General features: G+C 38.9%; 5 protein-coding genes and 2 pseudogenes across 7 annotated transcripts; 1 reads left to right on the top strand and 6 right to left on the bottom strand.

Annotated features, from left to right (window-relative positions):
- Positions 1–31,982: 31,982 nt before the first annotated feature.
- LOC311097033 (C-C chemokine receptor type 8-like) lies at positions 31,983–32,740 on the bottom strand (annotated as a pseudogene). Its single transcript has one exon. The product of its transcript is annotated as a C-C chemokine receptor type 8-like (transcript).
- Positions 32,741–34,767: 2,027 nt separating this feature from the next.
- LOC311097032 (uncharacterized protein) lies at positions 34,768–37,991 on the bottom strand (the record flags this gene model as incomplete). Its single annotated transcript, XM_084136497.1, has 2 exons — positions 34,768–34,967; positions 37,259–37,991. 2 exons carry the CDS (start codon positions 37,989–37,991, stop codon positions 34,768–34,770), a joined length of 933 nt encoding a protein of 310 aa, XP_083992623.1.
- Positions 37,992–67,774: 29,783 nt separating this feature from the next.
- LOC311097031 (uncharacterized protein) lies at positions 67,775–74,206 on the bottom strand (the record flags this gene model as incomplete). Its single annotated transcript, XM_084136496.1, has 4 exons — positions 67,775–67,852; positions 71,059–71,111; positions 71,220–71,382; positions 73,550–74,206. 4 exons carry the CDS (start codon positions 74,204–74,206, stop codon positions 67,775–67,777), a joined length of 951 nt encoding a protein of 316 aa, XP_083992622.1.
- Positions 74,207–75,924: 1,718 nt separating this feature from the next.
- LOC311097030 (putative inhibitor of apoptosis) lies at positions 75,925–111,043 on the top strand (annotated as a pseudogene). The gene is made up of 2 exons: positions 75,925–76,435; positions 109,487–111,043. The product of its transcript is annotated as a putative inhibitor of apoptosis (transcript).
- A 1,124-nt stretch (positions 111,044–112,167) lies between these two features.
- Positions 112,168–113,439, bottom strand: LOC311097029 (uracil nucleotide/cysteinyl leukotriene receptor-like; the record flags this gene model as incomplete). Its single annotated transcript, XM_084136495.1, has 3 exons — positions 112,168–112,239; positions 112,373–112,953; positions 113,394–113,439. 3 exons carry the CDS (start codon positions 113,437–113,439, stop codon positions 112,168–112,170), a joined length of 699 nt encoding a protein of 232 aa, XP_083992621.1.
- Positions 113,440–135,134: 21,695 nt separating this feature from the next.
- Positions 135,135–135,980, bottom strand: LOC311097028 (chemokine XC receptor 1-like; the record flags this gene model as incomplete). Its single annotated transcript, XM_084136494.1, has 2 exons — positions 135,135–135,188; positions 135,312–135,980. The coding sequence occupies 2 exons, from the start codon at positions 135,978–135,980 to the stop codon at positions 135,135–135,137; spliced, it is 723 nt and encodes a 240-aa protein (XP_083992620.1).
- Positions 135,981–137,511: 1,531 nt separating this feature from the next.
- LOC311097026 (chemokine XC receptor 1-like) lies at positions 137,512–141,111 on the bottom strand (the record flags this gene model as incomplete). The annotated part of the gene is made up of 2 exons (XM_084136492.1): positions 137,512–137,580; positions 140,446–141,111. 2 exons carry the CDS (start codon positions 141,109–141,111, stop codon positions 137,512–137,514), a joined length of 735 nt encoding a protein of 244 aa, XP_083992618.1.
- Between the last annotated feature and the right edge of the window lie 3,068 nt (positions 141,112–144,179).

The following is a 144,179-nucleotide window of genomic DNA, read 5'->3' as shown; positions in this document are numbered from 1 at the left end:
TTTGGTCGTTCCCTGCCGGTGCGCCGTTACAGGGCGACGAACCGACTACTCAACAGCAACAAAATCCAGAAACCAGTCTCGAGAGACTGGTACCTCTAGTAGAATCTTTGACAGCGTGGAAGCTACTGTCAAATGTTTCTCGTTGGGTCCTGCAGACCGTGGAAAAAGGGTATTAGATACAATTCTAGTAACGCCCACCGCGGTTTATGGGGGTCCTGCCCACAGTGGTGGGCCCCGAGCAGGTTCTGGTTATGGAACAGGAAGTAAACACTCTGTTAGAGAAAGGGGCCATAGAATATGTACCTCCCTCCAACAGGGAAACCGGGTTTTACAGCCGGTACTTCATAGTTCCAAAGTAGGACGGGGGATTGCGTCCCATTTTAGGTCTTCGAGTTGTCATGCAGCTCAAGTTCAAAATGTTAACATTGAGACAGTCGTGCCACAGATTAGTCCGAGGACTGGTTTGTCACGATAGACCTCAAGGACGCATATTTCCATCCGTCCGTGACATTGGAAGTTCCTGAGGTTTGCTTTCGGGGGCAAAGCATACCAATATCGAGTTCTTCCATTCGGCCTGGCTTTATCACCCCGCACTTTCACCAAATGCGTGGATGCAGCTCTGGCGCCTCTGCGCCTCCGGGGTATTCGCATCACGAACTACATCGACGATTGGTTGATTTTAGCTCAGTCGCATTAGATGGCGGTTCAACATCGAGATGTTGTTCTCGCCCATATGAAAGAGTTGGGGTTACGGCTGAACGCCAAGAAGAGTGTGCTTTCTCCACTCCAGAGGACCACTTTTTTAGGCGTGGTTTGGGATTCAGTGTCGATGCAGGCGCGCCTGTCATCGCCACGCTTCGATCCTGGCAGCTGTGAGAAGTGTAAAGCTAGGCCAGCTACTCACTGTCAAACAGTTCCAGAGACTGTTGGGTCTCATGGCAGCAGCTTCCAACGGGATACCTTTTGGACTGCTGCACATGAGGCCCCTGCAGTGGTGGCTCAGGACCAGAGGGTTTTTCCCCGAGGGGCAGCCCATTTCGCACAATCAAGGTCACGCGGTGATGCCTACGTGCCTTGGTTATGTGGAAGAAACCTTGGTTCCTGTCCCAGGACCCAGTGCGGGGAGCTCCTTGTCGTCGCAAACTGCTAACGACGGATGCTTCCCTCACGGGTTGGGGAGCGATCCTGAGGGTCGCTCATCTCAAGGTCTGTGGGAAGACCATCATCGTTTCTGGCTATCAATCGCCTAGAGATGTTAGCTGTCTTCCGGGCTCTGAGGAGCTTTATCACAGGTCTCAGGGGACACCATGTGTAGTACATACGGACAACACGTCGGTAGTCGCCTATATCAAGGGGGTTTGCGCTGGCACGCCATATCCTCTTGTGGTCCCGGGGGAAGTTGCTGTCACTCAGGCAGCCTACATCCCCGGGGTCCAGAATTTAGGAGCAGACACTCTGTCGAGACAGGGGCCGAGGCCCGGGGAATGGTGGCTCCACCCCCGAGGTGGTGGAGCTGATATGGAATTTTTAAGTGGGTCTGTTTGCGTCTCGAGAGACGTCTCACTGTCCACTTTGGTTCTCCCTCACGCATCCAGCTCCTTTGGACTGGATGCTATGGTGCAGACGTGGCCGAGGCTACGTCTGTACGCTTTTCCCCCAGTTGCTCTGCTCCCGGGAGTTCTGGAGAGAGTTCGCAGGGACCGGGTTTGCCTGCTTCTTATAGCCCCGCGCTGGCCGGGCAGAGTATGGTTTCCCGATTTTGTGTCACTCCTCGACGGGCCTCCTCTGGAGCTACCCGTCAGGAGGGACCTTCTGTCCCAGGCGGAGGGCTCGATATTTCACCCCCGCCCAGAACTGTGGAACCTGTGGGCTTGGCCTCTGAGGGGGCCCAGCTCATAGAGTCAGGTCTCTCAACTGAGGTTGTTGAGACCATTCTACAGTCCAGAGCTCCCTCCACGAGGAAACTTTATGCCCTGAACTGGAGAGTATTCACCTCTTTGTGTAGTGACCGTCGGTTGGATCCAGTCAACTGCCCAATTGGTACAGTTCTGGAGTTCCTGCAGGACCGGTTCACTGCAGGTCTGACCCCGTCCACCTTAAAGGTTTATGTGGCGGCCATAGGTGCTTACCACATTCCTTTGGGTTGAATGTCTGTGGGGAAAGACCCCTTTGGTATCTCGTTTCCCTCGTGGCACTTGGAGGTCCTCCTCCCTTTCGAAATCGGACCAGGAGGCTAATAATTTGCTTTGCCCTGTTCGGGTGTTAGACGCGTATGTCCACAGAGCTGCCCTGTGGCGTAAAAGTGACTTTTGCTCCCCTAACAAGGGAGGTCCAGTGTCTAAGCAAAGGATGAGCAGTGGGTGGTTGAGACTATCTCACTTGCTTATGAGGCGGCTGGACAGCCTTCTCCTTTGGCTGTCCGGTCGCACTCTACGAGGAGTATGGCGGCCTCTAAGGCCCTTATATCAGGAGTTTCGTTACAGGACGGTTGTGATGCGGCAGGCTGGTCCTCACCGCACACTTTCGTCAGGTTCTACTCTCTGGATCTAGACTCTGCTCCAGGGTCTCATGTTTTGTCATCCTAGTGCTGCTCTTTATGATTTCACACAGGACAGACATTTGTAGCTATGGAGGCGTTGGTATAGACGTTCCCATAGCGTCAAACTCGACGCAACGCGAGTTCCCTTGAAAGGGAACGCTCCGGTTACGACTGTAACCTCGGTTCCCTGAAGAGGGAACGAGCGTTGCGTCACCTTGCCATATCTCCTTCATGCCTGTCAGCACGACTTCAGACTTTACTAAGCTGTTGTTTCCTGCTTCAGGCCGGCTTTTATAGCTTCCTGGTACGTGACGTCACCCGCCTCTGACGTCCCGCTACACCATTGGACTGATTTTACATGTGCTTCAAGACGTCATCACGCAAAGCGTTCCCATAGCGTCAAACTCGACGCAACGCTCGTTCCCTCTTCAGGGAACCGAGGTTACAGTCGTAACCGGAGCGTTTTTCAATTTCTCGTATTGTGTAAAAATATAATATTGATTTTGTGTAATAAATAGATGATTGTGTGTACAATATGATATATTGTCACTGAAACATTCAGAAGTGAGCTGTTATTATGTATCCATAATAAAATGAATTACTATAAGCAAGTACATAACAAAGCACACCTTAATATTGTAATCTAAACCATACATAACACTCCCTACATAACACTCGTTCACAGCAGAACATACAGTTCACAATGCCACCTTATATGTCAGCTTACATGAAGTGTTAGAATCTTTCCACTGATCTCAAACAATCTGTTCAGAAAGGTCCATTTAATTTCACACAACCTAAAATGTCTATATTGCAATATTTAGACAGTGATTGTTGTCCAGAGCAAAAACAGTTTGCTTGATTGTGTAGCATGCTACAATGTTGAGTTTGGATTGGTCAATTGTCACAAAATGTCACAGATGAAGGTTTTATTTTTTTATTTTTTTGTTACAAGGAAGCAGAAGAGTTTAGTGACACATGTAAATATGACACTTTCATAGCCATATACAGGGTTTCAAGTAGCATTCACCTGAAGAGTGAATGTTCAGCCTCTCTGGCCTGACATAAAGCTCACTGCTGTTTTACATAGACACTTCACAGCTGTCACAATTTCAATGATTTAATTTTCATCACATTGGACACCGGCTATGCAAAGTGAAAATCATAAGGTTACAAAAGACAGACATTATTGAATAAACATGACCAGAAAAACACTGCACTTCTCTGTGGAACATTTATTTCAAAACTCTGGGTGTTTAATTTACATGAATACAAATAAATAAATTCAATCATTTCATTTGTTGATGTAGTTTAAGTTGTCAACCATGAATTGATTTGCTTCTTATGATTCTTTTCTTTTTTACAGTACACATTTTTAGGCTTTTTAATGTCAGATCCAAATTGGAGTAACATTAAAGATATATCAAAGATGTTTGATTCTTATTTTAAAAATGTCCATGACGTAACGATAACCTGCAGAAGTGGTTAGTGAATAAATCTTTCAAAACTTTATTTTGCTTAAAGATTGTAATGAAAAAAGAATACACAATTTTATGAATACAAGGCATATTTATCTAAAAAATTGCTTTTTATTAAGTTTTGACACATTTGATTTACTGCAACATATTGTAGGGTGAATTCAAGTAAATTGCATGGTCCATTTAAGCTTGATTGAACTGTGCCCAATGTTTATGCGCTGTTAGAGCATATAAAAATTGTCTTGAATGAAAAGAACACTGTTTCTTTAAATGATAAAACAATTTTGGAACATGCAATATGATACTGGTGGCCACACCTCAAAGGAGGACTCCATCATCATGAAGGGTTGTAAGCCCTAAATGGTCTTTTTAGGTAAACTAGGCCATACCTTATTTATGATACAATGATCCTGGATCTTACTTATACATTAGAAAAACCTCTTGTTTATTAACACATAATATCAATTATTATTTAACAAGCCCAATTGGGGATGCTGGAGCTGATCCAGCATCTTGGGCTGCAGATGTGGGAAACACCCAGGACAGATGGCCAATCTATCACAGTCATGTCATTTTTAAAATAATCAGTGAATGTTAATTGTGTTCATATATTTGAGTAGACTATCACATGTTTTACGTATTTATTCTTTGCATTTGAATCCATGTTCACGAGTAAGGACCACGCCACAACTGTCACAATTATGTTCTGTCTTGTCTGCACCTGTTCTTGTTAGTCCCTGATTAGTTAACCTTCATCCACCTGAGTCTAGTTCGTTCCCTCATATACTCTGTGTATATATTCTCCCTGTTCAGTTCAGTCCCTTGTCAGTTATTGTTCGTGTCTATGTTATATATGCTGTTGCGTCCTGGTCACCTGCCTGTGTACATTAAAGCTTTGTTATACTTTGGAATCAAGCTTTGTCTGTCTGCTTCATCAGCCACAGCCTGACAGAATGACCGACCAAACACAGATGAACTTGATGGACTCACCCATGCTGCAGCTTCTCCTCCACCCGGAGAGCAGGCCCTATCTTGTTTACCTGGCCTGGATGCTCCGGAATGGTGGCCTCTCTTCACCAGCCGACGAGCCTGAGGCACCCATCGAGGCGGGAACCAGTTCCAGAACCAGCCCTGGAATCGATGCAGGTGGGTCAGTCCATCTCAGAGCCAGGCGCGAACTGTGACCTGACAGACCGCGGATCCTATTCCCACCCAAGTCCCCACCCTCACATCATCATCTTCTTCGCCGGTCCCGTCCAGAAGTCTTCTGCCCGTATCCCTTCCTGTTGTCCTCATCCCGTCTCCATCGCTGGTCACGGCCAGCCCCCTGGATCCGTCGGCACCACTGGTGACTTGTAGCTCCTCGGCTCTGACCCGCTCTGTGCTGCTCATCCCCCGTGCTTCGGGCTCCCCTGCCACCAGCTTGGCTAGAGGCCGAGTCCCCGGCTACACCTCGGGCCTCCAGGCCCACACCCACCACCTCGTCCAGTCAGCCCGTCGCCCTCACCTCGACTAACCACTCCTTCATCGCCTCCGCGGTCCATCTGCCCGGAAGCTCCCTTGTCGGTTATTGTTCGTGTCATAGTCATGTTGATCTGGGCATCTGGTTTTGGTGGCCGGGAGACTCAGAGTGGGGGCATCATCTCAGTTAAATGTAGGCAGAGTGATTAGGACCCCCAAAGATTGGGAAGAGCTGAGCTAGGCTTGGCTGGAAAGAGGTCGTTGAGATTGTTACAGATGTAAGAGCGATATGCTTGTAAATATTCAGATCGTCTCGTCTGAGCTACCTCGTCTGCCCGCTGAGGTTGCTGCTCCAATGCGGGAGGAATGTATTGAGTGGTATTCTGGAGATATGCCGGTGATAAAAGTGCTTGCTGAGCCATGCAGGATCTGTGGCCAGTTTTCCGGTTTCAGTAAGAAAGAGCAGATATAAATAGGGTATGATACTCCTAATTGGTCTGTTTTACTTCTCTGAAGAGTGAATATGAGAGTGGATAGAAATGTCAAAGATGCATGAATGGATAGACAGATTGAAGGCAGAGGAAGTAGAGGCAAATTCTGAACATCTTAGGAAGCCGAAAGGCATGCAGGGACATATTCTATCCCCCTACACTAACCCTACCCATCACAAAAAATACTTTCTGCATTTTTGCATTTTCAAAAAACATCACTTATAAGTTTTTTTTTTTTTTTTTCATGGGGACCAAAAAATTTCCCCACAAGGATTTCGAATATTGCCATCTTTTTGGGGACATTTTGTCCCCATGATGTATAGTAGGGTTTACCTGAATTTTTACAATGAAAATTATGATTTATAGACATTTTAAGAAAGAAATAATTTACCTGTTGAGAGTATGTTGACATGATGTAGTAACTGTAGTTGTACAGCTGAGCTCCAGAAAATCAGTAATGAGGAGTCTATGACAGTTACAGATTTGAAAATCAAAAAGGCGAGAATAAAGAACCCTAAACTTTAATACAAAGTGCCATTTCAGCATATAAAGGGTTCTTCGGGACGATAGGGTTCTAAATTGAACTGTTACTACGTGTAAAGAACCTTTAAAGAACCATCTTTTTTTAGAGTGTACTTTGTTGTGGCAAAAAATCTCATTAAACAATTATCAAGATTGTAAGAGACACTCTGAATCAAATGATCATTCAAAAAGTATTTTATTCTTGCAAGAATAGGCCCAGTTGCCCACAGAAGTCACGAAGTACAATCTGTGAAGCAAGTGCGACAATCAGAGAAGGACAGAGCCGCCTTTATATCATTTCTCAAGGTTTCTGCTTACAGGCTCTCTTATCTAAAGAAGGGAAGGTTTCTTAGCTAGTGATCTAATTCTGCTGAGTTTATGCTTACAAACACCTCTGGTCCTAAATCGGACCACCTCTGACCCTGGTCAAGCTGTCTCCTCTGATGTCTCAATTACTTCTCAGTGTAAAAACACACACATCAGTCAGATAAAGTTCCCTGCAGATCATAGACAGTTCAGCAAAAATATCATTTCAATGTCTTACTGTAAATCAATGAAAATCAAAATTTTCCATTACAACTTATAGTAATAACAGCAAATTATGCAAAATTACAAGTAACTAACCATAAACCAAACCTAACCATAACTCTATAGTAAGTACACAGTTAATTAGTATTACTCAGTACTTATTTGAGTAAGAACATTGTAACTATGTCACCTTAAAATAAAGTGCAACCACATTTTGTTTAGCCAGCATTAACCAGAAAGCAAAAGAACTAGCTTGTTAAAAAATTCCAGTGTGAAACACATTTAATATTTATTGTGACAAAAAAAGAATAACAACATTTGAATTAAACAAGGCTTTTTATTTGTTTGTTTTTTTATTAATTGTTTTATTAAATACCATATTTTTTTAAATTCTGATTGATTGTGTAAAAATGTAATATTGATTTTGTGTAAAACCTAATAATAAACATATGATTATGTATATGATACACTGTCACTGAAACAATTCAGAAGTGAGCTGATACTACATATTCATAATATTTAAAGGAAAATTAAATACAACAAACATTGAGTAAATAACATAAAGCACACTTTAATAATGTATAAACCTAAATCCCAAATGAGTGGCTACATAACACTCGTTCAAATAAACAAAACATACAGTTAACAATGGCACCATAAAAGTCGGTGTTCTAGAATCATTCCACTGAGATCATTTAATTGAAACAACCTAAAATGTATTTATTTCAATATTTCAGAGCAGTGATTGTTGTCTAGAGCAGCATCATTGATGGCTCAACTTGTGTTCTGTCTCACTGCATTCTGTAGAAGTAATAGTCAGCTGATCATTATAACAAAATAAGACTGAGTGGCAACTCAGATGATATAAGTTTAAGTAACTCAACAAAATGTCAGATGCAGGCATTTTTTTGTTTGTTTGTTTTGGTCAGAGAAGCAAAATAGTTTTCCAGTCCGATGCAAATAATGAACAGGCTGAACTAAATCAGCTAGCATAAAACAAATATAACTAATTGACCAGAGGATTGGAAAATTCGTAACTGTCAAAATAGTAACTAATCCAGTCATAGTAAAAGGAACGTATGTGATAGCCAAGCTGACAGTAGTTACTACAATGAGATGAAATGCTCTTCTCTTCATGTGGTTTTCCTCCTCTCTCTCTCTTCTTTTCTCTCCTGGTCCTGACTGCTTCAGAGCTCTGAGAACAGCCACAAGACAAAACAACTGGATGGAGAAGAGGATGAGGTACTGTGTGGAGTAGGACAAAGTATAAATATAAGTGGGACACAATAAAAAAACAACCATGTAGAAAAAACAAGAGCCAAGAGTGATTATCCAGGCCACAGTGCAGCAGATCACTCTATATCTGAGAGGTTTGTACTTCAGAAAGGTTACAGGATGAACCACTGCCAGGTAACGCTCAACACAGATCAGACAATGAAACAGAGGACGACCAGTGATGCCTTGTCCAACCAAAAACTGTGTTAATGCTATGAGAACTGGAAACGGAAACCAATTTGTCATCAGAATGAGCAAAGAATTCAGAGAGAAAATTATCCCACAAAGAGAGAGACTGAAGTTGAAGAACTCTGATAAAACTCCACTTCCTGTTCCAGTGACGATGAGCCAGATCACATAGGAGTGTGTTGAAACACCAGACATGAAGCTGAAGGTAAGCATACATTTTTCTAATATTCCTATTTCCCAAAATGGAAATAACGTGCGGATGGCAAATGAATGAGGTATGGTAAAGTTCTTCATTAGTTCCATGTTTCTCTTCTCCAACCAAATGCACAAAAGAAATGATGTTGCAACTGTGATCTGTTGAAAGAAAAAAGTGTAAATGTACCACAAACAACAACAACAACAACAAAAGTAAAAATCAATAGCAGTCGACCTGAAGCACAAGATCCAAAGGGAAAGTAAAATTAAACATTAATACAGCTCATTTTAATACGACCCAGTGTGTAATTCAATACAATACACAGAATATATCCAGATAATATATTGCATTCTAATTTTAAGTACCATACATACCATATAATAATAATATTAATGTAAATGTGTCACTTTCAGCCATACAGGGTTTCAAGTAGCATTCACCCGAAGAGTGAATGTTCAGCCTCTCTGGCCTGACATAAAGCTCACTGCTGTTTTATATATAGTCACTTCACTGCCGTCACGATTTCAATAATTTCATTTTTTATCACATAGGACACCGGCTATGCAAAGTGAAAATCATGAGGTTACAAAAGACAGACAGTACTGAGTAAACAACAGAACAGAAAAACATTAAACTTCTTTGTGGAACATTTATTTAAAAACTCTGTGTTTACAATTTAAATTTAACTCTGTGTTTATACAATTTAAGTTAATTTGTTGATGTAGTTGCCAACCATGAATTGAATTGCTTCTTATGATTACTTTCTTTTTTACAGTTTTAATTTTAGGCTATTAGAATACAAAGTTCTACCAGAAAGACTCGGGAGGCAAAATGACTTAAAGCATTAATTTATTAACAGACCAGCAAGCAAGTATAATGTTATGAGGTTATTTGGCTTAGGCCCCCGTCCATAGCTCACAATCAGAGGGTAACGGAATCTGCATTTCCTGCCTGAAGACGAAGGTAGGGGTGCAGCCGACCCCCCCAGGGGAGGCATAAGCAGGGACCATCCTGGTGGTGGTGGGGAGGATGGAGGTGAATGTTGGCGTCAGCATACCGATCTTTTATTCTACAAGTATTAGAACACGATTGGTTAGATATGAAGGTAATAAGTGACGTAACAATTGAGTCTTCCTGGCAGAACTTACGCTAGACCTTTCATTTTTAGGCATATTTGCTATACTGAAGTCTAAATCTAAAAATGGGCTTTTCATTTAGTTTTGACACATTTGATTTACCGCAACACATACTGTAGGGTGAATTCAAGTAAATTGCATGGTCCATTTAAGCTTGATTGAACTGTGCCCAATTGTTATGCTCTATCAAAGCATATGCAAATTGAATAAAAGGAGCACTGTTTCTTTAAAAAAAAAGAAAAACCTATTTTTGCTAATGGAATATGACACTGATGATTGTGGCCACACCTCAAAGAAGGACTCTTACTGTAGTAAGCCCTTTGTTCACTAAATGTAAAAAATCGCATAGTACCTGTTTTGTTTGTTACTGTCATTAACATGGATTAAAATGCAAAAAAAAAAAAATGTGTCAGTATATTCAAATATATGAACAAGACTGACATTCACTAACATGACTGCGATAGATTGGCTATCTTTCTTGGGTGTTTCCTACATCTGCAGCCCGAGATGCTGGATCAGCTCCTGCAGCCCCAATTGGGTTTGTTATATACTCATTTATAATATGTATTAATCACCTAGAGATTTTTCAAATGTATAATTAAGATGCAGGATCATTTCATCATAAATAAGGTATGACCCAGTTTACCTAAAAAGACCATGTATCTGGAGAGCATTTTACCTGAATTCACTCTACAGACAATGGGCCCTATTTTAACGATCTGAAACGCAAGTGTCAAGCGCAAAGCGCAAGTAACTTTGTGGGCGGGTCTCGGCGCTGTTGCTATTTTCCCGGTGGGATAAATGGCTCTTGCGCCCGGCGCAAATCTAAAATGGGTTGGTCTGAAGTAGCTTCATTATTCATAGGTGTGGTTTGGGCGTAACGTGAAATAAACCAATCAGAGCGTCATCTCACATTCCCTTTAAGAGCAGACGCGCTTTTTCCTTGGCGTATTGCTATTATAACGGCGGATTTGCCAGGCGCGCGCCAGGAACGGTTCACAGCCGAGGAGAGCAACGCTCTCGTCACGGCCGTAAAAGAGAGAGAAGTGACATTGGGGATGGAGAAACACACCCAAATTAAACAGGCATATAATAATGTGGGTAAATGTGTAAGCTAGATGTATGCTTTTATAATAAATTGTCTATCTATCTATCTATCTATCTATCTATCTATCTATCTATCTATCTATCTATCTATCTATCTATCTATCTATCTATCTATCTATCGTTTGTAATAATATGATTTGCAAAAATGAAAACTGCTGCTTCTGTGTAGATGAGAGAATCAAAGTGTATGCGCGTTGTGCACGCTATACATTATGGTCAAGCATGCGCCCTTAAAATAGCATAATGAACAACGCGCGACGCGCCACTGACTTTAGACTAGGTTTTTTCTGGCCAGTGGCGCAATTGTTTTATGGAACAGTAAAATAGCACCAGGGATTGTTTGCGCCGGGACACGCCTCCTTTTTTGCGCTGAACCGCCCAGGGAGCGCAAGTTCATTCCCTAGTTTAGCGACGTGCTTTTGTGGAGGGAAAAGCGCGCTTTGCGCGGGTGCAAAATAGGAATGATACATGCGTCGGTGTACAAAGTCAATTGCGCTGGGTGCAAGATAGGGCCCAATATCTTCATTGCACACAACTAATAGTTCATTTAATTTGGTTTTAAAATGTTTAGAAACTTACAGCCTTGATTTAAGGATGAATTCACACTTGTAAAATGGTTCTCTTGCTTTCGGTCTGGTCCAAAAAAGAAAATTATACATTATTACAACCTGCCCAGGGTTAAGTCGCAACAAAAACTAATAAAAAAAAAAACTAAAAACATGTGTCAGACCAAAAAAATAATAATATTCACAATCCAAGAATAACTAATAAACGTTTTATTAAGGTAAAGAAAATATATATAAAGTTGAGAGCTTCAGAAAACCAAAAACCAAACTTCAGGGTGACCCACGGCCCAAAATAACAATCAAAAATAGTCAATATTAAAAAAAAAAAAAAGACAAACTAACTTTCCTCAAAATATATAAAAAAATATATAAAATAAATAAAATAAATTTAATAAAATTTAATAAAATAAAATTTAATAAAATTTAATAACATTTATTACCCTAACTACACTAACAAAACAGAGCGAACAGTCTATCATTAAAAAAAGGGCAGGTCACCCCTACAAAAGACAGAATACAGCAAAAATAAATGTCTGCCGGATTACATCAATTCGGATAAGTCCTAGTTTGCTTAGTGTTCATATTGTCATGTTTTAACATCAAACCTAATAGCTTATGACGTATATTTTGCGACGGAACTTACCGAACACCCAAACCAATGCTTTGTGCTGGACTAAATGTGCTTGTTGTATGATGGTATTGCTGTGAACTTACAAAGAGCTTAAAATGTGTAAATGAGTCAAAACAGGCGGGAATGCTGCAAGAAGACAGCGGTTCTGATGCCTGTACTGAACGGTGATGGTCAACATTGCTCCTATGATGAGAAAAACTATGTTTGAGCATTCTGTCCTTTTTTAGAGTTTCAGATATTTCAGTAACGATATGTATCGAAAAATCTATATTTTTGACATCACTACATTGCACTTAGTTTATTATTCCAGATGCCTTTTAGAAAGACTACAACTGAAAAATGTATATTATATAAAATTCAACCCACCAAAGTGGCTAGTAGGATTGTTGGGCGTTAATGTCAAGCCCTGATTACATCCTATTTTTGGTTTGTTTGGTTGATTTTGGTCTGTGTTGCATTCACATTTCAGTCAAACTGCACCAGAGTTCATTTGGAAGTGGACATAATCACTTTAATGATAACTAGGCTACAGTGAAAAAATTGTGATAAGACTAAAAAAACAAGCTGTTTTTATGCATGTTTGGCCCAGGTTTTTGTTGCATTTACACTGTTCTGACCACTAGGGGTCACCGTGGAGACAGGTGTCGGATTGTTTCAAAGCCTCGAAACAACACGGCACATATGCTTCAACTGATTCAGTGTTCCACGAAGCCTCGATCTTCCCACCACTGCCTATCCATAGAAAAGTCAAATGAACAACAGATATCTTCCTTAACTAACCCAAAAACAGGAAAAAAGCAAGTGTTGGCAAACAAAAGTGACACCCGCCTCCCTACTGCATCTGTAGGCAACACTAATGGGGCTATAACACACCAAGCTTTCTCTGTCACTACAACAGGCTTTCTTAAAGAAGCATTAAGGCTCAGAGCATGCAACATTCAACAAAGTCTGGGAAAGTGGACAGGCCAACCTCTCTCCGGTGAATAGCCAGTTCCCGCTGTTTAAATGGAAGCTCCTCTTCCCAGACTCTGATGAGGAACAGGTGGCATCAATTAAGCTCTTGCGAGAGGACAGGGATGAACAGAGGAAAACAGACAAACTACACTTCCCAGCATGCTGTTGGGCAGCACGGAAACACAATAATCACACACACATATATTCAGAAAATTAACAACGATATATGTCCTGGGACATAACACAGGGTTCACACTTATTCAAATGAACCGCACTAACAGAGCAATCACACCAGAGTGTGTGTATATATGTATACACCTCATATGGTATGGCCTCTGAAGTTAGACAGGGAGTCTCGCACCTGTCGTTGCGTAATGGATGCAGGTGTGTACCTGAAATTTGTGTGAGCGTGGAGGATGTTCTCGTGGTGGTGGGAGAAATAATAGGTTTCGACAATATTCTCTCAGCATCGCGTATGAACAAAGCAGTTATCGTGTTTTTAAAAACAGAGCAGTTAGTTAACCAGGTGACTGAGAATGGATTATGGATTAAGGAAATGTTTGTGCCCGTTACTCCTTTAACGGCTCCGGCAACTAAAGTCACTATTTCCAATGTACCGCCTTTTGTCTCAAATGACGCGATTGTTAAAGAACTAACCCGATACGGTAAAGTCGCAAGTCCTGTCAGAAACATCCCATTGGGATGTAAAAACACTGATCTCAAACACGTTTTGTCGTTTAGGAGACAAGTGTTAATGTTTCTGACTTCAACAGAGCGCACATTAGAGATCTCGTTCCGTGTAAGTCATGGAGATGGATCATATATGCTGTATGCAAGTACAGACAATCTAAAGTGCTTTGAGTGTGGAAATATAGGCCATAAACGCTTCTCCTGTCCTAATAAAAAAGCGGATGTTGAGCAGCAGCTGCCTGTTAATGTTACTGGAAATGGATCAGCTCATCACAATGATACCAGTGATACCGAGTGTAGCAGATTGGGTATTTCCCTCCGTTACTCCCCCTGGTGGAGAATGGGAATAATCTCCCCATAGACTCAGCTGTGTCAGAAACCGGCTGGTTACTCATTATCATGATTGCACTTATAATAAAAGCAAGACACCCATAGCAGAGTTTGTTTAGCTGTTTCTGGTTACTCTCTTGCTGTCCCTTTTTCTGCCTTTTCCTGATGGAGTCGTGTTGTTTGGGTCGCTTATTTGTCCAATCTCAGGTATGTGGATGGGTGTAAAGTGATAGGTGATTTAATTTATTTTTTTGTTTAATGTTGGTGTGTAACCTAAAGCCTGTTCTGCAGTTGCTACAGTGCAGTGAGGACATGTTGCAGCATGCAGTCATTTTATATACATTGTCCTGATGCAGTGAGTATGATCTCTTTGGGGGATTCTTTTGATTTAAAAAGTGCTTAAATCTCACTGTTGTGAATGTGTGTGCAGGTTGGGGGGGGGCGTGCCTAACGGCGTGCTTCCAGCTCAGAGCCGTGTAAGTGCATCTGTAATCAGCAGGATACACGGACCCCAAACTACGCTGCTGTTTTTGTCTCCCTTATAAATTTGTTTTGGTTATTTATTTTTATGGAATCTGTAACTTAAGTGGGTTCTCTCTGGGACATCTGAACGGGGGTAATTTGGCCCACCTCCATTTGGGGTGCAGTGTTAAACACACTTGAGTGTGGATTTGTTTCATTGCCTTTGTAGTGTGGGACACTAACGTGTGGGTGTAGTGAGTGATTACTTACAAGGTGGGTCAGAGATTCTTTCTCCTGTTAGTGTCTTCGATTAACCCCCAGTCTTTGTTTTTTTTTTTTTTTTCTTTCTTTATTTTATTTTAATTTAATTGTAATTTAAATGCCTTCCTTTTTGTACTAACATGTAGGTCATTAAGAGGTAAATGTTTGGAAGGTATTTATTAATGATGCCTTCCTTTTTGTGCTAACATGTAGGTAATTAAGAGGTAAATGTTTGGAAGGTATTTATTAGTGAATGTGTTTTTTCAATGTGAGAAGATTTTGTAATAAATTGTTGTGTTTTTAATTGTCAGAACCGTCTCAGTCCTCTTTGCCAAAGAAACGAACCTGTGTTGTCTGAGTATATCCTTGGGCGAAAGTCCCAAGGTGGCATAGTTGGCTACATTGAAAATCTTATCAGTTTATTTAATGTTAACTTCCTTGCTGTCTAGCTTTGCTCTTTTAGCCCCCACTCTGCCACACGAGGATAAAACGGCAACCGCACAGGATAAACAAGTACCTAAGAAACCAAACAAGAGGCCGTTAGAGGAGGTCTACGGGCACAATGAGGTGAGTGAAAGCGATGCTGGTGTGGATGTGGAGAGTAGTGAGAAGGCTGGATGCAGTTCTGTGCTTGTCATAAATGATGGTGTTGTGGAAGCGAAAGAAAGTGAGACTGTATCTCAGACTGGTATAAAAATAGCTGAGAAATGCTTGGTTGATGATATAGATGGGTTATCTCAGTACACAGATGATAGTATGAAAGATGATGGACATTGGTCTGAAGGATCAGAAATGTCAAAAGTAGATACAGAAGATTTGTACACTGTGGCACAAATTAATGCTTTTCTGGATGAGACAAAAGGTAGAAGCATAGAAGTGAGTGAATTTTTCCTAGATCTGGATAAGTTTATCTCTTCTGTAATGTGGGCAAGGAAAAGTTGCAATAATGATGAGCTATCAAAACAGAAACGTTTCAGGTTAAAAAAACATATAACTGAGATTCGGAAAAAGTTTAAGACAGGGAAAGGGAAACCAAAAAGAGGAAAATACAACTAATCACTATGGCTAATATACATCTCTTTCTGATTGTTATTTTTCTTCTTTTTCCCCTTCTTATGGAAACCATATGTGTGGGATCCTTAAATGTCAATGGGATGAGGGATAAGAGTAAAGCTGATACAGTGAGAGAATTCATTAAGTTAAAGAAATTAGATGTTATTTTCTTACAAGAGACTCATAGTGATGCAAACAATGAGGTTGACTGGCGATTGTGGTGGAGGAATGAATGTGTGCTCTCACATGGTACTAACCTGAGTGCAGGAACTGCTATTCTCTTTTCCCCCTCTATAAAAGCTAAAGTTTTGGAAAAAAGTGAAATTGAACCAGGAAGATGTTTAGCAGTTAAGGTTGATTTAAATGGTCTTGTTTTTATGTTTGTGAGTGTATATGCACCTAATATAGGAGCTGAGAGAATAATTCTTTTTAATAAATTGAAAGTATTTTTAGGAAAGCAGCAAGGTAATGGTTTTACTATCTTAGCTGGGGACTGGAACTGTAATGCTTTGCTTGATAGAAATGGAGAAGAACCCCATTTTCAGTCATCTACAGTACTTGATAATGTTATTAAAACCTCTAATCTTACTGATATATGGAGAGAAAATAATCCCTCTGTTAAACAATATACATGGGTAAAGGTTAGTGATGGGAGGATTTCAGCAGCACGACTAGATAGACTGTACTTATCAAATAGTATGAAAAGTAGAATTATTCATACAGCCATTGTCCCCACATCTTTCACTGATCACAAATTAATCACTATTGATTGTAACTTGAATTCTAAGAAAAACAGAAGTGTTTACTGGCATTTTGATGTCAAATTGTTACAAGACAAGAGTTTTTGTGAATCTTTTAAACATTTTTGGGAGACATGGAAAAAAGAGAAAACAAGATTTGATGATGTTATTCTTTGGTGGGAAGTAGGTAAAGCTCACATAAGGGATTTTTGTCAGCAGTATACATCTCACTCTAATTTTAGTTTGAAACGGTCTCTGGAATGGCTTGAAAGAGAAATCCTTGCCATTGAAAAAAACATGATAGGAGATCTTTCTTCCAATGTACATGAGTGGTCTGAGAAGAAATTAAAATTAAGCTCTATTTTAAATGAAAAGGTTAAAGGAGCTCTTGTGAGAAATAGATTCTTATCTATAAAGGATATGGACAGTCCCACCTCTTTTTTTTTTCAATCTGGAACGCAAGAGTGTACAAGTTAACCAAATGTATAACCTGAAGAATGACAATGGACAATGTACATCTGAACCTGTGGAAATGCGCAGACTAGCAGTGAATTTTTATTCACATTTATACTCACCTGAGGACATAGACATTCCGACACAAAATGGATTCCTACAAGATCTTCCTTGTCTAAATGAAGAAGATAAACAAGCATTGGAGTCTGTATTAACTTTTTCGGAATTAAGTGATGCCGTAACAGGTCTTTCGTCGGGTCGTACCCCAGGCATAGATGGACTTCCTGGTGAATTTTATAAACATTTCTGGACAACATTTGGATCTGATTTATTTGAGGTGCTCAAGGAATGTAATCGTACTGGTTTTCTACCTAAGAGCTGCCAACGGGCTGTTTTAACATTGCTTCCAAAAAAAAGGTGATCTTACCCTGTTAAAGAACTGGAGACCTTTGGCAATTCTCTGCACTGATTATAAAATTTTATCAAAGTGCCTTGCCAACAGATTGAACAAAATATTGTTCAAAATTATACACAAAGATCAATCGTACTGTATAAAAGACGTAAAAGATGTATTGCTGACAACTTGCATTTAGTACGTGATGTCATTGATCATGCAATGTGTAATAATATTGATGTGGGAATACTGTCACTTGATCAGGAGAAAGCTTTTGATCGTGTTGATAATCAGTATCTTTTTAAAGTATTAGAAGCTTTTGGGTTTGGAGAGGAATTTAGAAAAATGATAAAGTTGTTGTACAATAATGCAACATGTATGGTAAAGATAGCAGGAGGCCTGAGTGTCCCTGTCAAGGTACAGAGGGGTATCAGACAAGGATGCCCAATTTCTGGTCAGCTTTATAGCTTAGCTATAGAACCTCTTCTATGGAAATTAAGAGAGAGTTTAATGGGTTTGAAGGTCTAAGATGTTATTTTTAATGATTATGTAAAAGTTCCAGCTTATGCTGATGATATTACTGTTGTTTTAAGGGATGTTAAAGATGTTCAGGTTTTAAAAGAGATTTTGTTAAGTTATGGTAAAGCCTCATCTGCAAAAGTAAACTGGGCAAAAAGTGATGCATTGTGGTGTGGTTTAGACCACAACACTCCAGCTCTCCCAGGTAATTTAAAATGGGGAAAATCTGGGTTAAAATATTTGGGGGTGTTTTTAGGAAGGGAGGATTACAAGAGACAGAACTGGGAGGGCCTGGTGGAGAAGGTGTGTGCTCGGTTGTCTTGCTGGCATTGGCTGCTACCACAGTTATCCTATAGGGGAAGAGCCCTGGTCTGCAACAACCTTGTAGCCTCAACGCTATGGCACAAAATGAACATTCTGGAACCTCCTGAAGATTTGGTTGAAAAAATCCAAAAACGCTTAACAGACTTTTTTTGGTCCGGTAACCACTGGATAAAAGCATCAACTTTGTTTCTGCCCAGACAAGAAGGTGGACAAGGACTAGTGGATATAAAAAGCCGAATTAAGACTTTCAGACTACAGACAGTAAAAAGATTCCTCTACGGAGTGGATGTCAGCTGGTCTGGAGTAGCTTGTGCCCTCCTTAGAAGAGCAGGAGGGATGGGGCTGGATAAACATTTGTTTCTCCTGGACATTCAAAATGTTGATTTGACTGGACTAACTTCCTTTTACCATTCAGTGTTAAAAGCCTGGAGGACTTTTAATATCTCAAGAGACATCTCGGATGAGGGAGGTCTCTGGTCAAAGGAGGAACCCCTAATGCACAATTCTATAGTGGACTCAGCGATTTTAAAATCACCATCAATGAGGAATCTTCTAAAGGCTGCAGGAGTTGTAAAGATTGGACATTTAATAACTTCAGATGGATGGATGTCTCCTGAAATGCTAGCCTCCAAGATTGGAGTAAGATCAATTCGTCGGACACAAAGACTGTTAAATGAAATTCTTGAGAGCCTATCGACAGAATTTAAATGCAGTGTGGAAACAACTAATGAAGATATGGATTTAACTTTTCCTGAACTAAGAATATTTCCGGCTGTGGGTATTTTTGAAGAAAAGGAGGGGTCTTTGTTGACCTTCAAGTCACCTGAACTGGACCGTTTCAGTAAAACTGATAAGAAAGCACTGTACGTCACATGTGTAAAAGTCTCACACTCTCACTCTTTAGGAGGAGTTAAAGAGTCAAAATGGCAAGAACTATTCGGATCAGGCTCTTCCCCGAAGGGTTGCTGGAGGGCCTTGTACAAGCTTCCCATTGAAAAAAGGTCTGGAGACCTTCAGTGGAGAGTTGTGCATGGGTTAATAGCTACGAACAGATACAGAGCACACCTCGATCCCCAGGTTCAGGAGGGATGTCCTTTTTGTGGGATGACTGAAACTGTTTTTCATTTATTTTTTCAATGTGGGAGGCTTGTGCCTTTATTTTCTCAATTAGAAGAATGGTGTACGGTTTTGGGAGAAGTGTTCCCCTTCGAGGGAACTCGCACTGCGTCGTCGTCGTGACGACACTTTGGGGAACGCCCTCAGCGTAACGCATCTGAAGCATGAATGAAATCTGTCCAATCCTGATTGGTGCTGCGTCATGACGTAGTAGATGACGGCATAACCGGAAGATACAAAGGGACGCTGGCACAAACACACATCAGCTTTTTGCTCTTCAGCAAAGCGCTCTGTGTGAAACTGTTTGTCCTATTTGGTGTTGTTTGTCCTATAAGAATTGTCCCAAATAACGTCTGCATTGCAATATAGAATCTAGTGGCTCGGATCTCGCGTTTGCCGAGGCAGCGCGTAGGTTGCGGGTCTACTGTGCAATAAAGATTCTGTGACTCGCGTTGCCGAGGCAGCGCGTAGTTTGAAGGTCTGCATTGCAATACAGAATCTATAGTGGCTCGGATCTCGCGTTTGCCGAGGCAGCGCGTAGATTACGGCTACTCTGCAATAAAGATTCTGTGACTAATCTCGCGTTTGCTGAGGCAGCGCGTAGATTATGTCTGCATTGCAATACAGAATCTATAGCTCGGGTCTCGCGCTTGCCGAGGCAGCGCGTAGATTACGGGGCTACTCTGCAATAAAGATTCTGTGTGGGTGCGAGGCATGCACAGTCAGCTCCTGAGGGTGCTGGCTGTGTGTTCATTGAGAAATATCTTGACGCACACAGCCGTGCGTTCCGGGTGTTTCAACCTCGCGCCCGTTGGCTTTCTTCTGGAGAGATGAAAGCCAAATATATTGTGAACACTCGAATCTCGCGTTTGCCGAGGCAGCGCGTAGATTACGAGTCTGCTATAAAAGGGACACACACGGTCTGTGAAATAATACTGTTTGGGTGCGAGGCATTCACAGTCAGCTCCTGAGGGGGCTGGCAGTTCATTGAGAAATATCTCGGCGCGCGTGCATAGAAAAAAGCCGTGCGCTGTCGAATGTTTCAACCTCGCAATTGTTGACTTTCTTCTCGAGGGATGAAAGCCGATATATTGTGACGACGGCTCGAATCTCGCGTTTGCCGAGGCAGCGCGGAGATTACGAAACCGTTTAAATAAATATTAAACTAAACAAACAGTATTTTCTGGTGATTATGGCTGCATTTAATTCTTAATGGAATTAAATGATGGAATATTATCTGACCTTGAGAAGTTAGATATTTTAATTCAGCCTACCATCCAGACCGTGTTTCACTTATCTAGTGTTTTTGGCTGCATTTAATTTTGAGGAATTAAAATGTTGAGCCTCGCACCGACAGGTGCAGAAAGAGTGTCGCCTCCCGCGCCCCTCCCGAGGGAGCCTGGCAAAGGAGACGGCGCTCTTGCGGCAAGCCTTCTGAGCCTAAGGTCGATCTGAGGACCGTCCTTTAGGCAAAGAAGGCTTCTGCCAGATGGTCCTAGCTGCGGCCGGACCACTCAGAGCTGTCCCCCCCCGGGGTGGAGCGATCGAGGTCGCCTCCCCCCGGAGCTCTCAGGAAATCAGTGCTGTGTTCCCGCCGTCCAGTACGCTTCGGGCCACACTGATTTCCCGCGCACGCACGCTGCTCCAGCCGCCTCTAGAAAGACCTGTAGCTGGGCAGCGAACGCGTCCGCACACCGAAAATCATTCTCGACTGCTCCCTGCCGGTCAGCCGCTTCAGGGGGTCGGGAATGAGGCTCGGTTGACACCCGAGGCCAGCCTTGAGAGGCTGGTTCCCTTAGTAGATTATCTCGGCGCATGGTCATGCTTCCGAATATATCTACGTGGGCCCTGCGTACTGTAGAGCTGGGTTACAGACTGCAGTTCAGCTCCCCTCCCCCGAAGTTCAACGGGGTGGTCTGGACTGTGGTCGGCTCAGAGCAGGTTTGGGTTATGGAACAGGAAGTTCAATCCCTGTTGGTCAAGGAGGCCATAGAACGTGTTCCTCTGCCAGACAGGGAGTCCGGGTTCTACAGCCGGTACTTCATAGTTCCCAAGAAGGATGGGGGGTTGCGTCCAATAATAGATCTCAGGCACTTGAATCGTTCTCTGAGGAGATTCAGGTTCAAGATGCTCATAATTCCAGCCATCGCGAGTCAGATCCAGTTCGAGGACTGGTTCGTCACGATAGATCTGAAGGACGCATACTTCCATATATCCATCCTTCCATGTCACAGGAAGTTCCTGAGGTTCGCTTTCGGGGGCGAAGCGTACCAATATCGGGTTCTTCCCTTTGGTCTAGCTCTTTCCCCTCGCACCCTCACCAAGTGCATGGATGCAGCGCTGGCTCCGCTGAGACTCCAGGGCATTCGTGTACTCAATTACATCGACGACTGGCTAATATTAGCCAAGTCGTACGATATGGCAGTTCGGCATCGAGATGTCGTTCTGGCCCATATCAGGTGCTTGGGGCTGAGACTCAACACAAAGAAAAGCGTGTTGACGCCCTCCCAGAGGACTACGTTCCTGGGAGTGGTATGGGACTCCACGACGATGCGGGCACAAATGTCTCCTGCACGGGTGGAATCCATACGGGCGATGGTCTCCAGAGCAAAGCTAGGCCACAACCTCACTGTGAAGCAGTTTCAGAGACTGCTGGGGCTCATGGCAGCAGCGTCCAACATCATACCTTTTGGCCTACTGCACATGAGACCCCTACAGTGGTGGTTGAGAGCCAAGGGGTTTTCCCCGAGGGGAAATCCGTTCCGTATGATCAGGGTAACGCGCAAATGCCTTCGTTCTCTCGTCATATGGAAGAAACCTTGGTTCCTGTCCCAGGGACCGGTGCTGGGAGCATCATGTTGCCGGAAAACCGTTTCAACAGATACCTCCCTCACATCAACTGCCTGGAAATGCTGGCGGTCTACAAAGCTCTGAGGAGTTTTTTCCCGGACCTCTGCGGCCACCATGTCCTGATACGCTCGGACAACACTTCTGTAGTCGCGTATCTGAATCATCAGGGGGGTCTGAGGTCGCGCCCTCCATGCAGACTGGCACACCAGATCCTTCTGTGGTCCCAGGGGAAACTGTCGTCTCTCAGAGCGATGTATGTCCCCGGAGACCAAAATCAGGGAGCAGACGTCCTGTCGAGACAGGGGCTGAGGCCTGGGGAGTGGCGACTCCAAGCCATGTGCGTGAGATTCGGCCCAGTGGAAGTGGATCTGTTCGCGTCTCAAGAGACGTCCCACTGTCCACTGTGGTTCTCTCTCAGGCATCCAGCTCCGCTGGGGCTGGACACCATGATGCAGACGTGGCCGAGGCTGCGTCTGTACGCATTTCCCCCGATCGCTCTGCTCCCGGGAGTCTTGGAGCGGGTCCGCCGGGAGGGGATCAGTCTACTTTTAGTAGCACCCCGCTGGCCGACCCGAGTATGGTTTTCGGACATTGTAGCACTGCTGGACGGCCTTCCGTGGCAGGTCCCTCTGAGGAGGGATCTGTTGTCGCAGGCAGGGGGCACAATATTTCACCCCCGGCCAGGGCTGTGGAACCTCTGGGTCTGGCCCCTGAGGGGGCCCGGTACCTAGAGGCTGGCCTGTCAGCAGGTGTTGTCGAGACCTTACTCAGCTCCAGGGCTCCTTCTACCAGGAGACTGTACAGCCTGAAGTGGAATGTGTTTTCCACTTGGTGTAGAGAGCGTGAGGTGGACCCAGTTAACTGCCCAGTGGCTTCAGTGCTGGAGTTCCTCCAAGATCGTTTCTCCGCCGGTCTTACCCCGTCCACACTTAAGGTGTATGTGGCTGCCATTGGGGCTTTCCACTCGCCTGTAGGTGATGGGCCTTTGGGGAAGCACCATCTGGTTGTACGTTTCCTCCGTGAGGCTCGGAGGATGAGGCCTGCGGCTCGCTCCAGAGTCCCAACTAATGGGACCTGGCGGTGGTACTTGAAGGGTTGGCTGAGGCCCCCTTCGAGCCACTGGAGTCGGCTGAGGCAAAGAACCTGACCCTTAAGGTTGCCTATCTCCTTGCTATCACTTCTCTGAGGAGAGTGGGGGATCTCCAGGCCTTGGCTATAACGCCAACTTGCCTGGAGTTTGCCCCTGGCGGAGTTAAGGCCATCTTACATCCTAGACCGGGCTATATGCCCAAGGTGCCATCTAATGTGGCACGGTCAGTGGTTCTTCAGGCCTTCCATCCTCCACCTCACGCGACGGCGGAAGAGGGAAGACTTCACCTGCTCTGCCCAGTCAGAGCCCTTAGGGTTTATTTGGAGAAGTCTTCTCATTGGAGGAAGTCAGACCATTTGTTGGTGTGCTTTGGTTCACCCAAGAAAGGGCTGCCTGCATCTAAACAGACAATCAGCAATTGGATTGTCCAGGCTATAGCCACGGCTTATCAGGTGCGCAATTTGCCTTCACCTATGGCCGTGAGGGCTCATTCCACCAGGAGCATGTCCTCCTCGGTGGCCCTCCTTTCTGGCGTCTCGCTTCAGGATATCTGCGAGGCGGCCGGGTGGGCCACCCCGCACACCTTCATACGTTTTTACAGTCTGCAACTTCCTGTGACGCCTGGCGCCAGAGTGCTCGGTCCTAAGTATGCCTGTTCTTACAGCTTCATACTAGGGCGGGTGTGATTACGGTGTGGCATAGTGGGTATTACGTTCCCCAAAGTGTCGTCACGACGACGACGCAGTGCGAGTTCCCTCGAAGGGGAACGTCTCGGGTTACGACTGTAACCCTTGTTCCCCGAGAAGGGAACGAGACACTGCGTCTCGTCGCCACACCTATCACGGTCAGAGCGCTTGCTTCATCGCAAATAGCTGATGTGTGTTTGTGCCAGCGTCCCTTTGTATCTTCCGGTTATGCCGTCATCTACTACGTCATGACGCAGCACCAATCAGGATTGGACAGATTTCATTCATGCTTCAGATGCGTTACGCTGAGGGCGTTCCCCAAAGTGTCGTCACGACGACGACGCAGTGTCTCGTTCCCTTCTCGGGGAACAAGGGTTACAGTCGTAACCCGAGACGTTTTCACCTATGTTATTTATCTATGGACCAAAATATAGCAGAAACAGAAAGCAGATCCATGTGTTGCTTAATTTTTTGTTTGGGCAAGCAAAAATGGGAATTTGGATCTCACGTAAAAGCAAAATAAAGAATGTTGGGTCATCTGATGCAATGTTAATTTTAAAAGGTTTAATTAAAACTAGATTAAAGGTGGAATATGCATACTATAACTTGGTTAAAGACCTGGAGACTTTCAATCACATTTGGGGAGTAAACCAATGCATATGTGAATCTGATTTTGATGGTGCTTTGCAAATTTATATTTAATTGTGCTATTGTTTTGTTTGTTTTTTGTGCTATCTATTATTGTATGTTTGTGTTTTAAATTCCTTTTTAAATCTATGTAAGGTTTAGTTAAACTTTGAATATTTTGTAATAAAGGGGAGTTAAAAGTCTTGTATGTCTTGTTTAAACTTAAATCAAGTGAAAAATCTGTCAGTGCACCAAGACAAACGTTTATATTAAAGTTTGTCACCTGAAGAGTGAATGTCTGGTCTCTCTTGATGTAAATGTGCTGTAAATGATACTCTGTGCTGTTTTTGTGGTTTCACTTCAAAGCGTTCACCAATATGGCACAGCTTCCTACACTGAAAAAAATGATTCATTGACTAGTTGAATTTGCTAAAAAAAATTATGTTAATTGGTTCCACATAATTAATTTTAGCTACATTTAAACAAATGCATTACGTTGAACTAAGTTCAACGTAATGCATTTGTTAAAATGTAGCTAAAATCAATTGTGTGGAACCACTTACGATAAAAACATTTAGTAAATTCAATGAATTTACTGAAATCATTGAATTTACTAAAAAAAATTATCGTAAGTGGTTCCACACAATTGATTTTAGTTACATTTAAACAAATGCATTAAGCTGAACTTAGTTCAACGTAATGCATTTGTTTAAATGTAGCTAAAATCAATTATGTGGATCCAATTAACATAATTTTTTTTAGTAAATTCAACTAGTCAATGAATCATTTTTTTCAGTGTATGCACCATCTCACATAAACAATATATAGGCAAATAAAGATAAAAAGAAATAAAAGTCAAAATGATCTATAGCATTTTACACCATTTGAACAGCGCACAATTGAATTTCCCATTTCTACCAGTTAATGGAATGAGCTCTCTCTCTCTCTCTCTCTCTCTCTCTCTCTCTCTCTCTCTCTCTCTCTCTCTCTCTCTCTCACACAGCAGAACAACTGGATGGAGAGGTAGAGTGTGAATTGCACATAGAAGACCAAGCATGCAGCACAAACAGGATCCAAGAGTGATTATCCAGGCTCCAGTGCAGCAGATCACTCTATATCTGAGAGGTTTGAACTTCAGAACAGAAAGTCCTAACAAAAACTGGGATAATGCAAGTAGACTTTGGAACAGAAACCAGATTGAGAACAAAGTGAGCAAAGAGTTCACAGAGGTAACGATTCCACAATTAGAGAGATTGAGGTTGAAGAACTCTGATGCAACTCCACTTCCTGTTTGTGTCATGATGAAACATAAAACATGAGTGTAGGAACACCAAACAAGAAACTGAAGCCAAAAAGACACGATCCTATGTCAATTTCAAATACAGATGTTGTAAGGTTGGTGGCTTCATGTATGGTGAAGTTCACTGCAGAGTTACTCGTGTCTTCCTCTTCACTCCAAAAATCAATAAATAAATAAATAAATATTGCAATTTGATCTAAAGAGAGAAGTGCACAAACCAGGGTCAATGGTCAGACTACATGTACATCAATTTAATCACAACCTGTTTTGAAGGTTAAATCTGAGGGTAAAATTAATGTACACTGAAGCAGAATTGGAATTGCATTTCAATGTAAAATCTCTCTAGATTATGATATAATTCTGGTAATTTAAACAATATATTGGGTTTCAAGTAATTTACTTCACCTTCAATGACAAAAACAGAGCTCCATAACAAAATGTAATACGATTGATAACAACAATAGTATATTGTATATTGTTTTACATTATGCTCAACACAATAGAATAAATTGATTCAAACTGAAAAGAGGTGTGTTTGTCATCCTGAAGATTGAATGCTCAGTCTCGATGCTCAGAGATTACAGATGTCATTGTACTTGTACGCATGATTTTACATTCTAACCATCACACAGTACATCAGCTATGCAAAAAAAGTGGAAATAATGCATTTTAAAGGCCATGGTACTCAAATTCAGAAGCCAAAAGGAACACATTCACACCACAGATGGAAAAATACATCAATTATCATGCATGGCTTAATGTACAGGCCATTTCCTTGGCCACACACACACACACACACACACACACACACACACACACACACACACACACACACACACACACACATTGGGTTTTCATGTTTCATGGGACAAAAACATGTCTCCACAATGACAAGGATTTCGGATATTGTCATTTTCTTTGTGGGAATATTTTGTCCCCAACAAAATCAGGTTTCAGGTTTACCTGAAGCACACACACACACACACACACACACACACACACAAATGAAACATCATGTAACGTGGGGGACAGTTCGGTAATGGGACAGTTCGGTAAGTCACTTGGATAATCACAATGGTTTAGGGGTCACTTTTTGAAAATTCTAGGTAAATTTAATGGCATGGTATGATAATATAATAATTCAATTTAAAAATGGAAAGAAACCTAGTATAGCCTTGATCTGTGACACATCAACTGATTATTCAAAACGGCCATAAGTGCTGGTTAGTCTTTGAAATGTCTTTTTTTATTTCATAATGTAGTCAGTGTGAGTTGAAGCACACAAATTAATTAACAATTTGCTTAGCCATCAAGCCAGAAAGCAAAATAACTAGATTGTTAAATGCTAACAGTGTGAAACACATTTAACTACATGTTGTGGTTGACAAAATACAGACGTTTTCATACATTTATTCTTTTGCTTTACAGGCAGTCATGCTTGAGGTTTGTGGTAGGATTAATATTTTTATTATTATAACTCTTAGGCTCAACATTTGCATGATTCCATGATTGTTGCCCTGGAATCGAGTCATTTGACTGAAGTAGACAATAATTTCAGCTGCTGCGACTGTAGTGTTTGTGTTATTTTTAATATCCTTTTCATTGGAAACACTTCACTTTTTCAAAGTCTCATTATTTGTTAAAATTAGTTAACTTGATGTAATATGACTAACAATGAACAATGCTTCTGATTAATCTTAGTTAATGTTCATTTAAACAACCTTTTAAAAAAAAAAAAAAAAAAAAGTTGTAGGCTATATGTTAACATTAGTTAATGCACTGTAAACAAAACATTTTTATATCACATGAACAACAACAACAACAACAACAAAAAAATTATGTAAAAATCTTCATTATTACTTCATGTTAGTTAGTGCATTAAAGGGATAGTTCACCCATAAATGAAAATTCTGTCATCATTTACTGACATCATCTAAGTTGTCCCAAACCTGTATGAATTTCTTTCTTTTGCTGAACACAAAGGAAGATATTTTGAAGAATGTGTAAAAAACAGTTGATGGACCTCATTGACTTCCATATTATGGTAAACAAAAAATCACAAGTCAATAGGGTCCCTCAACTGTTTGGTTACTGGCATTCCTAAAAATATCTTCTTTTTCAGCAGAAGAAAGAAATTGTGACGAGGCCTTAATGTAAACTGTCACCAAAATTTGACATTCTGACACAAAAACAATTCAGAAGTAAGTTGTTATATTTTCTTTATACAACTGAGAAAATTAAAAGCAACATGCATTAAACATATAACAAAGCACACCTTAATGTATAAACTTAAATACAATGATAAAGTTAAATTACTCTTAAACTTGTTATCAATAAACAACAGAATATATGATTCATAATGCCATTAGAAAAAACACTAAATTATAGCAAACATTCCAAAATCTCAGGTATATGCAATTTGTTACGCTAAAATTATTCACCAAAGCTTATTTAGGTCATTTCATATAACCTAAAATATCTATTCTAAATTAAAACCAGCGTAATTTTTATAGTATTATACGGCTCTCTGGAGAACATGACTCCAATTGGTCAATCCCAGCATTCAACAGTTAAATATTTCCAAATGATGACAGTCGAGATGAAGCTAAATTACTAACTGCCCAATTTGTGTGCCGTGCCTCTGCAGTCTCTAAAGGTTACAATAACTCAGATTAAAATTTCCTGTCTATGCATTTATTTATTTGTTATGTAGCCATGTAATATTCAGCTTAACACTCAATATTCAATAACACAAAATAAAACACAACAGGGTGATAGCGAGTCTAGCGCAAAGCAGGCGATAATATGATTAATAACTCAAGAAAATGTCAATTTTTTTGAAAAATTGAAATTTGAAGCAGAAGAGTTTTCCAGTCCGTTGCAGATAAAGTCCAAGGTGAACAAAACCAGCCAGTATAAAACAAATGTAACTAATTGACCAAAAAACCTGAATTAACTGCTGTGTCGCAAGAAAGTGCAATCCAGTGGCAATAAATGGAACATATGTGATAACCAAGCTAGCAGTAGTTACTCGAATGATGTAAAATGCTCTTCTCTTCATTTGGTTTTCTTCCTCTCTCTCTCCCCTTCTCTCTCCTGGTCCTGACTGCTTCAGAGCTCTGAGAACAGCCACAAGACAAAACAGCTGGATGGAGAGGATGAGGAGGAACTGCAGTGAGTAGAACCATACATGCATATATATGATAAATGAGAGAAAAGTAAACACTGAGAACAAACAAGTGCCAAATATAAATATCCAGGCCGCAGTGCAGCAGATCACTCTATATCTGAGAGGTTTGTACTTCAGAAAGGTTACAGGATGAACCACTGCCAGGTAACGCTCAACACAGATCAGACATTGAAACAGAGGATGAGCAGAGACAGTAAGTCCAAAGAAAAACTGTGTTACGGCTGTGAAACTTTGAAATGGAAACCATTCTGTCATCAGAATGAGCAAAGCGTTCACAGAGATAAAGATCCCACAAATAGAGAGATTGAGGCTGAAGAACTCTGATGCAACTCCGTTTCCTGTTCCTGTCATGATGAGCCATATAACATAGGCGTTTGTTGGAAGACCAGATATGAAGTTGAAGGTGAACATACAATACTCTAATATGCCTATTTGCCAAAATGATGATAGTGTGATGTTGGCAGGTGTATGAGGTGTGGTGAAGTTTGCCATGTCTGCTTTCTTCAGTCAGAACCAGAAGAACAAAGGAACAATGTAGTTGTGATCTATGGAAAAAAAGAAGACCAAATAATCCAAGGAAAATCTATAAAATGCAGACAATTGAAAGGCAAAATTACACTACATTATTGTAAGCAATTGTTATAATTCTACATAATACCTAAATTATACACAGAAAATAAATGCATTCTAGTTTTAAATACAATGCTATATAATAATTTGAAACATGTTATTAACTTTCATAGCTTAAGTTCAAATAGAAAATCTAAATTTCTGTTACTTTTTTCCAAAGATCAAACCTATTTTACTCAACTAATTCATCCACAGTGACTTTGTTATATATTATAAAGCAGAGACAAAGACATCGAATCAAAGTGAACAGAGTTTTTCACCTGGAGAATTCATGTTCCGTCTCTCTGGATTGACATAAAGCTCACTGCTGTTATATAGTCACTTCACAGATGTCCCCATGTGTATACAATTTCATTATAATTGTATACAAACATCACAAACACCATCTATGCAAATATTTAAAGTGGAAATTAGGACGTTAAAAAAGACAGACAATCTTGTGTAAACAACAATAGAAAAACATTTTATTCTCTGTGGAAAACTAATTTGAAAAAGAAAAAAGAAAAAGACATTGACACACAATAAACTGTTCTGCTGTGTCACAACATTCAAGAATCCTGAGATAGTAAATGGGACATATATGACGGCCATGTTCACAGTAGTAGCTATATGCAGTAGCTTATGTCAAAAAAATATTTATGACCCTGATTTATGGTTTTATGACATGTGTTTATGACAGGATATCCTTATATGGGGGTTTTATGATACCATATGGTATGTGAAATTTGACCCTGGGGGGGGGGGGGGGGGGGGTGTTTTTGACTGTAAGCTGCTTGGTGTGACAAGGAAGTGAATGTTTTTTTCAGGGGTGTTTTTATTATTGGTGGATAATGTTCACAGAATGGTGAAATTATGAAAATGAAGAGATCTGTCATGGATTGCCTGCTTCAGAGCTCTGAGAACAGCCACACAGCAGAATAACTGGATGAAGAGGAAGAGGAGGAACCACAGGGAGAAGAATCATGCATGTGCATATTGTGCGATATTAAAATGAACATGGAGAACAAACAGGAGCTAAGAGTGATTATCCAGACCACAGTGCAGCAGATCACTCTATATCTGAGAGGTTTGAACTTCAGAAAGTTTAGCCTAGGCCTTGTAGAAACTGTGATACTCTCTTGAGACATGAAAACCAAATTGCGATTGAATCAAAACAACATGACAGTTACCAATCTCACAAACAGAGAGATTGAGGATGAAGAATTCTGATGCGACTCCACTTCCTGTTCCTGTGACAATGAGCCATATAATGTAGAAGTGTGTAGGAAGACCTAACAGAAAACTAAAGCTGCACACACACAATTCTAGACTTTCTATTAGCTCAATGGAATGAGCAGTGTAGTTTGAGGATGCTTTAATGGTGAAGTTCACTGTAGAGTCATTCATCTTCTTGTCTTGAAAATCTCACAAAATGAATACTAAGTTATCTATAGGAAGATAAGAGTACTGATACTAGATAAATAACCCTGCACTGAAGAAGAAGAAAAAAAAGAAGAAAAAAAAACAATGTTGTGCATATCATAGTCTATGGTCATATTCATATAATATCATAGCATATCATATTTGTTTTATTCATATAAAACAAAACACCTCTCCCTGTTTTACTCAACAGCTAATTCATCTAAGTTGTCCATAACTCTTAATCTAGAGCAGTCTACTAATCATGTTAACATTTTTTGCATATCCCTCAATGGAATAAACAAATTAAGTCAAAAAGGAGAGTTTGTCACCTGAAGAGTGAATGTCCAGTCTCTCTGGGTGTAAAAAATACTCTGTCCTGTTTTTGTAGTCTCACTTCAAAGTTGTTGCAATGATAAATGTCACATAAAACAAAACATACACAAATGCATGTGGCTGAAAAATGATTGATGTTCATTCAAAATGTTTTAAAACATTTGAATATCTGAGAAATTGTGTGAATTTCTTCTTCTTTTGTGGAATCCAATGGAAAATAAAGAATAAATACTCAATCTTAATATTAATAATTACTAATAAATAATAATAAATTAATAAATAAATGTATTTTGCAACAAAAGGCATTTAGTAAACACACTGCGACAAATGCATTTAAGGAATGTATTTTATCAGGGCGTATCCACTATTCATCTGGAACATTTTCTTGTCAGCTTTTCTAAGTTTTTCCATACTGTTATAGAATTTATTGATTAGTAAAAAAATAATAAATAAGGATTAGTTACATAACTTTTGAGGAACAGAGGCAGGATAGTTTTTCAGCATGGTACAGATAAAGAACAGGCTGAACAAAACCAGCCAGCAAAAAGCAAACTATACAAATGCACCAAAGTGCACGAATATTCTGTTTTGTCACAATGGTAAAGAGTCCTGTGATAGTATATGGGACATATATGATGACCATATTGACAGTAGTTATTAGAATGACATAAAATGCTCTTCTCTTCATGTGGTTTTCCTCCTTTCTCTCTCTCTCCCTCTCTCTCCTGGTCCTGACTGCTTCAGAGCTCTGAGAACAGCCACAAGACAAAACAACTGGATGGAGAATAAGAGGAGGAACTGTGTTGAGAAGAACCATGTTTGTTCTATAGTATTCGGCAAGAAGAACATAGAGAAAATACAGGAGCCAAGAGTGATGATCCAGGCTGCAGTGCAGCAGATCACTCTATATCTGAGAGGTTTGTACTTCAGAAAGGTTACAGGATGAACCACTGCCAGGTAACGCTCAACACACATCAGACACTGAAACAGAGGACGACCGGTGATGCCTAGTCCCATTAAAAAGCACATTAATGTTGTGAGACTTGAAAACCAAAAACACAGTAGAAAAATCAAACTAGTCACAGAGATACCAATCTCACAAACAGACAGATTGAGTTTAAAGAACAATGATGCAACTCTTGATCCTGTGATGATGAGCCATATAACATAGGAGTGAGTAGGAAGACCAAACAGGAAACTAAAACTGCATGCATACATTTAAAAAATGTCCACTGGTCCAAAGAAATAAGTTGTGGATGATTCAGTTAAGTTCACTGTAGAGTTGTTCATTTCCTCTGTGTGTTCTCAAAATATTATTCAAAAAATGTATATCTTGAAACAGTGATCTATTAAAAAAGAGAGAGCAAATGTATTAAAAAAAAGCCAAAACAAACTGACTCAAGATTAAAATCTTCAATATACCCCAGTCTCCAGTTGTACACACTCATAATTTAAATCCAAATATTCATTTTACCAGATATTTAGAATTTTAAATTAATTTCATGTCCATTGAATTTTAAGTGACATAATTATTAAACAAATGCATCACAAGCTGTAATTCTGCACAGTTGTTTAAACTAATTCTTTAAATTACCCAAAAACGATTACTTGGTATGGGATGATTCTATTAATTATTATAAAACAAATGTAGTGTATTTCTTAGCATGAAGTTGTAAATAAAACATGTTCTATCATATTTCTAAAATTAAACAATACACTTCAGCACAATTTTACTCATTCAGCTAATTTACCTAATTCAGCCATAAACTACATCTAATAATCACACTCATGTTTTTGCATTTTACTGAAAATCAGTCAAAATCAATCAAAAGGGAGAGTTTGTCACCTGAAGAGTGAATGTCTAGTCTCTCTGGGTGTAAATGACACTCTGTGCTGTTTTTCTAGTCTCACTTTACAGCTGTCACAAGAATATATGTACATAGCTTCATATGTAGCCTAACATGTCACTTAAAACAAAGCATATGCAAACATATGCAAGACATGCACAAGATTCAGAATGATCAATGGTCTTCCATTCAAATGTCTTAAAACATTTAAATAGTATGGCGAAATTGTGCATTTGTTTTCTGAGGACATTAATTGTAGAAATGACACTTCATACAGCTCATAACATTCAAAGAGCTCTCTCTTGGGGGTGGGCGATATGACCCAAATCTTACATCTCGATATGGATTATTTTATTTAATGATAGCAATATATAATACGATATAATTATGTTTGCTTTAAATAAGGTTTTTCAAAAAAATTGATACAATTGAAATTTCACAGTTCTGGCCACAAATTTCAATCAATATCACAAAATAACTTATACTGGCCTAAGTATAACTTATACTAACCTAAGTATAAAATATAATATATAACTTCTCAAGCTCAAGTCAGTGATACAATAAGAACAAAGAAACTAATTACAAGCAATAGGACATCACAACTACAATAGAAAAAAAAAGACACAATTGAAAAAGACCAAAAATGATTTAGGCAAGAGCAGTGAGAGATTCTCTCTTTTTTGTTGTATGATGAACATTAATGACAGACAACAGCAGGTATTATGCTGTTGTCACTTTAAGACCAAATGCACGGATTCAATATAGGCTAATGTTACACACATTTCAGCCGCAAATAAAGTATAAATGTTAGCTAGATTATGTTAATTAGCTGTCTAGTGATGTATGTTGATACTGAAATAAAATAAAATAATGGTTTGCATTTTTAAAAACATCTATCGTGTGTCAGCTGCTTCAACATGCTGCATATATACACATACATTATATACACATATATATTACAAACACGTGATACAACCATTGTGATATGGGGGGACAGGGAACGATCGCATCCAGAAACGCACAGGTGGAAAGACATTGTGAAAAACACGCCTCTAACCCTCTTTCAGGAAATGGGACCCATCGTGTGTCATTATGTGTTGTGAGTTTGGCACACATGATTTATGTTCCGCACTTGAGCTACGCTCAATGCTGTGCTTGGTTCATCGCTCTGGGAACACTTTTTGTGTGACCAGCTGTGAATATATGTGTGCAACACGTCAATGAAATTGACTTTGAACTTTTATAGTCTCGGACAGTGACATCATCGGAATGTTCATTCGACAGAGGATATAATTAGATGTGCCACAGGTACACGACAAGTCTTTTTGTCGTCAGGCCCATACATGGCCCAGAATGCACCTGTATGCGTTTCCTCTGGTTTCATTGCTCCCGGGAGTTCTAGCCAGAGTTCGCTAACAAGGGTCTTGACCCTCGTACTAATAGCGCCTCGTTGACCGAACAGAGTATGGTTCTCAGAGATAATATCTCTCCTCGACGGCTCGCCTTGGGCGATATCAGAGAGGAGGGACCTTCTGTCTCAAGCTCAGGGGACGATATTTCATCCCCGATCCAAGCTGTGGAACCTTCATGTTTGGCCCCTGAAGGGTACCAAATGAGGGACATTGGGCTTTCACCTGAAGTTATTGAGACCATTCTCAGTGCTAGGGCTCTCTCCACTAGAAGAATGTATGGCAATAAATGGGGTGTCTTTGAAAGGTTGTGCACTGTACGTAATGCAGATCCAGTTAACAGCCAGATTGCTTCAGTTCTGGACTTCCTGCAGGAGAAATTATCAGCAGGCACATGACCCGACACTCTCAGGGTTTGTGTCCGCTTCATCATCTTGCGACGACCTTGATTGATGGGGGGCCATAAGGGAAGCATTCTCTAGTTGATTGCTTTGTTTGTGGGGCCAAGTGACTGAGGCCTCCCATTAGAACCAAGATCCCTTCATGGGACTTAGCTATAGACCTTGAGGGTCTATTTGAGACCCCCTTTAAACCTTTAGAGTCGGTGCCTGACAAGCTTCTGACTCTAAAGATGTTTTTTTCATATAGCTATCAGTTATAATAATTGTGGATTTGCAGACTCTGTCGGTCTCGCCATCCTGCCTAGACTTTGACCCAGGAATGGTGAAAGCAATCTTGCATCCTCATCCTGACTACCTGCCTAAGGTATCTTTCTCAACTGTACATCCAGTCACTCTTGAGGCCTTCTGTCCTCAGGAAAGACTTCACAGGCTGTGTCCAGTCCATGCTCTTCAGACCTACTGTACGTCCACTTGCCAGTGGTGTAAGTCAGATCAACTATTTGTTTGTCATGTCAAAACAGACAATTTCACATTGGTTGAGGGATGCTATTGCCCTTGCCTATAAGGTGTGTTGTCAAGCTTTGACAGAAGGCATCAGGGCTCATTCTACTAGGGGGATTGCTTCTTCTAGAGCCTTGGCAGGTGGTGCCCCCCTGCAGCATGTTTGTGACTCGGCAGGCTGGTCCTCTTTGTATACATTCATAAGGTTTTATAGTTTGGATGTTCATGCCACTCCGGGCTCTCACATCCTTGAGTCGACATCACAAGCTCATGTCTGAGACCTTGTGAGCACACACTACACAACCGTAAGGGGTCCAAGCACCCACAGTGCGGCGGAGTGGGTATTCTTGTTTCCAGAGCGCTGAATCAAGCGCAGCATTGCTTTTGAAAGGGGACGAGGTCAATGAAACACTGTGGTCCCCCCCCCCACCCCACCCCCCACCCCCCACCCCCACCCCCTTCCTGCTTCTACTGCTTGCTGTTTCCCAGAGGTTATGCAGAACACAACATGCTATCACCAGGGATTTGACCTTGTGTGTATTGCAGTCATTTTGTTTTAGCAAACACCTCCATCTGCCCTTTAGTCTGCCGAAAGCATTCTCAACAACCATCCTGGCTCTGCTTGTTTTCTGGTTATACTTTGTACAATATACTTTAAACATTGCATTGTCTTACACAAGACAGTATTTTAAATGTGTTACCTGAATACTGAAGGCTGAATTTTTTGACACAATGCTGAATGCACTTGTTTTCAAGGCCATTATAAATAACATAACTTCAATAACGGACAGAGACACATGGTATTAACAACTCAAACAGTGTTTATTTAAATCTCACATGGTTGTATCATTGTAAAACATAACAAAATGTACCAACCATGTTTTTAAATTAAAAGAACACTGAAAGAAACATTTTGGAACAGCGGCCACACAAAAACTACACATTGTTAGTTACTTTTTCTTGCTGAAATGCTCATTGTTAAATTATCATGCTCATGTTAGCCAGCTTACTCCCAAGAAGTATTGAAATAGTACACATACAAGTATAGTACTAGTAGGCTACACTGATATTACTTGCTGCATACCTGGAAAATATAATTTAACTTTCACTCTAAACACGATGGGTTGTTTCAATGATTTCATATAATTAAATATCTCTCAACTATGAAACTTGAAAATTGTGACATGTTCAATAATAATAATAAAAAACATCAAATAAGCACAGACAAAAAAACAAAAAAACAACAACATTTGTGTAAACGAATAAATTGTTGCAAAAAAATGCACAAGTCATTTTAAGGTACACACATACACACACACACACACACACACATATATATATATATATATATATATATATATATAGTTTCTCTCTGCGAGGATACATTTACAGTTTCAGTTCAACTGGAAAAACAATAATAATTTAAAATTGTCTGTACTGTTATAAAAGTTGTTGAGAAATAAAAAATAATAAATAAGAATTAGTTACATAACTTTTGAGTAAACGAGGCATGTTTTTCAGCATGGTACAGATAAAGAACAGGCTGAACAAAACCAGCCAGCAAAAAACAAACTGTACAAATGCTCCAAAGTGCATGAATATTCTGTTTTGTCACAATGATAAAGAGTCCTGTGATAGTATATGGGACATATATGATGACCATATTGACAGTATTTATTAGAATGGCATTAAACGCTCTTCTCTTCATGTGGTTTTCCTCCTTTCTCTCTTTCCCTCTCTCTCCTGGTCCTGACTGCTTCAGAGCTCTGAGAACAGTCACAAGACAAAACAACTGAATGGAGAGGAAGAGGAGGAACTGTGTTGAGAAGAACCATGTGTGTTCTATAGTATTTGGTAAGAAGAACATAGAGAAAATACAGGAGCCAAGAGTGATGATCCAGACTGCAGTGCAGCAGATCACTCTATATCTGAGAGGTTTGAACTTCAGAAAGGTTACAGGATGAACCACTGCCAGGTAACGCTCAACACACATCAGACACTGAAACAGAGGACGACCGGTGATGCCTAGTCCCATTAAAAAACATATTAATGTTGTGAGACTTTTATACCAAAATAACAGTAGACAAATCAAACTAGTCACACAGATACCAATCTCACAAACAGACAGATTGAGTTTAAAGAACAATGATGCAACTCTTGATCCTGTGATGATGAGCCATACAACATAGGAGTGAGTAGGAAGACCAAACAGGAAACTAAAACTGCATGCATACATTTCAAAAATATCCAATGGCCCAAAGGAATAGGTTGTGGATGATTCAGTGGTGAAGTTCACTGTAGAGTTGTTCATTTCCTCCTCGAGTTTTCAAAATCTCATTCATAAAATTCATAAAAAGTTGCAACAGTGATCTATTGGATAGAGAAGAGCAAATGTACTAAGAAAAAAAGCCAAAACAAATTGAATCAAGATTTAAATCTTCAATATCCAATTCAATATTTCCTATATTAAATGACTTTCATGTCCAGGATATTGAAGTGAAATAATTAGTAAATCAATACATCACAAGCCATAATTCTACACAATAGTTTAAACTAATTATTTCAATTACCCAGAATATTACTTCAAATTTGTATGATTCTGTTAATAACAATTAAATTATATCAAACAAATTGAGTGCTTAGCCTAAAGTTGTAAACAAAACATTTTCTATAATATTTCCAAGGTGAAACATAATCAACACTTCAGCACCATTTTACTCATTCAGCTAATTTATCTAATTCACTCATAACATTTATACTACATCTGATAATCACACTTATGCTTTTGCATTATTGAAAATAAAAACAAACAAATCAATCAAAAAGGAGAGTTTGTCACCTGAAGAGTGAATGTCCAGTCTTTCTGGGTGTAAATGACACTCTGTGCTTTTTTGTCTCACTTTAGCTGTCACAAGAATATATGTGCATATGTAACATAAAATAAAACAAAACATATGCAAACATATGCAACACATGCATAAGATTCAAAATGATTGAATGTCCTTTTTTCAAATGGCTTAAAACATTTAAATAGAAGGGAGAAATTGTGTGCATTTGTTTTCTGCGGACAGTTTAATTTTAGAAATGTACACTACATACACAGCACATAACATTCAAAGACCTTCAGGTCTCTCTCGTCTCAGCTAAGGTCTGTGTTCATGACAAAGTACCAAGGCAGAAACCAGTGCTCACCACGAAAAAAAAGCTTGTTTTACATTCAGTAAGATACACTGGTGATACTCAATGTCTTATGAAGAAACAAATGAAATGTGGCACTTCTTGGTAAACATTTTTGAGTGTTTAAGAATTGAATGTTTAGGAAAACTTCAACATAATATGAGTTAGCGAGTTAGTTAACAAGCAGTTGCAAAGTTACTTATTAGTAGCATGTCTTAAGCGGACTATCGAAATAAAAAGCAACCAAGTATTGAATTAAAAAAAAAAAAAAAGCAATACTAAACCACATCTGATAATCACACACTGAAAAAATCAGTGTAGAATTTATTTTTAAATGATAATGCTTGTAAATTTTACAAATAACATAAAATAAATGTCAAGTAGCACATTGAATTACATTAAACTTTTAATGTATTTTGGCTGTTCATTTACACAACAACGGCGTTGTGTGTAATCGTCTCTGTGTAAACTACAAAAACACAAATTTTTGAAAACGGTGACGTCATGTGTATTACGCTGAGTCATTAGCCTCTTTCACACATACAGTCTTTACTGGTAAAATACCGATAAGAGATCATGTGTGAACAGGACCTTTTCAAAAATACCAGTAAATTGGTTCCGGCAGTTTACCAGTAAGGGAATTACTGAATTACAGTAAGCTTTTTAATCGTTTTTTTATGTAAATATGCGCAAGATGATTATCTTTGACCGTTGCACTACATCTTTTTCAACGTGTCGCGCTCGAGACCCAGCCTTCTTTTTTATTCATCAGCATCCGGCTCTGCAGTTTGCAACTATTATGCGCGTCTCATGTTTTTAAGAGCAAAATTGCTTTCTGTTTGATAAGCCCTTAGGCCTTTCACTCAGACGTCAACATTTTTTGTCATGTTGTAGTGAGTTAAATCACCTATGAAACCTCTAAAAGACTGCTCATTTGTTTCTTGAAACCATTAACAGCCCATACTTTTCTCTTCCAGTCAGTGAGATCTTGGGCCAGATTTATAAAACATTTTTAAGTATAAAATAGTTCTTAACTGCCATTTTCTTATTTTCAACTTAAGAAAAAAGAGAAAGAAAGTTATTACTTAAAGCTGCAGTCCGCAGTTTTTCCTCTTCCATCTCTGTTCGAAATCTGCAATTGCAGTTATTCGCGGAATTATCAACTTTACGTGCGTGGCACAGCGCGGATGAATCCAATGTTTTGAGGAGAATGTGCGGCTGTCAATCAATGCGCTGGTGGTGTGGATACTGTCAATCGCAATCACAGATTCTACTTTTTGGAAGTATGACCATTGACCAACATAAGAATTTTCACTGGAAAATGTCAAAACAGGTAAGTAAACATCCACTTTTGTTCTGACCAACTAAGAGGAAAAAAGCATTGCAGTAAATCGCGCTGATTAAATCTAATGATCGCTTATCATATCACGTCAAACCGTGCAAATTATACTTTGTTCTCAAATTGTTAATGTTAACAACATCAGCATTGTGTGACTACATTTAATGCCCTTCCGATATTTATCCTTGTTTTCGCATGGGCTGGTTGCAGTCTCTTTTTTTCTCCGAAGTCTTTCCTGTTTTACAACGGGTGAATCTCCAGCTGACACTGGTGATTGTCGTTTGAACCTTTCTGGATCCGCCATCAAATTGATAAGTTTAATTATATCAAGTGCTGTGAGAAAAGGCTATAAATCTCCACCTCCAACATCCTCACACGCAATATAGCATACTAGCCGAGACATCTTCCTTATGTGTACAGATGTGACGTAATGACGCAAAGACATGCTCAAATTTCCCGCGGAAATCCACCAGTACCACTGGAATTAAAAACATTATTACAAGCATACCATTTTGAATCGAGCTAAGGCAAGCAGATAGTTTTGAACACTGGCTGGTTATGTACTTGCTCAAAAAATTATTTTGGATAATTTTTAACCCAAAAAAGCTACGGACTGCAGCTTTAAAATCAAACAAATATAATTAAAATTCTTCAAAAGAATGTTTTTAAAAATCCACACAAAAAACTCCAACTTGTCTTAAATTACCCAAAGGTAAGACATTTAATTAATGTATTGGGTTGTTTCAAATGTTAAGCATTACAACAAAACACATACTAAATATAACTACTACACAATATTTCATATGCACTATGGAAGGATTTCAATTAAGTGAAAATGTACATTGAGTAGGTCGCAAAAAAAAAAAGCCAGACAGGGTGATCCAAGTCCAACACTCAATCTGGAAAATGGTGAAACTGGGTGATGCAGTAAGTATTTATTCAAAACAAACAAACCACAAACAAGTGTTACAACCATATCTGATTAACACTCAAATAAAAAGCGAAATGTGTATGCAAATAACAATTTAAATCACTAGTCGGTTTGACCTCTCTGAATAAATGAGTGACCATGTTACCTACACTAACATGTTTTGGGATCATGAATCCTTATTTAGAGGAAAATTTCAATTTAGAAAAAAATTTAAATAAAATTAAATTAGTGACATTAGCAGGTATTATGTGGAACAGGTGATTTTTCCAGTTCGTCGCAGAAAAAGAACAGGCTGCACAAATCCATCTAGCAAATAACCAATTGAAGCAATAAACTGCAGAGCCGAAATATGCTGCTGTGTTAAAATGAATGCTGAAATTTTATATGGGACAAATATGATAACCACAGCCACAGTACTTAGAATGTGATTAAATGCTCTTCTTTTCATTTGGTTTACCTTTTCTTTGTCATTCTCTCCTGGTCCTGACTGTTTCAGACCTATGAGAACAGCTACAAGGAAAAATAACTGAACAAAGGGGAAAAGTAGAAACTGCACTGTGAACAGCCGTGCATGTGGACTAGTGTTGAGTGAGATTACAATAAACATGCTAAACAAACAGGAGGCAAGAGTGATTATCCAAGCAGCAATGCAACAGATCACTCTATATCTGAGAGGTTTGTACTTCAGAAAGGTTACAGGATGAACCACTGCCAGGTAACGCTCAACACAGATCAGACACTGAAACAGAGGACGACCAGTGATGGCTAGTCCTTGCAAAGACTGTGACGATGTCTTGAAATTTGAAAACCAAAATGACAGTATATCAATTAAACATTTCAGACAATTGCCAATCTCACAAACAGAAACATTTAGGTTGAAGAAGTCTGTTGCAATTCCAGTTTCTGTGACAATAAGCCATATAACATAAAAATGTATAGGAAGACCAAAAAGAAAATTGATGCTGCACACACACAGTGCCATGCTGTTCATTAGTCCAATGGAATGAGTTGTTGAGTCTGTGGTGAAGTTCAGTGTAGAGTTCATTTCTTCCTTATTTTTTTTTTCCCCAACAGATTCCAATCTTTAGCTCTGCAGATCTAAAATTAAAATCCATATAACCAAAGCCAACCAATATTAAATAACTTTCATGTGTAGGCATTCAGGTAACTTAATTAATCCACAACACTTAAATTACTCAGTTCTATTCCAATTTTAAATCATTTCAAAATATAGCTGCATTCATTATCATCAAACAACTTATCTTTATAATGATGACATTGATATTTTCTGCATATTATTGAATACAAAATTAAATTAAAAAAGAAGAGTTTGTCACCTGAAGACTGAATGTCCTCTGGACTATGTTTTAAAAGTCTTACTTTAAAGCTGCCACACAAATAAATGGCTGCACATAAACAATTCACTTCACATAAAATGGATATGCAAATTAATATAAGAAAGCATGAGGTTCAAATTATGTGTGGTATTCTATTCAAATAGCTTAAACATTTGAATAGAAAAAAAGCTCACTTCTATGTGGACATTTTTCACTAGAAATTGTAAGATACTGATTGCAAAAAAGTGAATAAGTATTCAAAAAATTAATAAATAAGATTGTGTATTTGTAGTATAAACACGAATACATCCCGAACAGCAGACCATGTACTTCGCTCACACATAATCAATATAACAAAACAAGGTATATAAACATAAACGTTAGGTCTGCTTTATGTATATCAATGAGAACAACAGTAGCTACATAATCATAGGAAAGTGAACAATTCAGATTTACTGAAAAGTATATTAATCTAAAGCAAATGTATTGTTTTTGAGAATCAACTACATTCAAACCATTCTGACTTACAGTTAAGTTCACACTTTAATTTTAAAGGTATACTTTGTAACTTTTGAGCCTTTAGCGGTTAAAAAACAAAACTGCAGGCGTTTTGCAGAAGAACATGGTTTTGGTTGTGCTTTGGCTCTGCATTACTGTACTAAGTACAAATACTTTAACTTAATTAAGTACTTTATTCAAAAACCAAACCACATACAAATAACCATGTATAACAGCTAGAAAAGGTATACTTGCATATAAGTAAAAAACTCAATGATTTTATGCATTAGTCAGTCATTTCAAAGATACCAGAATAAGTAAAACAGTGAATGGCTGAATAAAATGTTCTGGAAACATAAACTGTGTCAATAAAAGTGTAAATTCAGCTGGAACAAAAACAATGGTTAGTTACTTTACATTGTTCACATTGCATTGGATATCTTTAACAGGTTTTGTGGAAAACAGTGTCAGTTTTCCAACATGATTCAAAAAAAGAACCGGCTGAATAAAACCAGCCAGAACATAACAAAAGACAGAAGTAGACCAAAGAGCCGGAAAATGCTGTTGTGTAAAAATTGTAGTGAATCCTGACATTATAAATGGAACATATATAATAGCCATGCTAACAGTAGATATTAGAATGAGATGAAATGCTCTTCTCTTTATGCTGTTTTTCTCCTCTTTCTCTCTCCCTCTCTCTCCTGGTCCTGACTGCTTCAGAGCTCTGAGAACAGCCACAAGACAAAACAACTGGATGGAGAAGAAGAGGACGAACTGCAGTGAGAAGAACCATGTATAGAAGATTGTGGTAAGTGTCTTCAAAATTAACCAGCAGAATAAACATGAGCCACAAGTTATTATCCAGACAGTAGTAGAGCAGATCACTCTATATCTGAGAGGTTTGAACTTCAGAAAGGTTATAGGATAAACCACTGCCAGGTAACACTCAACACAGATCAGACACTGAAACAGAGGACGACCAGTGATGCATAGTCCTTGCAAAATTAGTGACAATGTCTTGAAACATGAAAACTGAAATGACAGCAGAATAAACAAACTTGTCAGACAAACACCAATCTCACAAACAGAGAGATTGAGGTTGAGGAACTCTGATGCAACTCCACTTGATCCTGTGATGATGAGCCATAAAACATAGGAGTGTGTAGGAAGACCAAACAGAAAACTAATGCTGGACACACATATTCTGGAGATTAATTCATAGGAATCAGTTGTGGAGTTTGTCGATGCTTCAGGTGTGGTGAAATTAAGCGTGGTGTTATTCATCTCCCCCATCTTTTCAGCTCAGAACCTCACAAAATGATTCATTAGCGTATTCTATTTGAAGAGAGAAACGTAAATGTACCAAGCAATTAATACTTCATTAAAAACAGTCAAAACTATTACACATATACAAAAAAAATAATAATTAAACACAGAAGACAATCACATTCCTTCATTAAATTACTTTAAAATGAGATATGATTCTATTCATCACTTTCACTCTATTTAGATTTGTTAGTCTGATGTCATATACAAAATCGCTTTCTTGTTTAAGGAAACAATCTAGGGATGCACCTCAACCTGTTTTACTCAGAAGATAATCATTTAACCCTAAAACTATGTCTGATAATCACACTGATATTTTGCATATTACTGAATGGAATAACTAAGAAATTAATCAAAAAGGAGATTTTGTCACCTGAAGAGAGAATGTCCAGTTTCTCTGGATGGAAATAATACTCTCTGCTGTTTTTGTAGTCTCACTTCAATGTTGTCATTTGCACAGCTTCATATGCAACATTTTACATAAAATAATACATATGCAAACATTGCAGTCAAATAAAAAACATGAGGTTTAAAATGACATGTTGTTTTAAATAATTTCCAATCCAATCCAATCCACCTTTATTTATAAAGCACCTTAAAAACAACACTGTTGACCAAAGTGCTGAACACAGTCTATAAATAAACAATAACATACCACAGAGGCGCAAAAAAAATAAAATAATAATAATAATAATAATAAAACCATAAATAACAATAAAAATAAATGCAACAGTAATACAAAACTAAAAGTCAACCCTCAAACTGAGTTAAAAGCCAAAGAAAATAAATTTAGAAACAGGAAGAGACTCAGTCAATCTGATGTGCAAAGGCAGCTCATTCCAGAGTCTCGGAGCTGCCTCGGCAAACGCACGGTCACCTCTGGATTTTCGTTTGGTCTTGGGGACGACCAGCAGTGCCTGTGTGGTGATAAAAGCATGGATTAAAATTTCAAAATCATGTCGAGATAAAACCGGTTTTACTTTGACTAGTTGCCTCAGCTGGAAGAAACTGGTCTTCACCACTGCACTAATCTGGGCATCAAGTTTTAAACGACCGTCCAACTTGACTCCCAGATTTGTAACCACAGGGCTAATGTCTCGGGTTAGACAACCCAAGTCAACAGGAACCGCAGCAGCTGAGTCTCTAGGAGCAAATAACACAAACTCAGTTTTGCTCTCATTTAAATACAAAAAATTCATAGCCATCCATGCTTTCACTTCATTCAGACACTCTAAAAGGGTTTTTGACTGACTTAGCGGCAGTCGTCAGCATAAAAATGGAACGAAACATTGTGACTTCTAAGAATTGACCCAAGAGGCAGCAGGTACATTGAAAAAAGTAGCGGCCCAAGGACAGACCCTTGAGGAACTCCGCACGACAGAGGAGCCGAAGAGGACACAGCATCACTGACCTGAACTGAAAAACTTCTGCCTTCCAAATAGGACATAATCCAGGCTAAGGCCAACCCCTTAATGCCCACACAGTTCTCCAGTCGAGACAATAAAATTTGGTGGTCGACTGTATCGAACGCAGCCGTAAGGTCCAATAGCAGCAGAGCAACAGTATCACCAGAGTCCGAAGCCAGAAGAATGTCGTTGAAAACCCTCAGCAGAGCGCTCTCAGTGCTGTGGGTTGACTTAAACCCAGACTGGAAAATTTCAGTTATACAATTGTCATTCAAAAATGTGCTCAGCTGCAGATAAACAACTTTCTCCATAATTTTAGAAAACAATGGGAGCTTAGAAATAGGCCGATAATTAGAGAGCTCAAGTCGGTCTAGACCAGGTTTCTTTAACAAGGGTTGAACAACTGCATGTTTAAAACTCATAGGTACGACTCCAGTAATTAAACTGACATTAACAATATCAAGTATGCAGGGCACCACTGTAGGAAAAACCTCTTTAAAAAGACGAGAGGGAATCACATCATTGGGGGAGCCAGTGAACTTCATTTGACCAATAATCTTTTCTAAAAAAGGCAAGCTAACAGGCTCAAACTGGTTCAAAACAGCAGAACAGGTTACAAAAATGCCAGGGTCATACAAAGGTGGACCAATAAGGGCCCTAATGCTCTCCACCTTGTGGATAAAAAAGTGAAGAAACTCCTCACACACTTTTGATGGGTTCTCAAAGCACTGGAGTTCTGGGACATTAAAAACAGTTTTGAGGGTATTAAAAAGAACTCGAGGATTGTGACCATTAGAAGAAATAATGTTAGAAACATGCTTGGTCTTTTCAGCTTTTACAATTTTTTGATAAGAACACCAACTCTCTCTAAGTATCTGAAATGACACTTGGAGTTTATCCCTCTTCCACTTTCTTTCCGCCCTTCTGCACTCGCGTCTGGCAGCGCGGGTGACATCGTTCAGCCAAGGGTCAGATCTCGGTTTAGACATGGTTTTTACGGGGGCAACCATGTCTAATGCTGCTAGACAAGCAGCATTAAAACCAGCGCACAGATCTTCAACAGTTGTGTTAGGACAAAGAGAGACACAATTTAGATTAAAAACAGAGGAAAACTGAGCAGCAGTAAGGGTTAACTATCCGACCACGGCGTACAGGAGCACACGGTTTAACTACGACACAAGAGAGGGAAATTTCAAATACAACAGGCATATGATCAGAGAAAAAATCATCACAGACTTCAAGATTAGAAACAGTTAAGCCATGAGTTAAAACCAGGTCGAGAGTGTGCCCACGTTCCTGCGTGGGGCCAGATACACACTGTACAAGATTAAAACACTCAATGACATTTAAAAAGGCTCTTGCCATTGGCTTTTCAGGACAGCACACGTGAATGTTAAAGTCCCCTACAATAAGGAGGCAGTCATACCTGTACATTGGCACAAACTCAGCCAAAAATTGAGAAAAGTCAGTGATGAAATCCTTGTTGTATTTGGGTGGCCTATATACGAGTGCGCACAGCACTGGAGATGCACCGCTCAGTTCAAACAAATCCACCTCAAAGGTGGCAAAGGATACAGCGAGTGCAAGCTGTTTACACTTAAAATTTGTTTTATAGACTGTTGCCAGTCCTCCTCCACGACCTGACGTCCTCGGGGAGTTAAAGTACAAACAGTCAAACGGTAAAAGTTCACAAAAAGCACTCAACTCACCCACTGCAATCCACGTTTCCGTTACACAGAGAAAATCCAGATCGAGTTTTTAATCAAGGGTCGAAGGTCTAAGAGTATTTGGCGGTCATAGACCAGTAGAGAGTTGACATTTGCAATAATAATTGACAAAAATAACGTAAATACAAACAAAGTGCGCAGAGACAGATGGCAGGCCATAGACACCGGCGCCATCTTGTCTTAATTTGAATAGTAAGTGCAAAAAAATCTACTTCTGTCTAGTCTTATGATATTACAAACATATGTATAGTATGTACAGCTCAGGTTAATTTTATTGTCATGTCTGAAAGGATATGTTTTTGGTAACTGTAGTCTAACAAGTGGCCAACATAACATCAAGAACCTAACAATTATACAGTAAATGAATTAACATTTAGCATTATGGCACATTCACAATTTGCCAATGTACCTAGTGTCACATCCACCGTCTGTCTTCCTCATCTGTCTCTGCACTACACTCCCCAGAATCCTCCTTGGCGCACACCTGCACTCACTCTCCTCTAAGTAGTAATCACCGTCACCTGGATCCCATTACCAGCTCACCTTTATATTCAGCACTCAGTCACTCACTCTTTGTCTGGTCTTGTCAATACATGTCTATTCATGACACACAGACTCTCTACTTCACCTACCTGCATACTTCCTGTCGATCCCGATCTTCTTCAGCCTGTCTTCAGTCCATCTTCAGAGAATCTTCATCATCTGCATCTGCAAGAGAAAGAGAGACTTTGTTATCATTCAGTTAAGCTTCATCCAATTATCTACTTCCTGTTTACTCACCTTTCACACTGTGTCCGATCCATTCTGCTATTAAAATATCAAACTTACCATCTTGCTTGATTCGTTTGTACGAAACCTGACACCTAGCATAATTATTACACCAAATCAAGGGTTTAAATTGGGAATGCCTACAGCGAGCTCCAGAAATTGGATCAAGCCTACAACAAATGGAAAATGGCCTAAAACTAATCATGACATATTTTCCTAAAGAAACCATCAATAGTTGTGAAGACACTTTCACACGTTTGGAAATATAATAATATTATATTATTAATATAATAATAATAATAATAATAATAATCTAAATTCGTTTTTTTTTTGTCCATTTCAAATGCTTAAAACAAGACACATTTACTTGTTTTCTTAGATTGTGATGTTAAGAGAATTTTGTCTTACTGACACTATATATATATATATGATAAGACAAATAAAGATAAAAAGAATTTCTTCCAGTTAATCAGATGGAATGAGGTAAGATCTCTCTCTCTCTCTCTCTCTCTCTCTCTCTCTCTCTCTCTCTCTCTCTTTCCGTTTCCGTTTGCACATGCGTGACTGCGAGAGGTGTGTGAGCGTCTGAGTGAGTGCTGACAGTGTTCTTTCTGTTTTCTTGCAGATCTGTTATCGTTTTGAGGGTGTAATTTGAACTTTTTGTGTCAAGTGCTGCTTAAATGGGGACACATTCTGATGGTTTTTCATTTTTAACTGCACGGCATGGATGCAAATGCATACCGGATGAATCAATCACAGTCGAAGATGTTTTAAATGCTATTGGAGATGAGTGCTCGTAATATCTTATCGGCATCTAGAATGAATAAAGCCATCGTTGTTTTTCTTAAAGAGGCGTCGATGGTAGACGTTTTGGTTGAGCGTGGTTTGTCTAAGGGATGTTTTCTTGTCAGTTTTACCGCTATCTAATATGGCAAAAAAAGTGATGTTATCTAATGTTATCTAATTCCTGATGACTCATTAGAGGGCGTGCTTGTTCGCTACGGCAAATTAGTGGGACCTATAAAGATGATTCCTCTTGGCCTAAAAAACCCTGAGTTGAAACATAATGTCTTTTAGGCGCCAAACACGCGTTGAATGCAGATTGTCAATCTTTAAATGTCTCTGCAAAGATGACTTTACAAGGCAAGGATTACACAATATTTATTAGCACAGAGTCGATGAAATGTTTCAATTGTGGCAGATATGGACATATAAAGCAGGCAGTTGAGGCTGTGAATGTAGTTGAAAATGAGGATGAACCTGCTAACGTACAGCAAGTAACTCCAGCTACAGAAAACCATAGTGTGGGTGAGAACATCAATGGAAAAAATGAAGAACAAGTTGAAACGATGACAAGCAATGTGAGTGCAAATGAACATTCTGTTGATACAGATGCACATTTGAATGATGGAGTTGGAAATGACTCTGTAACGTTAATAGTTACTGTGGAAAAAAATGAATTGGATGATTCTTATCAGGGTGTCCGCGCGGTAGTAAAAAGCATTAAAGGTAGTAAAAAGAATCTACCAAAATTAAGGCCCTTGAAAGGTAGTAAAAGGTAACAAATGCAATTTGACTTGGTAGTAAATTTTTCATCACCACCTCAATATGAGTTTCCATTTTTTTTTTTTTTTTGCTTAATATTTGTGTCTCCATATTTTAACTTCATCTAGCATAATTTAAAAATATATACGGTGCTAACAACATGACCTGACGGGCTCGACATTAACGCTTGTCCGGGAAAAGTGGATTTTTTGAAGGGACAAGTAAAAGAGAATTTTCCTTGCCCGACCGGACAAGTAGCCTGATTAAACGTCAATAACAACAAAAAACAAAAAAATGACTAGGGAATCACTAAAATGAGAGAATGATTCTGATTGTATTATATTTATTGTAAGTTGCGATCGATAGTGGATAGGCCTAAGTATTACTGACGGTAACAAGGTTGCGCTGTTGAGGCTCGCACAGCCTCTCGAGGAGAAGTCCAAACAAATGTAAACTCAGTTTAAACTCAGTTAACAACATACTGCCAGTACCAAAATTCAAAATGTGTTTTAATATTTTTAACATATGATACAGTTTAGCAACCTCACACGATGAGTGCCGTTTTCCTGAATACCATCACGACTGAAAATGTGACATTGCTTTCATACAACAGTTCAAATTAAGTCACTTACATTTTAGACACAATATTGACTGTTTTTGTTCTGTTTCAGCCGCGAAAATAGTTCCAAACAAAGATCACAGCAGAACCGTATCGCATCTCACAGCAACACTTAACCGTGTGTCATTACTGAATGATTCAGCGTTTTGAACGAATTGGCTGAGTCAAAGATTCAATGTCCCATTCATAAACATGTCTCATTCTTGAATGAATCAGTTGTTTGAACGAATCGTTTGAATGAATGACTCAATGACTCGCTCATTAAGACGGTCGCCTTCCGCCTCCTACTGGCGGTTTACTTTCATGTTTAAAAGTATCATTCTTTCCAACGTTTCTTATTTGTATATTTAAAAATATTTAAAACAATCTCATATTCATAACATTATATAATGCAGTTGTAAATTTTCAGTGTAAATGATTTAATTTGATCAGCCCTACCTAGGGTAACAACAGCCCTATATTATCTTATTAGGCTATTCCAATTTAATCTATTGATAAAATTTAAAACTAAAGATTAAGCATACATTTAATAAGATTTGGGGGGTGGGGTGGGCACCATATCTGCACCTTTAAAGCCCTTTAAAGGTGCAGATATGACAATATGCAGATTTAAATATATCAGAGCTGATTGAACACAGATGAGGATATTTCTTCAGAATAAATTATATTTACAGCACACACCAAAAGAATTCCGGACAAGCAACTTTTTTACTCGGACAAGTGAATGACAGATTTACTTGTCCAAAGCACATGAAAAGGCTTAATGTTGAGCCCTGAGTGAGTCGGAGATGATAGCAATGACAAAGTGCCAAGGTTATTATTCACCTTATAGGGCTAAGGGCTATGGTTATGATAACTCAAGGGCTAGGGTTAAGATAAGGACAACTGAAACTCAACTCGACACTACAAAAAAAAAAACATAATTGACAATGACAATACTTAATGATCACAATTAAACATTAGTGTACCTAATATGTATGATGGGTGTGACAGTGTCATACTTACCTTATAGTAAGTATTAAGTGGTGCTTTGCATAAGTGGTGCTTTTGTTGAATTCTATGGCTATGAGAAAAGCTACACTTGATGAAATTGACCAGCCCAAACGTTACAGACTTAAGAAACACATGAGTGCTGTTAAGATTGAAAATCTGTCATAAGAAATAATAATATAGTCATGATTTTCCATGCATTTATTTTTCTGTTTTTTGTTTTGTTTTGTTTTTTCGTTTTTTTGCCCCATTTTTATTTACCACAGCATGACATTCTTAAACATCTGGACCTTTAATATTAATGGTTGCCGGGGCACAACAAAGAGAGCTGATTTATTTGATTATTTAATCTTAAAAAAGCAGATATAATCTTGCTTCAAGAAACCCATACTTACAAAATCAGGCACACTTGGTTAGAGATTGGAAGGGCAATGCTTTGAGTCATGGAACAAATTTAAGTGCAGGTGTTGCCATGCTCTTTTCGTCTCATATTGGTAACCAACCAGTAATGCTAGAAATTATGCCTGGTAGAATTTTGCGAGTAGATATTACTCTTGGTGAAATTGATTATACAGTATTCTGTTGCTTTACAGGCAGTCATGCTTGAGGTTTGTGGTAGGATTAATATTTATATTATTATAACTCTTAGGCTCAACATTTGCATGATTCCATGATTGTTGCCCTGGAATCGAGTCATTTGACTGAAGTAGACAATAATTACAGCTGCTGCGACTATAGTGTAATATCTTTTTCATTGGAAACACTTCACTTTTTCAAAGTCTCATTATTTGTTAGAATTAGTTAACTTGATGTAATATGACTAATAATGAACAATACTTCTGATTAATCTTAGTTAGTGTTCATTTAAACAACTTAAAAAAAAATGTTGTATATGTTAACATTAGTTAATGCACTGTAAACAAAACAGATATTTTTATAATCTCACATGAACAAAAAATAAATAAATAAATAAATAAATGCATAATAATAATGTAAAAATCTACAGTTTTGCTTATTGTTACTTCATGTTAGTTCATGCATTAAAGGGATAGTTCACCCAAACATTCTGTCATAATTTACTCGCCCTAAGTTGTCCCAAACCTATATGAATTTATTTCTTTTGCTGAACACAAAGGAAGATATTTTGAAGAATGTGTAAACAAACAGTTGATGGACCCCATTGACTTCCATAGTATGTTAAAAAAAAAAAAAAATCACAAGTCAATAGGGTCCCTCAACCATTTGGTTACTGGTATTCCTAAAAATATCATCTTTTGTTTTCAGCAGAAGAAAGAAATTGTGACGAGGCCTTATTGTAAACTGTCACCAAAATTTGACATTCTGACACAAAAACAATTCAGAAATAAGTTGTTATATTTGTTTATACAACTGAGAAAATTAAAAGCAACATGCATTAAACATATAACAAAGCACACCTTAATGTATAAACTTAAACACAATGATAAAGTTAAATTACTCTTAAACTTGTTATCAACATATGATTCATAATGCCATTAGAAAAAACACTAAATAATATTTATAGCAAACGTTCCAAAATCTCAGGTATATGCAATTTGTTACGCTAAAATTATTCACCAAAGCTTATTTAGGTCATTTCATATAACCTAAAATATCTCTTCTAAATTAAAACCAGCGTCATTTTTATAGTATTATACGGCTCTCTGGAGAACATGACTCCAATTGGTCAATCCCAGCATTCAACAGTTAAATATTTCCAAATGATGACAGTCGAGATGAAGCTAAATTACTAACTGCCCAATTTGTGTGCCGTGCCTCTGCAGTCTCTAAAGGTTACAATAACTCAGATTAAAATTTCCTGTCTATGCATTTATTTATTTGTTATGTATATGTAATATTCAGCTTAACACTCAATATTCAATAACACAAAATAAAACACAACAGGGTGAATGCGAGTCTAGCGCAAAGCAGGCGATAATATGATTAATAACTCAACAAAATGTCATTTTTTTTAAAAACAGAAGCAGAAGAGTTTTCCAGTCCGGTGCAGATAAAGTCCAAGGTGAACAAAACCAGCCAGCATAAAACATATGTAACTAATTGACCAAAGAATCTGAATGAACTGCTGTGTCGCAAGAGAGTGTAATCCAGTGGCAATAAATGGAACATATGTGATAACCAAGCTAGCAGGTTGGCATTTCCCGAGGGAGAGTAGAGGCAAGCAGCGATTCTCCGGCTCAGAAGAGTTCTCTCAAAGTAAAAAAGAGTTCTCTCAAAGTAAGCTCCCGACACGACAGGACTAAGACACGACAAAGACACGAGGATAAATGGAGATTAGTACACATGAGAGAATGCAATACTCAGGCAAAGACAGGTAGAGAAAGGGGAAAAGAAGTAGGCACGCTAATCAGAGGAAAAGAGGATACAGGTGAAGAGGGGAGTGAGCGATGGCTAATAGTAAAGGAGAAACAGTTGAGAGGGAATAAGGATTGAATGAGAAAGTGTGTGCGTAAATGAGGAAATAGCGGTGTGTGTGTGAGAAAGAAACAGGATCATGACATGACTTGCTAAAATATACTTCACGTTTGCTTAATTAAAATGAACTTTGTACAGGAACTATTTCACACCAAAGCTGATTTACAGTATTATACCGAAAATTTGAATATGTATGTTTTATAGGCCAATGTGTGTGAAAAAAAAGTAGTTAATAGACTACTATATCAAAAGAATAAACACAACACATGCCAAATATACTACTATTAATTATATATTGATATAAAGATTAAGTACAAGTATAGGCCAAATAAAAGCATACTCTCTTATTTTTGTTTAACAGAAGTACTAATGGCAGATTTGAATTAGCTTTTTTTTGTAGTGAATATCTAATGAGGAACAGAGGCAGGAGAGTTTTCCTGTCTGATTGAGATAAAGAACAGACTCAACAAAACCAGCCAGTGCATAACAAACCAAACCAGTGAACCAAAGTGCCTGACTGTTCTGTGTCACAACATTCAAGAATCCTGAGATAGTAAATGGGACATATGTGACGACCATGTTCACAGTAGTTATTAGAATGAGATTAAATGCTCTTTTCTTCATGTGGTTTTCCTCTCTCTCTCGCTCTCTCCCTCTCTCTCCTGGTCCTGACTGCTTCAGAGCTCTGAGAACAGCCACACAGCAGAACAACTGGGTAAAGAGGAAGAGGAGGAACTGTAGGGAGAACTGTAGAGCAACACACGCCCAGGAACCAATCGTCAAGCCTACAGCGCTCGGGGGGGGGGAGGGCGGCGCCACTCCAACTGATGTTTTCAGCTGCCTGAATGAAAACACTGGGTCCCCAAGAACCAGGCACACCCGGAAGCCCCCACGGTTTGCGATGTGGAGGGGGGCGTGGCCCAAGGAATGCTCGTCGGTATTATGCCAGACCGTAACCCTCAGATCACCCTGGCCAACAGCCAAAGTATCCCCTCTCGAGGAAGAGATAGATTGGGGTGTGGTTCCTTATATACCCATGAGGTGGGGCGGACTTACGCTATGCAAATTCCGCAGACCCATGGCATTTTCTTGCCATTGGCTCGTTTTGTATACTTGAAGGTGAGAGGCTTTCTAAGCGAAACCCCATTCGTCGTCCACGAAAGGGAACAGAGAGATTGAGGATGAAGAATTCTGATGCGACTCCACTTCCTGTTCCTGTGACAATGAGCCATATCATGTAGAAGTGTGTAGGAAGACCTAACAGAAAACTAAAGCTGCACACACACAATTCTAGACTTTCTATTAGCTCAATGGAATGAGCAGTGTAGTTTGAGGATGCTTTAATGGTGAAGTTCACTGTAGAGTCATTCATCTTCTTGTCTTGAAAATCTCACAAAATGAATACTAAGTTATAGGAAGATAAGAGTACTGATACTAGATAAATAACCCTGCACTGAAGAAGAAGAAGAAAAAAAGAAAAAACAATGTTGTGCATATCATAGTCTATGGTCATATTCAAAATCTCAAAACACAAAACAAAACACCTCTCCCTGTTTTACTCAACAGCTAATTAATCTAAGTTGTCCATAACTCTTAATCTAGAGCAGTCTGCTAATCATGTTAATTTTTATTTTTTGCATATCACTCAAAGGAATAAACAAATGAAGTCAAAAAGGAGAGTTTGTCACCTGAAGAGTGAATGTCCAGTCTCTCTGGGTGTAAAAAATACTCTGTCCTGTTTTTGTAGTCTCACTTCAAAGTTGTTGCAATGATAAATGTCACATAAAACAAAACATACGCAAATGCATGTGGTTGAAAAATGATTGATGTTCATTCAAAATGTTTTAAAACATTTGAATATATAGTATCTGAGAAATTGTGTGAATTTCTTCTTCTTTTGTGGAATCCAATGGAAAATAAAGAATAAATACTCAATCTTAATATTAATAATTACTAATAAATAATAATAAATTAAAAAATAAATGTATTTTGCAACAAAAGGCATTTAGTAAACACATTGCGACAAATGCATTCAAGGAATGTATTTTATCAGGGTGAATCCACTATTCATCTGTGGAACATTTTCTAGTCAGCTTTTCTAAGTTTTTCCATACTGTTATAGAAGTTATTGATTAGTAAAAATAATAAATAAGGATTAGTTACATAACTTTTGAGGAACAGAGGCAGGATAGTTTTTCAGCATGGTACAGATAAAGAACAGGCTGAACAAAACCAGCAGACAAAAAACAAACTGTACAAATGCACCAAAGTGCACGAATATTCTGTTTTGTCACAATGATAAAGAGTTCTGTGATAGTATATGGGACAAATATGATGACCATATTGACAGTAGTTATTAGAATGACATAAAATGCTCTTCTCTTCATGTGGTTTTCCTCCTTTCTCTCTCTCCCTCTCTCTCCTGGTCCTGACTGCTTCAGAGCTCTGAGAACAGCCACAAGACAAAACAACTGGATGGAGAAGAAGAGGAGGAACTGTGTTGAGAAGAACCATGTTTGTTCTATAGTATTCGGCAAGAAGAACATAGAGAAAATATAGGAGCCAAGAGTGCTGATCCAGACTGCAGTGCAGCAGATCACTCTATATCTGAGAGGTTTGTACTTCAGAAAGGTTACAGGATGAACCACTGCCAGGTAACGCTCAACACACATCAGACACAGAAACAGAGGACGACCGGTGGTGCCTAGTCCCATTAAAAAGCACATTAATGTTGTGAGACTTGAAAACCAAAAACACAGTAGAAAAATCAAACTAGTCACACAGATACCAATCTCACAAACAGACAGATTGAGTTTAAAGAACAATGATGCAACTCTTGATCCTGTGATGATGAGCCATATAACATAGGAGTGAGTAGGAAGACCAAACAGGAAACTAAAACTGCATGCATACATTTAAAAAATGTCCAATGGCCCAAAGGAATAAGTTGTGGATGATTCAGTTAAGTTCACTGTAGAGTTATTCATTTCCTCTGTGTGTTCTCAAAATATTATTCAAAAAATCATATCTTGAAACAGTGATCTATTAAAAAAGAGAAGAGCAAATGTACTAAGAAAAAAGCCAAAACAAATTGACTTAAGATTAAAATCTTCAATATACCCCAGTCTCCAGTTGTACACACTCATGATTTAAATCCAAACATTCATTTTACCAGATCTTTAGAATTTTAAATTAATTTCATGTCCAGTGAATTTTAAGTGACATTATTATTGAACAAATGCATCACAAACTGTAATTCTACACAGATGTTTAAACTAATTATTTAAATTACCCAAAACGATTACTTAGTATGGGATGATTCTATTGATTATTATAAAACAAATGTAGTGTATTTCTTAGCATGAAGTTGTAAACAAAACATTTTCTATTATATTTCTAAAATTAAACAATACACTTCAGCACAATTTTACTCATTCAGCTAATTTACTTAATTCAGCCATAACAGTTAAACTACATCTAATAATCACACTCACGTTTTTGCATTTTACTGAAAAGAAAAACAAACTAATCAATCAAAAAGGAGAGTTTGTCACCTGAAGAGTGAATGTCTAGTCTCTCTGGGTGTAAATGACACTCTGTGCTGTTTTTCTAGTCTCACTTTACAGCTGTCACAAGTATGTACATAGCTCCATATTTAACATGTCACTTAAAACAAAACATATGCAAATATATGCAAGACATGCACAAGATGCAAAATGATCAATGGTCTTCCATTCAAATGTCTTAAAACATTTAAATAGTATGGAGAAATTGTGCATTTGTTTTCTGAGGACATTAATTGTACACGTCAATGGATTTGACTTTGAACTTTTATAGCCTCGGACAGTGACATCATCGGAATGTTCATTCGACAGAGGATATAATTAGATGTGCCACAGGTACACGACAAGTCTTTTTGTCGTCAGGCCCATACATGGCCCAGAATGCACCTATATGCGTTTCCTCTGGTTTCTTTGCTCCCATGAGTTCTAGCCAGAGTTCGCTAACAAGGGTCTTGATCCTCGTACTAATAGCGCCTCGTTGACCGAACAGAGTATGGTTCTCAGAGATAGTATCTCTCCTCGACGGCTCGCCTTGGGCGATATCAGAGAGGAGGGACCTTCTGTCTCAAGCGCAGGGGACGATATTTCATCCCCGACCCGAGCTGTGGAACCTTCATGTTTGGCCCCTGAAGTGTACCAAATGAGGGACATTGGGCTTTCACCTGAAGTTATTGAGACCATTCTCAGTGCTAGGGCTCTCTCCACTAGAAGAATTTATGGCAATAAATGGGGTGTCTTTGAAAGGTTGTGCACTGTACGTAATGCAGATCCAGTTAACAGCCAGATTGCTTCAGTTCTGGACTTCCTGCAGGAGAAATTATCAGTAGGCACATGACCCGACACTCTCAGGGTTTATGTGTCCGCTTTATCGTCTTGCGACGACCTTGATTGACGGGGGGCCATTAGGGAAGCATTCTCTAGTTGCTCGCTTTGTTTGTGGGGCCAAGTGACTGAGGCCTCCCATTAGAACCAAGATCCCTTCATGGGACTTAGCTATAGACCTTGAGGGTCTATTTGAGACCCCCTTTAAACCTCTAAAGTCGGTGCCTGACAAGCTTCTGACTCTAAAGATGTTTTTCATATAGCTATCAGTTATAATAATTGCGGATTTGCAGACTCTGTCGGTCTCGCCATCCTGCCTAGACTTTGACGCAGGAATGGTGAAAGCAATCTTGCATCCTCATCCTGACTACCTGCCTTTCTCAACCGTACATCCAGTCACTCTTGAGGCCTTCTGTCCTCAGGAGAGACTTCACAGGATGTGTCCAGTCCGTGCTCTTTAGACCTACTGTACGTCCACTTGCCAGTGTTGTAAGTCAGATCAACTATTTGTTTGTCATGTCAAAACAGACAATTTCACATTTGGTGAGAGATGCTATTGCCCTTGCCTACTGTATATGGCAAGTTGTCCAAGAGCCAAGGATCACTTGTGGAGAGCTTCAAAAAGACCTGCAGATAGCAGGTACTGTTGTCTCAAAGAAAACAGTAAGTAATGCACTCCACCGCCATGGCCTGTATGCACGCTCACCACGCAAGACTCCATTACTGAAAAAAAAAGCATGTTGAAGCTCATTTAAAGTTTGCTGCACAACATTTGGAAAAGCCAGTGAAATACTGGGAGAATATAGTGTGGTCACATGAGAGCAAAATTGAACTGTTTGGATGCCATAATACACACCATATTTGGAGGAGAAATGTCAGTGCACATTACCCTAAAAACACCATACAACTTGGTGTTGGCTCTTGGACAACTCTTCTGATTATTCTTTTCACTCCTCTATCAGAAATCTTGCGAGGAGCACTGGTCGAGGCAAATTTATGGTGAAATTATTGTCTTTCCACTTTTTTTATTATGGCCCCAAAAGTGCTCACTGAACCATTCAGAAACTTAGAATGGCACCTATAACCAATGCCATCATTATGTTTTGCAACAATTAGGTTGCAAAGGTCTTGAGACAGCTCTTCGCTTTTACCCATCATGAGATGTGTCTTGTGTGACACCTTGGCAATGAGACCTTTTTGTAGGCCATCATTTGGGACTGAACCAGCTGTTATTAATTTCCACTGACGGGGCTGGATTGCTTTTTAATTACTGTAAGTTTTCAGCAGTTGTCTTGGCTTTCAATGCCTTTTTGCGCCTCCCTTTCTTCATGTGTTCAATACTTTTTTGTGTCATTTCACATTATTACACATAACTTTAATTTCTGAACTTATTTTTGTTTGTTTCTTTGTATGTATGGCTTACTTGGGTTGTTACCAACATCTAGTGAAAATATCATGTCAATAGCTCCTCTGGAAATATATTTACTGAGAAAAATGATGACGTGTTCAATACTTATTTCCCCCGCTGTATATATATATATATATATATATAGCCACTCTGGAGTAAACCGTGATGTCATCGTCCAGCTCAGTTCAGTTCTTGTATAATTGTGTCAATGCAGGCAGATCAATATTATTGTTGAATATTAAATTAATGTTAAGTTTAATGTCCCCAACAAGTGGTTTGACTGCTTGTACGCGTTGTTGGGACACTGGCCGTCCTTTTCTGGAGCAGTAGTGACAAAAGATTCCATTCAGGTATCTGAGGACCAGTCAGTTGATGGTAAATAATATCACATCTACATGATATCGTCTTAAACTTGTTGCAATGATAAAACAAACTAACCTTTTTCAACGTGTTTTTACAGATGGCCAGCGTGTTTTCCCCTACAATCACCAGTTGCCTTCGTCCCATGTCTCCCGCCGAAATGCACACACGCCAAGTTATAAAGCCACATTGTCTATTGACAAAAAATATACTTCAGAACTGACCTCATTGTAGTCTTAGGGCCCTATTTTAACGATCTGAAACGCAAGTATCAAAAACAAAACGCAAGTAACTTTGTGGGCAGATCTCGGGCGCTGTTGCTATTATACCGGCGGGATAAATGACTCTTGCGCCCGACGCAAATCTAAAATGGGTTGGTCTGAAGTAGCTACTTTGCTCATAGGTGTGGTTTAGGCATATCGTGAAATAAACCAATCAGAGCATCATCTCACATTCCCTTTAAGAGCAGGCGCGCTTGTTCCATGGTGTGGATTGCTATTATAACTGCGGATTTGCCAGGCGCATGCCAAGAGCGGTTCACAGCCGAGGAGACCGACGTTCTCGTCAGGGCCGTAAAAGACAGAGAAGTGACATTGTATGGGGATGGGAGAAACCTCCCAAATTAGCTTGTTTTTTGTTTGTTTGTTTTTTTGCTTTGCACAATTGGCATTTATAATTTGTACATATTGTTCTGTTTGTTCTTGGAGAGTTTGTTCAGTTGTTCAAAAATACATTTGTATTTGTTTTTCTTTGTGCATTAATATTTTTGTAAAGTTATCCACTGGAGGCAAGTGTAAATGTGAACCCAAGTGCAGTTTATTATAAACAAAACCAAACATGAAACAAAAACATGGCGTGGCATGAAAACTCAAAACAAGACCAGAACATGAACAGAACTCACAAACAGTGGTTACCGGGAACAATTCTTGACCAAGACACATGGTAAACATGAGGGCTTAAATACACAGACTAATGACAAGACAAGGGACACCTGTGAACAATGATCAGACAATTAACCAATGACAAGACACATGGCAGGATCACATGACAAACAGGGAATCACATGACAGACATGGAAACATGACATGAACAAACCCAAAACGTGACAGATCCCCCCCTCTAAGGGTGGCACCCGACACCCAAACAAAAGAAAAAATGTTCAAGGAGGGTGGTGGAGCGGTGGCGGTCTTGGGGGGAGGGATGGTGGGCTAGGCCTGGGTCGTGGCATGGCGTGGGCAGACCTGGGCTGTGGCATGGCGTGGGCGAGCAGGCTGTGCAGGAAACCAGGGCGGAGCAGGCTGTGCAGGAGGCCAGGGTAGACCAGACAGTTCAGGCGGCCAGGGTGGAGCCGGCAATTCAGGGGACCATGTGGGTGCAGCCTCCATGGTCCTATCAAGAACCCTATTGCCCTCCCTAAAATTTTCTTGGGGACAGCTATGGGGTTATGGGCTGGAACAGACAACGGCTCAGGAACAGACACCGTGGCTGCCATCTGGGGACGTAACTCTGGCATGGTGGCGGTCATCTTGGGACGTGACTCTGGCATGGCTTGTCCAAAGACATATACACAGCAGGCATGACGTGAACAGTCTCTGGCTGGGCAAGTGTGACGTGAACAGGCTCTGGCTCGGCAGGTGTGACGTGAACAGCCTCTGGCTCGGCAGGCGTGACGTGAACAGCCTCTGGGGACGTGACTCTGGCATGGCGGCGGCCATCTTGTCCAAAGACACATACACAGCAGGCATGACGTGAACAGTCTCTGGCTCAGCAGACGTGACGTGAACAGCCTCTGGCTCTGGCTCGGCAGACGTGACGTGAACAGCCTCTGGCTCTGGCTCGGCAGACGTGACGTGAACAGCCTCTGGCTCGGTAGACCTGACGTGAACAGCCATGGCTGTGGCCATAATGGTTAGTGTAGCAGTCACTGAGGGCTCAGGATTAGTGGCAGCTATCTCTGCTGAGGGTTCAGGTTCAGGCGTGGCAGCGGCCATCTCTGCTGAGGGCTCAGGTTCAGGCATGGCGGCGGCCATCTCTGCTGAGTGCTCAGGTGACGTGGTGGCAGCCATCTTGTCCAGAGACACTGGCTCGGTGGCGGCCATCTCTGCTGAGGGCTCAGGTTCAGGCGTGGCGGCGGCCATCTCTGCTGAGGGCTCAGGCGACCTGGTGGCGGCCATCTTGTCCGGAGACACTGGCTCGGCGGCAGATGTGGCGTGAACAGACTCAGACTTGGCAGGCATGACGTGAAGAGGCTCAGGCTTGGCAGGCATGACGTGAAGAGACTCAGACATGGCAGGCATGACGTGAAGAGGCTCAGGCTTGGCAGGCATGATGTGAAGAGGGTCAGGATTGGCAGGCATGACGTGAAGAGGCTCAGGCTTGGCAGGCATGACGTGAAGAGGCTCAGACTTGGCAGACACGGTGTGAAATGGTTCAGACTGAGATGATACTGTGGGTTTGCGGTGTTCCTCATCGGTAAAACCCACAGTAAATAAGGAACCGCTCAAAAACAGGGCATAGTCCATGTATTGTTCAAGTGAGAAGTGAATTTTCCCCCAGGCAGTCCATAGCGCAAAGGTTCGTCTAATCCATGTCTAAAAATGTCCTTGAGTGCTACGTCATTAAAATCTACCTTGTGATAGAGCTCGCAAAAGTCCTTGACATAATCCTCAATGGTCCGGTTGTCCTGTCGAAGTACGAAGGAGGTCAACTGCTGGGTTCATGGTTTTTGGTCAAGTATTCTGTAAAGTTATCCACTGGAGGCAAGTGTAAATGTGAACCCAAGTGCAGTTTATTATAAACAAAACCAAACAAGAAAAAAACAAAAAAAACATGGCGTGGCATGAAAAGACAAGACAAGACAAGACGAACATGAACATGAACATGAACATGAACTGTTCACTGTGAACAATGATCAGACAATTAACCAATGACAAGACACATGGCAGGATCACATGACAAACAGGGAATCACATGACAGACATGGAAACATGACATGAACAAACCCAAAACGTGACAATTCTACTGTTCTCGTAATTTATTTCTCTTCGTACAATTGTATTATATATATTTTAAAAGTAGTACTTTGTGTAAAATAAAGTTTGTAAAATGTCACTTTCTTGAGATCAAGTGCCTTTTCAGTTCAATGGTAATTTTAGCTCTTAAGGTAAGGTTTGAAGTGCTGGTTAGATGAAAACATTTCACTCAAACTATATCACTATATACTACAGTATGTAAAAAGACACATTCTAGATTTACCACATTCTAATAATATTCACTATGCTCTGAGGAGGTAGTGACTGGAAATATATCCAATAAGCTCAGTATTTAAAGCACGTGAAAGTGCACAGGTTAAAATAAGCAAAGTGTAGGTAATTTGTTTAACGACCTGATAACAGTCACTTATGAAATGACATAATTTATATTTATTATGATAGAGTCAAATTTAAAAAACATAACTAACAATTGTAGCTTTATTATGTTTCTATATTCACTAACTCAAGTGTCAGCTTTCTGAAGATACTTTGGTTAAGGATGTAGTCACAAGGACACATGATAAATCATTTTATTTCAGGCATAGCATGTATGCTCTCTCTGTACAAATTGGGGGTGACTGTTAACAGAATAAATGAAAACCAAAGCATGATTCAGAAGAAAAAAAAAAAAGAAAAAAAGAAAAAAAAGAATGTGTTACGCAGCAAAAACAATGTACAACAGGTGTATACAGCATTAAAAAGCACATTACAGCCTCTGAAGGTTTTTTCCCCTTAAACAAACAAATAAAAAACTGTTTCTGGTCTTTAACCAGTGATACTGCAGTTTACTACCTTGTAGTCAAAAACTTCATCAGACCTGTACGTGCATCTAGATCCTCGGCCTCTACAGTGGATGGCAGTGCATAGTCAGGCTGGTTGAATGTACTTGTAACCCATTGTTACGGTGGCCGAGAGAGCTCAACGCGCTGCAACTGAAGAAAACACATGCAAATAGAAAAAAACACCCGCTAATTAAGAAAACATCTTCATCAGTTTCACAACACATGTGTGCTCCAAATACTCACAACACAACCAAATACAGAAACGCGCTGCAAAAGTTCACAACACAAACAAATACAGAAACGCGCTGCAAATAGGACAGAACACAACGGAAATGTTTCCGGGGAACCCAATAAGTGACGGACGGACGGCTGGGACGTGCTTATTGCTCATGAGCATTACCTATGCCCTACTCTCTTAAAAGGGCAGACTGCAGAGCCCTTGAATTGGGCACTTTGGAGGGAGCGGGGCACTTGTGTGCCATGTTGATGAAGGGAGCAACCAGAGAATGTCTAAGCAACGAAAGACAACGTAATTTCCTCATTATTTTCACCTGGGATGTTCCCATGACAACGCAGCGCGTGTCCATCAGCTGAATAGCTGTTCTTACCAGAAATATAGTATTATTGCTGTTAACTGTTGCAAATAAATATACATTTTATACAACAAAGTTTTTTAAAATATGCGTTATATCTGTGTGTGAGTGTCTCACATTTAAAACTTGCCGTCTCATATTTGGACCTTAGCTGCATTCTAACATTTCTTATGAAACTTATTTTAACATAACATGACAAAATGTGTACAATGTAACTGATGTATAGATTAATGTCTTTCCCTCATGTTCTTTTTCTCTATCTTTATTTATTTATTTATTTTAGTCTTCAGCTCATTGTTCTTTTTAGTATTCTTATGACATTGAACATATTGTAAATACATTTTGTATATTGTATACAAAGTTGTATGTCATAAACGTGTCATCTCTGTATGTTTTGCAAAAAAAAAAAAAAATAATAAAAGTAGACCGCTGTAAGCACGTCCCAGCCGGGTCCGTCACTTATTGGGTTCCCCGGAAACATTTCCGTTGTGTTCTGTCCTATTTGCAGCGCGTTTCTGTATTTGTTTGTGTTGTGAACTTTTGCAGCGCGTTTCTGTATTTGGTTGTGTTGTGAGTATTTGGAGCACACATGTGTTGTGAAACTGATGAAGATGTTTTCTTAATTTGCAGGTGTTTTTCTATTTGCATGTGTTTTCTTCAGTTGCAGCGCGTTGAGCTCTCTTGGCCACCGTACATTCTTCTCTAAACTCATCATTCATTTCCCAGACGTTATGCAGAACACAACATGCTATCACCAGGGATTTGACCTTGTGTGTATTGCAGTCATTTTGTTTTAGCAAACACCTCCATCTGCCCTTTATTCTGCCGAAAGCATTCTCAACAACCATCCTGGCTCTGCTTGTTTTCTGGTTATACTTTGTACAATATACTTTAAACATTGCATTGTCTTACACAAGACAGTATTTTAAATGTGTTACCTGAATACTGAAGGCTGAATTTCTTGGGGGATGTTTTTTTCACACAATGCTGAATGCACTTGTTTTCAAGGCCATTACAATAAATAGCATAACTTCAATAACGGACAGAGACACACGGTATTAACAACTCAAACAATGTTTATTTAAATCTCACATGGTTGTATCATTGTAAAACATAACAAAATGTACCAACCATGTTTTTAAATTAAAAGAACACTGAAAGAAACAAACCAAAAAATAAAAAATAATAACATTTTGGAACAGCGGCCACACACAAACTACACATTGTTAGTTACTTTTTCTTGCTGAAATGCTCATTGTTAAATTATCATGCTCATGTTAGCCAGCTTACTCCCAAGAAGTATAGTACTAGTGGGCTACACTGATATTACTTGCTGCATACCTGGAAAATATAATTTAACTTTCACTCTAAACACAATATATATGGGAATAATAATATATATTACATATATATTTAAAATATATATGGGTTGTTTCAGTGATTTCCATCCATCCATCCATCCATCTTCTACCGCTTATCCGGGGCCGGGTCGCGGGGGCAGCAGTCTAAGCAGGGATGCCCAGACTTCCCTCTCCCTAGACACTTCCTCCAGCTCTTCCGGGGGGACACCGAGGCGTTCCCAGGCCAGCCGGGAGACATAGTCTCTCCAGCGTGTCCTAGGTCTTCCCCGGGGTCTCCTCCCGGTGGGACATGCCCGGAACACCTTCCCGGGAAGGCGTCCAGGAGGCATCCGGAAAAGATGCCCGAGCCACCTCAACTGACCCCTCTCGATGTGGAGGAGCAGCGGCTCTACTCTGAGCTCCTCCCGAGTGACCGAGCTTCTCACCCTATCTCTAAGGGATCGCCCAGCCACCCTGCGGAGAAAGCTCATTTCGGCCGCTTGTATCCGGGATTTTGTCCTTTCGGTCATGACCCACAGCTCATGACCATAGGTGAGAGTAGGAACGTAGATTGACTGGTAAATCGAGAGCTTCGCCTTGCGGCTCAGCTCCTTCTTCACCACGACAGACCGGTACAGGGACCGCATTACTGCAGAAGCTGCACCGATCCGCCTGTCAATCTCCCGTTCCATCCTTCCCTCACTCGTGAACAAGACCCCAAGATACTTGAACTCCTCCACTTGAGGCAGGAACTCTCCACCAACCTGAAGCGGGCAAACCACCCTTTTCCGACTGAGAACCATGGCCTCGGATTTGGAGGTGCTGATTTTCATCCCAGCCGCTTCACACTCGGCTGCAAACCGTCCCAGTGCATGCTGGAGGTCCTGGTTTGATGAGGCCAACACGACAACATCATCCGCAAAGAGCAGAGATGAAATCGTGTGGTCCCCAAACCTGACCCCCTCCGGCCCCTGGCTGCGCCTAGAAATTCTGTCCATAAAAATTATGAACAGAACCGGCGACAAAGGGCAACCCTGCCGGAGTCCAACACGCACCGGGAACAAGTCTGACTTACTGCTGGCAATACGAACCAAGCTCCTGCTCCGGTCGTACAGGGACCGGATAGCCCTTAGCAAAGGGCCCCGGACCCCATACTCCCGGAGCACCCTCCACAGGCCGCCGCGAGGGACACAGTCGAATGCCTTCTCCAAATCCACAAAGCACATGTGGATTGGTTGGGCAAACTCCCATGAGCCCTCCAGCACCCTGTAGAGGGTATAGAGCTGGTCCAGTGTTCCACGACCGGGACGAAAACCACACTGTTCCTCCTGAATCCGAGGTTCTACTATCGGCCGGATTCTCCTCTCCAGTACCCTGGCATAGACTTTCCCAGGGAGGCTGAAAAGTGTGATCCCCCTATAGTTGGAGCACACCCTCCGATCCCCCTTCTTGAAAAGAGGGACCACCACCCCGGTCTGCCAGTCCAAAGGTACTGTCCCCGACCGCCATGCGATGTTGCAGAGACATGTCAGCCAAGACAGCCCCACAACATCCATGTTGGATGTTGTTTCAGTGATTTCATATAATTAAATATCTCACAACTATGAAACTTGAAAATTGTGACATCATGTTCAATAATAATAATAAATAAAATAAATAAACATCAAATAAGCACAGACAAAAAAAAACAAAAACAAAAAACATTTGTGTAAATGAATTAATTGGTGCAAAAAAAATGCACAATTCATTTTAAGGTACACGCATATATACACACACAGACACACACACACACACACACACACATGTATATATATATATATATATATATATATATATATATGTTGTTGATAAATAATAAATAAGAATTAGTTACATAGTTTTTGAGTAACAGAAGCAGGATAGTTTTTCAGCATGGTACAGATAAAGAACAGGTTGAACAAAACCAGCCAGCAAAAAACAAACTGTACAAATGCTCCAAAGTGCACGAATATTCTGTTTTGTCACAATGATAAAGAGTCCTGTGATAGTATATGGGACAAATATGATGACCATATTGACAGTATTTATTAGAATGGCATTAAACGCTCTTCTCTTCATATGGTTTTCCTCCTTTCTCTCTCTCCCTCTCTCTCCTGGTCCTGACTGCTTCAGAGCTCTGAGAACAGTCACAAGACAATGCAACTGGATGGAGAATAAGAGGAGGAACTGTGTTGAGAAGAACCATGATTGTTCTACATTATTCGGCAAGAAGAACATAGAGAAAATACAGGAGCCAAGAGTGATGATCCAGACCGCAGTGCAGCAGATCACTCTATATCTGAGAGGTTTGAACTTCAGAAAGGTTACAGGATGAACCACTGCCAGGTAACGCTCAACACACATCAGACACTGAAACAGAGGACGACCGGTGGTGCCTAGTCCCATTAAAAAACATATTAATGTTGTGAGACTTTTATACCAAAATAACAGTAGACAAATCAAACTAGTCACACAGATACCAATCTCACAAACAGACAGATTGAGTTTAAATAACAATGATGCAACTCTTGATCCTGTGATGATGAGCCATATAACATAGGAGTGAGTAGGAAGACCAAACAGGAAACTAAAACTGCATGCATACATTTCAAAAATGTCCAATGGCCCAAAGGAATAGGTTGTGGATGATTCAGTGAAGTTCACTGTAGAGTTGTTCATTTCCTCCTCGAGTTTTCAAAATCTCATTCATAAAATTAATAAATGGTTGCAACAGTGATCTATTGGATAGAGAAGAGCAAATGTACTAAGAAAAAAAGCCAAAACAAATTGAATCAAGATTTAAATCTTCAATATCCAACACACTCATATTTCCTATATTAAATTACTTTCATGTCCAGGGAATTTGAAGTGAAATAATTAGTAAACCAATACATCACAAGCCATAATTCTACACAATAGTTTAAACCCTTTCAATTACCCAACATATTACTGTATGATTGTATGATTCTGTTAATAACAATTAATTCTAAAACAAATTGAGTGCATTTCTTAGCCTAAAGTTGTAAACAAAACATTTTCTATAATATTTCCAAGGTGAAACATACACTTCAGCACCATTTTACTCATTCAGCTAATTTATCTAATTCACTCGTAACATTTATACTACATCTGATAATCACACTTATGCTTTTGCATGTTATTGAAAATAAAAACAAACAAATCAATCAAAAAGGAGAGTTTGTCACCTGAAGAGTGAATGTCCAGTCTTTCTGGGTGCAAATGACACTCTGTGCTTTTTTGTCTCACTTTAGCTGTCACAAGAATATATGTGCATATGTAACATAAAATAAAACAAAACATATGCAAACATATGCAACACATGCACAAGATTCAAAATGATTGAATGTCCTTTTTTCAAATGGCTTAAAACATTTAAATAGAAGGGAGAAATTGTGTGCATTTGTTTTCTGCGGACAGTTTAATTTTAGAAATGTACACTACATACACAGCACATAACATTCAAAGACCTTCAGGTCTCTCTCGTCTCAGCTAAGGTCTGTGTTCATGACAAAGTACCAAGGCAGAAACCAGTGCTCACCACGAAAAAAAAGCTTGTTTTACATTCAGTAAGATACACTGGTGAAATGTGGCACTTCTTGGTAAACATTTTTGAGTGTTTAAGAATTGAATGTTTAGGAAAACTTCAACATAATATGAGTTAGTAGCGAGTTAGTTAACATGCAGTTGCAAAGTTACTTATAGTTAGTAGTAGCATGTCTTAAGCGGACTATCGAAATAAAAAGCAACCAAGTATTGTATTTAAAACAAACAAAAAAGCAATACTAAACCACATCTGATAATCACACACTGAAAAAATCAGTGTAGAATTTATTTTTAATTGATAATGCTAGTAAATTTCAAAAATAACATAAAATAAATGTCAAGTAGCACATTGAATTACATTAAACTTTTAATGTTCAACGGCGTTGTGTGTAATCGTCTCTGTGTAAACTACAAAATCACAAATTTTTGAAAACGGTGACGTCATGCGTATTACGCTGAGTCATTAGCCTCTTTCACACATACAGTCTTTACTGGTAAAATACCGGTAAGAGATCATGTGTGAACAGGACCTTTTCAAAAATACCAGTAAATTGGTTCCGGCAGTTTACCAGTAAGGAAATTACTGAATTACAGTAAGCTTTTTAATAGTTTTTTTATGTAAATATGCGCAAGATGATCATCTTTGACCGTTGCGCTACATCTTTTTCAACATGTCGCGCTCGAGACCCAGCCTTCTTTTCTATTCATCAGCATCCGGCTCTGCAGTTTGCTACTATTATGCACGTCTCATGTTTTTGAGAGCAAAATTGCTTTCTGTTTGATAAGGCCTTTCACTCAGACGTCACATTTTTTTGGCATGTTGTAGTGAGTTAAATCACCTATGAAACCTCTAAAAGACTGCTCATTTGTTTCTTGAAGACATTAACAGCCCATACTTTTCTCTTCCAGCCAATGAGATCTTGGGCCAGATTTATAAAACTTTTTTTAGTTCTTAACTGCCATTTTCTTATTTTCAACTTAAGAAAAAAGAGAAAGTTACTACTTAAAATCAAACAAATATAATTAAAATTCTTCAAAAGAATGTTTTTAAAAATCCACACAAAAAAACTCCAACTTGTCTTAAATTACCCAAAGGTAAGACATTTAATGAATGTATTGGGTTGTTTCAAATGTTAAGCATTACAACAAAACACATACTAAATATAACTACTACACAATATTTCATATGCACTATGGAAGGATTTCAATTAAGGGAAAATGTACATTGAGTAGGTCGCAAAAAAAAAAAAAAAAAAAAAAAAAAGCCAGACAGGGTGATCCAAGTCCAACACTCAATCTGGAAAATGGTGAAACTGGGTGATGCAGTAAGTATTTATTCAAAACAAACAAACCACAAACAAGTGTTACAACCATATCTGATTAGCACTCAAATAAAAAGCGAAATGTGTATGCAAATAACAATTTAAATCACTAGTCGGTTTGACCTCTCTGAATAAATGAGTGACCATGTTACCTGTTTTGGGATCATGAATCCTTATTTAGAGGAAAATTTCAATTTAGAAAAAAATTTAAATAAAATTAAATTAGTGACATTAGCAGGTATTATGTGGAACAGGTGATTTTTCCAGTTCGTCGCAGAAAAAGAACAGGCTGCACAAATCCATCTAGCAAATAACCAATTGAAGCAATAAACTGCAGAGCCGAAATATGCTGCTGTGTTAAAATGAATGCTGAAATTTTATATGGGACAAATATGATAACCACAGCCACAGTAGTTATTAGAATGTGATTAAATGCTCTTCTTTTCATTTGGTTTACCTTTTCTTTGTCATTCTCTCCTGGTCCTGACTGTTTCAGACCTATGAGAACAGCTACAAGGAAAAATAACTGAACAAAGGGGAAAAGTAGAAACTGCACAGTGAACAGCCGTGCATGTGGACTAGTGTTGAGCGAGATTACAATAAACATGCTAAACAAACAGGAGGCAAGAGTGATTATCCAAGCAGCAATGCAACAGAACACTCTATATCTGAGAGGTTTGTACTTCAAAAAGGTTACAGGATGAACCACTGCCAGGTAACGCTCAACACAGATCAGACACTGAAACAGAGGACGACCAGTGATGGCTAGTCCTTGCAAAGACTGTGACGAAATTTGAAAACCAAAATGACAGTATATCAATTAAACATTTCAGACAATTGCCAATCTCACAAACAGAAACATTTAGGTTGAAAAAGTCTGTTGCAATTCCAGTTTCTGTGACAATAAGCCATATAACATAAAAATGTATGGGAAGACCAACAAGGACATTGATGCTGCACACACACAGTGCCATGCTGCTCATTAGTCCAATGGAATGAGTTGTTGAGTCTGTGGTGAAGTTCAGTGTAGAGTTTATTTTCTTCTTTAATTTTATTTTTCCCCAACAGATTCCAATCTTTAGTTCTGCAGTTCTAAAATTAAAATCCACATAACCAAAGCCATCCAATATTAAATAAATTTCATGTGTAGGCATTCAGGTAACTTAATTAATCCACAACACTTAAATTACTCAGTTCTATTCCAATTTTAAATCATTTCAAAATATAGCTGCATTCATTATCATCAAACAACTTATCTTTATAATGATGATATTGATATTTTCTGCATATTATTGAATACAAAATTGAATTAAAAAAGAAGAGTTTGTCACCTGAAGACTGAATGTCCTCTGGACTATGTTTTAAAAGTCTTACTTTAAAGCTGCCACACAAATGAATGGCTGCACATAAACAATTCACTTCACATAAAATGGATATGCAAATTAATATAAGAAAGCATGAGGTTCAAATTATGCATGGTATTCTATTCAAATAGCTTAAACATTTGAATATATATAAAAAAAAACACATCTATGTGGACATTTTTCACTAGAAATTGTAAGATACTGATTGCAAAAAAAGTGAATAAGTATTCAAAAAATGAATAAATAAGATTGTGTATTTGTAGTATAAACACGAATACATCCCGAACAACAGCAGACCATGTACTTCGCTCACACATAATCAATATAACAAAACAAGGTATATAAACTTTAGGTCTGCTTTATGTATATCAATGAGAACAACAGTAGCTACATAATCATAGGAAAGTGAACAATTCAGATTTACTGAAAAGTATATTAATCTAAAGCAAATGTATTGTTTTTGAGAATCAACTACATTCAAACCATTCTGACTTACAATTAAGTCCACACTTTTATTTTAAAGGTACATTATGTAACTTTTGACCCATTAGCGGTTAAAAAACAAAACTGCAGGCATTTTGCAGAAGAACATGGTTTTGGTTGTGCTTCGGCTCTGCATTATTGTGCGGATGAATATGTTATCATACTGCTCATAAAACATTCACTACTAGGAGATATAACCTTTTTAGATGGAAATGATCTCAAGGTGACTAGCTGAAGATGTAATAGTAGCTATATCCATTAATAAACATGGTACTTCCTTAAAAATCTAGCGCTACAACAACCATGATGAAATTACCCTACAAAATAGAAATAATGCTTTACAATGAAATCTGTTAGAGAGCTACATATGGCAAAATATCTGTTCAATAAAATACCTTGCTCACCTGTTTTGTAATAAATAAAAAAACATCTCCGAGTCGCTTTTACAACATTTCAAATCCTTCAGTTCTCGCCATCTCCGAGAAGCCAAGCCAATGTTGATACTTGTTTTATTAAGATCTCTGTCGCGTTCTGTTTTTGCAAGCCAAAGCTCCTCTGTGGGTCAATCCAATAGCTGTTCTGTCTGTCACAGTATTTCAAGTCAAACTGAATCTCTATGACAAATACTTCGGCTTAATTAAGTACTTTATTCAAAAACCAAACCACATACAAATAACCATGTATAACAGCAAGAAAAGGCATACTATGCATATATGTAAAAATAAAAAAAAAATTAAAAAAAACTCAATGTTTTTATGATTTAGTCAGTCATTTCAAAGATACCAGAATAAGTAAAACAGTGAATGGCTGACTAAAATGTTCTGGAATCATAAACTGTGTCAATAAAAGTGTAAATTCAGCTGGAACAAAAACAATGATTAGTTACTTTACATTGTTCACATTGCATTGGATATCTTTAATAGGTTTCGTGGAAAACAGTGTCAGTTTTCCAACATGATTCAAAAAAAGAACCGGCTGAATAAAACCAGCCAGAACATAACACAAGACAGAAGTAGACCAAAGAGCCGGAAAATGCTGTTGTGTAAAAATTGTAGTGAATCCTGACATTATAAATGGAACATATATAATAGCCATGCTAACAGTAAATATTAGAATGAGATGAAATGCTCTTCTCTTTATGCTGTTTTTCTCCTCTTTCTCTCTCCCTCTCTCTCCTGGTCCTGACTGCTTCAGAGCTCTGAGAACAGCCACAAGACAAAACAACTGGATGAAGAAGAAGAGGAGGAACTGCAGTGAGAAGAACCATGTATAGAAGATTGTGGTAAGTGTCTTCAAAATTAACCAGCAGAATAAACATGAGCCACAAGTTATTATCCAGACAGTAGTAGAGCAGATCACTCTATATCTGAGAGGTTTGAACTTCAGAAAGGTTATAGGATGAACCACTGCCAGGTAACGCTCAACACACATCAGACACTGAAACAGAGGACGACCAGTGATGCATAGTCCTTGCAAAATTAGTGACAATGTCTTGAAACATGAAAACTGAAATGACAGCAGAATAAACAAACTTGTCAGACAAACACCAATCTCACAAACAGAGAGATTGAGGTTGAGGAACTCTGATGCAACTCCACTTGATCCTGTGATGATGAGCCATAAAACATAGGAGTGTGTAGGAAGACCAAACAGAAAACTAATGCTGGACACACATATTCTGGAGATTAATTCATAGGAATCAGTTGTGGAGTTTGTCGATGCTTCAGGTGTGGTGAAATTAAGCGTGGTGTTATTCATCTCCCCCATCTTTTCAGCTCAGAACCTCACAAAATGATTCATTAGCGTATTCTATTTGAAGAGAGAAACGTAAATGTACCAAGCAATTAAGACTTCATTAAAAACAGTCAAAACTATTACACATATATATATAAAAAAAAAATTATAATAATTATACACAGAAGACAATCACATTCCTTCATTAAATTACTTTAAAATGAGATATGATTCTATTCATCACTTTCACTCTATTTAGATTTGTTAGTCTGATGTCATATACAAAATCGCTTTCTTGTTTAAGGAAACAATTTAGGGATGCACCTCAACCTGTTTTACTCAGAAGATAATCATTTAACCCTAAAACTATGTCTGATAATCACACTGATATTTTGCATATTACTGAATGGAATAACTAAGAAATTAATCAAAAAGGAGATTTTGTCACCTGAAGAGAGAATGTCCAGTTTCTCTGGATGGAAATAATACTCTCTGCTGTTTTTGTAGTCTCACTTCAATGTTGTCATTTGCACAGCTTCATATGCAGCATTTCACATAAAATAATACATATGCAAACATTGCAGTCAAATAAAAAAACCTGAGGTTTAAAATGACATGTTGTTTTAAATAATTTGAATAGTAAGTGCAAAAAAAATCTACTTCTGTCTAGTCTTATGATATTATATACATATGTATAGTATGTACAGCTCAGGTTAATTTTATTGTCATGTCTGAAAGGATATGTTTTTAGTAATTGTAGTCTAACAAGTGGCCAACATAACATCAAGAACCTAACAATTATACAGTAAATGAATTAACATTAAGCATTATGGCACATTCACAATTTGCCAATGTACCTAGCATAATTATTACACCAAATCAAGGGTTTAAATTGGGAATGCCTACAGCAAGCTCCAGAAATTGGATCAAGCCTACAACAAATGGAAAATGGCCTAAAACTAATCATGACATATTTTCCTAAAGAAACCATCAATAGTTGTGAAGACAGTTTCACACATTTGGAAATATAATAATATTATATTATTAATAATATAATAATAATAATAATAATATTCTAAATTCGTTTTTTTTTTTTTGTCCATTTCAAATGCTTAAAACAAGACACATTTACTTGTTTTCATAGATTGTGATGTTAAGAGAATTTTGTCTTACTGACAGATATATATATATATATATATATATATATTTCCCCCCACTTGTATGTCTTGTTTAAACTTAAATCAAGTGAAAAATACGTTTATATTAAAGTTTGTCACCTGAAGAGTGAATGTCCGGTCTCTCTTGATGTAAATGTGCTGTAAATGATACTCTGTGCTGTTTTTGTGGTTTCACTTCAAAGCGTTCACCAATATGGCACAGCTTCCTATGCACCATTTCACATAAACAATATATAGGCAAATAAAGATAAAAAGAAATAAAAGTCAAAATGATCTATAGCATTTTACACCATTTGAACAGCGCACAATTGAATTTCCCATTTCTACCAGTTAATGGAATGAGGTCTCTCTCTCTCTCTCTCTCTCTCTCTCTTTAACAAGTTCCATTGTTAAAGAACTGTTAAGATTCGGTAAGATTGCGAGCCCTGTTAAAGCGGTACCTCTGGGATGTAAAGACGCCGCTTTAAAGCACGTGCTTTCCTTTAGACGTATGGTTTGTTTCTCAGCTCTCCGGAGAGGACACTGGAGGCTTCTTTCCGTGTAACTCACGGAGAGAGCTCTTTCATGGTTTATACTAGCTCGGAGAGTTTGAGATGCTTTGAGTGTGGAGACTTGGGCCATAAGCGATTTTCATGTCCGAAAAAAAACGAAGTGCGCTCTTCCACATCTCGCGCCGACGATAATAACAGCGAACACCATGTAAATATCGTAGAAACTCCGAGATATGAAGAACAAGATAATGGTGCTACAGAGGAAGTGGAGGGACAGCAAGAGGTGAGTGATTCTAATGTTAATAATGCTGGATGTGTGGAACAACCTGGAGGTAGTCATTTACCTGATAAAGATGTGAGTGCTAGTGTTGATAATAATGTGGGTGATGCTGAGGATAAAGGTATGGACAGTGATGTTGTACAGGTAGCTGGCTCTCAGGAGAAAATGGATGATGAGTTTGAGTGTTTATCACAGTGCACTGACGATGGGATGAAAGATGATGAGTGGCCTGAGATGACTAAAGAGGCTGAGAAGGATTTGTACAGTGTTGAACAAATCAATTCCTTTTTAGATCAAACAAAAGGTAAAACAGGGGTTGAGATAAGTGATTACTTCCCGGATACGGAAAAATGTATTGTTTCTGCAATGAGGGCTAGGAAGGTCAGCAGCTATGAGGAACTTACTCAGCAAAAAAGATACCGCCTTAAAAAGCATGTAACAAACCTAGGTAAAAAGCTAGGAAAAGCGAGGGGAAAAGAAAGTTATTCTTGCTAAATTAGAAAGCATAATCAAAGAAGAAAGTGATGATTTTTTGGAACTGCACTATAGATTTTGTTCTAGACAGAAATGGGGAAGAACCACACGCACAATCAGCCTCCTGTTTGGCTAGTGTTTTAAAAAAGCTCAGTCTCTCAGATGTGTGGAGAGTGAATAACCCTTCTATAAAACAATATATATGGGTGAAAGTGAATAATGAGAGGATATATGCTGCACGTTTGGACCGTTTTTATATATCTTCTAACCTAAAAAATAGAGTTGTTAACACAGAAATTATCCCCAATATTCTTTCTGATCATAAGCTTGTTACAGTTGGGTTTACCTTGTCTAAAAGTGTACATAAGAGCTATTATTGGCATCTAAATACTAAACTCTTAGAAGATAAGTCTTTTTGTGAAGATTTTGAGTGTTTTTGGGAGAAATGGCAAATAGAACAGAGTAATTTTGAAGATATTATTCCAGCCCGTTCTCATCCCAAGTCGTCATATACTGACGCTTTCAAAATTTCTTCAATATCTGACGCACAAAGCACCCTTTAGCGTCCATATGAGACGCATAACCCTACCACAGACCTAAACCTACCCATAACCGAAGCGTCTCATATGGACGCTAAAGGGTGCTTTGTGCGTCGGATATTGAAGAATGTCTGAAAGTGACGGAAAGTGACGATTTGGGGATGAGAATGCGTTGATTATTCAGTGGTGGGAGGTTGGCAAAGCCCATATAAGAGATTTCTCTCAAAAATATACTGCATACTCCTCTGTACGGTTGAAAAATACATTAAAACAGCTGGAAGCAGAAATTGCTGACATTGAAACAAATATGACTGTTAATGATGATGCTAATTTAAAAGTCTTGTGGACTGAAAAGAAAAATGTTTTAAGTTCAATACTGGATGAAAAAGTTAAAGGGGCTCTTATAAGAAGCCGCTATGTACATTTGAAGGACATGGACGCTCCCACGTCTTATTTTTTTAACCTAGAGCGTAAGGTGGGTCAGCAGAAACAAATTTTTTAACCTAGAGCGTAAGGTGGGTCAGCAGAAACAAATTTTTTAACCTAGAGCGTAAGGTGGGTCAGCAGAAACAAATGATTTTACTGAAGGACAATAACGGACATGTCACATCAGAACCACTGGAGATGCGAAGAATTGCTGTTGACTTTTATTCTAAATTGTACACTGCTGAAAGCTCAGATGAACATTCCAGGACTGAACTTTTAAGAGATTTACCTGTTTTATCTGAAGAAAAAAAGCTGTCATTAGAGAATGATATTGCTTTTGAGGAAGTCTCTCGAGCTGTGATGGGTCTATCTTCAGGCCGTTGTCCGGGAATGGATGGACTACCAGCTGAGTTTTACAAGACTTTTTGGCCAATTGTAGGTCAGGACTTTTTTAAAGTGTTTCAGAAATGTTGTCATGAAGGAATTCTTCCAACCAGCTGTCAAAGAGCGGTTTTGTCTTTGCTCCCGAAAAAGGGTGATTTAACACTCCTAAAGAATTGGAGACCTGTTGCAATCTTGTGTACAGATTATAAAATATTTTCGAAGGTTTTAGCAAATAGGTTAAACAAAGTTTTGCATGAAATTGTACATAAAGATCAGTCATATTGTGTTAAAAATCAGTTAATTACAGATAATCTCATTTAATTAGGGATGTTTTTGATTATGCCAATTGGAATGATCTTAATCTGGGTCTTTTGTCCTTAGATCAAGAAAAGGCTTTTGATAGGGTTGATCATGTTTTTTTGTTTGATACCCTTAATGCTTTTGGTTTTGGGAAAAGTTTTATTTCAATGATCAAGCTTCTTTATACCAAAGCAACATGTATGATTAAAATGGGTGGTGGGTTAAGTATCCACATAAATGTAGGAAGAGGAATCAGACAGGGTTGCCCTATTTCAGGGCAATTGTATAGTATCGTAATTGAACCATATGTAAACTGAGAAGGGAACTAATGGGTTTACAGGTTAATACCATGAATTACTCTATTAAATTATCTGCATATGCTGATGATCTCACAATTATAATCAGAGAGGAAAGTGATATTCAGGCACTTAAAGAGTCTTTAGAGTGTTATGGTAAAGCCTCATCCGCTGTGGTCAACTGGAGGAAAAGTGATGCTTTGTGGTGTGGAAGGGTTTCTAAAGGTCCAATACTTCGTGGGTTACAGTGGGGGAGAACTGTACAGGTTTTAAATATTTAGGGTTTTTTATAGGAATAGAGGAGTATAGGGATAAAAATTGGGAGGGCCTTGTGGAGAAAGTGTGTGCTCGGTTGTCTCGCTGGAACTGGTTGCTACCCAAGCTGTCCTATAGGGGGACGGTTCTGGTATGTAACAACCTGGTTGCTTCTTCATTATGGCACAAAATGATGATACCAGAACCTCCTGAAAAGCTGGTGAAAGAAATACAGCAGCGGATAGTAGACTTCTTCTGGTCGGGACAGCATTGGCTGAAGGCTGCTGTGCTATACTTACCAAGGCAAGAAGGAGGCCAGGGGCTGATTGACATCAAATCGAGACTAAAGGCTTTTCGAATCCAGACAGCAAGGAGATTAATCTATGGTGTGGATGTGAGCTGGGCTGAGATCGCATGTGCTCTCCTGAGAAGAGTAGGAGACATGGGACTACACCGTCACCTGTTTCTGATGGATCTTAACAAACTGGATTTGACTGGACTGAGTCTCTTTTACAGATCACTCTTTAAATCATGGGCACTTTTTAAGTTCTCACGGGATGGAAGTGACATTCAGACACTCTTAGAAAAGCCATGTGGGCAGCAAACATCTTAAAGATTGGACATTTACGAGTCAAAGAATGGATTAACCCTGAGAATTTAGCTGAAAAATTGAGAATTAAATCTATCAGATTGATAAAAAATGTGCTGACTCAGATAATTGAGACCCTGCCTCAGGATTACAAACTGGCAATGGAAAGTTTTGAAAAAGAGACTGATCACTGTAGCTTTCCTCAGTTGCTTTTTTCACCAGAGAATGGTACATGGCAAGAGAAAGAAGGTTGCTTGCTGTCTTTTAAGACTCATCAGCCGAAGTACTTTTGCAATGCTGATAAGACGAACATATATACTATGTGTGTGAAATCATGGCATCTTAAAGCACTAGAGACTGTTAGCGAGTCCAAATGGCAAGAGTTTTTTGGGCCAGGCGCCTCCCCCAAAGGCAGCTGTAGGTCCCTGTACAAACCTCCCATTGAGAAGAGGTCTGGAGACCTGCAGTGGAGAATAGTACACGGGATTATAGCTACAAACAGACACATAGCACACCTTGATCCACAGGTAGGGAAGGGTTGTCCTTTCTGTGGGGAACAGGAGACAGTTTTTCATTTGTTTTTAAAGTGCAAAAGACTTCAACCAGTTTTTTGTATTTTAGAAGAGTGGTCTCATAAATTAGGAGAAATCTTTACACCAGTTTTTTTTTAATTTATGGTCCAAAATACAGTAGAAGGAAGGAGGAAGTGCATGTGTTAATTAATTTTATTTTTGGAAAAGCTAAACTGGCAATTTGGCTATCAAGAAAATATCATTTGAACGGGGCTGGGTCAGATGATATTGTGTCCATTTTAAAAGGACTAGTAAAATCTTGCGTTAAAATTGAGTTCACATATCATAAACTGGTAAATAACATGGAGAAGTTTAAACACCGATGGGCTGTGAATCAGTGTATTTGTGATATTGATAGTGATGATTGTTTGGACTTGTACATTTAATTTTATTTATTTCTCTTTATTCATTTACTTATTTATTTATTTTAGTCCTTTATTTTTGTCCTGGAAAAATAATGTAAAATTGCATTTTTAAAAATGTTGGTAAATAAATGTTTTTTGAGCCTCTCTCTCTCTCTCTCTCAAATCATACAGAATGGTTTTTTGTTTTTTTTGAAAATGTAAACATGCATAAAGTTTTCTGTGATGGGTAGTTTTAGGGTTAGTGGATATAATGTATAGTTTGTACAGTATAAAAATAATTATGTCTATGGAAAGACCCCATATTGCCACTTGCAAGGTCCAAAAATATCCTCACTACTAAAGTGAAAGTAGAACAGCCAAGCCTCACTAGTTTAAAAGGCTTATAAATCGTTTTAAACTACATTTAAATCTAGTGTTTTAAAAAGGTGTTCTGTGAGGGTTATGTTATTATACAAAAAAGCAAGTTGATCTCAGAACACCACTTCTCCTTGGACTAAAATGGGAATCCTAAAAAAAAAATTTAAGGCAACAAAAAAAAGGAGGTGGACAAGTTTACAGTTTATGTTAAGTTTAGGCTTACAACCAGGGTTAAGTGCTTCTACATCAGTGTTATTCCCCTATCATTTCCCTCTGATTTTACGGATAAGTTATAGGGTTAGGAATATGGTTAGGATTACATTTTCGGACAGGAATGTTGTTCCAGAATGTTGCTTCGAACAAATCCCAGTATGCCTCTGGTAGAATTGCTTGACATCTACTTGAATTCAGATAGAATACAGGCACTGGAATAGAATCTCTATTGTCTCAAATGTAAAATTGTGAGCATTTAATACATCAGACGTAGATGTAGAGAAGCATACGTTTTATGTCTTTCTACTTTGTTTTTAAACTGAACTACACAGTATTCATTGGTAGCGGTAATAGCTCAATGGTCTTGGAAACGTTCCAACCTGAGTTCTAAGTCATTTGCAAGCTGTTTCCCAAGTGTTAAGCTCAAGTTCATATTCCTTCACACATAGAAATGTCACAGTAGCTAGTATCCTGGGAAAATCAAGCTTAACAGTAGAGCTAAACGACTAATCGTTAAAAGATCGCTATCTTGATACAACAACCCACAGAATCTTAATCCTGCATTTCAGCGATTAAGACAATTATATTTTAAACATGAGGAGAGAAGCATAACTCTCGTCTGCTCTTGAGATAACACGCTATCACTCACAGCGAAACCAAGATGTGCTTGTGCTAGTTGCATCACAAGAACAGCGCATGCGACAGTCGAGAAACTTTTGAGCAGAAACTAAGCAATGCAGAAGAATGACTGAGGCCGAGCAAAGCACAAGTAAGAACCCTGAAAAGGATTTTCTTGATGATAAGAACCCTTAAAAGGATTTTTTTTCTGAAGTGTGGACTTTTTTCATTTTCAACCCAGATGATGCTGTTCAGAAAACCATACTGTACATTGCAAGCAATGTTTAGCCATTCTTTCTGCACCAAAAGGAAACACCACAAATCTGTTAAATCATCTGAAACGTCATCACATAGGCTACAACAGTATGAGATGGTTAAAAACAAAACTGCTCAGACGAAACAAACGTCAATAAAAGCAATGTTCTTTAGAGCAACACCATACCCATCCAACTCCCTCAGGCACAAAGAAATAACAGACACAATTGCATTTCACCTGGCAAAAGATATAGTTCCTGTGGCCACCGTTAAAAAAAGACAAATTTTGAGTTGAAAAGTCTGTGCCTACAGACTGGGTTTTTTTTCCTGAGGACCACACTGGTGTCAGGGTTATGTTTGTTTCTAATATGTTTCTCTGTTTATGTTTGTTAAACTTATGTTTGCTAAACTAGTCTGTTTAGCAGTTCTCCTCTGTTCCCTACCTTCTTCTTCTTTCAATTGTATGGCGGTTGGCAACTAACTTTAATGGTGCATTACCACCACCTGCTGGACTGGGGTGTGGTACTGGAGCTGTTCCCTACCTTCTTCTAATGGAGTTTTATGGTGGTTGGCAAACCAACTTTCGGTGCATTACCGCCATTGTTCCCTACCTGATTGTCTCCTTGGTTACTAATCAATTAGGTTCCTCATTTCAGGTGTGTTGTGTTAATTAATCTTGTTAGTTCCTCTTGGTTGCTATGTATTTAAACCCTATGTTTCTGTCTGTTCCTTGTCTTGTAATATTTTGAGCTCTATGTGATATGTGGTTGTACGTTTTCATGAGAATCCTTAAGTCTTCTTTATCGTCTCTGTCGTCTGGCACTTGATTAACTGGTGAATCATAAGCACATCCATAAATGACTGGACACGACTGCAGTGTATTGCAATACTGTGAGTTTAACAAACAAAATCAAAACGGTCTTTTGTGTGCTTAAAGAAAAAAAATCAATTTCATGCTTAACTATTGAAATGCTGTAGTAAGATAGGTCCATCTGCTAGTTCTTACAATGCTTAAACATTCTACTTTTTACATTTTAATAAAAACTTATTGAAACTCAAAATCAGTATTGCACAATTAATCTTGTGTTTTTAATCAAAATCTTATTAAGAGTTAGCAATAATGAAACAATGTAAAACTGCTGGTCTGCTTTGTTTTTAATCTTTAACAATAGTCTCTGAACTGCTCATTAAAACTGGGGGAAATTTGCTGAGTGGATTCAATAGAACTGAATGTGTGAAACTAACAGAAGCAAGCTCCATCCATCCATCCCTCCATCCATCCCAACATTAAGATATAGCCCAATACCAATATTAATTACTACTAATTACATTTGTATTAATTATAAACATTGTTTTGGCAAATACTTTTACCATTTACTGTACTTTATTATTTTCCGTTTTTCTTTATAGTGGCTAATGGATCAGAAGTCTCACACATTCACAAAAAATAGCTGACCTACTTCCACTTTTAAAAATAAGGTGCATAATTCTGTAAAAATGTCACCACATTCACAGTTTATAATGCCTACAACACTTTATTTACATGAATGCAAAACAAATTAAAGCAGGGAATATAGGAATATTTGTGATTTGATTATGTAATGAATAGTATACTATGTGGAGTAGAATCATTAAATTGTGCTATTTATCCACATTTTGATATTTTTTAATTCCATCAGAGATTATGATACTTATTTTGAATTGAGATTGAAATTGTTAACCAAGTAGCATTTGAACAAAATGTATCAACTGATCATTAACTTCCAAATTAAGGCTGAAAGAATTATGTAATACTTTAATGACATAAAAACATAGTCTCTCATAATCTGTCCTGCACAGGTGCAACACATTTAACACGTGTTACACACACACACAAAAAGAAATTGAGTGTCAAATGTAAGGTATAGTGTATGTGAGTGATTGGATTTTAAGCCCAATAAAATAAACACACATAATAGAGTTAATCTGAAAGTAGCATAAAACAGTCAAGGATTCAATGATGGGTTCGGTGGTGGATACTATTAGTAATTTAATTAGTAATTTAATATTTTCAGCTCATCTGTACTTCTTTAACTTTAGATATATATGACATAGACGAAACACACAACAGAGCTTCATCATGGACGCCCTCAGCATACAGCTGGTGAGTCCCATGAATCTATTGCTCCTCGACAGGCCATACTGAGTGTAGAGAAACAAGCTGTAACTGATCGACATACAAATCGATGGCACAAACAGGGAGTGAGACCCAAAGGCACTCGAGACATCAGATTGTTACGAGCATCACATATTGCCGCAGTAGCATCCTCTACCCCAGATACGGCTCTGACAAGGATTGCAAACACTGGTTTCCTACCACTGCCTATACACATTGAGAACAGATTTGAAGTATTAATGAATGTAGATCTGGAATCCCCGATGAATGTGATCAAACAAAGATCGACTCAGCCAGAAGCTAACTCTGATGCTAACTGGCGCTCGAGGTCGAGCAGACAGCAGCACTCAGTTCAGAGTGCAGCAGAGCACAGGACTCTGATAGTGGGGGACTCCATAATCAGAAACATTAGCAATAGGGATTAGAGCCCGACCGATATATCGGCGGGCCGATATTAGGCATTTTCCTAACTATCGGTATCGGCATTTATAATGGCCGATAAATTAATATTTAAAAAAATGCAGCGTGCAGTGATTTATGTAAGGATGGCGCTGCCAATAAAGCACCTAAAAGCTGTCACAAAGAACGGCAAAAGTGGCAAAAAAATAATGGCCGTGTCCGGTGTAGACACAGTGTTAAAGCTCATTCTGCTATGTTACAACATCAAGCAATATTCCAATAATTTATGTAATTATAACACTTTATATAGGGCCATTTTGCATTAAGAGTAGCCAGATGGACACGCGAGATGCAACACGTTCAGAATTAATACACTTTTAGTAAACTACAGAACAGCGCGAGCGGGAAGCGGCGCACCTCACAGGCAGAGAACGCATCCGAGAATGGACACTGATATAAAACGCACACACACAGGTCTGTTAAATTAAGCAATACTTTTAAGGTAGTCTAATATTTTTCTGACTAAAAAAATTACTGACACAGTAAAGGGTAGATTTAAATAAAGAAAAACGAAATTTAAATAAAGAAAACGAAATTTAAATAAAGAAAAACGAAATTTAAATAAAGAAAAACGAAATTTAAATAAAGAAAAACGAAATTAAGTTAAATTAAAAAACGAGATTAATTTAGATTCATAATAACGGGTAAAAAGGCTAATACATTTTGTTTCTATTATTCTATTTTCCACAATGTCAAAGCAACACAGCTTAACCCAAAACACAAGCTCAGACATTGCACTTCGTCCATACAAACTCCGCTGTTCTGCGCTCTAGCCAGAGAACACTCCCGTTGCTGGAACACTTGGCGTCAGTTCTATTTCTAGCATGCATGCGTTTTCCGCGTGGCTTGAGCCGCGCCTGAGAGATGCGTCTCACGCAGGCAGTGTGCAAACTCCAACCTGTTAACATGGGAGCCGAAATAAAAACGGCCATGCCACGCAGTCAGTGTGTCGCCGGCCTTATTCAAGCGCGAATGAGAACGTTTCGGGGGATCCCAGATGTGAAAAAAAAAGGAATGTCAAATTTTCAAATCGAATACCAACCCACCGAACGAATATTCGGGTTACTTAGTTTCACATTTAGTACATTTTGCTTACTACTTATTTAAAATAGTATAAAACTACTGTACATATGTAATTATAAACGTTTTCATTATGATATTATTAATTTTACTTTACTAAAAAGATCTGAGTTCTTCCTCCACTGGTAGATATTAGAGAAATTAAGATTAAAAATAGAAGATAAGGTTTTGTCAGTGACACTTTTGATATATTTATTGATACAAGTTATGTTTTAAATAACGTGACTAAATTAAAAGACAAAGTCGTTAATGAAGATTATGCAACAGTATTTAGAATATAATATAATATAAAATGCAATGTAAACTAGTTTGGTTACAGCTCAAATTCTCATTCTATCATTCACCCTGCCTCCATTACATATCTTTGTCACACAAGTGTTTGATCACCACATTTGAGTGATCATTGCAAAACGTTTATATATTTATTCTGTTTATACTGTGTATTCTATATACAGTACCCATCAAAAGTTTGTACACACCAATTGGAAAGTGTGTCCAAACTTACTGTACTATAATACACATAAATAATATTGCTACTGTATTATAATATACACATAAATAATATCGGCCGATATATCGGTATCTGGCTTTTTTTTATCGGCATCGGCGCCCAAAAATCCATATTGGTCGGGCTCTATTAGGGATACAACTATGTGCTGCCTTCCACAAGCAACAACTTCTGATGTAAACAGGGAACTTCAGAACATTCTGATGAAACATAAGACTGCAAATCGACTTATCATTCTTATGGGGAAGAATGATATTCATAAAGAGCAGTCAGAACTCCTTAAGAAGGATTTCAATTAACTTTTTGAAACAATAAAAAAAAAAAAAACAGGTTTCCAACCGCATCACAGCACAGAGACCGCGCTCATAAAGATAATAAACAATATTCGCTTAAATACTGATTCAGGCAAATTATCATTGCAGGTACTACTCGACCTCAGTGCTGCATTTGACACTGTCGATCACAACATACTTCTTGACAGGCTGGAAAATTTAGTTGGGCTTTCTGGGATAGTCCTAAAATGGTTCAGGTCATACTTAGAAGGGAGAGGTTATTATGTGAGTAGTCTGAGTGGACATCCATGACATGCGGAGTCCATCAAGGCTCAATTCTTGCGCCACTCCTGTTCAACCTGTATATGCTCCCATGAGCCAAATACTGAGAAAGAACCAAATTGCTTACCATGCAGACGACAAACTATGCAGATGACACACAGATCTACTTAGCCCTATCGCCTAACGATTACAGCCCCATTAACTCCCTGTGCCAATGCATTGATGAAGTCAACAGTTGGATATGCCAAAACTTTCTTCAGCTAAACAAAGACAATACTAAAGTCATTGCGTTTGGAAACAAAGATGAAGTTCTCAAGGTGAACGCATACCTTGACGCTAGGGGTCTAACAACTAAAAATCAAGTCAGGAATCTCGGTGTGATTCTGGAGTCAGACCTTAGCTTCAGTAGTCATGTCAAAACAATAACTAAATCAGCATACTATCATCTCAAAAATATTGCAAGAATTGGATGCTTTGTTTCCAGACAAGAATTAAGGTGCTTCTCATTTCTTATTTGTGCATCCTCGCTTCCTTTCCTTGCGTCTCAGCTCCACCCCCCTGTAGGATGCGAGGGAAGGCTGCAAGGAAAGAAGATGAGGACGGAGGAATCGAATGAAAGCGGTTTTTTTTACATTGGAATACTTGATCACTCGAGCGTCACTTCACTGCATCATCAGCAGCGCTCAAGGGATCTGCCCTTATGTTGTTGAAGTTTGTTTATTTAAGAAATTCATAATAAATAATAATAAAGCAAGATATCCTGTTGAAATATGTGAGATGTGTGGTTTATATAAACTGCAAAGGTAAAGTATAAATTAAAATTGTGACTGATGTGAAGGGGGAGGAGAATTTATACGTGCGTCACGTTTTAGTCAATAAAACAAAAATTACTTCCTGTGTATCCTCGCTCATGACTCCTCAGGAAGCCTCCTCACTCCTCCATCCTCACGGTGCAATTAGAGAATTGAGATGTCCTTCAAGATGGCTGAGCTCGATCGGTTTCCGGGTCAGAGGATGGAGGTCGGAGGAGCGAGGAGGGATATTGAGAAGCACCCTTAGAGAAACTTGTTCATGCTTTCATCACCAGCAGGGTGGATTATTGTAATGAACTCCTCACTGGCCTTCCCAAAAAGACCATAAGACAGTTGTAGCTCATACAGAACGCTGCTGCCAGGATTATTTGAAAATATGAACAAATCACACCAGTCCTCAGGTCTTTACACTGGCTCCCAGTTACATTTAGGATTGATTTTAAAGTATTACTGGTATATAAATCATTCAATGGCCTAGGACCTCAATACATTGCAGATATGCTCACTGAATATAAACCCAACAGATCACTCAGATCATTAGGACTACATCAGATAGAAATACCAAGGGTTCCCTTTCAAGGGAACTCGCGTTGCGTCGAGTTTGACGCTATGGGAACGCTTTGCGTGATGACGTCTTGAAGCACATGTAAAATCAGTCCAATGGTGTGGCGGAACGTCAGAGGCGGGTGACGTCACGTACCAGGAAGCTATAAAAGCCGGCCCGAAACAGAAAACGAAAGCTTTCTGAGTCTTCAGTTGCGCTCTGTGTGAAATCTGTCTGTATATTTGGTGTTGTCTGTCTATATCATATATATATATATTCAGTATGGCGAGCGAGCAGCAGTTTAGAGTGTGTGTCCATCCCTGCCCGCGTTATTTAACGGGAGGTGACACACACACTCTTTGTGTTGTTTGTTTGGGAGAGGAGCATGCCCAGTCAGCACTCGAGGGTGGTGACTGTGTGCATTGCTGTGCGCTTCCATTGCGGACGCTCCGATCCCGCTTGGCTCGGTTCAATCCCGACCACGTTCCCCAGGGCTCGGGTCCCGCCGCGGCTGAGGCTCGGCGGCGATCTCAGACCTGGGGTTCGCAAATGGATCTGTCAGTGGATGTTGAGACGGGCTCTGCCTTATCTCAGCCTCTTACTGACAGATCCAGTGCCTCTCATCAGGGTGTGGAAGCACGCGCGGCGGTTTCTTCCCCCCCGATAGAGGCACCAGTACTGCAACTATCCAGCTCTGAGGAGTTGGATGTTGTGAGTATTGAAGCTGAGTCTGAGGATTCGCCACCTCAGTCTCATGCGTTTGAGGAACTGCTCGATGTCATTACTAGAGCTGTTGACAGACTGTCTATTGAGTGGCCAGAAGATAGGCAGGACGTTCGTTCGAAAAGTAAGCTCGACGAACGCTTCCTGCCATCTCGTGCGCAGCCCCAGCGCAGGAGCCTGCCGTTTTTCCCCGATCTCCACACCGAGGTGTCGAGATCGTGGGCGAAACCAGTGTCTCACAGAGTTTATACACCACAAACATCTCACTACTCCTCAATATCTAAATATAAAGAGTATGGTTATGGGGAGATGCCGAAGGTGGAAGAGACGCTTGCGGGCTATCTCTCTCCAGCAACGGCATCTTCTCTGAAAGCTCCTACACTTCCCTCTAAGCCAGTTAAAGTAACATCTTCCCTGGTTCATAAATCGTATGCAGCCGCTGGTCAAGCTGCAGCGTGTCTGCATACGATGTCCATTTTACAAGCCTATCAGGCTGAATTATTGGGGGATTTGGAGGAGGGCGGGGGAATTGGACCTGACACTGTGGCCGAACTTCGCAGAGCCACAGATTTGTCTCTCAGGGCCACCAAGGAGACCGCTAAATCTATCGGGCGGTCTATGGCAGCCCTGGTGGCCACTGAGAGGCATCTGTGGCTCAATCTAAGTGATATCAAGGATAAAGAAAAGCATGTTCTCTTAGATGCTCCGGTCTCCACTGTTGGTCTGTTTGGTGATGCAGTTAGTGTTGCGGTAGCAAAATCACAAGAAGCCGCTAAGCAAGCTGCTGCTCTCCAGAAACTTCTCCCCCGCCGTTCTTTCTATGAGGCTGCTGAGCGGGAGCAGCCTCACTCCTCTAGAAAGAGCGCTGAGCACCGCGCCACTCAGAAACAGAGCGTTTCCTCCCGTGCTCCCCCACAAAAATCTCGGGGACACGGAGGGCGCTCTCAAACCCAGCAGTCTTCGAGGGGTAAAACGGATCTGCGGACCGTTATTACCGCCAAGAAGGCTGCTGGGAAAAAGTCCTGATGTCTGAGGGCTCAGGACAAATGAGGGTAGTCCCCCCGAAGCAGAGCGGTTAACACCTCTTTTCACGGTGCCCGTCTCTCTTCGGTGCCCTCAGGGGACCGTTCTGCCAACCCTGCCGCCTCCGGCGTTACAGGGCGCAGCGGTCTCCGGCGAGCACATATCTCAAGGTCCACCCGGAAACGTAGTGGCCTCGGGATGCCCGCCCCCTCTGAGGAGGGTGCTAGAGCAGTCTGTTTGGTCGTTCCCTGCCGGTGCGCCGTTACAGGGCGACGAACCGACTGCTCAACAGCAGGAGAAAAATACGGTGCCGTCTCTCTTCGGTGCCCTCAGGGGACCGTTCTGCTAACCCTGCCGCCTCCGGTGTTACAGGGCGCAGCGGTCTCCGGCGAGCACATATCTCAAGGTCCACCCGGAAACGTAGTGGCCTCGGGATGCCCGCCCCCTCTGAGGAGGGTGCTAGAGCAGTCTGTTTGGTCGTTCCCTGCCGGTGCGCCGTTACAGGGCGACGAACCGACTACTCAACAGCAACAAAATCCAGAAACCAGTCTCGAGAGACTGGTACCTCTAGTAGAATCTTTGACAGCGTGGAAGCTACTGTCAAATGTTTCTCGTTGGGTCCTGCAGACCGTGGAAAAAGGGTATTAGATACAATTCTAGTAATGCCCACCGCGGTTTATGGGGGTCCTGCCCACAATGGTGGGCCCCGAGCAGGTTCTGGTTATGGAACAGGAAGTAAACACTCTGTTAGAGAAAGGGGCCATAGAATATGTACCTCCCTCCAACAGGGAAACCGGGTTTTACAGCCGGTACTTCATAGTTCCAAAGTAGGACGGGGGATTGCGTCCCATTTTAGGTCTTCGAGTTGTCATGCAGCTCAAGTTCAAAATGTTAACATTGAGACAATCGTGCCACAGATTAGTCCGAGGACTGGTTTGTCACGATAGACCTCAAGGACGCATATTTCCATCCGTCCGTGTCATTGGAAGTTCCTGAGGTTTGCTTTCGGGGGCAAAGCATACCAATATCGAGTTCTTCCATTCGGCCTGGCTTTATCACCCCGCACTTTCACCAAATGCGTGGATGCAGCTCTGGCGCCTCTGCGCCTCCGGGGTATTCGCATCACGAACTACATCGACGATTGGTTGATTTTAGCTCAGTCGCATTAGATGGCGGTTCAACATCGAGATGTTGTTCTCGCCCATATGAAAGAGTTGGGGTTGCGGCTGAACGCCAAGAAGAGTGTGCTTCTCTATTTTGAGGACCACTTTTTTAGGCGTGGTTTGGGATTCAGTGTCGATGCAGGCGCGCCTGTCATCGCCACGCTTCGATCCTGGCAGCTGTGAGAAGTGTAAAGCTAGGCCAGCTACTCACTGTCAAACAGTTCCAGAGACTGTTGGGTCTCATGGCAGCAGCTTCCAACGGGATACCTTTTGGACTGCTGCACATGAGGCCCCTGCAGTGGTGGCTCAGGACCAGAGGGTTTTTCCCCGAGGGGCAACCCATTTCGCACAATCAAGGTCACGCGGTGATGCCTACGTGCCTTGGTTATGTGGAAGAAACCTTGGTTCCTGTCCCAGGGCCCAGTGCTGGGAGCTCCTTGTCGTCGCAAACTGCTAACGACGGATGCTTCCCTCACGGGTTGGGGAGCGATCCTGAGGGTCGCTCATCTCAAGGTCTGTGGGAAGACCATCATCGTTCCTGGCATTCTATAGCCTAGAGATGTTAGCTGTCTTCCGGGCTCTGAGGAGCTTTATCACAGGTCTCAGGGGACACCATGTGTAGTACATACGGACAACACGTCGGTAGTCGCCTATATCAAGGGGGTTTGCGCTGGCACGCCATATCCTCTTGTGGTCCCAGGGGAAGTTGCTGTCACTCAAGGCAGCCTACATCCCCGGGGTCCAGAATATAGGAGCAGACACTCTGTCGAGACAGGGGCCGAGGCCCGGGGAATGGTGGCTCCACCCCCGAGGTGGTGGAGCTGATATGGAAATTATAAGTGGGTCTGTTTGCGTCTCGAGAGACGTCTCACTGTCCACTTTGGTTCTCCCTCACGCATCCAGCTCCTTTGGACTGGATGCTATGGTGCAGACGTGGCCGAGGCTACGTCTGTACGCTTTTCCCCCAGTTGCTCTGCTCCCGGGAGTTCTGGAGAGAGTTCGCAGGGACCGGGTTTGCCTGCTTCTTATAGCCCCGCGCTGGCCGGGCAGAGTATGGTTTCCCGATCTTGTGTCGCTCCTCGACGGGCCTCCTCTGGAGCTACCCGTCAGGAGGGACCTTCTGTCCCAGGCGGAGGGCTCGATATTTCACCCCCGCCCAGAACTGTGGAACCTGTGGGCTTGGCCTCTGAGGGGGCCCAGCTCATAGAGTCAGGTCTCTCAACTGAGGTTGTTGAGACCATTCTACAGTCCAGAGCTCCCTCCACGAGGAAACTTTATGCCCTGAACTGGAGAGTATTCACCTCTTTGTGTAGTGACCGTCGGTTGGATCCAGTCAACTGCCCAATTGGTACAGTTCTGGAGTTCCTGCAGGACCGGTTCACTGCAGGTCTGACCCCGTCCACTTTAAAGGTTTATGTGGCGGCCGTAGGTGCTTACCACAGTCCTTTGGGTGGAATGTCTGTGGGGAAAGACCCCTTTGGTATCTCGTTTCCCTCGTGGCACTTGGAGGTCCTCCTCCCTTTCGAAATCGGACCAGGAGGCTAATAATTTGCTTTGCCCTGTTCGGGCGTTAGACGCGTATGTCCACAGAGCTGCCCTGTGGCGTAAAAGTGACATTTGCTCCCCTAACAAGGGAGGTCCAGTGTCTAAGCAAAGGATGAGCAGTGGGTGGTTGAGACTATCTCACTTGCTTATGAGGCGGCTGGACAGCCTTCTCCTTTGGCTGTCCGGTCGCACTCTACGAGGAGTATGGCGGCCTCTAAGGCCCTTATATCAGGAGTTTCGTTACAGGACGTTTGTGATGCGGCAGGCTGGTCCTCACCGCACACTTTCGTCAGGTTCTACTCTCTGGATCTAGACTCTGCTCCAGGGTCTCATGTTTTGTCTTCCTAGTGCTGCTCACCAGATTTCACACAGGACAGACATTTGTAGCTATGGAGGCGTTGGTATAGACGTTCCCATAGCGTCAAACTCGACGCAACGCGAGTTCCCTTGAAAGGGAACGCCTCGGTTACGACTGTAACCTCGGTTCCCTGAAGAGGGAACGAGCGTTGCGTCACCTTGCCATATCTCCTTCATGCCTGTCAACACGACTTCAGACTTTACGAAGCTTTCGTTTTCTGTTTCGGGCCGGCTTTTATAGCTTCCTGGTACGTGACGTCACCCGCCTCTGACGTTCCGCCACACCATTGGACTGATTTTACATGTGCTTCAAGACGTCATCACGCAAAGCGTTCCCATAGCGTCAAACTCGACGCAACGCTCGTTCCCTCTTCAGGGAACCGAGGTTACAGTCGTAACCGAGGCGTTCACTCTTAGCATGGTGAGTCTGCTTTTAGCTACTATGCCAGCCGCAGCTGGATCCAGCTTCCAGAAGAGATCAGATGTGCTCCTACAATAGTCATATTCAAATCCAGACTCAAAACACATCTGTTTAGCTGTGCATTTACTGAATGAGCACTGTGCCACTGTTCGTCCGACTGATTACACTGTATTTTATCTCTGCATTCTCCTTTTGATTCTAAACTACTGTATTCTTCCTTTTGATTCTAAACTGAACTCAAATGGCACTGATTGATAACTGGTGTTTTGTGAAGGGTATTGTAGTAGTGGGGGAATCCCTGATGGTCCTGATGACCAAATTTGTAAGCAAGTGCTCACCTTTCTGTGGTGGAGTTTGAGAGGGATTGACTCATGACGGTCAAGGGAACACTGGTGACTAGTACAGATTACTAGTCTGGTACGGATAATCAAGAGAGCACTGTGGTGACTAGTACAGATTACTGGTCTGGATTGGTACATATTACTAATCTGGTGGGCTCAGATAATCCACGGTATATGAAAATCCACAGAAGAATACTGACCGTCATGGGGAAATCTCAGAGTCAAAATAAGATACGTCGGTGTTTTGGCAGATGAGAAGTTTATATACTATTTTAATTCATTTTACTCTAATTCATTTTATAACTGGTTTATCTCTTTGAATTCCTTTTATAACTGTTTGAATTTTCCTTGCTTTTATTTTGTGATTAGTTTTATTCCTCTCTATGTAAAGCACTTTGAATTGCCATAGTGTATGAAATGTGCTATATAAATAAACTTGCCTTGCCTAAATGCAATCACATTAACACATAAGATGTTTTTTTGTTGTTGTTGTTTTTATTATTGTCCATGTGTTTACATTGACAATCAAATCATATTATAGAAATGAAAACAACAAAATCATAATCAAAGGTTTATCACCTGAAGAGTGAATATTCAGTCTCTCTCGATGTGTATAAATCTCTGTGCTGTGTTTTATAGACTGACTTCACTGCCACAAGAATATATGTGCATGACTTCATCTGCTACTCGTCACGTATAACACCAGATATGCAAATATTAAAAGTGAAACAATTAATAAAAAAATAAAATAAAAAAACGTCTTATGAGTAGGCTATATATGTAGAATGTTGAACAGATACTTTATTTACATTCATTAAGTAAATTACCATTTTGACAAGGACAATTACTTGATTATCTAATGAAATACATCTCTTTGGAGAAATTGTAATCAATAACCATGTTTTCATGTTTTGTTTTGTAATTTTATCAGACATGACTGACTTATTTTGACACAGATTTTCCTCTTTGTCGCCATCTCTGTTCGAAATCTGCAATTGCAGTTATTTGCGGAATTATTAACTTTACGTGGGTTGTGCCTCGGCATGGCACAGCGCGGATTAATCCAATGTTTTGAGGAGAATGTGTGGCCACCGTGCCGGTGTCGATACTGTCATCACAGATTCTACTTTTTGGAAGTATGACCAACATAAGAATTTTCACCGGAAAATAACATCCACTTTTGTTCTGACCAACTAAGAGGAAAAAAAGCATTGCAGTAAATCGCGCTGATTAAATCTAACGATAGCTTATCGTCAAACCGTGCAAATTATACTTTGTTCTCAAATTGTTAATGTTAACAACATCAGCATTGCGTGACTACATTTAATGACCTTCCGATATTTATCCTTGTTTTTGCATGGGCCCGGTTGCAGTCTCTTTTTTTTCTCCGAAGTCTTTCGAGTTTTACAATGGGTGAATCTCCAGTTATCACTGGTGATTGTCGTTTGAACCTTTCTGGATCCACCATCAAATTGATAAGTTTAATTATATCAAGTGCTGCGAGAAAAGGCTATAAATCTCCACCTCCAACATCCTCACACGCAATATAGCCTACTAGCTGAGACACCTTCTTTATGTGACATGATGCAAAGACATGCTTGAATTTCCAGCAGAAATCCACCAGTATAATTAAAAACATTATTACAAGATTACCATTTTGAATCGAGCTAAGGCAAACAGATAGTTTTGAACACTGGCTGGTATGTACTTGCTCAAATTTATTTTGGATAATTTTTAACCCAAAAAAGCTACGGACTGCAGCTTTAAGATCGAAAAGCAACATTTGAATAACATTTATCAGCTGACACACACACATACACAAAAACGATGATTGTTATATAATCTTATTTTACTAAACACATAATCAGTCTTCTCAAACAGTATTCATAAATCTAGAATTTGGCCTAAACAGATGCAACACATTTAACAACTGCAACACTTTTTTTTTGTTAAATGGGCAATGCTGCTTTATCAATGTATAGTTAATTGGAAAAACGACTATATATACTATATACTATACTATGCTAAAACATCTAAATAATATGTCAAACAATGGAGTTAATGGGGAATCTCTAATACTAAAACACATATGCATTAACATGTTTTGAGGTCATTGAAGAACAGGTAAAGATATTTAACAATGTATGAATGTAACTTACAAATTTTCCAGTCAAAGGTATTTGAAAAAAAAAAAAGTTTTATAGAGAGAAAAGACAGGAGAGTTTTCCAACACGGTGCAGATAAAGAACAGGCTGAACAAAACCAACCAGTACATTACAAATAAAACTAAAACTAAAAAGTTCAATAATATACTTATGTGTTAGAATGAAAGAAAATCCTGAGATTGTAAATGGCACATAGAAAATAATCATGCCTACAGTAGTTATTAGAATGAGATAAAATGCTCTTTTCATGTGGTTTTCCTCTCTCTCTCCCTCTCTCTCCTGGTCCTGACTGCTTTAGAGCTCTGAGAACAGTCACACAGCAGAACAACTGGATGGAGAGGAAGAGGATGAACTGAATGGAGTAGAAGCATACAAAAATATAAAACAAGCTTATAGTATACATGCAGCACAAACAGCATCCAAAAGTGATTATCCAGGCCGCAGTGCAGCAGATCACTCTATATCTGAGAGGTTTGAACTTCAGAAAGGTTACAGGATGAACCACTGCCAGGTAACGCTCAACACACATCAGACACTGAAACAGAGGACGACCAGTGATGCCTAGTCCTATCAAAAACTCTGATAATGTTGTTAGATGTGAAAACCCAGTACAATAATTAAATATATTGATAAAAGAGATCAGACAGTTACCAATCTCACAAACAGACATTGAGGTTAAATAATCCTGATGCAACTCTTGATCCTGTGATGATGAGCCACATAACATAGGAGTGTGTAGGAAGACCAAACAGGAAACTGATGCTGTACATACAAACGTTCAGACTTTCCGAAAGCCTAATGTACTGAATAGTGGAGTTTGTAGATGTTTCAGGTGGGGTGAAGTTCACTGTAGAATTATTCATCTCTTCTGTTCTTTTCTTTTCTTTTCAGCTCAAAAACTCAAGAAAAATATAACTAAATATAGCAGCTGTGATCAATAGGAAAAGAGAAAATGTAATTCAGACTGTATGAAATAAGGCAATGTTGTGTGTTCAACAAAACAAATAAAAGGTTTTCAAACAGTGTGCAATTCCACACAATTAAAATTCATATTTCAACATTAAATGTCTAACATTTACTGCCTGGTAATTTTTAGGCAGATCACTTTGATACACCCATGAGAGAAATTCAATCCAATTGAAGGAACAGGAAGTGACAGAGTTCAATATTCAGGTGAGGGCTCCCTCTGGTGGACTGGTGCCTAATCAAACGTTACAACTGGACAAACTCTGCCTAAAGTTTTGCGAAACACCAAAGAGATACGCATAAAATGAATAGCAGGTTCCCAGTTATAAAGACTTGTTCATTGTTCCTTGCGCAATTAGAGCTCACAATCTCATGGCAGTTTGTAACTATTTTGTGTTTTGGCAAATTGGTTGCTAATCCGTTCAATTTCATTAAAATGTTTACGAATGATCTGCTTACGGCCCAGAGATGGGTATGTTAAGAGTTTGGCCTTCATGCTTACGTTTTTTCTAAAAGGCTAATCGTAAATTTTTGTACAATTTACATCAAAGGAATTTGCCACCTCGTAAAATAATTATGTTATGTTTTCCCATGAAATTTAGGCTTAAGTTAATACATTTTAACATTTTAATCTCATCAACAGCTCCATTGGCCTATACGGTTTTAACATAAAAAAAAAATAAAAAATTATCTCAGTCAGGAAGTCAATAACTTAAGCCACAGTCACACTAGACTTTACCTGCATACCAATGTGGGATTACACTGTTTCATTTAACTGTGTATTTTCGAACAATGTTCCTCAGGGTGGAAAGGTGGGACGTGATGTGCAGAATGCAACGACCCAATCAAACCCACTACAGTAGGAAGGTGGGAATTAGTAATCCCCTCCCCAAATGAAAGGAATAAAAGCTTTCCCAAGTGAACACACCCTTGTTCTGAGTTTCTGACCTGGCAAGGGAAGGAACAACAGCACGACCAAGGTTTTACTTTTGCAAGTAAACCTTCACCTACACGGACCTTCAAACAGCTCAACTGCTTCCGCTGAGGACTTCGGCTCCAGCAATCAACGCCTGACCTGCACGACTCTTGCCTTTGTAACCTCTAGCCCGCAAGGGATCCTGCGGATCGAACATCACCTGACCTACAGTTTTCCAGATTACACAAGGACCAGCAGCGAACCTCCAGCACTCAGTGCAGCTCTGCAACTGTTGAAAAGCGATCCAGTCTACCCCCACTGTGAGCGGCAAGACGTAGCCCATCACCAGACTGATCACCCAACCACGTGGAACGTAGATATAAGCTAACCAAACCTCTTCCCAAAGACCTTGGCATTAGGTTGTTGCTAAATGAGATTGCTTTTTGTGCAGAAACTGAATCTAGGGTCAGCGTTTACAGATAGATACATAAGACACGTTATCTGTATTCATAGTAAATGCTTATTTACTATTTCATACCAGCATCCAGAAAGACCACAATTGACTCCTCCATAGACTTCGTATTCATTTTGTTAACGTCCATTTGTGTAGTTGTTTGTAATTTCATTTTTCCTTTGTAGTTTAGTCATTTTCCTTAGTAGTATTTAGTGAGTGTGGTATTTAACTATATATCTGGTATTTAACTGTATATCTGTTTGTTAATAAATTCATTTTTATTGCAAACTGTGTCATTCTTGTGTTGATAATCAGAGGATCTACAAGCTCGCCAGAATCTCACTAAATCCTTCAGATTGATCAGATGATGAACTTCCTATAATTTATATAATTCTAATTCTTTCAACAATCTTCCATGATTGTTCTTTATTGTCAAGGTGAAATTCCTTGGCTGGTGCCCCATAATATAGGAAGAAATCATCTGACACTCTCACATTCGCCTTAGGTGACGTGTGACCAAAAACTCTATATTAATATTAATACAAAATATTAATATTTAAGACCATAAATCACTACAAATCACTTGCATTGACATAGAACATATTATAATTTTTACATAATCATTCTAAGTGAACTGAAGGGAAGAATAGGTCAAGGGAAGGAAGTGGGGGAGAAGGAACAAATGTGAAGGAAGGACAGGAGGGAAAGAAGCTTTCCCACATCTTCACTCTGTGGGGTGTGGAGACACATGGTTGTATGTGTTTGTGTTGTCTGTATCTCAGGAGATCAAAGTGGTTCTTTTTGCCATAGGTTCAGGCTGCAGGATTGCCGAATGAATAAACTTATTCAAGTTTCAAGTTTAATTTATTTATGAAGCTCATTTAAAACAACCATGGTTGACCAAAGTGCTGTACAAAATTGCCTAGGTCTAACACCAAAATTAAAATAAACATTCACAAGACATTAAAAGCACAAGAGTACAAATGGGTTTTCAAAAGACTTTTAAACTCATACACTGTGGTCACTGTTCTGAAGAGAGTGGCAATTTGTTCCATAGCTTGGGGCCAGCGACTGCAGAGGTAGTCTGGATCTGGGTACTGTACTAAATGTTGGAAGTGTAGAACAAATGATGATGAATTCTTCTGATAAATCCCCAGACATGACATATATTAAAAATAATTTACATGCTTTAAATGTGACAAACGAGGATGACCCAGACATGAGATATGTTGAAGATCATTTACATGCTTCAAATGTGACAAACAAGGTTGAGATTCTTATGGACGATGGCTGAAAATGAAATAGACGGCCCAAATGATGAAGTGTTTGATTTGCAGGACAAGCTTGAATTGCTTAAATCATAATTCAGATTTGACCTGCGAACTTAAGGGTCATTGTTACAAGTATTATGTGTGTGGGTGTGTGTGGTTTCACAGTGCTTCGGTTGTTGAGGCTCTATTCATTTTTGAAAGAAACTGTGAACATCTTTTGCTTCTGACAGAGAAAATGTGTGAAGGTGGGGTCTCAAACTTTAATGGAAAAACTTACCAAATAAGCTATTATGTATAATAATGAATTAAATAAAAAATAAAATGTCACCACAGAAACGTTCATCTGGTTCGAAGATGAACATGCTTTTTGTGCAACTCATTGGACGTTTCACTTCGGAACTTCCGTAAAATGTGTGAGGGTCTGACTCAAATGACACACTTCATGTGAACTAGAATGGCCACAAGAAGGCCACAAGAAGTCCACAAGACTAGGTTGACCCATTTGTCATTTTAGGTTTCAGAAGGGTGCTCGCAAGCGCCCACTTCGCTGCTGATTTGCACCCTGGATGCACACTTTTGCCGAGTCCGAAATGAAGACTTTATACACTCTTAAAAATAAAGGTTCCACATTGGGTATTTCTCGGAGATGCCATTTCTATACTATTAGATATAATACTAGGCTTTTTTGGGCTCCCCAAAGAACCTTTCTGTGAGCCGTTTTTAAAAGACCTTTTTTTTTTTTCTTAGTGTGAAGAACATTTTTCTAATCTAAAGAACCCTTTCCCACTAGAAGATGTTTTGCAAAGTAAAAATTCCATTAATGTTAAAAACTCTTTATGCAACCATTGATGCCAATAAAGAACATTTAAATATTTATCTACCTCTAAATTTATCTATCTCTAACTTCAATACTAAGGGCCCTATCATACACCCGGCACAATGCAAGTGTTTTTTGCTAGTTTCAGCCCAACACAGTTATCATTTTCACGTCCTGCGCCACATTGTTTCTATAGCAAATGCATTTGTGCCCATTTGTGTGCCCATGGGCGTGCTGGTATGAAAACGAGATGTGTTCAGGCGCATTGTTGGCGTGTTGCTATTTTGAGGCAACTGAAATAGACTACTCCATTGACCAACTGAAACCTGCTTTAAAGTGTTTTAATTATTCTTATTTCTTTTGATTATTTTAATTCCTTCTATGTAAAGCACTTTGAATTACCATTGTGTATGAAATGTGCTATATAAATAAACTTGCCTTGCCTAAAGTCAGTATTTTTTTTCTTTTTTTAAGAGTGCGTTAGTAGAGAGAGAATATAGGGCACTATATGTCACTTTGAGTGATTTATTGCCCTTAAGCCCCGCCCCCCCTTTTGACGTGGGAATATTCCCACGCTTGCCCCGCCCCTTTCCAGCAGGGGGTTTTTTTTCCACGTTTGCTCCGCCCCTTTCCACCGGTGGCTTTTATCCCATGCTTGCTCCTCCCTTATGTGCGTGAACAGAACCAGGGAAATATTATGAATTAAATTATATATTAAATTATATATTTAGTATTGCAAACATTTTCTAGAATTAAACATCTAAAACAACATGTATTAAAATTATATCAAGCAAATAGTTTATTTTCTAATATACATTTGAAGAAAAGTTGTACTTTCACCATTACATACTGTTTAAAGGTCTATAAAACGTTGTATAAAGTTAAAATACACGTCTTTAGCGTTCATACATTTGTAAAATGTTAAAACATTAATGAAAAGTTTAAATTGCATTTTCTTAAAGTTATCAAAATGTGTTAAAACATATAAAACAACATTTTAAAAATGTTAAAACATTGAAAAATCAATGTTCAGTCATTTACAGAAAAGTAAAAACGAGTTAAGAGAGTTTTTTTAAAACAATGTTGATCCATAAGCATTTAACTTCCACACATTATTTATAAAATGTTACATTTTACATAAAATATCTTTAAAAAGTGTCTCAAACACATAATATTAAAACCATATCATGTTAAAAATCACAGTATCAAAAAATAAAATAGCCTCCTTCCCACCAAACATCCACACCCCTTCCCACTTTCTGGACAGGTCATGTGACCGTGGGAATATTCCCAAGCTTGTCCCGCCCCCCTTCTACCCCCCTCCCTCCCACCTCCGGACAGGTCATGTGACCGTGGGAATTTCCCACGGTACCCTTCCCTACAAACATACCCACCCCGCCCCACTTTCTGAACAGGTCATGTGACCGTGGGAATATTCCCACGCTTGCCCCGCCCCCCTTCTACCCCCCTCCCTCCCACCTCCGGACAGGTCATGTGACCGTGGGAATTTTCCCACGGTACCCTTCCCTACAAACATCCCCACTCCGCCCCACTTCTGGACAGGTCATGTGACCGTGGGGAAAATTTTCCCATGATCCGCATTAAAACATTAAAACAACATGTATTAAAATTATATCATGCAAATAGTTCTATTTTCTAATACATTTGAAGAAAAGTTGTACTTTCACAATTACATAGTGTTTAAAGGTGTATAAAGCGTTGTATAAAGTTAAAATACGCTTATCTTTAGTGTTCGCACACATTTGTAAAATGTTAAAACATTAATGAAAAAGTTTAAATTGCATTATCTTAAAGCTATCAAAATGTATTAGTATTAAACAAATATTAAAACATATCAAACACGTAAACACATGCGTACATTTAAAAACTGACTTACGTTTTTACAATTTCACTTGTTGAAAGAAGAACAAAAGTCTTATCCAACTCAGCGATCTCCAAAGGTATATCCTAAGGTATATCCCACATGAAATGAATATCCAAAATGTATATCCAAAAGGTATATCCAAAGCTCGAAAGAATTATCCAACACCAAAGTAATATCCGAGACCGAAGTTTTATCCAAAAGGTAGGCTATATCCAAAACGCTTATCCATATCCAAAGGTGTAGAGAATTTTAATTCCAAAAGTTACAAAGTCCTCGTGAGGAGTTCAACGAAAAGCGACCACACTCTTACACCCCAAAAGTTTGAATGGAGTCTCAGGGGTCTGGACACTGACCACACGTAGACTCCGCCCCTAGACACCTCCCACCCCTAGACAGCTCCCACACCAAGACCCCTCCCACATCAAGATCCCTCCCAAGCCAACTATGTATTGGGTAGCAGATCAGTGAGCTGTTTTTAATTAAAGAAGAGTTTTGTTTTCCACAATCATTTAAAAACTTAAAAAAAAAAATGTATGTATAAAGTTTAAATGCAATGGTTTAGTATCCGTACGTTTTACAACGTTATCTGAAAAAGTTAGAATTAATAGCTAGATTTTAGTTAAAATTAATAGTTAAAATTATTAGTTGAGTTAAAGTTAATTCATGTTTTAGTTAAGTTATATTCACTAACTTACTGGTTTATTCACTCTTCGATAAGATAATCCAACTAACACAGTGGAGAAATCCGATCATTGTTTGAGAATGCGTTTATGGAGTAAAAAAATAATGATTCTGTTCAAAACTATGTGCTTTTAACTTTAAAACTGTGAAACGTAAGCGGTAGGCAAATATTTTCCACACATGTAACACTTTCACATACAACTTTAATAATAAAATAACTTTAACTTTAATAAAATGATACAGACCTTTAAAATACAAAGCTGTATAGGCTAGTATTTAAAACGCTAGGCCTATTAGAAAAATGTAAAACAAGTAAGAATGCTTTCCTTCACATACAGATTTTAAACCCTGTTAAAAACAAAAAAGTCAACGTTAAATAATTTAAAACAAGTTATAGGGTAGAATGCTTTTCACAAATGAGTTTTAAAGATACCAGAAAAAGAAATGGTAAATTATGTTTTTAAACAATGTTTCAAACGTGAGCATTTAACATATCGAACAACATCAGTTAAAAAATACGTAAAACGAATAGTTTTTAAGCAAAACTTTTTAACAATACAATTTGCTACTAAGTTTTGTTTAGTTTTTAGCTAAAATATATCTTTCACTGCCCACAAAGTATCCTTGCACACGGAAAGCATAACATGAATGTGAAATCCGGTCTGTGAACCCAAGTCTACGTTGGTAAAAAATACTTAATCAAAACAATGTTTTAAATTTTGTACGTTTTATTTAATTTAGTTATTAATTCAGTATTAGATCTTTTTACTTATGTCTCATTGGAGGCCTCCGGATGACACAGACGTGAAGTGACATCACAGTGTTTTCATTTATTTGTTAAAGAAGACATATGTACATTAATTACACTCATTACATATTAAACGTTAAAACAACAGTGAAATAAGTTAAAATTGCATTTTCTCTAAAAAGAGTTATTGAAAAATGAGTTAGTGTTATTTTAAGATGTTAAAAGGTAAAAAATACAACGTTCAGTCATATACAGAAAAGTAAAAAAAAACTTTTTACAAGTTTTTTCATTTACAAAAAAAAAAAGATCTAACTTCCACACAGTATTTGTAAAACTTTTACATAAAACACAAACTAGTTTAAAAAGTCTTACGTTTTTACATACCCAATTGTTAAAGACTCGGAGTTTAAAATATATATAAGTGTTTCCTTGTGCTGGAGCAGTGTAAAAGAATGTCCACTCACTCCAGAGATTTGTCAGGATTGACACTCTGTGAGGGCTGCACAGAGACCCACGCAAACCCCGCCCCTACCCCCTCCCACAACAGGTGTCCCGTGGGAAAACCCAACAGCCCCTTTTCACCTCCCAAACAGAAAACACGACTGGTCACTTCAGAGTCCAAGTTGGAAATGACTACTGAAAGATGGGGCAATGGGTCAAACAGACTCCGCCCCCTAACACACCCCTCTCAAAGCTGAGAGGCCAACAAAAGTCGGTAGATCGTTATCTCTTCTCCTGCACAGCTCTCATACAGACACGCCCTCTACGTACATGAGCAGTTGTCATTCTCAAATTGCCGTAAATCCTCCAAGTGACCGTTACAATGTGTATGCATTAAACATATCATGCAAAAGTAGTTAAAATATGTCTCAAACTATTTTAAAAAAAATTAATACAACTCCTGCTTTACAAAAACTGGTATTACACTAAAACAAGACACAAAATTGTATATTTTTTTCAGTTTTTTTCTCAGTTAGGCATATAGTTATTTCTTTTTTTATTCTCTATTTTTACAGACCTAAAATCATGATGCTTCAAATTATGGATTGGAAGTAAATTACCAAAGACATGGGAATGAATTTTAATTAATCAACTTTAATTAATCAACTAACATTTGTTTTTCTTGCAGGAATAACATTCATATGCTTTTAATGTGTCCAAACTCTTTGGGGAAAAACTTGTGACTGACTGTATGTGTATAAATACAGAAAGGGGAACTGAAACTAGACATGACTAGTTCGCAAAAACCTTGTGATAAGTAATCAGAGTTTGCTTATGCCAGTGACAGAGGGAAAAGGTTGGGGCTTTTGAACCAATTGAACCAATCATATTGAAGGTGACATGTTAGTCTTATTTGTTTTCTTGATTCTATAAAAACTGTTGTATATGTGTTTTTCGGTGGGATTCTCAATGGAATTTGTCTGAGATCCTCCGGCCTTTCTTCTTGGGAGAGATTCCCTGAGAACTGCTCGGGAAGATCTCCCGGCCGTGATTAAAGCATTTAAAGGACAATTGCAGGTCTGTTTGTCGATTTATTCCTGCGCAGGAAGCTAGTTTAGAGAAAACAAGTTAGTACAGGTGATCTATAAAGTGGGGACGTCAGGAACGAGACCCAAAAGATAGAGCCAGGTAGTCAGTTACAGGTGATCTATAAAGTGGGGACGTTCACTGAAAAAAATGATTTTTGCTGCTTGTTCAAATTGCTTGATTAAAATGAGCTTAAGCAACACAATTGCTATACATTTTGTCCAAACATAATTTGATTGTGTTCAATCTGCTTAAATATAGGTAAAATTTAAATTTACTTAATCCATTTGTGTTGGATTACATGAATGATTTGTGTTGCATTAACTGAAACTGGGCGGTGTTTGTTAGTTCCCAGCATGCTTTGCATATGGCTGAATTAAGAGAGAATAAATGTTGAAATTAAGTGTTATTTTATGTGTTTTTGAGAAAATTAGAAAACGGGAAGACTTGATAGTGTGTAATTGTGTTTAATGTTCAATTACATTCAAATTATTAGAACCATTTAAATTACAGAGGGTTACCATTGTGGAGAAGAGTGGAGCATTTGGTTAGGATGTGGACTGATTCAGAAAACACTAATAGTAAAAGCTTTGGCTGAAAGAGTGTGTAAACTTAGCATTTAAGATTGGTTCATGCACTGAAAAGATATCAGTTTATAAAGATATTAGTTTATATTTAGTATAATTTGCTTTGTTGATTGAACATGAATAGTCTGTGTCCGTCTGTGTTGTTTGAACGTGAATAGTCTGTGTTATTTAAACGTGAATAATTTGTGTTGATGGAACACAATTGTGTAAGTGGCTACCAAAGCAAACAATTTGTGTGCAACCAATGTCCACTATTCAATTGAGTAAATCCAATGAATTATTTTTTTCAGTGTTGAGGACGAGACCCAAAAGATAGAGCCAGGTAGTTAGGAAGTTAGGTTTAGAAAAATATCCACGACAGACACAAACGACTTAAACATTTATACATTAATGCATGTGTGTTGCAAAAGCAGAAGTCTATCTTCTTTAAATAAAGATCCACCTTTATTCATGCTTTAATTTCTTTAAAACAGTCTGATGACATGCAATATTTCTGTGGTTAATTGATTAGTAATGTTGCGAGAGGTTTCCTCATACGAGTAAAAACGCTTTAGATGTGTTTGTGACAAAACATTGTATTCACTTAGACTTTTTGAATGTATGACTGATCCTTTTTTCTTCTGAACAACTTACATTTCATATGAATTACCTGAGGCATATAGGGAATGCATGTTAATTACCAAGGTTCAGGCAGGGTGCAAACATGCAGTGTTCGAGAGAGCTAATATTGGTGTAATCTTTGAGAGGTCTCACCCACAGATGCAAAACTATGCGTTGTGATAATCCAGACATAGCTTTACTAAAAGAAAATATTATGGAAGTCATTTTCAAACTGTGAGTAGGCTATGCTTCAACATGTAATTATACCATATTTTATATATTAATATCATGGTTCCATGTTGTTTTAATGTTTGTTTGTTTGTTTGTTATTAACTAATACCTTTTTTAACTAACACTTCAACATCCTGCACAAATTAAAGAAACGTATGTGCTAAGGATGACTCTGACCCCAAATAATCGGGTAATGGAGTGTTCACAATCTACAATATATAGTTAGATATTCTCCTACTTCGTATGTGTGTAAATTGTTGTGCTTAATTCTTTGGGTGTATTTTTACACACCCTATGGCCTAACTTTAAAACATAATCTTTATTCAGGAATCACACGTGTCCTTACAATCCATGTAAGATTCAAAAGACCAAATAACTAAGAAAAGAGCCGTTTATAATAAATACACAAAAGTTTCCAAATGATGGTTTTATTACTCCGCTAGATTTAGTCATCTTGTTCAGATAGCACAACGCTGTTTCACATGTTGTATGTTGGACTCTATGTGTTTTAGGTGAAGACGTTTCTTTAAGAGCTGTCTATAGAAATAAATGACAATTAAGAATTTAAGTGATAGTCTTTCTGTTTGACTAAATTGATACTTCATTTAGTGCATCTTACCCTCTATCTACGAATTACACAAAGTGCATGCTGTTTTACACTTAAACTATTACAACAGAATCACATCTGACTATTGCACTGAGAGAGGCATATTCATCCAAGCTCGAGACTGTTAAACAAAGTTCCACACTTTGGTAAAACCTAAATTCTAGAGGTCAACTGGGTTAAAAGTAATTGCATCATCATGAGTCATTTAAAACAAATACAGAAAAGGCCACTATAGTGATCAGTTTTAGTGTTTGAATTGACATTTTACATATTACGCTGTTTACATCTTGCTTTTGTACAGTTTTTGCAAAAAGTATATAGTCACAGAGCGTGGTCAAACATGTTCATATAGGAATGTATGAAAAACATGAACAAATATTGCATAAAGAGAATTAAATGACGGCCCTTCTAGTATGAGAGTGTTTAAGACTAAACATATCATATTTATTTTAGAACATCTTTCTGCTATGTCTACGAAACATTGACGTGAAAGATGGCTATTACACTTCAAACTCGTCTAACTATTACACTTATTTTGTTATTATTACACAGTTATTTTGTGTGTGTCACTAAACAACATGGTTAAGCTAATGAATTACAGTTGATACGTGGTATTTTTACGTGAAAGGAGGGAAAGAAATATTTAACATATAAAAATAAAAATATTTTAACCTATCGTCAATTTCAATTGTTAGATAAATCATCTAACAATCAACATTTATATGTGAAAAAATTAGAGTTGGTTAGAATTAGTCGCATTAGAGCAGGATTCTTGTTTATATTGAACATTGTTATTGAACTGCATGTTTAACAGCACTATTGTTCTCGGCCTCATCAAAGTTCACACAGTTTTCACCGGAGCATACCGACTCTGAAACAAGACCAAGTATTAGCACGTAACATTTTGGACACCTTTGTTTTTAGGTATCTTTACATTTCTTCTGAAACACCGTTTTGAAATCACTAGCGTAACACTTATCGTATTGTTGGGTGTGATTGTAATGTTTTGTATGGCGTTTTCTTTACACTTTCCCCCGGATATCTGTTTCCTACAGTTAGCTGTAATGTTAGTGAACTCTAGGTCTTCTCTTTGTTCATATACGACAGTATTCACATGAATTGACTTGATTTGATAAAATTATGGTTTAAACCATAATTTTCACGTGAAACTTTTACATTATATTATTATACCGTCCTAGTTTTTAAATAGCGCTAAAATGTATATTTTACATTTTAACCTTTATGCAGATATAGAATGCTGCACAAGGTTCTCTGACATATCGTGTAAAATATCTATGTAGATCTAACTATGTTTTAAAAATACCACGAAACAAAGACAAGGACACATCTTTCTATAAGCGACCCTCAAAATCTGTGCATACAACAAAACACATGTATGTGTACAATGATTTATCAGAAAATTACTTTTGTTTGAAGAAAAACTTAAATCAGCTGGTGCTTGATAACTATTGAAGCTATTAAACACCCCTGAATTCGGTAATGCGATATTGATATCACGTTTTGAATGTGCTAAAGGTCTATGAACTTTAACATCTTAATAGTTGGTAAAATGAACTTAAAGCCTAGGCAAAATGAAATACATCCTAACTACTTTCTACATGCTTGTTACAGATCTTATGACGTACAATTCACCCATGCATATGTTTAAAAATATATGTATATATATATATATATATATATATATATATATATATATATATATATATATATATATAAATATTTTGGTGTAATTATAGACATCTCTCCGGTGGCATATGCATAACTTCACCATGACGCTACTTCTGATTCAATGTGGTATTATATGTAATCCTATACAGCTGTTTACGGCGTCATGATGACAACCCCTCCACCGGGGCAGGGTGAGCTGTTGTCCTGATAAATATTTCAGGACTTCGCACACAACCCCGGTTTGCCGGTCTATCATTTTCTTCACTACTTCAATGTATACTCAAAATTATAATGTTGAAATAAAAATAAATAAATAAATAAATAAAAAAATTACAAACATTTCTGTTGTGTTAATGTCTGAGCTCATAAAAATAGTATTATAATAGTATAGGCTACATAATAATAATATTTAGAATAATTAAAAATACTACATGATTTAAAAGATTAAATATTTCAGAGATCCTTGTAAAGAGTTGCGGAATGTTTTCTGCATTTTAATTACTGTATCCCCGAGGTGGCAACCATTTCCATTCCATGCCTGGATGCGCTGTGCCACGGGCCACAGAGGCACATCGCGTCTCTGAAAAATGTGTGGTGATTTTTCAAATGATACAACTAATTTGCCCGCTGTGTACAGAACAGAACAGAAGAAAGGACATTTTGTAGTGTTGAACAAAATTCTATTTTGTTCTTAGCATCGGTTTCTGCATCATAGAGGGAGGAAGCACATACCCCCTACGTCGACCTTCTATCTGTTCAGGAGTTCATTAAATTTTTTAATAAGATTGTGTTCTGTCATGGACGACTAGACACTAGTCATGGGATATCCAGCAGAGAGAAGGGCTTGAGTGGACACGCCCTGTGGTCACATGTCTTCATCCAGACTTTACCCCCCCCACCACAAACCTGTCGTCCTCTCACTCTGCCTTTTCCCCCGCTTCGCAACGTAGCCATCCTACAGCCCTGCGACACCCGTAACATCGACCACCACGGCATCCGTTTCAGGCCAAACGGAGGAGCGGGTGGGTTACTTAAACCTGAATATGTCTCACCAGGATATGTCTCACCAGCGACCTCCGGCTTGTCACAGTCCTGACATGCGTCGGGAACAGGAACGCCTTGACACCTTTCAGAATTGTACTCTTGCTACAGTTACTCCAGCCGAGCTTGCCAAAAGTGGTTTCTACTACCATGGCCAGGGCGACAGAGTGGCTTGCTTCAGTTGTGGAGGCCAGCTTAGCAACTGGGAACCGGGAGATCGGGCAGTATCAGAGCACCAGAGGCATTACCCCAACTGCCGCTTCGTTCGAGGTGACCGTGCAGATAATGTACCTTTATCTGGCGGCGACCTTTCCAATGTATCTAACTCGGCAATGCAACAGTGTAAAGAAAGGTTGCTCACATTTGTCTACTGGCCCTCAAGAATAACTGTTCGACCAGACCAATTGGTTAAGGCTGGTTTTTACTATGTTGGTCGTAATGATGACGTGAAGTGCTTTTGTTGTGATGGTGGACTCAGATGTTGGGAGTCTGGTGATGATCCATGGGTAGAACATGCCAAGTGGTTTCCAAGATGTGAATACCTGTTGCAAGAAAAGGGCCAAGAGTTTGTTCATCAGATTCAAGCAAGATTTCTAAGACTATTTGAACAGCTATTGACTAATGGAGACAACAACTCAAGAGAATTTGTTGATCCACCTGTTGTACACCTGGGTCCTGGAGAAGACCGTTCAGAAGATGCAGTGATGATGAACAATCCTGTGGTGAAGTCTGCTTTAGAGATGGGATTTGAGCGTAGCCTAGTGAAGCAAACCGTTCAAAGCAAAATTCTCCCAAGTGGAGAAAATTACAAAACCGTTCAAGAGCTGGTGTCTGATTTACTAAGTGCAGAAGATGAGAAGAGAGAGGAGGAGCGAAAGCTTCTTGCTGAGGAAATGGCATCAGATGGTTTTACTTTTCTTAAGAAACATCATCTTGTCATGTCACACCAGCTAAAAAGTGTGCAGAACTTAATGAACCATCTTCTAGAGGAGAACATCATCTCACAGAAAGAGTATGACATTATCCGTAACTGCGCTACAGTCAAGCAGCAGACAGGGCAGCTCATTGAGTTAGTCCTGTCGAAAGGAAATGCAGCAGCAGAGGTCTTCCGCAACTGGATCAAGAAGAATGATGTCTGCTTGCTGAGAGAACTGATGGCCCAGACCAATGAAGCTGCATCTTTCAGACTTGCCTATGGAGGAACAGTTAAGAAGACTTCAAGAGGAGCGCACATGCAAAGTTTGCATGGATAAGGAAGTGAACATTGTCTTCATCCCCTGTGGTCACCTAGTTGTGTGCAAAGAATGTGCGCCTTCTCTGCGCAAGTGTCCCATATGTAGAGGATTGGTCAAAGGCCCTGTCCGTACTTTCCTATCATAAAGTGAAGGTATTCATCATCCAAGTAACAACAGTTTTGGATGTGCAAATTTACACCAACTCTAATTGTTTTACATATAAATGTTGATTGTTAGATGATTTATCTAACAATTGAAATTGACGATAGGTTAAAAAAAATATATTTTTATATGTTAAATATTCCTTTTCCTCCTTTCACGTAAAAATACCACGTATCAACTGTAATTCATTAGCTTAACCATGTTGTTTAGTGACACACACAAAATAACTGTGTAATAATAACAAAATAAGTGTAATAGTTAGACGAGTTTGAAGTGTAATACCCATCTTTCACGTCAATGTTTCGTAGACATAGCAGAAAGATGTTCTAAAATAAATATGATATGTTTAGTCTTAAACACTCTCATACTAGAACGGCCGTCATTTAATTCTCTTTATGCAATATTTGTTCATGTTTTTCATACATTCCTATATGAACATGTTTGACCACGCTCTGTGACTATATACTTTTTGCAAAAACTGTACAAAAGCAAGATGTAAACAGCGTAATATGTAAAATGTCAATTCAAACACTAAAACTGATCACTATAGTGGCCTTTTCTGTATTTGTTTTAAATGACTCATGATGATGCAATTACTTTTAACCCAGTTGACCTCTAGAATTTAGGTTTTACCAAAGTGTGGAACTTTGTTTAACAACCTCGAGCTTGGATGAATATGCCTCTCTCAGTGCAATAGTCAGATGTGATTCTGTTGTAATAGTTTAAGTGTAAAACAGCATGCACTTAAAAGAAACGTCTTCACCTAAAACACATACAGTCCAACATACAACAGGCTGGGATTTCAGGTCAAATGAAATAATCTGTGACGATCCTTGAATTGGTAAACATTTATATAAACTTTATCGAATAAACACAAAAGTAGAGTTATTCTGAATGTAGAATGAGACAGACAAGGATTATATGTATAATTAAATAATTGTGGTGGAAAATCTCTCTAAATAAACCATTAAATGACACAGGTTCACATTAGCGTGTTTCTGAAAATTAATTTGAAATTATACAGTAATTTACAGTATTGTAAGTAAACAAAAAACAACAACAGTAATGTCCAAATGAAGCTATTCAAAAAAGAAAATGTCCAGTAAATCAACTTAGTAAAAATAAATTAACCAAATGTTTTAGAAAAGGCAGGAGAGTTTTCCACTGCGGTGCAGATAAAGAACAGGTTGACCAAAACCTGCCAGAATAAAACATAACAAACCAAAAGAAAAAAGGTCTGCAATAAATAGTTGTGTCAGAATGAGAGAGAATCCTGCGAAAATAAGTGGAATATATATAGTGGACATGGTAACAGTATTTATTAGAATGACATGAAACGCTCTTCTCTTCATGTGGTTTTCCACCTCTCTCTCTCTCCCTCTCTCTCCTGGTCCTGACTGCTTCAGAGCTCTGAGAACAGCCAAACAGCAGAACAACTGGATGGAGAGGAAGATGAGGAACTGAATCGAGTAGAAGTATATGTAAATATAAAAATGAACTTGGCTTGTTGTAAACATGCAGGCCAGACAGGAGGCAAGAATAATTATCCAGGCCGCAGTGCAGCAGATCACTCTATATCTGAGAGGTTTGTACTTCAGAAAGGTTACAGGATGAACCACTGCCAGGTAACGCTCAACACAGATCAGACACTGAAACAAAGGACGACCAGTGATGAATAGTCCTGATAAAAAACATGCTAATATTGTGGGATGTGAAAACCCAGTAAAAAAAGAAATTACAGCCATCAAAGAGTTCAGACAGGTTCCAATCTCACACATAGAGAGATTTAGGTTGAAGAACTCTGATGCAACTCCACTTCCTGTTCCTTTGATGATGAGCCATATAACATAGGAGTGTGTAGGAAGACCAAACAAGGCATTGATGAAGTACAGACAAATGTCCAGTCTAGATACTATAAATAAATTATTTGAGACATGTGTTGATGCTTCAGATGTGAAGTTCACTGTAGAATTATTCATCGTCTTCTTGTTTATTTCTCAGTCCAAAAGCTCACAAAAATGTTAAAGATCCCCTGTGGTGGAAATCAAGTTTTAAATGTTATTTATATGTCTATGTGGTGTCTTTAATATACTTTAAGACAAACCATGTGCAAATTCATAAGTCAACACCATTGTTTAGTATTATCCCCTTAAAACTGCAGTAAACCACTGCCTGTTTCCTGCCGTCACAAACATGTAACCAATTCCATCAACGTGCGGACTGGCTTTTCCACAGTGAAGAACTTGGCTACAGGAAAAAAGGCTACATATAGCAATGTAACGGGTGAATTATGTATATGATGTACATTACGATGTTATGATGAACTATATGCATTTATAAGGATCCACTCACCGCCGCACTGATGGAATCCAATAGAGGGGTCGAATGTGTTCTGCATGAATGTCTTTCCTGGCACTTCTGTAAAAGTAACTTTAATTTAATATTTAATATCCCATACTTTCAATTAATACTTCAATAAATTTTCAACCGTGATATGGGGGGAAAAGTGGAAAGCAAAGTTAAGTACATTTTCCTTACATTAAGAAGTTTCATAAAAAAATCAGTTTTTAAAAATAAACGGAGCAATTCCAATAGGGTCCTCACACCATCGGTGCTCAGGCCCTAACAATTCTATATTTTTATGAATGTTTTCAATCATGGAGTCTTATTTGTTATGAATGGTAATATAGAAACAAAATCCATTAATTTATAAATGTAAGTTCTTTCAAATACACCTTTCAAGACTGCAGTCTCTGTCTTAGGCACACATACAGTAAAGTCACACAGAATGCTCAAAATAAGTTGAATTAAGTTTATGTATTGCTGAATTTTAGCAAAGAGTCAGTCTCAGAAAAAGTTGTCAATATATTGGTTATTTTACCATTTTAAAATGATCTTCTATAAATAGCAATCACAATCTATTAATAACAATCTCTAACCTAAGTTCATACAGAAAATGTAAAGTTGAGTTTGTCACCTGAAGAGTGAATGTTCAGTCTCTCTGGATGCGTTTAAATCTCTGTGCTGTGTTTTATAGACTGACTTCACAGCTGTCACAAGAATATATGTGCACAACTTCATCTGCTACACGTCACAATCAACATCAGATATGCAAATATATTATGCAAACAAATGTAAGGCTAAAAAAGGGACATATATCAACTGATAGCCAGTGACTGACTTTTATTGCATAACTAATCTACAGAAATCTACATTTATAACCATATCTGGAAAACACTCTCTATGTAGGCTACAATGTACATCTGTAAGACAGTTTGTGGCTGTATATTTCTCTAAATAAACAGTGAATGACAGAAAGTCACACTAACGTGTTCTGAGCCATTTTACACTACGAAGACAGTACAGGAGCCATTTTTCATTGAATCTACAATAATTTTCTGGTGTCATAAACAGTAATATAAAAAAGACAGAAAACCTTCTATACAGAAATAAATGCTGTTAAAGAAAAAAAAAGTGTAGTAGTTTAACTTCCAAAAATTAAACAATTTAATGTTTTATTTAAAAAGGAGAGTTTTCCAACCTGGTTCAGAAAAAGAAAAGGCTGAACAAAACCAGCCAATAGATAACAAAAAAAAATCCAAATGTAAAAGCTTCCTGAAAATAAAGATAAGTCAGAATGTAACACAATCCTGAGATAGCAAATGGCATGTAGATAATAATCATGGTCACAATAGTTATTAGAATGACATTAAATGCTCTTCTCTTCATGTGGTTTTCCTCCCCTCTCTCTCTCTCTCTCTCTCCTGGTCCTGACTGCTTCAGAGCTCTGAGAACAGCCAAACAGCAGAACAACTGAATGGAGAGGAAGAGGAGGAACTGAATCGAGTAGAAGCATACATAAATATAAAAATTATTTGAGACTAAAGTAAACATGCAGCACAAACAGGAGCCAAGAGTGATAATCCAGACCGCAGTGCAGCAGATCACTCTATATCTGAGAGGTTTGTACTTCAGAAAGGTTACATGATGAACCACTGCCAGGTAACGCTCAACACACATCAGACACTGAAACAGAGGACGACCAGTGATGAATAGTCCAAAATTAAAATATTTCAATGTCTTGAGACTTGAAAACCAACGACAAAGTACACTGATCAAAATGTTCAGACAGCTGGGAATCTCACAAACAGAGAGATTGAGGATGAAGAACTCTGATGCAACTCCACTTCCTGTTCCTGTGATGATAGGCCATATTACATAGGAGTGTGTAGGAAGACCAACCAAAAAATTGAAGCAGTGCAGACAAAGATCCAGAATATTTATTAGCCCAATGAACTGTGTTGTGGAGAATGTAGATGCTTCAGGTGTGGTGAAGTTCGATGTATAGTTATTCATCTCTTCCTTATTTCTCTCAACTTGTAATCTCACAGAAAATATATGTTCTATGGAAAACAATAAATGTTAACATATAAATGAATGCAGAGTTTACGGCAAAAAAAAAGAAAAGAAAAAAAAAGAAGAAAAAAAAGGTCTACACAAAAAAGCTACGATTTGCAAAGCATCTGATTTGATCAAAAGCCTATTTAGCTGCTGTCCCACTTTAACAGAACAGAATAGCAAAAATAGGTTACACAACTTTCAAGCACAACTTTTAAGATATAAAAAGCTCAAAATGAGACTCATCTGTCATTTGTCTTAAGCTCACACAGTCTCAGGTTCACACAGAATACTCAAAATGAGATGAATGAAGTTTGAAACGGGGCCCATTATATTTGTTGGTTTAGCATAATTAAACTAACAAACTTCACATTGCCTGATTTAAACTACACTAAATGCAATCAACAATGTCAAATTTGAAATGCATTGTATTATATATTTCTTAAATCCAATTTACCAAAATGCAATAAAAAAATAAATAAAAAAACACTTTGAATTTCAAATATTCAATGAATAACTGTAGAGTATTTTCCCTATGTTTAAATAGACAATTTCATTTGTTTTTAAGAGGAGTTTAGTACCTGAAGAGTGAATGTTCAGTCTCTCTGGATGTGTATAAATCTCTGTGCTGTTTTGAATAGGCACAAGAATATATGTGTATGACTTTATCTGTTTCACGTCACATAAAACACGGCACATTCAAATATATAAGTAAACAAATGTAAGGTTAAAAAAGACAGTCATTTATCAAACTTAGCATTTGACTGGACTGACACTGACTGACTTGAATTTAAGAATTTTCATCATTTCCATAAAAAATTTAACTGATTCATATTTTACTAAGTGTGGCGGAGCGGTATAAGATTTTAATAAACAGATTCAGCATTTTGTGATAATTGTTGACTACGCTACCCTAAACCAACCAGGGAATATCAAAATAGCCCAGCAATTAACACTAGGTCACACAGGTTCGTATGCGCCAGGAAGGTCAGAGACACATGAGTACAAGCAATTATTATAAACAGTCTTTATTGACGTACAAAAATAGTTAAAACAGTATATTCTTTAAAAGGGTGCTTAAGCGCTAAATGTACAATTAATGGCAATTTGCAAGAAAGGTGATAACATAGGGCAGTATGAAATGGCAAACACCAACACAGTCCTCTACACACAAGGATAGGAGGAATCTCGAGAAGAATCTTTAAACTTAACTCACACCAAAATTAGACAGAAAGAATTTAACCAAACTTAGATAACAAAAAGAACAAGTTGAACAAGATACACAACTGTTGAACTAAAGAAAAAATAAATAAATGGCAAGATAGAGCTGGTGCAGCACACACACCCACACAACTGGTTCTCGTACAACTAGCAGTCAGTCCCAGTTTATAGCATTTTCTATCACCCTAAAAGGAACCAGACGATACAAATCCTGTTAATTTGTTGCTGGCTCACGGCGCTGTCACAGCAGCTCAACCTCTAATCCTGTGTATAGAATATGTATAGTAAGAATATGAGGGGATATGACAGATCTAGCCAAAATACATATAACAAGTCAATATGTGGTCAGTTTCCGGCTAGATCTCCACACACATACATTTGGATCCAGAAAGGCCCTTCAATGCTTTAGAATAGGGTAGAAGACCCTTCCTCCCTTCGAACACAGAGGTCCACATAATGAACAACAGATGTTGCCAGTACATTCATATAGAACAAAGAAATCCTATACTGCATGCTTGTACACTGTATACTGTTGGACTAGTTAAACTAGAACTTCTAACAATGGGCTAAAATAGAATCAGTCTCATCACAGTGAAGAAGAAAATATCATCTGAAGAGGGAATGCTAAGTTTTTCCATGCAGATATTCTTAATAAATCTGAAATTGGCGTACAGGTGTGATGCAGTGAACACCTGACATGCAATTTTTTTTTAAGTGTCAAATTTAAATAAGTTGAGATTTCAAGTCCAATTAAATAATCGTCATAATGGAAAATATTAATAATGGGTGTTGATGTGATTTCTTGCAGTGGTTCTCAACCAGGGGGCTGGGGCCCACTAGGCGCCTCAAAAATCTAAAAACTTTAAGACTTGATTTTCCTGCTAAGACAAAAGCTGAGATAAAACTCACTCTACAATAAAGCAATGAAACGCACCCTGGAGAGAAGACCTTAAAGAAAGAGAACAGGACATTGTCTTGTCCAAACTTTTCTCCTTCCTTATCTGTGCACCCACCTCTCCCTCCTCCCTTCCTTTCCCCCTGATTCAAGTCACTAAAAGTTCACTAAGAGGATCTACATACTACATATTATGTATCTTTTGAATCTATTGTTGCTTCCCTTTTATGTTTGGTATCCTTTTAAATGTCTCAGTGCGATTGGTAAAATGGTCTTAATTTCACTGCAATCATTGGTATTATGAGAAAGATTGAAAACGTCTCGGGTTACGACTGTAACCCTTGTTCCCTGAGAATGGAACGAGACACTGCGTCGACTACGACACTTTGGGGAATGCCCTTGGCGTACCGCATCTGAAGTATGAATGAAACTAATCCAATCCTGATTGGTGCTGCGTCATGACGTAACATGTGAAGGCATACATGGAAGCTACTAAGGGATGCCGGCACACAACAGAGTTAGCTTCTGTGATGAAGCAAGTCGCTCCCAGGCAGGGGAAGGCGTGGCGGAGGGACGCAGTGTCTTGTTCCCTTCTCAGGGAACAAGGGTTACAGGCGTAACCCGATATGTTCTCTTTCGACTACGACACTTTGGGGAATGAGTACCCACTATGCCACAACGAGCCCTGCCTGTCCCAGTGTGAAGCTGAGCACAGGCACACTTAGGAAGAGAGCAAGAGTGCCTGGCGTAGAAGGAATGTCCAGGCTATAAAATTGGATAAAAGCATAGGCGTATTTTGCAGGTGGGACGGGTGGGACATGTCCCCACCACTTTTTGCTAAGGTCGATATTGTCCCCACCACTTTTGAAACATCTCGCGGCACGAATGTACCAATACAAATAAACAAAACATCTCCAGTTAACTACCAGAGCATTAATTTCATTCGTTTGTCAAATAAGAGGCGATCTAGCGCTGAAATGTGTTGTTTTTGAAATCAAGTGATCAAAGTGCTCGTTGCCGCTGCGATCAGTGGCGCGGATGCTGTGTTTGTTTGTGGCTCGTCTTCACTCGGACGCGCGCTTCAATCCGTTGTGGAGAGACTCTCTATTCGTTACGGTTAAATTACAAAACAAAATGCACACAAACGTGTCCATGCCTGATATACAACCACTGAAAAACATAATCGAAAAAAAAAAATATATATATATATATATATATGAGTGCGGTTAGAACCGACAACCTCTGACACGCTGGGCGAAAATTCTGCCCCTGGACCATTTAATTACACGCTTAAAATAGTCAGATCAACATATAATAGGCCTCATTAAACGACTAATTAAACCCAATCACTGTACTATTTAAATCGATTGCTGGACATCGTAATGTAATGTTATTGTACATACATCTGTTTTATGATTTAGCATTGAGTTACGGGAAGTGGGATGCGGGAAGTCCCTTATTGGGCGACCCGAAGCACACCAGCAACTGGTCTGACTTCCGTCATGGAGAAGACCTCTGGACATAAATCTTGAGAGCTCTGACAGGGCAGAGCAAATGAAGTCTTTATTCATCCGCCGTCACGTGAGGTGGAGGATGAAAAGCCTGCAGAACCGTAGGCCGTGCCACATCAGATGGCACTTTAGGCACATAGCCCGACCTGGGATGCAAGATAGCCTTAATGTTGCCTGGAGCAAACTCCAGGCACCCATGAGATGTAGAGAGCACCTGAAGATCTCCTACTCTCCTCAGAGAAGTAATGGCTAATAACAAAGCTACCTTGGGGGAAGGTTCTTGGCCTCAGCCGACTCCAGAGGTTCGACCAGCCCTTCGAGAACCACTGCCAGGTCCCATGTGGGAACTCTGGTACGAGCCGCAGGTCTCATCCTCCGAGCTCCACGGAGAAAACGTACGACCAGCTGATGTCTCCGCAGGGGCCCATCACCCAAAGGAGCGTGGATAGCCACAATGGCAGTTAACTGGGACCACCTCACGCTCTCTACACCAAGTGGAAACACATTCAACTTTAGGCCGTACAATCTCCTCGTGGAAGGAGCTCTGGAACTGAGTATGGTCTCAACCACTCCAGCTGACAGGCTAGCTTCTAGGTACTGAGGCCCCACAGAGGCCAGGCCCAAAGTTTCCACAGGTCTGGTCAAGGGTGAAAATTAAGCCCCCGGCCTGTGGAAGCAGGTCCCTCCTCAGAGGGATCTGCCAAGGCTGGCCTGCCAGGAGTGCCATGATGTCTGAAACCCATACCCGGGCCGGCCAGTAAGGGGCAACTAGAAGTAGGTGACCCTCTCCAGAACTCCCGGGAGCAGAGCAATCGGGGGAAATGTGTTCAGGTGTAGCCTCAGCCATGTCTGTACCATGGCATCCAAACCCAATGGGGCTGGATCTACTTCCTCTGGGCCGAACCTCTCGCATATCAACTTCACCATCTTGGTGTGAAGTCACCATTCCCTGTGCCTCAGCCCCTGCCTCGACAGGATGTCTGCTCTCTGGTTCTGGTCCCCTGGGATGTGCATTGCTCTGAGAGATAACAGTTTCCTCTGGGATCACAGGAGGATCTGATGCGCCAATCTGGATAGAGGGCGCAATCTCAGAACCCCCTGATGAATCAAATAGGAGATCACCGACACATTGTCTGCATGGTGACCCTTGAGGTCTGAAAGGAAGCTCCTCAGAGCCCTGCTATCCATGACAGCACCCCAGCCCGTGAGGGAGGCATCTGTCGAAGCGGCTTTCCGGCGACATGAAGCTCCCAGCACGGGCCTTGGGACAGAAACCAAGCTTTTCTCCACATAGATAGAGAACGAAGGCATCTGCACGTAACCCTGATCATGCGGAATGGGTTCCCCCTCAGGGAAAACCCCTTGGTTTTCAACCACCACTGCAGGGCCCTCATGTGCAGCAGGCCGAATGGAATGACGTTGGACGCTGCTGCCATGAGCCCTAACACTCTCTGAAAATGTTTTACAGTGATGGCTTGGCCTAGCTTTATACTGGTCACCGTGGCCAGGATGGACTCGATCCGTGCAGGAGACATTTTGAGATAAAGTGTGTCTTCTACCAAGGAGTGTTATCAAGATGGGAAGCAAAAGGCAAAAACAAAACACCAATATCTAGAAAACAATGTAAAATGTTACTAGGGTGGTGCTTTTATTATTATAGACAGGCTGCCAGTTTATGAATAAAGTGTGGGCTTTATAAATCATTTTGCATGGGTCAGAGCAAACATTATGTTTTCTGCCTTTTATGCAACATTGCATATTTATGCAGAATTTAGATTGGTCACAAAGCCATCTTAGCAGTATGTACATTATACATACAGTTAACTACGTTGCACTCCCTTTAAATCATTTACAGGCATTTTTAGGTACTGTATTTTACCAAATATAAAAAGGCAACCTCACTGTTTCCCAACTCTGTTCCTGGAGGTACACCAAACACAACACATTTTCCAACTCTTCATAATCACATCTCAATCAATTCATCACCTCTTCAGTGGAGACTCCAAGACATAAAGCAGTCAGAGGAGGGAGACTTCATCAAAAATGTGCAATGCTGTTGTGCCTTCAGGGTTAGGAAACACTACATGTCTAAATGAGGTTCGGAAAGAGTTTTGTGACAAGACTAAGAAAATGTTCTTCTGTGTCCAGTGCTGTGTCCAGAAAATGTCCAGTGTTGTACATTGCCCTGCATATTTATTCCAGACTATATGCTTGTTGGGCTGGTGCACAGCGATTCCCAACCCTGAGTCATGAAGTCACCCTAGCACCACACATTTTACATGTCTCTTTTGTATAAAGTCCCTATTGATGAACTGATCTGAATCAGATGGTTTTGATTGAGGAGACATGCAGAATAAACAGAACAGACAGAGAAACCCATAAAACATTACGTTTAACAGGTATATTAAAATCAATCAATGACCAGTTAAAAAATAAATTAATAGGCTACCCTTCTTTTTTTAACCTTTCTTCTGTTTTTGATTTACCTAGGCAGCCATTTACCTTTAAACACACAAATTAAAAGATCAATGACTAACTTTGTATGCATATATAAATTAGATATACATGTATATTACTAATAGTGTCTGTTGTACAACCCACAAAAACATGAAAACAGTGTTATGATCATATCCCAAATTAAAAAGGTACAATAGTAAAGATAATAGAATTTAGTCTAAGTGTTAATATCCAGAAGTTTATCTAGACGTTTATCCACACGTACGTTATCCAGACGTTTATCCACACGTACGTTATCCTCAGGGACGTGCACAGACATTTTGAGGGGCAGGGGCTCAAGTGAAATAAAGGGCACTTCTCATAATTACGTTTTTTTATTTTTTTTTTTTTAAACAAAAAAGTATATATATTAACGCAACTCTGACTTCCTTTTTAAAAAATTTATTAAAAAAGTTAATTAATTTTATCTTCCTCAAACTCACGCAATTGTTTCATTTTCAGAAGATGTCTACAAAATAATCCGTTCACACAGAAACCATGGTCTCCTTAGTATTCACTAGGTTTATAGAGCAGCAAAGGAAACCATTCCACAATGACCATTTGAACCATTTGAACCATTTTGAAAACATTTTCTATGCTACTAGTTTCAAGTATATATGAATAGTTCAGATGCAAAAGCCTCTAAGTGCCATCTGAAATTTTCTTCTAAAATGAGTATTTTTTTTCAAGTTCAGTAATTTAACTTAAATGACAATTAATAGGTAATTTTCATTGCCAGTAATGTGAAATAAGTGAACATAAACATACAAGCTTGATAAAAATGATCATTATAAGGAAATTTCAGATGGCACTTATTTATAACCTAAATAACTGCATCAAGCAGAGGGGCGTGTTTTACTAATAATTTGTTTATTTTTGCACAAGGCACTACATCGTTTTAATTATTTTGGAATACATAACACTTTAAAATTAAACTTCCCAAAATAATTGAGTAAAAATTCAATAAAAGCCCATGTCAAGTATGTATTTGTGGTTGTATGGAATACTATTTTATAAAGGTTTAGAGGAAATAAAAAAAAGTTAAATTACTCATAAATAAAAAGTTAATTTATAAATATTGTTATTTTGAATGTTTAATGTTTACTTATTTCTACTCAGTTTTATTTATTAATGTACCAGATGCAGTTACTCAGATTTACTACATTTTTTAGAGTGTATCCTCCATCTGTTTGCATCTGTAGATTTCTTCTAAATTCACCAATTTAGATTTCTAAATTTCAGGGGGAAAGACTCTTGATGTAAGTCATTAACTGGGGACGTTCTGTATGCAAATTAGGCGTCAACTAGTTCAAATGCGCACATTTGCATCTAATTAACAGGGCAATGCAGGTAAATAGGATAAACAAAATAACTAAAGCATATCAACTGGTGGTGGCATATCAGCCATGTAATAATTACATGGCATATCAGCCATGTAATAAAATGCTTATTTTATTAGCTTATTTTATTACATGGCTTGTTTGAATTCCAATGTAGAATGCGGTCTGTTATTTCTTGTTATACCATGGACTGGGTGAATACTCGATTCTGATTGGCTGCAGGGTGTCCGTTAAAAAGTGATAATGTACACCTTGGAACTGATGACAGTTTTAAATGATGCGCTGGCTCAAACTCACTGATCAACTGCTGCGGTCGGCTCGCTGTGGCCACGTTGCTTGGCAACGCCTGTATACTATTAAATAGTGTGCGCTCGACTTAATAAATAAAAACCCTAACGATTTTTACTCTAAAACACATTAAAGTATTATTAATTGATTAAATATGTCTTTCTTTCGTAAGTGACCATGGTATAAGCGGGTTAATGCCCTTCGAGGTGTCCATTATCAGGTTTTAATGGACTTCGGTCACCTCCGCTGCGCGTCGGACGGTTCACGCCTCGCCGTCGTCCATTAAAACCTGATAATGGACACCTCGTCGGGCATTAACCCTTACATAACAGACCGCTGTGCGGAGTATAACAGACCGTTGCCATGAAAAACAGAGCGTTGCTATGGACTCACAGGATTCTAACTGTAGAGACGGAGCGTACTATTTTCTTTAGCGGAAGCAATACAATCGGGTTTAACAATCGGGGGAGAGGGAGAGGGAGCGCTTCAGAACTCCTGACCTGATATTTAGATATACTATTCTTCAAAAAATATATTTGTTTGACAGGGAAGCTGTGCGCAAACAGAAATATATATTATAAAAAAAAAAATAAAAAAAAAAAAAAAAAAAGCACCCCAGAAAAAAAGGGCACTTTCTCTCCAGGAATAAAAAGGGCAGGTGCTCAAGCCCCCTTTGATGTCTATGTGTGCACGTGCCTGGTTATCCTAACGTCTAACGTCTCATATCTTACATCTGACGCCTGAATACTATGGGATTTTGGCCAGACGGCTGGCGAGCGTATACACGTTAGTTCACCTCTCAGTTTGCTTAGCGATCGCCAAAAAGTGCACAAATCACACCTCATACCCTCTGACCATTTCAGATCTGGCTAGTTCGTGATGATGAGCGCACATTCGCGATGTGAGGTCTCAAAGGGATACCGGGTCCTTTAAGGAATAATTGAAAGTATGGGATACTCAGAATAATCAAAGATATAAATTAAATCATAATCAATATTTCTGATTATTTTCTAATATCATTTGAAATTGGAGTCAGATTAAGCGTAGAGCTAAAGTAATATTGAAACTAAATTCTAATAAATAAAGTGAACTTCACTGGAGCGTTGAAAAGACATACACGCATTATACCTTCGCCCACACCAATGGATTCCGTCATTGGGCCAATGGGTGGCCCCTACAAAAAAACTAAACAACTTAATGTTTTATTGAAAACGAAAACACAATAGTTTTCCAGCCCGGTTCAGAGAAAGAACAGACTGAACAAAACCAGCCAAAATAAAACAATATTTTCCAACAGTAAAAAGTTCCTCAATATAATCTTTTGTCAGAATTAAAACCAAGCCTGAGACAATAAATGGCACATAGATAAAAGCCATGCTCACAGTAGTAATAATAATTATTTGAAATGCTCTTCTCTTCATGTGGTTTTCTTCTTTCTCTCTCCCTCTCTCTCCTGGTCCTGACTGCTTCAGAGCTCTGAGAACAGCCACAAGACAAAACAACTGGATGGAGAGGAAGAGGAGGAAAAGCAGAGTGTAGAACCATTATAAATATAAAACAAGTCTTTTGTAATCATGCAGACCAAACAGGATCTAAGAGTGATTATCCAGGCCACAGTGCAGCAGATCACTCTATATCTGAGAGGTTTGAACTTAAGAAAGGTTACAGGATGAACCACTGGAAAAAATTGGACAAGATAAGGTTGGAGTTCCATAATCATAGGGATAGTTCACCCAAAAAAAGAAAAAGTTATAATCATTTACTTTCCTTTATGTCATTCCAAACCTGTATGAATTTCTTCCTTGTGTGGAACAATATATATATATATATATATATATATATATATATATATATATATATATATATATATATATATATATATATATATATATATTTTTTTTTTTTTAAGTGTTTTTCAGCCCTTAACATTTTGCAATAAACCAAACAACCAAACTCTCCAAAGCTATCATTTTATTAAATATTTAACAACTTGACTTGTTTTAATTTATTTACCAACTAATTACACAATTTGTGTATATATGGCCAAAAAATGGGTGTTCAAGCTCTTACACAATGTTTTGTTTATGAATTGTGTTTTGAGGAGAATGTGCGGCTGTCAGTCACCGCGCCGGTGTCGATACTGGCATTCGCAATCACATCGACTGGCATCGATTCTACTTTTTGGAAGTATGACCAACATAAGAATTTTCACCGGAAAATGTCGTCTGAACAAGTAACATTCACTTTTGTTCTGACCAACTAACGTTAAGTGGGGAAAAGCATTGCAGTAAATCGCCCTGATTACATCTAACAATTGCTTATCTTATCACGTCAAACCATGCAAATTATACTTTGTTCTCAAATTGTTAATGTTAACAACATCAGCATTGCGTGACTACATTTAATCCCCTTCAGATATTTATCCTTGTTTTCGCATGGGCCTGGTTGCAGTCTCTTTTTTTTCTATAGTCCAAAGTCTTTTGCATTTTACAACTGGTGAATCTCCAGTTGTCACTGGTGATTGTCGTTTGAACCTTATTAATAAGTTTATAAGAACCCAAATTAATAAGTTTAATTATATCAAGTGCTGTGTGAAAAGGCTATAAATCTCCACCTCCAACATCCTCACACGCAATATAGCCTACTAGCCGAGACACCTTCTTTATGTGTACAGATGTGACGTAATGACGCAAAGACATGCTCGAATTTCCCGTGGAAATCCACCAGTACCACTGGAATTAAAAACATGATTACAAGCTTACTGTTTTGAATCGCGCTACGGCAATCAGAGCGTTTTGAACACTGGCTGATTATGTACTTGCTCAACAATTTATTTTGGAAAATATTTAACCCAAAAAAGTTACGGGCTGGAGCTTTAAATAAAATATCCTAAATTGTGGAGGAAAAACTTAAGTTGGACAAGCCTGTCAGTGACACCCCTCTCTCTCTCTCTCTCTCTCTCTCTCTCTCTCTCTCTCTCTCTGTGTCAATTGCAATGTGCAATGTGTATAATTTTTTTATACATTTTTTTGCATCATTTGATTAGATGACAAATCACAATTATTTCCATTCAAATTTACTTAGGCTATTACGGCTATGTATTTCATCACAATCATTACAAAGAAACGACAAGTAACACTTAATTAAATTTGACATTTTGAAGTAGAAAGACTAAAATAGTATTTACTTGTAAAACATAATCATGTAGTCTCTTTATTTACAACTTCAAATTGTTTTATTTATTTATTTTTACATAGTGAGTGACATTGCCTCTTTAGGATCATATACAGGAAAAAAATGTGAAATAAGATACTATAAAATAATATTTCATATAAATATTTCAAAGATTTTTTGCATTTATTTGGTGAGTATATTGTAAAATGTATAAAATGTATTTAATTAATTAATGGGGGGGGGGGGGGGGGTAACGATTTTCCAGCTTAAGTAAAACAAATAAAAATAAAAATAAACAACAAGGTTTAATAATGGTAATTTGAGGAAATTAAACAATTGAATGTTTTATGAAAAACAGGGGCAATAAAGTTTTGCAGTTCGGTGCAGATAGAGAACAGGCTGCACAAAACTAACAAGAACAAAACAAAAAAATACAGCAGACAAATGTTCATCAGAATATTGTTTTGTCAGAATAAAAGAGAATCCTGCAATAATAAATGGCACATACATAATAGCCATGCTAACAGAAATTATTAGAATGAGATGAAATGCTCTTCTCTTCATGTGGTTTTCCTCCTCTCTCTCTCCTCTCTCCTGGTCCTGACTGCTTCAGAGCTCCGAGAACAGCCACACCGCAGAACAACTGAATGGAGAGGAAGATGAGGAACTGAATCGAGTAGAAGCATACATAAATATAAAAATTAAATGAGAATAAACGAAACATGAAACACAAACAGGATCCAAGAGTGATTATCCAGACAGCAGTGCAGCAGATCACTCTATATCTGAGAGGTTTGTACTTCAGAAAGGTTACAGGATGAACCACTGCCAGGTAACGCTCAACACAGATCAGACACTGAAACAAAGGACGACCAGTGATAACAAGTCCTAATAAAAGCCATGTTAATGCTTCAAATCTTGAAAACCATGGAAGAGTACAGATTAGTAAAGAGAGCAAGGAATTGAGGCTGTAAACAATCTCACAAACAGACAAATTGAGTCTGAAGAACTCTGATGCAACTCCACTTCCTGCTCCTGTGACGATGAGCCATAAAACATAGGAGTGTGTAGGAAAACCAAACAGGAAATTGATGCTGTACACACATAAGTCCAGAATGGTCACTGCTTCAAAGGATTTAGTTGTTAAGTTTGTAGATTATGGGGGGGCACAGAAATCATCTCGTTATGTATGGTAACCCTCGTTCTCTGAAGGAGGAACCGACTGAAATGGGATCTTCGCAGAGAGACCAATCTACTTTGAGAGAAACTAAATAAGCCAAGGCACATTGGCATGCGATAATTGTGCCAGCTGCTTCTATCACGCAGCGTGGGTATATAATAAGCAGCAGGTGCAACGCATCTTTGGTTTTCACTGAGGAGCCGAGCCAGAGACCCGGCCGTGCAGCGATGGTAAAACAACATGGTGACGAGACAAACGTCTCTGTTCCCTCCTTCAGGGAACGAGGGTTACCATATGTAACCAAGACGTTCCCTTTCTGTCGGTCACTCCTACGGTTCATTGGAGGGAACCGACTGAAATGGGATCCCTACCAACACGCCATGTCGTTGGTCCTTCCAGTGCCCTGCATAAGCCTCATTTCTCTCCATCTGTTAGAGACAGAAGCTTATGTGGGGAGTTCCAGCCACTGATGTTCCGCAAGACCCACTCAGTGAGAACATTGGATAACACTGGGAAAACGTGCCCTATCCAGTGGAAGGGGACGCTGCAAAAGCTACGACCTACCTGGAGGGAGGTAACATGTGGAGAATACACATGTGGACAAGCCAAGCGGGGTAGTACAACATGGAAGTCTCTGGGGTGGTTCCAGCCTAATCCTAGGGGGGAAGCACACCGGCAGAGACGGCAGAGCGGGCTCTACCAAGAGAAAGACACTGGCTAGCCGACAGGGTGGCAGTACCATGGAAGAATACACATACGGGATCGCCGCAGGAACCGCTACTTATGGACACCCAGCCTAGCACAGGTTCTTCAATGCATACAAGTGTTAGGCCTGGCATCAGACGCTCCTCAACGTCTGACTGCCTTAGGGGTGACGGAGGAACTTAACAGGGTGAGCCGTTTCCAGAGAACACACTGGAGCAATAGACGCACATATCTGGCCGATCAGACGAGAATGGCGTAGCAAGCTGACACTTGAGCGGGTACCCCATGCTACTGGCTGCTTGGGGCGTGTATTCGGGAGTATACCGGCTCTACAGGAAGACTATAGAATCTAGCAAATGTGTTGGGTGTCGCCCCGGGTGTCTACATATATCTGTAAGCGAGGTGCCTTGAGCCAGCACCCAGGAGGAAGTAACACTTCTAGTTGAGTGTGCTCGCAACCCGAACAGGCACGGCACGTCTTGGGATTGATACGCCAAGACAATAGCATTCTCTATCCAGTGGCTAACCTCTGCTTGGAGACAGCCTTACCCTTCTGCTAGCCTCCATAACAGACGAAGAGCTGGTCTGCTCTAGCGGAAGTGATGGTGTTTACCACCGCTTGGGGTAGGTCACTTAACCCTCTGGGGACCACAAACGCGCCCGCGCGTTTTGGTCGTTTTTTTTTTTTAGCAATGAAAATAAACACTAAATGCTCTGTTAATTTTGATCTTTCATTTTCGTGTAATACATCAATCGATCCTGTTCAGTTTCAATTTTTTTTCTGTATACTCACAATAAAAATAAAGTGTTTTGCTTTTTGACAAATAAAGAAAAATTAACATGATGCGATTTCTGCCTTCTCTCTGTCAGTAAACTCCCATTTGAAACGCGTTCGAAAATGATCTATAACTCCGCGAAAATTCAGTCAAACAGGCAAACAGACCCACGGGCATAAAGCTTGAGATCGCATCCTTTAAATGAAGTCATGTATATAAAAAACAAATATTCTCAGCTTCTGTAATCTGTATAAAAAGAGAGCGACTCCTGTCGAGCTCATTACGAGCTCATTCACAGTAATGTGACCACTCCCCGGAGAGCGCGTGCTATTCAAACGCAAATTCTGAGAACTATTTCAGAGCTGTGAAACGCCCACATCAGCTGTAAACAAAGCGCGTCGCGACTCCTCGCGAGTGAGACATTATAGCCTACCTTATGGAGAAAAGATTCCTCAGAACAGTGCTGATGAGGAGCAATATCTCCTGAAATGAGGAGCAGATTCCGCTGAGGAGTGAGGTAGGCTGTTTTCTTTTCTCACGTGTGGAATAACGTTATGGAATAACGTTAGTGTAGGCCTATGTAAACCGCAAAAAGATGAATCGCATTTCTATAATATGACTCGCCTTTCTGTGAGATGAATGAAGGGGACATATTTGTAAAGACTGTTTAGCCTAAATATGAATCGCGCGTCTGTGTGTGAAAGAATAAACTGCTTTGCTATAGCCTACTGAGATGAGTAAAAATCGACTGGATTATGTTGAAATAAAATGTATTTGTATAAGCAACGTATTAAACTGCAAAAAAAATACTATTTTTGTCAAAAATAAATTCATAGACTAAGATGTTAGATGTTCCAATGTTGGCTATATTCAAACTAATGAATACATATGATAAAATGTAGGCCTATAATCTTTTTTTTTTTTTTTTTTTACAAAGAAAGAGTACACTTGAAATATTGTTGAAATTGTAATTATTGTTGTAATTGTAACATTTTTAATAAAATAGCAAAACATATTTACAAGAGAGATGTAAGCGAAATCTTAAATGGTCAATATAAGTCTTCTTCTAAATATATCTTTTGTCCTTGCATTGTGGCTCAGTCAGTTTCACACCTGAGTGAATGGCTAATTATGCAGAGTGGGTGGGACATTCATAATCTAAGGTGTAAACTACTCCTCCCCCTCGCATATTGGCTTTCCAAGCAAAACCTGTTTTACACCATTTAAATCAATGTATTTTTTTTTGTGAACGATAAAGCAAGACTATTTTTACATCATTTTGAAGCTAGAACTCAAAGGGACAACATCCATTAGTCAAAAGTCTTGTGGACACATATTTAATATGTGTTTTGTGGTCTTAATTCAGCAACTTTCATTTTAATTTTTTCCAATAACCACGCATAAACATTATTCTCTTAAAAATACAAACATCTACATACACGTTGCTCGCATATTATGGTAGCCCTGTTTGTGCTATATAGAGTGAATTTACACCTTTGCCATTAACATGTTTATAAATAACTGAAAAAAGCACAAATGTCAAGGCATGTCAGAACATCTCAAGGACCCCAAAAACAGCTTGGTCCCCAGAGGGTTAAAATGGAGTTTCCAGAGGTCTGGACGTGGGTGCCATAGGGTGCCCCATCTCTGAGAAAGCTGGTCCTTCCTCAGAGGAATGGGCCAGGGAAGGACTGTTGCGAGGAGTACTAGTTCTGGGAACCAGGTCCAGAAGGGCAAATAGGGGGCCACTAGCAGGACCTGCTCCTTGTCCTGACTTTGTACAAGGTCTGTGCAAGAAGGCTCACTGGGGGAAACACATACTTGTGTAAGCCCCGGGGCCAGCTGTGTGCCAGTGCATTTGTGCCGAGGGTTCCATCGCTCAGGGAGAAAAAACAACTGGCAATGCGACGTGTCCGGGGAGGCAACATATCTACATATGCGGCCCCAAAGTGCCTCCAAATCAGCAGCCAAGAGGGGAACGAGTGCTGTGAGGCATAGCGTCACAAGCTGCAACTTTGGTTCTCTTGGGGAGAGAGGAACGAGAGCGGTGAGGCATGGTGGTGCACTCTGTTGTCCCCATCCTCGTGGCACCCAGAGATTTCAGAAACTGCACTTTACTGAAGGTGTGGGTACCGCTGTCTGAGCTTTTGTTAAAAAACAAATTTGCGTGACAACCCGCGGAATCAGCCGGCAGCTGAACGGCATACAGCGAGATGAACGCTCAAGCCCTTGCGAGAGAGGCAAGACAAACAGCATGCCGACGTGTTCATGCTCTTCTGAGAGAACATGAACCACCCACGGACGCAGTTTCAACATGCTTAAGCCCAGGCATGCGAGACAGTGATCGTAGCCGTCACACGAGGATAGGAAACCACCGCATCCAGAACACACGAGTGGAATGTCACCCTCGTGTAAGCTCTTTTAGGAAAATTAGCTCTCTCTTGTGCTGAAGCGTACAGGAGGATGTCTGCAGCCAACAGCGGGAATAGTGCAATCCGCTGAGGCACTCAACCGAACCACCATGCTCAGAGCTGAGAAAACAGCTGTTTTTTGTTTTTGTTTTTCTGAGGTGATCCTGCTGCAGCGCGCCGTGACACCAACACAAAGGAGAGGGCTTCTTCCAAAAAGAACACTCGAAAAGTTGTCTCTTCTTTAGAAATGATGTTTTATAAACAAAGTTCGGGAGGAGCACATTCAAATAATCAATCCAATTTACTTGTCATCAAACAATTACTATGTCTACCCTATCAGCATGAGAAGAAGCATATATATATTCACTCTGTCAACTCACCTAGCATTCCTTGACAGTTTTTCAGCATCCCTCTACCACCCCGACTCCTCACTCTTGGCTCATACTTTTACAGCCAGGAATACGGGGGGAGTACTCTGGGTTCGGGCCAAATACCGAGCCCGGAGCCCTCTCCTCGGACAGCACGCCAAATAAGCTTTTATTCTATCTGACTTATTTGCAAGTGTGAACTTGTGAAGTAAGACTGCTGGAAAAGATCATGAATAAGCTCGGCTCCGAAGCAAATTGCAAAGATACATTGCACCTTCTGATCATTTTATACCCGTGCTGCGTGATTTGTTTAGTTTCTCTCGTAGATTACTCTCTCTGCGAAGATCCCATTTCAGTCGGTTCACTCCAACGAACATAGGAGTGACCGACAGAAAGGGAACTCAACTTTCAACTTTTCATATGCAAATACATCACATATAACAATAATATCAATAATATACATCAACCAAACATGTTTGTCAACCAAACATAACTTTGCATGTATTTTCACTGTTTTGTTTTGAAAGACTTTTCATGAGCATGATTTGTTTATTTTTGCTTTATGATTTATTACAGAATTTGTGTAAACATGGCTGAAAATGGATGTTCCCAAGCTCAATTTTTGAAGAAAAAAATAATAATAATAAAGTAACATGCCATGAATGAAATCTTCATGGTCTGAATAAAATGCAGAGTTTTGCAAAGCATTCTAACAGATTTCAACAAAAAGTTTTTTAGCTTCATTATACCAGAACAAAATATCTCTGACTCTCAGGAAAATGTTTAAGTTGAATTAAGTGTTTTATGTGCTGTAGTAGTTCAGTAAAAGGGTCATCCTCAGGAAAGGGCCCCATAATACCGGTTGTTTTACAGTTTTTTTCAATTGTTTACACGCAATTTTGAAAACCGGGTTCTTTTTTTCAAAACAGAATCACAATTATCCAAACACCACACTCAATTTGCATAATTCCTAGATTGTTTGCAAAATGACACACTTCAGTCAAAACATATACACATATTTGTGAAAATGCTATTAGTTTTCATTTAACCAACACAGTCCTCAATGATCAGACACTATTGCAGCCAGTTACACACAGCTGTGATAAATATAAAACACATTTGTAAAAAAACTAATTTTAGGAAATAGCATGTGCTAGATTTTTGGCCAGACATTGTTATGTAAGGGATAATTTAGATGACAAAAAAAAAAATAGTGACATACCCACAACATTCTTCATGATTAGTTTGAGATATAGGGAGAATGTACACAAATAGGCCTACTATAAACTTACAAAGCACTGCACAACACTGATGCTGCAGACTGAATATTTCAAGTATTTATTTCAATACTTACACAGTATTTCTTACCATAATCAGTTACAGTAATCAACCAACAATGAAATCAATGAAACAAATAAAATCTGTAGACAAATAAAAATTACTGCATGAAGTACATACACTTTGACTCTGAAGAAAAACTACTGTAAAAGCAACAAGAATACTGTAACTATTCATCATCTCTCCGTCTGGCTGGATCAGGCCATAAGATTTCATCCACATCACAGGCTATGTCTTCAATGACATAAGTCCTTCCCTACCTCTTCCTCTACCTCCTTCTCCTCTTCCTCTACCTAGGCCTCTTCCTCTATCTCCTTCTCCGCTTCCTCTATCTCCTTCTTCTCCTCTTCCTCTACCTGGGCCTCTTCCTCTACCTCCTTCTCCTCTTCCTCTACCTAGGCCTCTTCCTCTATCTCCTTCTTCTCCTCTTCCTCTATCTCCTTCTTCTCCTCTTCCTCTACCTGGGCCTCTTCCTCTATCTCCTTCTTCTCCTCTTCCTCTACCTGGGCCTCTTCCTCTACCTCCTTCTCCTCTTCCTCTACCTCCTTCATCTCCTCTTTGAGCTCCCCCTCTCATTCTCACTCTTCTTCTTTTTCTTCTAGCTCCTTCCATTTTTGTTGAAGACAGGTGAACTCACCTGCTGCCTTTTATAGCACACCTGAGTGCTGCGTTTTCAAATTAGCACATGTGTGCTTCCACACCTGGTGGTTGTGTTTATCCAATTCGTTCATTAGTGTGGTCATTGGCAATCTGGGGCTTTGTAATGACAAGGAAGTAACCTCACAATCCGTAACTGTGTCTAAGGTGTGAAAATGTGTGTAGAGTTTTACAAATCACTGTGTGTAATGTTTTGCAAAAAGGGTGAAGCAGACATTGTGTGTAATATTGTGCAAATCTGTGGAGGTATTTTGCTCATTGGAGTAGAATTTTGCAAATTGTGTGGAAATTTTTATTTTAGTGTGTAAACAATCGTAAAAAACTGTAACATTTTAAAGTGAAAAAACGTCACATAATTCATTTCAGACTGTGAAACAAAGTCAAAAGTCAACAAAAGTAGCCTGATTTAAATTATTTAAAGTGATTTCAGTCCAACTTAGTCCAACTTCCAGTCCTAAATTTATATAGTTTATAAGAGTTTATCAATCTAAAACGTTATCACCTGAAGAGTGAATGTTCAGTCTCTCTGGATGTGTATAAATATCTCTGCTGTGTTTTAGAGACTGACGTCACCTTTGCCACAAGATAATATATACATGACTCCAAACACGTCACAAAAAAAAATATATATATATGATATGATATGATATGCAAATATTGAACGTAAAAAGTGGTTCCAAATGACAGATAATGTTAACTGTGTAAACACAAACAGAAAAATTTACAATAGGTTATTAAAAGAAATTTAAGAAAACTATACTTTATTTACAATATTGAATAAATGACCATTTTTATATTTTCAGGTGATATAATAAATAGAATAAAATCAAGAAAAAAGAAAAAGAAAAAAAAACACGTATGACCACATTTTGGTATTATATTTTAATATATTTTGGCTCACTGATCTTGATACTGCAGTTGTTCACCAATAAACAGGACCTGTGATAATTAAAATGGGCCCCCACTGGTGCAAAAATGTCATGATTTAAAATTATAACTGTTTAACTGTTTTTATTTTACATTTTTTAAGACAAAGCACTAAGCTTAAGCTTTCTAACCTTTATTGTTCTGTGTTCAAACAAAATGTATTTAAACTCTTCCAATTTAATCTGATCGTAAAAAAATGGAAAGATCTTTTAGTATAAGTCATTGAGAATCTCTCAAAATACATAGAGCATTGCATGACATGTTCTGGCATAAGCACTAATATAAAGAAATAAGACGTTTCATTTGAAATGAAAAGAAATGTCAACTTACAAATTCCCATCCATTAAAAAAAATGATCAAATAGAAAAATTAGGATAAGTCATTTGTAATGTCTCACAATTGCAGGTTTTATGGGGAACAGAGACAGGAGAGTTTTCCAGCCCGGCTCAGATAAAGAACAGGCTGCACAAAACCACCCAGAATAAAACAAACAATACCAACAGATAAAGGTTCATCAACATTTTGTGTCAGCAAGTACAAAAATCCTGAGAGAGTAAATGGCAAATATATAATAGCCATGCTCACGGTAGTTATTAGAATGACATGTAATGCTCTTCTCTTCATGGGGTTTTCCTCCTCTCTCTCTCTCCCTCTCTCTCCTGGTCCTGACTGCTTCAGAGCTCTGAGAACAGCCACAAGACAAAACAACTGGATGGAGAAGAAGAGGAGGAACTCAAACGAGTTAATGCATGCATAAATATAAAAGTGAAGTAAGACTAAAGTAAGCATGGAACACAAACAGGAGCCAAGAGTGATTATCCAGACCGCAGTGCAGCAGATCACTCTATATCTGAGAGGTTTGAACTTCAGAAAGGTTACAGGATGAACCACTGCCAGGTAACGCTCAACACACATCAGACACTGAAACAGAGGACGGCCAGTGATGGCAAATCCTATTAAAAAATATGTTACGTTTGTTAGACTTGAAAGCCAATTAAAAATAGTAAGAACAGAGAACAAAGAGTTCAGACAGCAAACAATCTCACAAACAGAGAGATTGAGATTGAAGAATCCTGATGCGACTCCATTTCCTGTTCCTGTGATGATGAGCCATATAACATATGAGTGTGTAGGAAGACCAAACAGGAAATTGATGCTGTGTACAACATGCCTCACACTGGCCAGTAGCCCACTGGACTGGAGGATGGAGTTTGTAGAAACAGCAGATGTGAAGTTCACTGTGAAGTTATTCATTTTCTCTCTGTCTGTCTTCTCTGCGCAGAAGATCACCAAACAAATGTTTCATTTCTAGATCAAGATCTATAGGGACAAAAAGAAAGGGGGTGTTATGTAAAAAAATAAACCATTCGGTTCAGGGCCAACCAGTTGAGGAGAATATGTGTTGATTATTCTATGGGGATGCAGGGCCATGATCTGGGAGACAGTTTTGAAAATTAGACCTAATGGACTTTTTTTGTGATCTTCCATTGAAAATTTATCTCAACAAAAAGTAGTTTAAAGACACTTTTTTACATTTTACACAAGAGAAAAACTCCATGCCTTATGCCTCCATCTCCATGGTGCCATTTCTAAATTTGTTTCACAAATTAGTATTGTTATTTCTGATCAAATGCAACTTAATAGGCTTAAATTTCACTTGTTCGGTCCAGAACTGCCCAAAAACGTGTTTTCCTTCATTTAATTATCATTTTAAGTGAAATTTTCAAAATGTGTTTCGGCCACCGTAGTATTGTCTAAAAAAAGTTTAACTCTGCTCCAGCTAAACATGGTGTATCCTACTCTCATTAAAGCTGGTGACGCCACGATGGTAGCGTGTGAAAGTGTAAGCTTTTATTGAGTTCGACCAATAAATAATAATTAGGGGTTCTATACTCCAAAAGCATTCTTTTCCTTTTCTTACTATCCCACTCCCATCACAACCCTCCCCCCATGCCCAGGCCACGACCGCATCATAATCCGTCCCTGATGACTGATTGTCCTCTAGTTTAAGAGCAGTTTTTGTTTTTGCGTACATGAGTGAACTTACCATTTAAATGACAAAATCATCCGGGAAAATGTCATGGATTTTGCTGGACCTGTGTGTCCCCTGTTACGGCTCCCCTGCATTAAAGTGTAAAAAGTAATGTCACAACTGAAATTATTAATGGCTTTTATAAAATAATGAGGATCACAAAGCATTAAAATGCTCTTTAGCTGCTGACCCATTTTAAATGATCGAGTAGATAACATGGGCCAAAGTTCTTTCAAGCACAACTCTCAAGACTGCTTACGACAAATTCAACATAAAAGGCAACTTAATCTTATAAATTTTAGAACTAAAAAACTTCACGTAATTTAGACTAGAAGGGAATCAGAATAAAAACATGTCAACAAAAGTACATTTTGAAAGCAGGTTTTCAATACATGCCTGTCCAAGTAAAAACAACACAAACAAATATTGAGATTCTATTAAAACAGCAACCTTCACATTCATATAGAAAATCTGAGTTAAATGCTTATCACCTGAAGAGTGAATGTCCAGTCTCTCTGGATGTGTATAAATCTCTGTGCTGTGTTTTGTAGACTGACTTCACAGCTGTCACAGAATATATGACTATATAAATATGCAAATATATTAAGTAAACAAATAGGTTTAAAAAGACACTATTTGACTAAACTGAACAGGTTTAAACTGACTGGAATTATTCAACATTTAACTAACTGACACATATCTTCAGTACAACAATCTTATTTCTAATAGGGTAGAAACATTTGTGGGTATTTCTCAATACTCAAATGGACTGTGACCCAGATACCGATCCAAGTTAGCCACCTTGAAGGACATCTCAATTCTCTAGTTGCACCACGAGGAATGAGGAGTGAGGGAATTTCCAGAGAATCTATGAGTGAGGATGCACAGGTATAACCTATATGCAGATTGTACTCCCCTTTCACATCTGTCACAATAATTTTAACTTATGTTTTACCTCTGCAGTTTAAATAAACCATACATCTCAAATATTTCAACACAGCATCTTATTTTATTCATATTAATTATGAATTAAAAAAAAAAAAAAAAAACTTAAACAACACAAGGGCACATTCCTTGAGCACAGCTGATGATGACGTTTTGAAGTGACGCTTGAGTGACCAAAAATATTCCAATGCACAAATAAGATTTCCTTCGATTTCCCTATCCTACTTTTCTTTCCTTGCATCCTTTCCTTGCATCCTAAGGGTGGAGCTGAGACTGGAGGAAAGGAAACAAGGATGCACAAATAAGAAATGATAAGCACCTTAGCTGAGTGGATCTCAGCTCAGAAGTCAGTGCACTAATCAGTGAGTCAGCCATTATAAGGGCTGTCTCAATCGCAAAATCCTTGCAGTGCACTGGAACGTTCCCTCCCTAAAAATATTCTATCCTTAAAAATAAGGATATGTAACAGAACAACGTGTTTAAACAGCATAAAATACAATTTGAAAAAGATATAGGTCCTGCCTGTTGTTGATTAATTCCAGCGGTAATATTCTACAACGTTGTAGCTTACGTCATGTCGCTGGAAATTGAGTAATCGTTATCCCACTGTAAAAAGAATCAGGGTCCTTACCAGTGCCTGTATTCATGTAGGCCTTCACAAGATATTGATTTACAGGCTCTGGAGTTAGGGAGCTGATTGGGACGCACTCATTTCAAAGACCCCATACGTCATTAAGGATGTCTCATTTCAGAAAAGTTCAGAAAATCGACATCAAAAATATTCCTTGTGAAACATAAGTTGTAATTTATTTATGACTTTGGAAAGTTATGGTTAGGCTATACTTTACTGAAATAAAGCAGCCTCAATGACATATGCAGCTGACAAATGTGACCTCCGCAGGACTCAGCCTTCGAAATGAGAAACTAGTAGCCTATTAGGTTCACAGTATATAGTACATTATTGAGTTATATTAGCATTAGATAAAGATATTATAACATAACATGTTATGTCAAGTTTAATGCAATAATCTCGGTGGCACCCCACATTATGGAAAAGGTGATCCTAAATCACTGATGAACAATATGCTACTACTCAAAAACAACAACAACAACAACAACAACAACAACAACAACAACAACAACAACAAATTCTAAAATTGTTAGAGTATGGTTGAAATAAAAGGTGAGGAAAGGAACTAAGCACAGCAGTAAAACTTTTATTAAACAAAGAACTAAAAAAACAAACACTTGACGAGAACTGACAAAGAACTGAAAGAAACACAGGGCTTAAACACGCAAATAAACCAATCAATGAAATGAACCACAGGTGTAACCGAATCAGTAAACATGATAATTAAAAGGCAGGAAAACTAGAACATAACCCTGACATTTCCCCACATAAGGACTCAGACTCGTCCGTCGCTGGGGTGGTGGCAGCAACTGGTACGCTGTTTTCCTCCTCACTCTTGCAGATGATGAAGGCATTATAATTGTGGAGGAGTAGGCCTACCCATTCCATGTACTCCTTAAAAGTCCCTAGAGGCTCGACTCCGGGCAAGCGCACTCTTGTTTTAGAATTCAAGCTTGTCCTGAAAAGCACACAAACGTCATTGCAGTGGACGACATGGTAGAGATCCAAAAATGCCAGTGCACGCCTCTCTAGGGACTGGTTCCCCTGCGAGAGAGGAGGATCCATATTTGGCCAGTTAAAAAAGAGATTTGTATACGGTTATGGTCTTGATAGTTAATATATGATAAGAAGATCCTCCAGGGTTGGTTCAATTGTTTCAGAGACTGAAACAGGTTAATACAATGGGAAAAATGGAAAGAATAAATGCATTCATGCCTATAAATAAAGATGGATATTTTTCTGCAAAGATGGAAAAATATTACACTAACTATGACGAGTTAGACTAGGATGACAAATGTATAAGCGAGGTACAAATGTTTGTTCCACAAAGAATTTTTTTTTTTTTTTTTTCCTTTAAATAAAAATGCAAAAAAAGTTTTTAAAAAATATATGAAATAACTGATTTTAGTATTAAAGGAGCCGTATGTAAGATTGTGGCCAAAACTGGTACTGCAATCACTTTCAAATTACTGTAGAGCGGTGTATCCCCTCCCCCTCCCCCCTGACTCGAGGTTGCCAGATAGGCTGCAGGATCCAGCAGGAACGTTTGTAGCTGCAGCTGTGGTAACTAGAGCAGAGCTGGCAACCCAGATGCCAAAACACTACTGACTTCGTGATTGGTAGATAGGTGGAGGGTGGCGCTTCAGGCCAAAACACAAGATGACAACATCAGTTGAGGGCTGCAACTTCACTTTTTAAATGACAATATCCTGGCCGTACTACTGTTGTCAGTGATATAAGTATTTGAAATGAACATGATTTCTTAATGTCTAGTGACATATCAGGGCCATTTTATGATTAACTGAAATACATTTCTTACATACAGCTCCTTTAAATTAAATGAATAATCATGATTTATTAAATTAAAGTTATCTAATACAACATTTAGAAAGTAAAGTAAGCAACTGTATTCAGTGAAATATCCCAATTGCAGGTCTCATGAGGAACAGAGGCAGTTTTCCAGTGCGGTGAAGATAAAGAACAGGCTGAACGAAACCAGCCAGCACATAACAAATAAAACCAGGGGTCCAATATGCAGGATTATTCTGTTGTGTAAGAATAATATAGAATCCTGTGATAGTATATGGGACATATATAAAAGCCATGCTCACAGTAGTTATTAGAATGAGATTAAACGCTCTTCTCTTCATGTGGTTTTTCTCCTCTCTCTCTCTCCCTCTCTCTCCTGGTCCTGACTGCTTCAGAGCTCTGAGAACAGCCACAAGACAAAACAACTGGATGGAGAAGAAGAGGAGGAACTGCAGTGAGAAGAACCACGTTTGCACATTCAAGTTTTGTGAGATTGCAATAAATAAACTATTAAAACAGGAGCCAAGAATAATTATCCAGACAACAGTGCAGCAGATCACTCTATATCTGAGAGGTTTGTACTTCAGAAAGGTTACAGGATGAACCACTGCCAGGTAACGCTCAACACAGATCAGACACTGAAACAGAGGACGACCAGTGTGAATAAGTCCTTCTAGAAACCGCGGTAACAATGAGAGACTTGAAAAGTACATTGGCAGTATAGAGAGCAAACCATTCAGACAGGTACCAATCTCACACATAGAGAGATTGAGGTTAAAGAACTCTGATGCAACTCCACTTCCTGTTCCTGTGACGATGAGCCATATAACGTAGATGTTTGTAGGAAGACCAAACAGGAAAGTCATGCTGTGTACACAGATATCCACAAAGCCCATTAGCCCAATGGATTGAGTTGTGGAGTTTGTAGATGTTTCAGGTGTGGTGAAGTTCACTGTAGAGTTATTCATCTCCTCTGTGTTCATCTTCTTATTTCAGCAGCTCACAAACCAAATATAATATAGCAACTGTGATTTTTTTTATATGGAGACCTGTAAATGAACCAGTTAATTCAGACTGACTCAGTGAGGTAAACATTTAAATAGCCTACATGTTTTCAGTACAACATAATACAATTATACAAAATTAATATTTATATCTCGTAACCAGACCACACCATTATTAAATTACTTCACAATATACTTGCATGTATATTCAGTATTTATGCTTAGTCTATATTTATAAGCATGTCATTTTTCTTTCATATATTTCCTTTAATTGTCTCATTTTAGTTATAGATCAGTATAATCAGGTATAAGTATAAATCAGTATAAAATATCTCAGTCCCATTTTACTCAATAGCTAAAGTATTAAACACATCCCAAAACATTATTGGGACACCGTCGGTTGATATTACTGAGGTTAAAACAACTGAATCAAAAAGTTTTCTCACCTGAAGAGTGAATGTCCAGTTTCTCTACATTACTGTGCTGTGTTTTAGAGACAAGAATAATATATGACCTTGATTTCATCTGCTAAACACAACATATGCAAATATTTAGACTGAACTTTCAAGGTTTATGACAAATTAAAAAAAAAATGTGTTATGACAGGATGTCAAGTGTAAAGCAATTATTACTATTTTGCAACCTTCAGTATGGAAAAGGTGACATTTGGTCACTGGTGAAGTTTTATTGGAAAAGACTAGCAACCACTAACAACAACCATTTCAGTCTGATTTTATTAGTATTCCTAGTTTATCTGAAATTATTTGATCTTCATTCACATTCATTTAGAAAATAGTGAAATAGAAAAAAAATCATTTAAGACTTTAGTTTCTGTGGCGGAAATGTGTTTGTAAATTGCACGATTATTGCAGTGCTATAGAGACACATTTCATGAGATCGGGTTGGTTCAGAATGCAATGGTACATGCACTGTATCTTATTTTATTTTCATCTGACTTGACTGACATCCAGTAATTTACATTTAAATTGTGCACCAAGACACATTTTTTTTTTACAATATTAATCAACTGATCCTTAACTTTAATACTGAGGCTAACACATTTGTTCATGCAGTAAATCTTCAATCCAGTAGAAGAATCTTTTTTTCTTTTTTTAAGTCTTTTTACTTTTTACAATGTATAGTCAGTCTTCTTCTTTTTACATTTGAAACTGGTCAGCACAGGTGCCACTCATTAAACACCTGACATGCAAATTTTTTAGACAAGAGCAATTTGTTTGTTTATTTCTGTGGAGAAAAAAAAGTTCAAATCTGTGTAATGAATGTCAAGTTTAATGCAATAATCTTGTGGGCAATCCTCAATATGCAAAAGGTGTATTTACTTTACATTTTCCAAACATATATAAAATGAATCAGACATAAAAAAAGGGATAAATCAAATATCACAATAATGGGATTTAAGGAAAGCCAAGGCAGGGTAATTTTTCCAGCCCGTTGCAGATACAGAACAGGCTGAACAAAACCACATAACAAATAAAACACACAGAAAAAGTTTGCTTTTCTGTTTTGTCAGAATAAAAAAGAATACAGTGATAGTAAATGGCCAATATATGATAGCCATGCTCATAGTAGTTATTAGAATTATATAAAAAGCTCTTCTCTTAATGTGGTTCTCTCTCTCTCTCTCTCTCTCTCTCTCTCTCTCTCTCTCTATCTATCTCTATCTCTCTCTTTTGACTGCTTCAGAGCTCTGAGAACAGCCACACAGCAGAATAGCTGAATGGAGACAAACAGTAAGACTTGAAGCGAATTTATACATAAATCTAAAAGTCGAAAGATACTAAAATAAACATGCCGCACAAACAAGAACAAAGAGTAATTATCCAGACCACAGTGCAGCAGATCACTCTATATCTGAGAGGTTTGTACTTCAGAAAGGTTACAGGATGAACCACTGCCAGGTAACGCTCAACACACATCAGACACTGAAACACAGGATGGCCAGTATTGCCTAGTGCTAATAAAAAACAGAGCGATTCAGGATGAAGAACCCTGATGCGACTTCATTTCCTGTTCCTGTGATGATGAGCCATATAATATAGGAGTGTATAGGAAGATCAAAAATGAAATTAATGCTGTACAAACATATGTCAAGACTGCCCAGTAACCCAGTAAAATTAGTTGTGGAGTTTGAAAAATTTCAACTTGTGAAAAACAATGGAAAAGTTGCACATTGGATTCTGAATTCGAAATTGCCCCCTGAATGAAAACGAGTGAGCGAATTCGGACAGCCGTTAAGAGTACATCGGTTGTACACTCGTTATTGCGGTGCAATGTGGGATTGAATGAGTGCACTAAATAACGTCCACTATGGTTTCGGACACCACTACAAATGGCTGTCCCCTCAAATAGCGCCCTATTTGAGGGTATGGGGGTGATTTCAGATACAGCCAGGACAACCCATTCTCACTCCCAAGGCGTCAAAAACTGAAGCATGATCAAACGCCCCCGGCGTCACAATGAAGGCGCCCCTCGGCGTCACTCTATGACAAATTCGGAACTCCGTTGCTTTCAATGGGAAACCTGTGGCGTCAACAACAGACGCAAATTTTATCAGTAGGAAATCGCGCTGAAGTCTCATTCAAACACATCGCAATATTTGGCATCAGTTCACGTGTGCCAGACGTTGGTAAGTAGGCCTAGTTGTAAATACGCTGTCCTAATAATGTTTGATATAATGTATTTTCTGTTTGTCGATATTAATCAGATTAGCTCATGTTCAGTCACTGCATTATATCTGTTATCTCCACGGAGGCTTTGCGTTTCATTGCTTTCCAATTCAAAACAGGGTGATTAAACACTGTCTGTCACGTGACGTGCTATAGGCCTAGACCTTCAATCAGTTAATCATATTCATATCAGGTTTAAAGTAGTACAATTAGTTCCAAAGTGGTATTTGTAGTAGAAGCACAGTAACCACAACACTTACCATGCTTTTGCCACAGTAACCCTAGTTTTACTGTGATAGGTGTGGTAAAAGGACACTAACCACAAAACTTACCACACTTTTACCT

The sequence above is a fragment of the Abramis brama genome, assembly GCF_963993115.1.
Source record: "Abramis brama genome assembly, chromosome: 15".
NCBI lineage: Eukaryota > Metazoa > Chordata > Actinopteri > Cypriniformes > Leuciscidae > Abramis > Abramis brama.
Note: the sequence above shows the minus strand (reverse complement) of the source record. Positions and strands in the feature narration are given on the sequence as shown.